This window comes from Ovis canadensis, chromosome 7, assembly GCF_042477335.2.
Source record: "Ovis canadensis isolate MfBH-ARS-UI-01 breed Bighorn chromosome 7, ARS-UI_OviCan_v2, whole genome shotgun sequence".
Lineage (NCBI taxonomy): Eukaryota > Metazoa > Chordata > Mammalia > Artiodactyla > Bovidae > Ovis > Ovis canadensis.
Window position 1 is genome coordinate 65,733,521 of NC_091251.1, and position 144,179 is coordinate 65,877,699.

Genomic DNA, 144,179 nt, shown 5'->3' on the forward strand with positions numbered 1-144,179 from the left:
TCCTCCTCTGTGTGGCATTTTAATTTTTGCAGGACAACTAAAAAATTGCATCAGATTGTTATCTGTATCCTTTCAGGAGGAACTAGCAGTCCTTTGACTCTATTGTTCTCATCATTAACTGCTGAGTCTGCTCATTGGATCCCAGAGGAAGGCCTAGGAGACCAAATCCTTTTTTCTACAAACAAGAAAGAGGGACATGGAGAAATTTTTATACCTGGGAGGGCCCTACAGGGTCCTGATTTGTTTCAGTCCCCACTTTTATAATCCTCAGTCCTGAGGGGGAATGGGTAGAATGAGAACGGGAATAAAGTTTTAGATAGATTAATCATAAATCTGGTGAGGGAACTCAGTTTTAGGGGAATACAGATTCATTTCAAATGACATCTGCCATGTGGGTGCTGTAATGATACTTGGATTATACTTTCAGCTGGTACTCTGAACTTTGTGCTGTATTTAATGAGAGATGATTCAGAGTTTTTTTTCTCTATCTCTGTCTCTGAAAAAGCAAACTTCTTGTGCCTTTTACCCACTGGCAACTGGATTTATACTTTAAAAAGTTAATGCCTTTGTTTTTAAGCTTTGATCCATTTGAAAATGTAGCCCTTGCAGGACTTGAAGTTTGTGTGTGTAGTTCAGAGTAATGGAAGTATCCTTTACTGGTGGTGTAACAGAGTTGAAGAGATGCCCTGGGCATATAGCACCCCTAGGAAAAGGGGAAGAAGAAGGAAGTCAGGAAAAAAGATGAGGAATGTGGCCACAGCTGTGCTAGGAGCTGGCTGTATTGCCAATAGTACAGATACCAACTCCAGACCTAAAAGGCTCTTTATATTTTTAGTTATTATTTCATAGAGTTAGAGCATTTGGGGACAGAAAGGAAGTAGGGAGGATAGGAAGGAAGTTTCCCATTAGGGCAAGTTTGACCTCTTACTTGAAGAAGAAATAAATAACATTGATTAATTTTCAAATAACAACATTAGTAATGTGAAGAGTAACTCACAGAATGTATTTTGCGCCAGGCACTGTGCTGAGCCCCATGCTTCCTGCCGTGACAATGAAATTCCTTATTTAGAATGGATAAATGTGCTTCTCAGCAACACTAGAAACTATGAATTAATACACCTCCTACTTGTATATATTCTCTGCCTTACTTTTCTTCCTTTTTAAAGTTTATTTAAATTGCTGTATTGTTTGGCTGTTGAACTGCTTGAAACCTTTTCTGGGAACAAGATAGGATATAAATAAACAAATATATACAAACTAGGAAGGTTACGGTTGCACGTATATATATTTCAGCCTCTTTCTGCACTCTCTAGTTTCTTTTTCTGACTAACCAACCTCTCCTGCATAGTTTTCTGGCCGCTTAGGAAGCTGACTTTTGGTGCAGCCTGCAGACCGTGTTTCTGATTCTCAGCCATATCCTGTATCACCAACTGTGGTCCTCCTGTGAAATGTTCCTTTAGTTGTGACTTATGGCCTTTTGGTCTTGAAGTTGTCTTTGACTTTAAAATCCCATGATTTTCTGAGTCCCTGGTACTATAATTATTGTTCCTTGGTGGGCAGCATCTTCTAAATATTCTTAGATATTTGCTGATCCTAAAGATCAGGGTATGACAGGGCTAAAAGGTAAAATAAAAACGTTTAGTCAATGATACCTTCTTTGAATTCTTTCTTTTACAAAGCTTCTTTAAATACTGGCTTCGTCTGTATAGTCCATCAGTTTTTATAAAATGTAAGTCAAATTTCTATATGTTTCACTTTTCAAAATTAATTGGTTGTAGAAAGGGCACAAGTCAGCCAGAAGCAAGAATATTCCTTGTGGGACATGAAATGTTAAGTAGTGTGTAAATGGTAGATGCATAGAAACAAGCAAAATCTCTGCATTTTACAGATAAGAAAACTGAGCGCCATCACTTGTCAAAGGGCTCCAAATTGTTGGTGGGGTGAGAGACTTGGGAATGGACCTTTGCTCTGAGTCTTTTTACCTCCTGTGGGATGGGCTCTGAGGTGAGCCATCTCCCTTCATGCTGAGATCACCAGAGGCAACCTCAGTGAACAGTTCAGTAATCATTAAATGGGTGAGAATGTTCATAATGTGTTTGCCAGTGAAGATAAATTCTCTACAAGTAGGAAGCATCATTATTGTGAATTGAGATACTTGATAGCAGATATGACTGGTCGCAAATGAAACCTAAAAATACTCTAGTATGTGGGCTGTAACTTTGTAGGTGTCTGTGACAATAAATGCAGAACCAGAAATAAGACTGGGGGTGTTGCTTAGCAATACAAATGAAAATGAGATGAAAATAGAGTTCTTTCGCAGAGAGATTATTTACTAGAAGTAAAGACACAGTGGGGCTGATTTTTCAACTTTAGCTACTGTGATGTGTATGAACTTTTCTGGGTTTGTCACTGGCACTAACAACATCAGGAGAAATCATTCATCTTAAAAGGATTAAAAATTAATTCTTTTTTTCCAGAGGAGGTATGTGAGTGTGGATGGAGTTGGCCATAATGTACTTTGGAGATTTTAAGAGGTGTTTTCTTTCTTAGTGGATATAGCACCCAGGACAGGGGAGTAGAACTGAAACACGTAACAAAAATTACTAAGATACAGAATCTCCAGTGACCTGAGTAAAGACATCTCAATGTAAAGGAAAATCATTATAAAAACCTTTGTGCTGATTACATGAAAATGTTGATTGATTTGTCTCATCATCACTTCATGTGGTAAACGTCACCTTGCCTGTTGTATAGATGAGGAAGGTGAGGCTGAGAAAAATGCACTTGTCAAAGTCACAGACTTATCGGGGTATGCAGAATCCGAATTCTAACTCAGATTTGTTTGTATAAAATATTGGCTTTTTATACTCCACTAAATCTGCTCAGGAGGCATCTCCTGGATGCTGAGTACTGGGGTATGGTGACAAACAAACTTCCTGTGGAAAGTTGTTCTTGAATTGGTTTAAAAGTACTGCAAGGAAGAAGGGAGAAGGATTATTCTAAACAATGATTTTCTTAATGTTTGACTTAAATCTCTTACTGCCACTTAGATTTTCCAAAGTTAGCTAAGCTCATCTTACAGTTTTCACAGTGCTTACAAAGTGTTCTCTTGAATGTCTGACAGATATTTGTTGATGTAACTTGAGTTGCAACCCAGAATTTTAGGGATAAGCCTGAATATGCATGTTTTCAGTGACTGATCTTATTGTCAAGAAATGAGTTTGACATAGAGTAAAAGTGATAGGAATGGCCTTCCATGAGCCAGTTTGATTTGATGTGTCAGTAGTAAAAGGGCAAAGGTTGAAAATGAGACGAAAAAGTCCAAGGAAGACCGAGACATTACTCTGTGGAAGGACATCCCTTTGACACTGAAGACAGTACTGAACACAAGCTATGAGTAAGGTTATCTATTCACTGGAAACTTGCTCAGGACTCACTCTAACTTTCTATATGACTTAGAGATGGGCTTATTAAAAAAATGTGTTCAGTCATTCGAGTAACTGACAACTGAGCATAGGCAGTGGAACTGTAGAAAATAAGACACACATTGCCCCTCAACAGACTATTTGCAATAGCTAAGACACTGAAGCATTCCAAGGCTCAATAGCAGAAGATTGGATTAAGAAGACACGCACGCGCGCGCGCGTGTGTGTGTGTGTGTGTATACACACACACGATGGACTATTACTCAGAAGTAGAAAAGAGTGGGATACTGCCATTTGGAGCAACATGGATTGACCTAGAGAATATTATGTTTAGTGACATAAATTCAGGCAGATAAAGACAAATATATGATATTACTTATATGTGGAATCTAAAAAAATAACACAAATGAGATGAATGCTTATATGAAACAGAAACTGACTAACAGACCTAGGAAACAAACCTGTGGCTATAAAAGGAGAGGAGGAGTGGAAGAGGGACGAACTAAGGGTATGGTATTAACAGATTCAACAAGGACTTACTGTATAGCACAGGGAATTGTACCCACTGTCTTTTAATAACCTATGTGCTGTGCTTAGTTGCTCAGTCATGTTCAACTCTGTGTGACCACATGGATTGTAGCCCTCCAGGTTTCTCTGACCATGAGGATTCTCCAGGCAAAAATACTGGAGTGGGTTGCCATGGCCTTCTCCAGGGGATCTTCCCAACCCAAGGATCTAACACTGGTCTGTGCATTGCAGGTGGGTTCTTTACCATATGAGCTACCAGGGAAGCCCTTTAATAACCTATAGTGGAGTATAACCTTCAAAAACACCAAATCACTATGTTGTTCACATGAAACTAACACAGTATTGAAGGTCAACTACATTTCAGTGAAAAGACTGTGTTCTGTAATATATTTAAATTATTTTCTCTCTTCTTAGAAATTATTGTTGTTTAGTCATTAAATTGTGTCCAAGTCTTTTGTGACCTCATGAACTGTAACCCACCAGGCTCCTCTGTCATGGGATTTCCCAGGCAAGAACACTGGAGTGGGTTGCTGTTTGTTCCTGCAGGGAATTTTCCTGACCCAGGGATCAAACCCTTGTCTCCTGCATTGGCAGGAAGATTCTTTATCACTGAGCCACCAGGGGAGCCCTAAAAATTATACATGCCTGCTATATTAATGTTTCTTATAGGAGACAGGGAAAATTCTCCTAGTGCCTTATGTGAGAAAACAAATATTAAGATTATATGTCATCTCTGTAGATAATTTCTATTCTAGGGTAAGTAAGCAAAAGCGATCAGAATGCCTATGCCCTATGACATGGACTAAGTTGAACATTTGAATGTTGACCTTGAGGAAATCTTTCTTGTTTCTGCTTTTACTGGGTACCCAAAATTGTTTGGACTTTTGAAAAGGGGAATAAATGTCACCATTAAAGGTCTGAGGAACAGTTTGGGTAACACTTAGTTTTCACTTAATCTAATTTTGGACAGAGTAACGGGGCTTTGGAAAAACACTTTCGGCCTATCTCATATAGTTTAACGGGCTTTCCAGGTGGCACTAGTGGTAAAGAATTCACCTGCCAATGCAGGAGATGCAAGAGAAGAGGGTTCAATCCCTGAGTCAGGAAGGAGGAAATGGCTATGTACTCCAGAATTCTTGTCTTGAAAACTCCATGGACAGAGGGACCTGAAGACAACATTTAAGACAACACTGTCATGGGGCTGCAGAGTCGGACATGACTGAGCAGCTGAGCACATGAGTTGCTCATGAGTAACTGAACAACTGTGCTCATCCAAAGGTCCCAAAAGAACAGAGTAAAGAATGATTTAAAGGATGAGAATGAGGGATATGACTTTCACAGAATTTCTTTGGAGGGAAGTATATGAAAGATCAGATACTTATGCCTTCCTATATGTCATTGGAAAGGAACCAATTTACACACATGATCAACTTTGTTTCAGTTTAGTCAGTAAAGTTGTGTCCAAGTCTTTTATCACCCCATAGACTATAGACCCTTGGACTGTGAGGAGATCCATCATAAAGGAGATCAGTCCTGGGTGTTCATTGGAAGGGCTAATCTGAAACTCCAATACTTTGGCCACCTGATGCAAAGAGCTGACTCATTGGAAGACCCTGATGCTGGGAAAGATTGAGAGGAGGAAGAGAAGGGGATGACAGAGGATGAGATGGTTGGATGGCATCATGGATTCAATGGACATGGGTTTGAGCAAGCTCCAGGTGTTGGCGATGGACAGGGAGGCCTGGCGTGCTGCGATTCATGGGGTCGCAAAGAGTCGGACACGACTGAGCAACTGAACTGAGACTATAACCCACAAGGCTCCTCTGTCTATGGAATTTTCCAGGCAAGAATACTGAAGTGGGTTGCCATTTCCTCTTCCAGGGGATCTTCCTGACCCAGGGATTGAAACTGTGTCTAGCTAAGCCTTGAAACAGGTAATGTTCTATAATGAAGGTATAATAAGGTAAGAAAGGACGTGCATGTTAAGTGCAGATGTATTAGATTCCCAGGTCTACCTTTTTTTCCCATCTGTATTTTATTATTATTATTTTAATTAATTTATTTTACTTTACAATATAGTATTTGTTTTGCCATACATTGACTTGAATCCACCATGAGTGTACATGTGTTCCCCATCCTGAACTCCCCCTCCCACCTCCCTTCCCATCCCATCCCTCTGGGTCATCCCAGTGCACCGGCCCCAAGAACCCTGTATCATGCATCAAACCTGGACTGGTGATTCGTATCACATATGATATTTTACGTGTTTCAATGCCATTCTCCCATATCCTCCCACCCTTGCCCTCTCCCACAGAGTCCAAAAGATTGTCCAATACATCTGTGTCTCTTTTGCTGTCTCGCATTCAGGGTTATCGTTACCTTCTTTCTAAATTCCATATATATGCTTTGCTGCTGCTGCTGCTAAGTCGCTTCAGTCGTGTCCAACTCTGTGCGACCCCATAGATGGCAGCCCACCAGGCTCCCCTGTCCCTGGGATTCTCCAGGCAAGAACACTGGAGTGGGTTGCCACTTCCTTCTCCAATGCATAATAGTGAAAAGTGAAAGTGAAGTCACTCAGTCATGTCTGACTCTTTGCAACCCCATGGACTGCAGCCCACCAGGCTCCTCCGTCCATGGGATTTTCCAGGCAAGAAAGAGTACTGGAGTGAGGTGCCATTGCCTTCTCCAGTATCTGATTTAGTATACTGTATTGGTGTTTTTCTTTCTGGCTTGCTTCACTCTGAATAATAGGCTCCAGTTTCATCCACCTCATTAGAACTGATTCAAATGTATTCTTTTTAATGGATGAGTAATATTCCATAGTGTATATATACCACAGCTTTCTTATCCATTCATCTGCTGATGGGCATCTAGGTTGCTTCCATGTCTTGGCTATTATAAAGTGCTGCAATGAACATTGGGGTACACATGTCGCTTTTGATTCTGGTTTCCTCAATGTGTATGCCCAGCAGTGGGATTGCTGGGTCATATGACAGTTACTATTTCCAGTTTTTTAAGGAATCTCCACACTGTTCTCCATAGTGGGTGTACTAGTTTGCATTCCCACCAACAGTATAAGAGGGTTCCCTTTTCTCCACACCCTCTCCAGCATTTATTGCTTGTAGTCTTTGGATAGCAGCCATTGGACTGGTATGAAATGGTACCTCATTGTGGTTTTGATTTGCATTTCTTGGATAACGAGTGATGTTGAGCATCTTTTCATGTGTTTGTTAGCCATCTATATGTCTTCTTTGGAGAAATGTCTGTTTAGTTCTTTGGCACGTTTTTTGATTGGGTCTTTTATTTTTCTGGAATTGAGCTGCAGGAGTTGCTTGTATATTTTTAAGATTAGTTGTTTGTCAGTTGCTTCATTTCCTATTATTTTCTCCGATTCTGAAGGCTGTCTTTTCACCTTGCTTATAGTTTCCTTTGTTGTGCAGAAGCTTTTAATTTGAATTAGGTCCCATTTGTTTATTTTTGCTTTTATTTCCAATATTCTGGGAGGTGGGTCATAGAGGATCCTGCTGTGATGTATGTTGGAGAGTGTTTTGCCTATGTTCTCCTCTAGGAGTTTTATAGTTTCTGGTCTTACATTTAGATCTTTAATCCATTTTGAGTTTATTTTTGTGTATGGTGTTAGAAAGTGATCTAGTTTCATTCTTTTACAAGTGGTTGACCAGTTTTCCCAGCACCACTTGTTAAAGAGATTGTCTTTTCTCCATTGTATATTCTTGCCTCCTTTGTCAAAGATAAGGTGTCCATAGGTGTGTGGATTTATCTCTAAGCTTTCTATTTTGTTCCATTGATCTATATTTCTGTCTTTGTGCCAGTACCATACTATCATGATGACTGTGGCTTTGTAGTAGAGCCTGAAGTCAGGCAGGTTGATTCCTCCAGTTCCATTCTTCTTTCTCAAGATTGCTTTGGCTATTCGAGGTTTTTTGTATTTCCATACAAATTGTGAAATTATTTGTTCTAGTTCTCTGAAAAATACTGTTGGTAGCTTGATAAGGATTGCATTAATCTATAGATTGCTTTGGGTAGTATACTCATTTTCACTATATTGATTCTTCTGATCCACGAACACGGTATATTTTCTCCATCTATTTGTGGCCTCTTTGATTTCTTTCACCAGTGTTTTATAGTTTTCTATATATAGGTCTTTTGTTTCTTTAGGTAGATATATTCTTAAGTATTTTATTCTTTTCATTGCAATGGTGAATGGAGTTGTTTCCTTAATTTCTCTTTCTGTTTTCTCATTGTTAGTGTATAGGAATGCAAGGGATTTCTGTATGTTAATTTTATATCCTGCAACTTTACTATATTCATTGATTTAGTTCAGTTCAGCCGCTCAGTCGTGACCTACTCTTTGCGACCCCATGAATCGCAGCACGCCAGGCCTCCCTGTTCATCACAATCTCCCGGAGTTCACTCAGACTCACGTCCATCCAGTCCGTGATGCCATCCAGCCATCTCATCCTCAGTCGCCCCCTTCTCCTCCTGCCCCTAATCCCTCCCAGCATCAGAGTCTTTTCCAATGAGTCAACTCTTCTCATGAAGTGGCCAAAGTACTGGAGTTTCAGCTTTAGCATCATTTCTTCCAAAGAAATCCCAGGGTTGATCTCCTTCAGAATGGACTGGTTGGATCTCCTTGCAGTCCAAGGGACTCTCAAGAGTCTTCTCCAACACCACATTTCAAAAGCATCAATTCTTCGGCACTCAGCCTTCTTCACAGTCCAACTCTCACATCCATACATGACCACAGGAAAAACCATAGCCTTGACTAGACGGACCTTAGTTGGCAAAGTAATGTCTCTGCTTTTGAATATGCTGTCTAGGTTGGTCATAACTTTCCTTCCAAGGAGTAAGCGTCTTTTAATTTCATGGCTGCAGTCACCATCTGCAGTGATTTTGGAGCCCCCCAAAATAAAGTCTGACACTGTTTCCACTGTTTCCCCATCTATTTCCCATGAAGTGATGGGACCAGATGCCATGATCTTCGTTTTCTGAATGTTGAGCTTTAGGCCAACTTTTTCACTCTCCTCTTTCACTTTCATCAAGAGGCTCTTTAGTTCCTCTTCACTTTCTGCCATAAGGGTGGTGTCATCTGCATATCTGAGGCTATTGATATTTCTCCTGGCAATCTTGATTCCAGCTTGTGCTTCTTCCAGCCCAGCGTTTCTCATGATGTACTCTGCATATAAGTTAAATAAGCAGGGTGACAATATACAGCCTTGAGGTACTCGTTTTCTTATTTGGAACCAGTCTCTAGTAATTTTCTGGTGAAGTCTTTAGGGTTTTTTTATGTAGGGGATCATGTCATCTGCAAACAGTGAGAGTTTACTGCTTCTTTTCCAATTTGGATTCCTTTTATTTCTTTTTCTGCTCTGATTGCTGTGGCCAAAACTTCCAGAACTATGTTGAATAGTAGCTGCGAAAGTGGGCACCCTTGTCTTGTTCCTGACTTTAGGGGAAATGCTTTCAATGTTTTACCTCTGAGGATAATGTTTGCTAGGGTTTGTCATATATAGCTTTTATTATGTTGAGGTATGTTGCTTCTATTCCTGCTTTCTGGAGAGTTTTTATCATAAATGGATGTTGAATTTTGTCAAAGGCCTTCTCTGCATCTATTGAGATAATCATGTGGCTTTTATTTTTCAATTTGTTAATGTGGTGTATTACATTGATTGATTTGTGGATGTTGAAGAATCCTTGCATCCATGGGATAAAGCCCACTTGGTCATGGTGTATGATCTTTTTAATGTGTTGTTGGATTCTGATTGCTAGAATTTTGTTAAGGATTTTTGCATCTATGTTCATCAGTGATATTGGCCTGTAGTTTTCTTTTTTGGGGGGCATCTTTGTTGGGTTTTGGTATTAGAGTGATGGTGGCCTCATAGAATGAGTTTGGAAGTTTACCTTCCTCTGCAATTTTCTAGAAGAGTTTGAGTAGGATAGTGTTAGCTCTTCTCTAAATTTTTGGTAGAATTCAGCTGTGAAGCAGTCTGGACCTGGGCTTTTGTTTGCTGGAAGATTTCTGATTACAGTTTCAATTTCCGTGCTTGTGATGGGTCTGTTAAGTTGTACTTTTCTAAGAATTTGTCTGTTTCTTCCACATTGTCCATTTTATTGGCATAAAATTGCTGATAGTAGTCCCTTATGATCCTTTGTATTTCGGTGTTGTCTGTTGTGATCTCTCCATTTTCATTCCTAATTTTATTGATTTGATTTTTCTCCCTTTGCTTCTTGATGAGTCTGGCTAATGGTTTGTCAATTTTATTTATCCTTTCAAAGAACCAGATTTTGGCTTTGTTGATTTTTGCTATGGTCTCTTTTGTTTCTTTCGCATTTATTTTTGCCCTAATTTTAAAGATTTCTTTCCTTCTACTAACTGTGGGGTTCTCCATTTCTTCCTTTTCTAGTTGCTTTAGGTTTAGAGTTAGGTTATTTATTTGACTTTTTTCTTGTTTCTTGAGGTATGCCTGTATTGCTATGAACTTTCCTCTTAGCACTGCTTTTATAGGGACCCACAGCTTTTGGGTTGTTGTGTTTTCATTTTCACTTGTTTCTATGCATATTTTGATTTCTTTTTTGATTTCTTCTGTGATTTGTTGGTTATTCAGCAGCATGTTGTTCAGCCTCCATATGTTGGAATTTTTAATAGTTTTTCTCCTGTAATTGAGATCTAATCTTAATGCATTATGGTCAGAAAAGATGCTTGGAATGATTTCAGTTTTTTTTGAATTTATCAAGGTTAGGTTTATGGCCCAGGATCTGATCTATCCTGGAGAATGTTCCATGAATACTTGAGAAAAAGGTGAAATTCATTGTTTTGGGGTGAATGTCCTATAGATATCAATTAGGTCTAACTGGTCTATTGTATCATTTAAAGTTTGCATTTCTTTGTTGATTTTCTGTTTAGTTGATCTGTCCATAGATGTGAGTGGGGTATTAAAGTCTCCCACTATTATTGTGTTATTGTTAATTTCCCCTTTCATACTTGTTAGCATTTGTCTTACATATGGCAGTGCTCCTATTTTGGGTGCATATATATATATGATTGTTATATCTTCTTCTTGCATTGGTCCTTTGATTGTTATGTAGTGTCCAACTTTGTCTCTTTTGACATCCTTTGTTTTAAAGTTTATTTTACCTGATATGAGTATTGCTACTCCTGCTTTCTTTTGGTCTCTATTTGCGTGGAATATCTTTCTCCAGCCCTTCACTTTCAGTCCGTATGTGTCCCCTGTTTTGAGGTGGGTCCAGGACTACCTTAACAAAATACCCCAAACTGGGAGGCTTAAGATAACATTGATTTATTCTCATAGACTTGAAAGCTAGAAGTTTGAAGTCAGGGTGTCTTCAGGGTCATGTTCCCTCTGAAGTCTCCAGGGGAGAAATGTTCTTTGCTGCTTCTAGCATCTGGTGTGTGAGCAGTCCTTGCTGTTCCATGGCTTATGGATGCCCCACCCTGTCACAAGTCCATCTTTTCCTTGTGCCTTCATCTCACCTTCCCTCTGTGTGTATCTGGTTTGTGCCCACATTTCTCCTTTTTGTTAGTATACTGGATTATGCTCCAACCTAATCACTTTATTTGAACTCAGTCGTTTTTTATAAGAACTCTATTGCTAAATGTCACATTCTGGGATGTGGATCCAGAGTTTTATTGTATCTTTTAGGGAGACATAATTCAACTCATTCCAGCAGAGAAAATGGACTTGTTAAATAAGGATTTATCAGTGTTGGTCCCACAGAATCTAAAAAAAGGAAAGTCCTTTAACAGAAATTGTGAATATTCCAGTTTGGCAAAAATCTCTCTACAGAGAGGAAGACTGGTTCATCAGACTATCCTGGCTTGATGAAAGTGACACATGTTAATTGTTTTCAGTGCCTTTAGCTCAGTTGCTGTATTTTTCAAGGAAACATGGAATTACCTATTAGATTGTTGATGTATTTCAAATCCAATAAGAGAATATCCTGCTTAATGATCCTTACCATTGTAGTGTCAGGCCGCATAAAGCCTTTAAAAAATCATAGTAAGAATACTTAACACGAGATCTACCCTCTTAACAAAATTTTAAGCACATAATCAAGTATTACCTATAGGCACAATGTTTTACAGAAGAACTTGGGAATTTACTCACCTTGTACAAGTGAAACTTTATACATATTGAACAGTGACTCCTTATTTCTTCAACTTCCAAGTCCCTGGTAACCATCATGCTATTATTGTTCCTATGAGTTTTGCTATTTTAGCTACATCACATAAGTGGAGTCATGCACATTTCTCCTTCTGTGACTGGCCATTTTGACTTAGCATAATGTCCTTTAGGCTCATCCATCTTGTTGCATATGGCACCATTCCCCTCTTTTTTTTTTTTTTTTTAAGGCTAAATAATATTTCATTATCACTGCCTCCTGGTGGCTCAGATGGTAAAGTGTCTGCCTGAGATGTAGGAGACCCAGGTTTGATCCCTGGGTTGGAAAGATCCCCTGGAGAAGGAAATGGCAACCCACTTCAGTACTCTTGCCTGGAAAATTCCATGGACGGAGGAGCCTGGTAGGGTATAGTCCATGGGGTCGCAAAGAGTCAGACATGACTGAGCAAGTACATATATATACCACATTTTCTTTATCCATTCATCAATTGATGGACATTAGGTTGTGTCCACATCTTGACTACTGTGACTAATGTTAACATTGAACTTGAGAGTACTGCTCTCTGAGATTCTGGTTTCACTTCTTTTGGATACATTCCCAGTGGTGGGATTACCAGATCATGTTGTAGTTTTAATTTTTTGAAAAAACCTCCATATTGGTGTCTGTAGTGGCTGTACAATTAAAAAAAAATACTCATACCAACAGTGTGTAACAGTTTCAATTTTTCAACATCTTTGCCAACATGTTATCTTTTGTTTTTTTTGCTAGTGGCCATCCTAATAGGTATGAGGTGATATCTCACTGGGCTTTTGATTGCATCTTCTTGATGAGTGATGTTGACCATCTATTCATATACCCTTTAGACCACACAAAATTTGAATATGGAAAGTGTCTATAAAAATACTATAAAAGTAAATTTGTATATGTGCCTTGAAAAATTGAAAGCTGATCCAGGACTTAATTTTGTATGAACTTGCATTTTAAGGGCTAAATTGTAGAGTCTAATAATACCTGGAAAATTGATCATCATATTCATAGGGCTATGAGAAGACTCTAGACTTAAAGAATGCTTTCTAGTTGTATTTTCCTGAGTGATATGAGATGTTTAATTGTACACACAAGAAGTTAATGTTATGTTAGTGTTTGAGTGTCAGGAAATGTATGAGGCATTGAAAAAATAGAAATAAAGAAGACCGGCCCCTCACAGCTCCCATCTCTTGCCTGCTTTCATGGAGTTTATGGGAGCAGAGAATGAATAGAATTAGGCTTCTGGAGGGTAGGGCTTCCCTTGTGGCTCAGCTGGTAAAGAATCTGCCTTCAATGTGGGAGACCCGGGTTTAAAACCTGGGTTGGGAAGATACCCTGGAGAAGGGAAAGGCTACCCACTCCAGTATTCTGGCCTAGAGAATTCTATACTATACAGTCCATAGAGTTGCAAACAGTCAGACACGACTGAGCGACTTTCATTTTCACTTTTCTGGATGGTAACATCATTAAAACAGAGGTTCTCAGAGCAAGTTTGTCCCATCTACCTTATTTGCTTCTGAATATTTTAAAGTGAATTTTTGTAAGGGCATTGATAATCTTGCAAGATGGCAGTTATTTCAGAATTTATTAGGCATTAGCAAAGCACAACATTTTAGGTAAGAGTGATTAAAAAATAATGCAATTAACAAAAGAGTGATAGAACCAGGCCAAGGTTCTTAGCTGTAAGAAATTTCTATTCCAACAAGGAAGATAAGACCAAAATCAATTTTGAGGGGAAAATGAATTCACATTATAATAACCTATAATTATGTAATTATAATTAAATATACATTATAAATTTCTACATGATAAAAGAATATAAGTGCTATATAAATATTCAGGGGATTATTTTATTCTGGATGGTTTAACATGACTATTTTCCACTTCTCAACTGTAAGCTTCTCAAGAGAAGCATTCTAAAACTTAGAATAACTATTAAAATTTTTTTAATATAAACTGTACATTAAAAACATGAGAATACCATAAATGCTCTGATATTTTTAAAAATGAGAAAAAAAGCTGAATTCTTTACCTTGAGATAAACATTAAATACATTCAGTTAAGCTAAAAATGATCTGGCCCTAACTTCTAAATACCTTTTTTTCTAAAGGAATTAGAATTTGGATACATTTTGGTTGATGGGAAAAAAATGACTGTAACAAAATCAATATGTAATTATCTTCATTTTAAAAAGCTTAAAATGCCTCTCAAGTGATTATAATTTTATGTATTTTATTATGTTCATATTAAACAAAGATAAAGTGTATAGCTTTCAATAGTTTATCAGACAGAATTTCAGTCCTTCAAGTAGGTTTAAGTTTTGCAGAATCACACATTGGACTATTTAGCAGTGCGGCAACCAGCATTTAGTTTTACTAACAGTAACAGCTACTGTAATGCTAGATTAATATAGGACTTAGTTTCAGCAGTTGCTTCCATGCCCACAGTCAAGTTCAGAACCTCCAGTTGAATAGCGCTGTGTGATTAGGCTATCTCAGAGAGAAATCTGTACTCCCTTGTTCATTGCAGCATTATTTACAATAGCCAAGTTAGGAAAGCAATATAAATGTCCATTGATGGATGAATGGATAAAGAAGATGTGGGGTAGGTATGTGTGCGTATACACATAATCACAGTTGAGTGTTACTTAGTCTTAAAAAGGAAATCTTGCCATTTGCAACATGGATGGACCTTGAGGGCATTATGTTAAGTGAAACAAGTCAGAAAAAGACAAATGGCGTTAGATTTCACATATAAGTGAGATCATTAAACTCTCAAAGATGTGTGCTTGCTAGGGGTAGGTGGTAGATGAAATGATGAAGGTGGTCACAACATGCAGACTTCCAGTTGTAAAGGAGACAGACCTGTGTGTGCTTAGTCCCTTTAGGCATGTCTGATTCTTTGCGACCCTATGGACCATTAGCCTGCCATGCTCCTCAGTCCATGGGATTCTCCAGGCAAGAGTACTGGTGTGGGTTGCTATGCCCTTCTCCAGGGGATCTTCCCAACCCAGGGATCAAACCCTGGGTCTCCTGCATTGCAGACAGTTTCTTTACCGCTGAGCCACTGGGGAAGCCCAAAGGAAACCTGGGGAGATATATATATATATATAATATACCGCATGGTGACCACAGTTAACAATTCTGTATTGTGTTGGCCAAAAAGTTTGTTCAGATTTTTCCATAAAATCTTACAGAAAAACCTGAATGAACTTTTTGTCCAACTCAATATGTTGAAATTTGCTAAGAGAGTAGATATTCAAAGTTCTCATCATGTACTCATTTATATCGAATAACTGTGCAGTATTGTAAGTTAACTAAACATCATGGTGATGATTTTACAATACACATTTCAAATCATCATTATTTAATAGAATGTCATATGCCAATTATAGAAAATACCAGAGAGGAGAAGGGGGGCCAGACTGAATAGCTACCAGACAGGTAAACATTGGATGATATTTTGCTTGAAAAATGAAATAAAGATCTTGGAAAATGGGTCTTCATTCTTGGCAGCAGATGAGAACAAGTGCCCACAATTCATCTCTCCTCAAAACCCTTTGTTGGCAAGTTTCCACATTGTAAGATGCTTCCACAAAAGTACCTTTCTTATTAATTCATCATTTGTTTCCATGGTGCACCCTTTCTGAATGTTTATTTCCATATATTTGAATTAAAACAAGAGTTTAAAGCTCCAGTAGCCTCTAGATCTTTCTAGATTTTGAAATAGCAGCTGGACCAATCTCTCTAAGTAGAGCTCTTCAACTTCCTCTGTAGCTTACAAGCAGGTTTTGTGGCTGCAAGAACTCAAACTCCAAAAGTTGGTGTGGAAAAAATATCAATTTTCTTTCAAGTCCGTGATTAGTGTCTGAATTATCCCAAGTAGTTAATTTCCTTTGGATAAGCTTTTACTTTTGTAGAACTTCCAATACATTGGAAGAAAAAAATGTTTCCTGAATCAGGGTGCAGGCTGAGGAAGCCTAGTTAGAGAGTTTGGGGTTGACATGTACATACTGCTATATTTAAAACAGATAACTAACAATGACCTACTGCATAGCACAGGGAACTCTGCTCTCAATGTTATATAACAACTGAAATGGGAAAGAGTTTGAAAAAGAAAATTGCCAGACTTCAAAGATGAACTTGATCCTTCCTTCTCATGGAAGGCCTAAAAAAGCAGCAAGAAATTTCTCTTTTGAGAGTTCTTTAATCTCTCTTTCATTGCTGTTATTGGTGGACTCCTGGGTATCCTGACTTTCTGGAACCGCTTGCTAAAATCATTGTCTCTCTTGTCCAACATCTTAACAGCTGTCAGGCTGTTAACCTGATGGCCACCTCGCCTAAGGTGAAAGAAAGCAAAGATGAAGGATTTGTTTAGTCTCTCTACTTTATTTAGGCTTTTCTTTGTGTATTGCCTTGTCAGAATCAGAGCTATGATCCCTGGAAAGTCATTATTATTTTTTGTTTATTTCATTCACTAGTGGTGGATTCAGAGCAACAGTAACAAAAGGCTCCTGGAATTTATCTGTAGAATTCTCACTGTCTGAGTTATTTGGCTTTCAGTCTTGCTGAGGGGCTACAGAAGATGCATTATGTTACTTTCTTTCCCCAAGTTATCAACAGAAATCCTTGAGGAAATTCAGGTGCTGGTGTCAGCATTAGACTTAGAAATAATACTGCAGCGTTTCCATTACTTGGCAGCACTGTGCTTATTTTCTAGCTCATGAAAAATACACTGGTGTTGGATACAATCATCCTGATATTAATATGTGGTCACTCATCAAAACCCCCTTTCATCGGGTTAGATGTTGGTTTCTTTCTCCCTGCTAGTGGTACTTTAAGCAGTGCTGTTCCTGCCTGTCTGGTTCAGGCAGCCTTTCAGGGTGGCAGGTTTTTCTAGGGGGCCAATAGCCAAGGGTTTTATCCTGGGATGGTTAGTGATTAATCTTCACTTAGTTTGTATCTTATAAAACTCTGAGGACTAGTATTGATGATAATTTCTTCATTTTTCAAGTGAATCTTCACTAAATCCTAGGAAACAGCAGGATTCAGTTTGGAGACACTGCCATAAGTATTACTTTTGGAGGCTACAAAGGCAAAATTTTCCATAAGGACAAAGCTTTGGCACTGATGTGTAGCCTTAGGATACTTCCTGCAGAAGGCTTTTCTTTGGCCCTGAGCTCAGTCTTGCTCTTGTGAGTTTTGCCAGCTTTAGTCTTAATCCTTGGCTATCCATGGCAGTCTCCCTTCAAAAATTAAAGCGTATATATCTGTCTTTTCATAAAACCTGCATTTCAGGGTGACTGACAAATAAAGCAAACCAGAGCTCACACATCAGACATAAGATTGTATGCTGTTTGGGAATTTCATAAATGACTTCTGCTTAAGAGATTTTCCAATGTGGAAGCTAGCAGGGCCTGGCTGCAGCCTCCTGAGGCTGTGAAGGTGACTCCAGGCTGACCCCAATCCAAAGACCCCAGAACTGCAGGGCCCTCTGGGTCTCTAGCACAAATTGGGGTTTGGTAGCCAATCCTTTCAAGTTTCAGGCTGCCTGGGGACAACTGACCTGGAGATGAGAAGGTCTTCCTGACCTTGCTTTAGAAAAAAGCAATTTTTTTCTAAAAATCTTTCTTCTTGCCTACTATTATAGGGTAGCAGTCAGAATAACCTGGATGCTAGTGTTCTAGTTGAATGCTATGTGTTTTAAGAACTTGAATAACTTCTCTGTCCCTTAGTTTCTTTCTTTTCAAATGAAGGAGTAGAACTCTATTATTTCCACCTGTGAAATTCTGTGAGTCCACCATACCTTTGGGATACCACATGGAGTCACCAGAATTAGAAGCTGTTCCTTATGTTTTGGAAAGCTTTCCTATCCTTCAGGAAGTTCCTAGAAGCACATCATAGATTTTCACATGGACTAGTTCAAACTGACCTGCAGGGACCTAGCCATCACAAAAGCACCTCAGGAGTGTCCGATGAGAAAGTCATGTATGATATCAGGGGACTTTTGAGGGGTCAAGAGGTAAGTAAAGTGAAAATGAAAGTGAAGTCGCTCAGTTGTGTCCGACTCTTTGTGACCCCATGGACTGTAGCCCGCTAGGCTCCTCCATCCACAGGATTTTTCAGGCAAGAATACTGCAGTGGGTTGCCATTCCCTTCTCCAGGGGATATTCCTGATCCAGGGATTGAACCCAGGTCTCCTGCATTGTAGGCAGGCTCTTTACCATCTGAGCCACCAGGGAATCCAGAGGTAAGTAAGATGAGTGGTAATTGAAGGAATGCATAGGGGATGGGAGAGAGCAAAGAAACACAGTACAGACTCTACCAAAATGGTCTTTTCATAAATAATCTAAGAAAAGATTTTAAAAGAAAGTAAATCTTGCCTTTTGGGAGCTAGGGGAGGATCTGTCTGGCATATTAAGTTGTCCAAACTGAATTATTTTATAAGACAATGAGATGAAGGCTGCTTATTTCTAATAATGTCAGGATCTCTGTAGTCATTGATCTGTGTTCCAAAGGTGTAAAAAAAAATGCTGATGAAGGTCACTGTCTTAAAGGTGGGTTTCAAGTGGAGAGCCCAGGTCTGTGAGACCACATACTGACATAAACAGCATAGGTTTGTGTGTGTGGAGGAGGACTGGTATGCAGAGAGGAGAGGAAGCGAACCAGTCTCCCTCTGTCATTCTGCAACAGAACAACTGGTATAATAGAGCCCTGAGCATGGAGGCAGCAAGCCTGGTGTACAAGTGCTGGGTAGGGAAAATGAACAGTACTGTGAGATAGAAATGATTTAGATTTAGGTTTAGAAAGTGATCAAATTGTGAAGAGAGAGTCAGTAGCACATATAAGTCAGAATAACAATGTGCCACTTCTTCATTATGTAGGCAAACATGAGAGTGTGTGATGCCTAGTGTGGGTGGTGATGTGAATACGGAGTTCATAGGTGCCACAGGGGTGATGCCTGGAGAGAGGCTGTTCTGGAAAGTAACCTGGCAGCGAGCCCCCAAATGGTAGAGCAGTTGTGTTTTGCTTGTGGGTTCAGCAATATGTGAACCGTGAACTTCCAGATGTTCAAGCTGGTTTTAGGAAAGGCAGAGGAACCAGAGATCAAATTGCCAACATCCGCTGGATCATCAAAAAAGCAAGAGTTCCAGAAAAACATCTGTTTCTGCTTTATTGACCTTGCCAAAGCCTTTGACTGTGTGGATCACAATCAACTGTGGAAAATTCTGAGAGATGGGAATACCAGACCACCTGACCTGCCTCTTGAGAAATCTGTATGCAGGTCAGGAAGCAACAGTTAGAACTGGACATGGAACAACAGACTGGTTCCAAATAGGAAAAGGAGTACATCAAGGCTGTATATTGTCACCCTGCTTATTTAACTTCTATGCAGAGTACATCATGAGAAATGCTGAGCTGGAAGAAGCACAAGCTGGAATCAGGATTGCCGGAAGAAATTCAATAACCTCAGATGTACAGATGACACCACCCTTATGGCAGAAAGTGAAGAGGAACTAAAGAGCCTCTTGATGAAAGTGAAAGAGGAGAGAGTGAAAAAGTTGGCCTTAAAGCTCAACATTCAGAAAACGAAGATCATGGCATCTGGTCCCATCACTTCATGGGAAATAGATGGGGAAACAGTGGAAATGGTGTTAGACTTTATTTTTGGGGGCTCCATAATTACTGCAGATGGTGATTGCAGCCATGAAATTAAAAGATGCTTATTCCTTGGAAAGAAAGTTATAACCAACCTAGATAGCTTATTAAAAAGCAGAGATATTACTTTGCCAACAAAGGTCTGTCTAGTCAAGGGTATGGTTTTTCCTGTGGTCATGGATGGTTGTGAGAGTTGGACTGTGAAGAAAGCTGAGAGCTGAAGAATTGATGCTTTTGAACTGTGGTGTTGGAGAAGACTCTAGAGTCCCTTGGACTGCAAGGAGATCCAACCAGTCCATCTCAAAGGAGACCAGTCCTAGGTGTTCGTTGGAAGGACTGATGCTGAGGCTGAAACTCCAATACTTCGGCCACCTCATGAGAAGAGTTGACTCATTGGAAAAGACCCTGATGCTGGGAGGGATTGGGGGCAGAAGGAGAATGGGACAGCAGAGGATGAGATGGCTGGAAGGCATCACCGACTCGATGGACATGAGTTTGAGTGAACTCCGGGAGTTGGTGATGGACAGGGAGGCCTGGTGTGCTGTGATTCATGGGGTCGCAAAGAGTCGGACACAACTGAGCGACTGAACTGAGGAGTGGAGGAAAGGGGTTTTGCATGGACTCATAGCTAGCAAGTTGTGTTCTTAGTCAAAGAATATAAGGAAAGAAAGAAATCGTACTGTATCCGTGGATCAGGAAGCTGTCTCTTCCTGCAAATTATCGTGACACTCAGATGAGGTAAAGAAGAGACCAAAGGAGTGAACTACAAAAGCAACTAGAGCCCAAACAAATGAAACAGGGGCCTCCTCAGGCTGAACTGGGTGGGGAGTACTTCCATTGACCTCAGAAGTGATGACCCTTCCTCCTGTTGGTGTTTTTACAGTGTGACAAGTCACCTACATATGGAATAAATGTTAATTATATTATAAAATAGGCTTTGTGTTAGATGATTTTGCCCAACTGTAGACTAAAGTAAGTGCTCTGAGCACATTGAAGGTAGGCTAAGTTTAGCTATGAGGTTTGGAAGGTTAGGTGTATTAAATGCATTTTTGATTTAATGCATTTTCAACTAGAATCTATTGATTTATCAGGGTGTAATCTCATCATAAATAAAGGAAGATCTGTATTTGAAATTTACCTAGAGGGTAACTTTAAGTGTTTTCAACATATACATGAAGGCTATTGCTTTGATTACTTGCTTGACTCTCTGCTGTCACCAAACAGGGTTGAATCCATTAAAAAATTAGAACAGCTCTCTTTTATATTTTCTTTATAGTAAAATTTATACACATACACCAAATTAAATTATGGAATTCAGAGGAGAAAATAATAACCATTTCATCTCTCAGCACTATAACTGTTAAGTGTTTCTTTCCATTCTGTTTTTCTGTCTAGTCAAGGCTATGGTTTTTCCTGTGGTCATGTATGGATGTGAGAGTTGGACTGAAGAAGGCTGAGTGCTGAAGAATTGATGGTTTTGAACTGTAGTGTTGGAGAAGACTCTTGAGAGTCCCTTGGACTGCAAGGAGATCCAACCAGTCCATTCTGAAGGAAATCAGTCCTGGGATTTCTTTGGAAGGAATGATGCTAAAGCTGAAACTCCAGTACTTTGGCCACCTCATGTGAAGAGTTGACTCATTGGAAAAGACTCTGATGCTGGGAGGGATTGGGGGCAGGAGGAGAAGGGGACGACCAAGGATGAGATGGCTGGATGGCATCACTGACTCGATGGACGTGAGTCTGAGTGAACTCCGGGAGTTGGTAATGAACAGGGAGGCCTGGCGTGCTGCGATTCATGGGGTCAAAAAGAGTCGGACACGACTGAGCAACTGAACTGAACTGAAGCACATTTCTCATATAAGAAGCATTTTCTCACTTAGTTTTAAATCATGTGCTTTTAATTCTCAATTTGAGTCATCAATATCAGTGACTGTAAGTTATTCCAGAGAGACTTGATCTGGGGACCTAGACCTACTGTTTTTTTTCATGGCGTGATCTTGGGCAAGTCATTTGTGTTCATAGGACCTGACTTTCTACATTTGCGAAATGAAAGAAGTAGACTGGATGAAAGACTGTCTTCTTTTAATAGTGGTAGAGTTGGAACTAAAACTCATTGAGTTTCTCTTCCTCCCATGCTGCATCACACAACTCTGGCATGGAAAAAGATTTTGAAAATAGAGTTCAAACTTCCTTGCCATTTGGGAATTCCTTTACACTATTCCTGATAGTGATCCTTGCAGACTCTGCTTAAATACTTTGCCAGGGGTGATGTATGGCAAAACCAATACAATATTATAAAGTAAATAAAATAAATAAAATTATATTAAAATAGATAAATTTATATTAAAAAATAAACATATAAAAAATATAGTTTGCCAGGGGACTTGGGCTTTGTAATGCAGTCCATTGTTTTTTATGAGAGCCCAGACTGAGAGCACACATTTCCTTACTTTGAATTGGAATCTGCCTCCACAGAATTTCTGTACACTGGCTCTGGTTCCTTCCTCTGCAGTAGCACTGATGTAGTGCAGTTCATCCTCAGATACGTTTCCTCCAGGAAAAATTTCTAATTTCCCTGAAATCTCTAACATATGCATTTTAGATTCTTTGAATGTTGCAGATGTCCAGATGTACTTTTTGTATGCTACCCAGTTTGTTGATGTTTCTCTAAAGCTGCAGCATCCAGGAGAGAATACAGTATGTGGTCCAATCATGTGTTGATCTTGGGCAAGTTGTTTGTGTTAATAGGACCTGGCATTCAACCATTTCCTTTCTTTTCTTCATCTGAACATCACAGTTTTATTGGTGCAGTCCAGATCACACCATTTTTTAGCAGCTGTATTATGGTATTTGTTGGTTTATGAACAATTTCGAGTCAAAACTTTCTAGGTATTATTTGACATGAATCAGTTCAGTTCAGTTCAGTCGCTCAGTCATGTCCAACCCTTTGCAACCCCATGAATTGCAGCACGCCAGGCCTCCCCGTCCGTCACCAACTCCCAGAGTTCACTCAGACTCATGTCCATTGAGTCAGTGATGCCATCCAGCCATCTCATTCTCTGTCATCCCCTTCTCCTCCTGTCCCCAATCCCTCCCAGCATCAGAGTCTTTTCCAATGAGTCAACTCTTTGCATGAGGTGGCCAAAGTACTGGAGTTTCAGCTTTAGCATCATTCCTTCCAATGACACCCAGGACTGATTTCCTTTAGAATGGACTGGTTGGATCTCCTTGCAGTCCAAGGGACTCTCAAGAGTCTTCTCCAACACCACAGTTCAAAAGCCATGAATAGCTATATTCAACGTTTTTTAAGCCTAGATAAAGAAAACTATACAAACTACTGCTTAATTTCCTTCTGTTTGTTTTGACCCATGTTTCCAGTGTAACAAGTGAGATACTCGGGAATCTGGGTTCTGCTTCAAGGTCTGTGTCAGCTGCAAATTAAACATCTTGCCATGCAAGCCTTCATCCTAACTACTTGACTGTGCTGACCATGACAGGACCAAGGTCAGAACCTTGTGACTCTTTCCCCAGCAGGTGGGAAGGTACCACAATGAGATTATTTCCTAGGCTGCATTGCCCCGTTGGACGTGTTGGAGAGTTGGGAGAAAATGGTGATCGGTCAGAGTCAGGAGTCCTCCAGGCAGCCGATGGCTAGCTCCATGTAAAGATGGTGCTATATAATTAGGTTTAAAAAGTGGGAACCATCAAGTCAAGCAAACATTGCCTTAGGAGTGAATAGTTTTTTTCTGTCTACTGGTATCTGGGCACCAGGAATGTAAAAAAAATCAAAAGGATGGAATTTTCATAAACATTCAAGAGAAACACTTTTTACAAAGCTACAAAACTGATTCAATTTACTAATTTTTCTAGAAGATTTCATGCCTAGAAGTGAGACTTTAAAGTATTGCTTTAGTATTGCAGTCAATTAGATTTTTTTTGGTAGCTAACTTTTTGCCCTTTCCAGACAGGGTCTTCCAGACATTTCTATGGAGGTATTCTCTCTTGTGAGGAAAAAGGCCTTGAATAACTTTGGGATAGTAAAGCTTAGTTCTCCATTATGTCATCTTATCTGGAGTGCTTGAGAAAGCATTGATTGTGAATGGGCTGCCTGTTAATTTCCCTGCATTTCTGTCCTAACTTAAACTTTAGTTCTACATGCTTGAGAGAAGGGGTCTTCATGCAGAGTAGAAATATGTAAGAAATGCTTTTTTTCTAAGAAAAAATTATAAGAGCTATTGGGGAAGGAGATAGTGAAGGACAGGGAAGCCTGGCTTGCTGCAGTCCGTGGGATGGCAAAGTTACTGAACAACAACTGGGATATGCAGATACCATTTCTCAAAGGAGTAAGGGATGTGTGCAGCTTTGTGAGTGGATATTTAGTTCCTGTAATAACAGCAAAAATAAAAGGCTGGAGTGCTTTTTAGATAACAGGAAGTTTAGTGCGGAGTGAAGATGTTACTCTGTAGCCAGTTTGGGGACAGAGAAATCTTAAATAACGTTTGAGAAGGATGGTGCTGGAAGCAATACGAAAGCTGACTGGTCATCTGGGACCCTTAGGGGACAATAAGGGAAGAAAGAGTGACTGACATTTTGAGGTACACAAAAATAAATGAGTTGGCCTAACTTTTTTTTTTTTCATTTCTTATAGTTTATAGAACTTTAGATGTCAGCACGAAGCTCTTTATATGATTTTCTATATGGGAGAATTAAGACCTAGGGAGATGAAGTATTAATACCTTGGCCAAGGTCACAAAAACAGCCCATGATGGAACTTGGGTAGTGCGTGGGAATCCCAGTTTCCAGGCTGATCCTGTTCATATCTCTCCTCACTGCACAGCAGTATTCTCTATCTCTTCCTTGCTGTTGTCCTCTGCTTACAGCTCGCTTTAAGCCATGCCCGTGGAAGAACAAGAGTAGAATCCTTTTTATTTGCTAGTAGGTAGCATCCTATTGGAGAAGGTAATGGGACCCCACTCCAGTACTCTTGCCTGGAAAATCCCATGGACAGAGGAGCCTGGTAGGCTGCAGTCCATAGGGTCGCTACAAGTCGGACACAACTGAACGACGTCACTTTCACTTTTCACTTTCATGCATCGGAGAAGGAAATGGCAACCCACTCCAGTGTTCTTGCCTGGAGAATCCCAGGGATAGGGGAGCCTGGTGGGGTGCCGTCTATGGGGTCGCACAGAGTTGGACACGACTGAAGTGACTTAGCAGCAGCAGCAGCATCCTATATAAGTCTCAGCCCATGGTGTCCATCATAACCACACTCACTCCATTCTCTTTTAACCTTCATCCCTGCTGGCCTTTATCCTGAACCCCCCACTTAAACAAGAATTAGCCTGAATAACTATAAACTCAGTGTAGAAGTTTCAAATTCTAAGGACCACTCAGCCTTCTCCCAAAGGTGAGAAGAACTATTAACTTAGCTTTTGAAACATGTAACTGCCCAATCCTTGAAAGGTATCCTTTGTAACAAAACCTGTAGCTGTGGGAAGAGAGAGAGGAAACACTTGAAGTCTATGAGCTATTCTAGCATAAATATCAAGCGGGGGCGGTGGAGGTGGGGCAAGGTAAGGGGAAACCTCTATATTTACTAATATCTGATTAACTTAATTGTATGACAGATTGCTTGCATATTAAGGCACCTAAATGTTTTTCAGTCTTCTTTCCAAGTGAAGTCTTAGTGCTGCTCCTGGAATTCAGTTTATTTTGACCCTCACTCACTCATGCTTTGGCTGTCTGATGCTTAACATGTTTCAGGATCAGTTCCAGTAAGCACAGGGACAAAAAGAGAGAACATTTTGAAGTGTTCTTCCATCAATGCTCAGTATTTGATTTACAAAGGACGAGTGCAGAGTCAAGAGGTGATGATCCAATCCAGTTCCTTCATGTTAAAGATGGAAAGTGAGACTGAGAGTTAACTGACCTCCAGTGACTTGGATATCCTGGTGTAAGGGAGCCAGTGTTTGTTTCCACAAAGTTCTCCTGCTGAATTCCATCTTTCTGTGGTGTGTAGTTGCAGTTTCTTGCCAGTTGAGGGTAAGGTTCTTCAGAGTCAAAGAAACATGGTCAGTTATGAGGATGGTGGACACCTACCCCCAAACTCCCAGGGTGAAGGCTCTTTGCCATAAGCCAAGGAGTGTGATGTAGTGAGAAGGGTATAGGTCTCAAAGCTAGATTCCTAGTACCACCACTTCCTAGGTGTGTCATTGAACAGGTTTTTTAATCCAAAACTCTAATTCTTTATGTGTAAAATGAGCTGATGTTAGCTTTCTTATAGGTGATTTTTTAGATGAAATGAATATAAGTAGAAACATGTCATAAATATAAATTAACATCTCTATCCCTCCCCCCTATAATCTTCAGCCATTGATTGAATGTGTGGTTCTGCTGAAGGTCTGTACTCCCCAGAGGCTCCTTGGGAGCCCGGTTGGTGGCAATGAGGAGTGTGGTTCTGCAGAGAGGACTTGGGAGTATTTCAGCATCAAAATCATTTCTTCAGCGGCTTAAGTTCCCCTTGGGTCTGGGATAGTTTGTGAAGAGGATCCTTGGGAATGAAATGCAATGGTCTCACTGGATTATTGTTCATAGAACCTTTTACTTTGCTTCCAGAACCTGTAACAAGATGCTCTCCATTAACTGTTTTCCTCAGTTGCCTCTGAGATACCGGAGTTCACCCCTGTGGCTCATTTCTCTATCAGCGCACCCTTGTCATGTAACAAATTCATTTGCAATCTGTTCTCTTTGATGTGTTAATTTGTTGGGGCTTAATTTTCTCAAGCTTTCTATGTTTCTGATGCTTTTCCAAACAGAATTGTAATACTCTAGAGGAAACACAAGGCATCTTGTATATTTTAATTAGAAATATTCTCTATATAGCACCTAGTATAAGAGTATATGGTACTGTGGGTGCTAAGAAATGTCAAGAGAGTTCCTAGCTGTTCATTTAGAGTCATATTTGAGCTTTGGGCTAGGCTAGGTTTCTTTGAACACATTCATGGTGGAAATTTTCCGGGTGAAGAAATGAAAAGATGGCCATTGCAAAATGAGCAAGTCTTTTTAGTTTCTGTAGCCACATAGTACAAATATATTGACCAGACATGAGGAATACTCAATTTTGGCTTTTGGGTTTTTTGTTATCTCAGTTACTTGTTCATTTTTCAAATTTAATGACAACTTAGTGCCTTTATATTGAAAATACCTTTGTAGATCCTCTGGAAAACAAGGAGAAGTTAATTGTAAATACTGAGTGTGCTCTCATGATGTTGACAATCTGATGAGTCCTGTATTTTTGTTGTATAAAAAATTAACAAATTGTACTTTTTCTTCAGAGTACTGTTTCCATACAGATCCACTAGGAAGAGAAGAGTATGTTTACTTGGCAAAATGCAATCTTATCCTATTATGAAGTGACACATTATAGATACAGATTAAACATTTTAACAATGATATTTTCTGGCCTTCCACTGTCAACTTGTATACAGTGTACAGTGCTGAAGTTTGTTCTGATACAGTGGTCACAAGACATTGGTTTGGTTCATGTACAAGCTGTAGTTCCATTGGCAAGAAGAGCAGGGAGATAATACAGACAGAGGGAAGGGGTGTGAGAGTTTACTATCAGTTTCTTAAAATGAGAGTATTTTAATTTTTGCTGATGGTGATTTATAAAATGACCTACTTTACAAGACTATTGGGAAAAATGTAAAGTCAAAAAGCCAAAATAAAATAAGTTATTTAATTCATAATCTAGAGATGAGTAAAAGTAATGGTTGATATAGCCTTTATAAAATTGTGTATATACTATATATATATGTTCATAAATATGCAGAATCATTCTTTAAAATGATGACAGTTGACTCTTGAAAAGCAAAGGGTTAAACTGCCTGAGTTCCCTTACATGCAGAACTTTTTCACTAAACACGTCTGGGATCTGCAATTGGTTGAATCTGCAGATATATAATTGTGGATATGGAGGGTCAACCATAAAGTAACATATAGGTTTTTGCCTGTATAGGGTCTTGGTGCCCCTCACCTTTGCATTGTTCAAGGGCCAGCTGTGTAAAAATAATCTAAATTCATGATAAAACAGTATTTAATGATAAATAAAAAGTGTTTTACCCAATACCACCTCTTCATCAGTCTTACTACATGCAGGAGTATTTTTTTAAAAATATTTATTTATTTGGTTACACTGGGTCTTAGTTGTACCACGTGGGATCTGCAGTTGCAGTATATGGGATCTAGTTCCTGGACCAGGGATCAAACTCCAGCTTCCTCCATTGGGAGCAGAGAGTCTTAGGCAGTGGACCACCAGGGAAGTCCCATGTAGAAGTTTTTGACCAATTCTCTTCTTTATTCTTGTGTGATAGCTACTTTCATAACTCCAAATAATAACCAATAACTCTGTTATAGATTTATCAGTGGATCCCAACACTAGAAAATAAACTTAGCTCAAAGACAGTAATGGCCATCTCTCCTCCAATTTACTAATTTTGGTAAAAAAGATATTGGCTTCTTTCACTTGCTTAATAGCTATAAATAGTAAACTGAAGTATAGTTTTATTGATCCAATAAACTTAAATATGTGTCTTGACTCGCTTGTAGGTAAAATGTATAAATGTGCATTTCTAGCAATCTTCCCTTTTTGGCTTTTATTCTCTGAATTGTGTTAATTTATCCAGGGCCACAGTTGATAGTTTTGTGGACAGTTCCGAGGGGCACTGTTTCTTTATCATGTTTCACATACTTATTGCAGTAAAGTGTCTTACAAAGGGGATACTATTTTGTAATTCATAAATACACCATTTGGCCAAGAAAAGACAAGATACATTTTGTCCTTAACATTTTGCAACTATAATGAAGTGTTTGTCCATATGTTTGTTCTAAAACCTGAAGATCAATAAACATAATAACTCTGTATAGTTATTCACTCTGAAGTTATACAAGTGTGATATGAGCCTTCTGAAAATATACTCTGAGGTGACTAAAGGTCTGCTGCTTATAGAAGAATCCTAAGCATAAAGGTAGAAGAGTGATTTTGTTTTACATGCCTTTGCTTGATTTAAAGATCTTGTTACATTTCAGTTTGCTTTATAAGTTGGCCACCATAAATTTTTTGTTTGGCTTTTTGTCCCCATTGAGGGTTTTTTTAAAAGGTTTATTTTATTTTTTTTGGGCTGTGAGTTTTCATTGCTATGTGTGGGATTTCTCTAGTTGCAGTGAGTGGGGCTACTCTTCATTGCTGTGTGTGGACTTCTCCTTGAGGTAGCTTGTGAAGCACAGGCTCTAGACACATGGGCTTCAGCAATTGCGGTGTGTGGGCTCAGTAGTGCGACTTCAGGGCTCTAGAGTACAGGCTCAATAGTTGTGGTACACATGCTTGTTTGCTCCTGGGCATGTGGGATCTCCCTGGTACAGGGGTTGAACCAGTGTCCCTTGCATTGCATGGCAGATTCCTAACCACTGGACTACCAGGGAAGCCCCAACTTCAGTTTTTCATTTCAATTTTTGTGCCTTTTGAAAGGCTATTGTTAAATCTTAAGTGAGATATTTGTTAAAGCTACTTTCTTAAAGACTTGATTCTAAGAGTGTTTTGACTTCTTCTAGGTCTGCAGTTCAGTTTTTCTCCTAAGATCTGTGATGTTTTCAGCCTTCTCCCTGCTTTTGGTTTGGTTCACAGCTTTTTGAATACCATGTTTTCCTTTGTTCTAAAATTCTCACTGTGTTGGCTGGAATGCATCCTCAAGTGATTTTGTTAGAAAACATACATGGTAGATAACTTTGAGTCTTTGAATGTCTGAATTTCTTCCACTCCTATTCCAGAATAAGTAAAATTATACTCTGGAGTATGACCATCCATGCTGAGAGTCTGATTTTTCCCAGTTGGTCAATATACTTTTAAAGAGCACATCTTCCTTTATTGCTTTGATATGAACACCATGATGCCAGGCTTTCTTAAAGTGATATGGTTCTGCTTCTTCATTTTTAAGGATTTCTCAGTAGTATGCTATTGATTTAACTAACTGATAATCAATGGGAATCTAAATTGTTTTTAAAGAACTTTTGCTCTCAAATAATGATTTGAAGAATGTGTTATTAAAAAATAAATGTGTTATTAAAGAATAAATGTTATTAAAGAATAATGATTTGAAGAATGCAGTTATTAAATAACTGCACGCTCTTATCTACAGCATATTATTTGCCAGTATCTGTCTACGTACTTTATATATACTAAATTATTAATTCCTATTGTAAATCTAGGAGGTAGTTATTACTATCATCTCCATTTTACTGATGCATAGAGAAGTTAAGTTATACAAAATCAAACATTTTGTAAATGACAAAGTTAAGATTTGAGGTCAAGTAGTTTGGCTTGAGTCCCTACTCTTAATCCATCTGCTCTTTCCCTTGTGTACATCCCTGGAGGTGGAATTGAGGGGTGACAAAGAGGGTACCATTCCATTTTTAATAAAGAGGAAAGCACTCCTGGCAGTTATTTACTAGACACATAAGCAGTAGAATGTTAGGAGTGATGTCATCTGAAGTTTTGAGTTTCATAATAAAAGTTTCAAAGACTGGCTCAAGAGTAGCTCAGAGGGATTCTCAGTACTCCAGGAGCCGGCTGAGAGTTGAAGGAATCCTATTAATTTATAATGCTCTGGTGGAAAATTGCATTCTGAGCTAGCAAAAGTTGCTCATATCATCTTTGCCTTCTAGGGAGCTTTATGTTGTCCCATTTATTCCCTAGAAAGGGAGAAAAAAATAACTTGAATAGAAAATGAGGCTAGTTATGCCCTAACAATTGCACCATGATGTAAGTAGCATTTGAAACACCTTATCAGAGCTCATGCTTCTGTATGATGCTTTAAAAGTGTAATCCACAGTTTATATGGCTTTATTAAAATAAAGGGCTAATGTGTTTAGGGAAATAGAACCCAAGGCAGGGGAAGGGACATTAATGTATAAAAGCCAGAGGGCTGTCAAAATAACCTTGCAGTGATCTGATATTTACTGAGATTGTACTGTCATTCAAGGAAAGTTTATTGTTGAACAGTGGCTGAATTTGCCCCTCACTTCACCTTTTCTAAAAGGGGAATAAAGGTTTTGAATGCCTATAATTAATTCATCAGTTTCTGCTGCCAGACTTCTGCATGCCAAGAGAGGAGACTTTCAGAAGCTGATGCTACGAAGAATGTGGTAATTATTACAGCAATTTTTGTGTCTTTTTATTTCCTCTCAGGCAGTGGCATAGCATTGGGAGATTACTAGTGGTGAAGAATTAAAGAGTAGTTGGTGTAGTTTAATGAAAAAAACCTTTTGGAAGGGTTAGGTTTTTTTTTGTTTTTGTTTTTAAATGGGCAACTTAGATGCCTGAGAGTGTATGTCTAAGGAAACAGTCACAATCTAGAATGCCTTCCCTAGCTCTAGTCTTTTCCTGAGTTGCTGAGTTTCAGTGATACATATTAAAGCCTTTTTCTTTCTTTCTTTCTCTCTCTTTTTTTAAAAATTTTTTTGAGAGAATCTTTCCAAAAATGTGCGCAGAAATACAGAAAAGAAAGAATTAGGTGTGCACTGAGCATGGAAAGATGGGAATATGCTGAAGGGCCTGGATCAGACTTGTTCAGTCAAGGGTCAGACTTGTCAATGTGTTGGTGTAGATGAGATGGACCATGGACATTCTCAGTATTTTTTCCTCTTATTCCACTCCTGTCCTCCATCACACTTGTACACATAGGACATTGTTCTCTACCAAAATAATTTTTGATAGAATTACGTTCTCCAAAGTAGTGAAATAAATCTCAGTGTGCTCTTGAAGTATTTTAAAGATAAGAACAAAGTAATCATCTAAAACACAGTTGAAGGCAAGAAAATTGGGAAGGGAAGGGAAGCTGGGAGCATTGACCTATGAGATATCAAGATTTATTTCAGCTTAAATCTTGTGATAAGTTTAAACCTTGGTGTAGGTAGAGAAAAATAGATTGATGGGGTTTAATAAATCAGTGAATAAGCCTGCATGTGTGCTAAGTCACTTTAGTTGTGTCCTACTCTTTGTGACCCTATGGACTGTTAGCCCATCAGGCTCCTCTGCTAGGGGATTCTCCAGGCAAGAATACTGGAGTGGGTTGTGCCGGGGTCCAGCCCCGGTGGATCCAGGGAATTCGAAGGGTGGACGGCATTGGCGTGGAAAGACTTGTTTATTTATTAATATAAGATTAGATTAAGAAACTATAATGTAGTAAGAAGATTAAGTGGAGGAAGAGGGCTGAATAGCTTGGTTTACGCGGAAGACCAATAAAATTCCAGACAAGGAATTTGCACCATCTACGTTGGGCCACCGGCGCCCGCTTGAATATCTAAGGGTGCCTCGCCTTAAGCTCCCTTTCGTGCGGGTCTTAACAGCCAGGGCAAGTAAGTAGACCTGGTGAGCCTCCGCGCCCCAGGTGGAGATTCAGCCTGAAGTTAAAGTAAAGAGCAGAGAGAGGGAAAGAGAGAGAAGAAGAAAGAGAGAGAGACACAGGGGGAGCCAGAGCCCCAAGAAACCAGGCCGAGAGACTAGTTCGAGAAACTGGTCCGAGAAACTGGCCCGAGAAGCTGGCCCCATCCTTTATTGTTCAGAAGGCCTTTTATACTTTTGATAAAACATGGAGATCAATGGGTAACACAAAATTATGTAGCGTTCGCAACCCAGATTGTTTCCGTATATCATTTTGTATACAAAAGGTCTCAGGTGATTTACATTATCTTCTGGCCAAGAGGCTTGTTAACACTTTTTGGCTCTCTTCCTTAATGAATGTTAATTTTGTTTCCCCTGAAGTGTTTTTCTTTAATCTACATCTCCTTAAAGCATTAAAGTTACATCTCTATAGAACAAAGGTGCAGTGGGATATAACAAAGAAGGTACTTAACTCAAAGATCTAATGTTGCTAATACAAGGTCTACTACTTGTTTTTCTGTATACCAACTATATCTACAAATAAAGGATGTGAAAATTTGGCAGCAAGCATTGACTCAACAAATGAAACCTTTAATCAGTCCTATTCTAAAGATTTTGACTCCTCGGAAGCCCCTACATTCCTAGGATGTTTTAAGCTTCCTGTGCCTCCTGCGGTCAGGAGGCCTCAAACAATCACACGCGCAGCTGTACGAGTCCTGCAGGCAGGAAAGTCCTGGCAGGCTAGAAAGCCATCAGAGGGTTTTTTGGATTGAAACACTCTTTCAAATGCAGAAGACTAAAGCCCTGAATTGACTTTTTCCAGAAAATGTCAGAAGAGTGGAAAAGCAGAGCACAAAAGCCGGCAGATTTTTGTTGGGGTACATGCTTAGGAATTTCCAGAGGGGTCCCTGAAGTCTGAGCACGCCTTGCGTATGTCAGCTTCCTTCCTCATGACCTTGTCACGGGCGGGATTCCTCACACTGGCTCCCGGCAGGGTTGCCATGCCCTTCTCCAGGGGATCTTCCTGACCCAAGGATTGAACCTGCAACTTTTGTCTCCTGCATTGGCAGGCTGGTTCTTTACCTCTAGCGCCACTGGAAATTTGTTCATTAACAAGTGGTATTCCAAAGGCATATAAACCAGACATAATCAGTAGGTGATCTAAATTTGGAAAGCAGAATTTAGAGTAAAATAGATCATTTTTATGACTTGAGGATAGGAGAGGGTATCTTAACACACAAAAATAAAGTTCAGAGGGGAAAATATTGGATAACTTTAGCTATTAATTGGGCTTCCCTGATAGCTCAGTTGGTAAAGAATTCACCTGCAATGAAGGAGACCCCGGTTTGATTCCTGGGTTGAGAAGATCCACTGGAGAAGGGATAGGCTATCCACTCCAGTATTCTTGGGCTTCCCTTGTGGCTTAGCTGGTAAAGAATCTGCCTGTAATGTGGGAGACCTGGGTTGAATCCGTGGGTTGGGAAGATCCCCTGGGGAAGAGAAAGGCACCCACTCCAGTATTCTGGCCTGGAGAATTCCATGGACTGTATAGTCCATGGGGTCACAAAGAGTTGGACACAACTGACCTTCACTTCAGCTATTACTACATCAAAATTGAAAACTACTTTTTATCAAAAGATTCTATAAAGAAAATCAAAGGAGAAACCACAAGCTGAGAGATATGTAATGCGTAAACAGATTAAAGAATGGCATCCAGAATATATAAAGAATTCTTACAAATAATTAATACTAGCAGTTCAAGAAATAAAAGATTAATGGCACAAAATAAGAGCAGGCAATCCTCAATCAGAAACTGAAGGGCTGGTAAACTCTGACCAAGACAGCTGTGATGTTTCCTTAGCTTGACTAAACTTAGGATTCTGAAACTTCTCATTGTAAATTCTGCCTCTGTGCCTTTGAGATATAAGTGTTCTTAAAAAGCCTCTTGGTGGTTTTGTAAGCTAAAGGTGTCTTGTCTTAAGGCCCTGGGGGGTCAGCCTTTGAAACAGAAGGATTAAGAGAGACAGTGTCCCTACCCCTCATCTCTGTGGAAGGGAAGCCCAGAATGGGCCAGTTATGGAGAAGACAATTGGAAACTCAGAGATAACTGAAAGTGTTGGACACATCCCATTGGTTGACCTCCTTCCTGATGTCCCCTGGTATTCTTCTGCTGGCTCACCTCAGGATTTAAAAACCTTCCTGCCCTTTGTTTCAGCAGGCTTGAGTTCACAGTGCATTCTTTCTATCATTGATATAGCCTCGAATGAAGTCTCCTTACCTGTTTAAGTTTGATCATGCAACTTCTGCTTTGATACCTCTGCTAAGTAGCTTTAGTTGTGTCTGACTCTGCGTGACCCCATAGACAGCAGCCCACCAGGCTCCCCCGTCCCTGGGATTCTCCAGGCAAGAACACTGGAGTGGGTTGCCATTTCCTTCTCCAATGCATGAAAGTGAAAAGTGAAAGTGAAGCTGCTCAGTCGTGTCTGACTCAGCAACCCCATGGACTGCAGCCTACCAGGCTCCTTTGATACCTCTAATCAGGAAAATTATAAAACTATGCATGCATACCATTTCATAGCCATCAGAATGGCAAATGTTAGACTAGAGAGCAATAGGAACTCTTCTGCAATCTTGGTATAAATATAAAATGGAAGAATCCTTTTGGGGTACAGTCTGATAATCTTGATAGGTTTAAAGTGTTTATCTTCTGATTCAGCAGCCCCGTTTTTAGATACTGTAGGAGAGGGAACATTTACCTCTCTCCTTTTAGGTTGTTCTGGCTGGTGTGATAATTGACATAAGACAAAGTATCAAGAGAAAGACAGTGTAATTTTGTATGTATGGGCACCTGCATGGACAAAAGAGTGGCTCCTAGACAGTGAGACAGTTAAGACTTATATGCCATCCTTATATGCCATCCTGAGCTAAGGAGAGGAGGGTAGGTGTCTGGAACCACAAAGGGGAGGAAGATGGGAAGAGCAAATATTAGGTGAACAAATATTTTCCATGCCTTACAGGAACAATGGGGCACAGAAAGGACTTTGAACAAAGAAGTCCTATTGAGCTCCCCTACCTTACCATGGGGTTTCCCAAGTGGCTCATTGGTAAAGAACCGCCTGCCAATGCAAGAGATGCTAGTTTGATCACTGGGCTGGGAAGATCCCCTGGAGAAGGAAATGGCAACCCACTCCAGTATTCTTGCCAGGATAATCCCATGGACAGAAGGAGCTTGGTGAGCGGTAGTCCATGGGGTCATGAAGAGTTGACATGACTGAGCAACTGAGCATGCATGCACAGCTTACCACACTATCCCATACTCTTCGTAGTTACCTCTGGTGGGAATTCTTTTCCTGAACCAGGCTCCTCATCTAAATTTTTAGAAGGGGAAGGTAAAGAGCTTTTCTTGAGTCCACTGGGTCTTGATTGATGTTAGCGCAAAATAAGCCACATGCCAAAGGGGCACATTCTGGGATGGCTTTCCCTGGACTCCATCAATACCCTAAACAGACTCTTCCTCAGATATACAAGGAGATATGTAGAATAGGACTTACAGCAGCTATGTTTGTAATTAAAAAACAAAACTGGAAAGAACCTAGTTGTCCATCAGTAGGAGAATGAGAACAAAATTATGGTATAACCATAAAATAGAATACTGTGTATAAGTCAGAAACTGGCCAAAGAATGAAGTTGGAGAAGACTATACACAGCATCACATCAAGAATGTAAAATTAATACAGTATTGTAAAATAAAATAAAGTAAAAAAAAAAAGAATGTAAAATTAAAAAACATGCCAAACATACTGCCTAGTGATCCATACATATCACCATGCATTTCTTAATTTTTTTGCACTATGATAAACTTAAACTCTAAGAGTAATTATCTTTAAACTGCAGAAGATAGTGAAGGACATGACCAAAGAATGTGAAGAACAAAGAGTCAGACACAACTGAGTGCCTGAACAACAACAAACCTTTAAAGATAGGGGTGGGGAGGGGGAGAAGTCGATGGATCAGTGAGGAACACAGGGGAGATTTCAAATGGATAGATCGTGTTTTATTTTTTGAATTCAATGGTAGAAACACAGGAGATAAAATGTTCTTTGTACATTTAATGCCTACAATTTTCTTTTACCATAAACCACAAAAAGTGATTTTGTAGTGAAGAATGGGGTGCTTCTGTTTCATTATGTCAACCATCCAGGCATCACTTGAATTTTCACTGTGTCCTTGAGGGAGAGCAGTCTTTGATCTGTAAATGGGATTCAGCCAAGTTTTGGCTGGTGATTGGGTAGAACTCCCTTTCCACCTCTGGCTCTGAAATTCATTGTGATCTCTGACTCATCAAAGTACTTTCTAGACACACAGGCCTCCTCAGGGAGAGAGGATAATGCCAATATTTGGCATGCAAGTCTTGGGAACAGTACTTGACTCTGTGATCCCATTAGGCCTCTTTCACCTCAAAGGCAGGATGGTGAGAGACAATCACACAGAAAATCTCAAGTAAGTATAATTGAGCTAAGGTGAATAGGGACCTGGCGTTGGAGATGGATTCCCTTTAAGATTTCTACCCTTGTTATTCCTCCTTACCTGGCTCAGTTTTCACGATGCGGGAATGCTTTTTTCCTGCAAGTTGGGAAGTTCCTAGGAACACTGAACTTAGGTAGCATTTCTACTGAAGTCCCTGGCTAGGCGTAAGGAGCCAGGATGGGTGCTTGTGGTAAAGCATACCAGTGGAGGTTGGGGTGGTGGTGCTGGGGGATGCCACTGCTTAAATTATTTTCTAGTCACTGCTGCAAAATTTAGACAAACCATGTAGAGGAATTTCAGATGACGAGTAAGGTATTGCATCATTACCTCGTTGGGAAACCTGTTAGAAAATGCTTTCAGTTTCACCCACCTCATTAGAACTAATTCAGATGTATTCTTTTTAATGTCTGAGTAATACTCCCTGGAGCTGATTATACAGAGTGAAGTAAGCCAGAAAGAAAAACACCAATACAGTATACTAACACATATATATGGAATTTAGAAAGATGGTAATGATAACCCTGTATGTGAGACAGCAAAAGAGACAGAGATGTATAGAACAGGATTTTGGACTCTGTGGGAGAGGGAGAGGTTGGGATGATTTGGGAGAATGGCATTGAAACATGTATAATATCATGTAAGAAATGAATCACCAGTCTAGGTTCAATGCAGGATACAGGATGCTTGGGGCTGGTGCACTGGGATGACCCAGAGAGATGGTATGGGGAGGGAGGTGGGAGGGGGATTCAGGATTGGGAACTCATGTACACCTGTGGCAGATTCATGTTGATGTATGGCAGAACCAATACAGTATTGTAAAGTAAAATAAAGTAAAAAAAAAAAAGAAAATGCTTTCATGTATGTAAGAAGACCTAATATAAGGGTCCTCATTTCAGGACAGCCATAAGTTCCCAAAGAAAAAGAAGCAATGTCTTCTAAGTGCTAAACAACAACAACCAAAATAGCTGTTACAAAATGGATTTTAATTACCAACAGAGATTAAAGAATGGCTTTTCCAGGTCTTCCATGGCCCAGTCATAACCTTTTAGACTGATTAGAGCAAAACGGCAAGCATTAAATGAGAGGAAAGAGTGCTACTTGGGGGTTCTGTGGATAATGTAGGTGAATGTAAAGTGGTGCCGACTCCCCTTCTTATCATTTCGTCACTGGCCTCGTGGGCCCAAGGCAGAACATGGATGTGTGTGGTGGTGATGTGTCGTCTTGCACCATGCCTTGGGTGATTGTTGTGCGAGAAATGATAGAAATACGCTTGTTTTTAAAGATCATTCAAGCAAGTTAAGATGTGCCCTTCAGGAATCCCATCCTCTGATTGGCCCTCTCCTAGAAGAACCAAAGAAGAGTTACAACACTTAGTGCTGGCAACATTGGGGAATGACTGAGAAAGTCTTGCAGGTTGCTGGTTGGTGTGCAAAATGGTGCAGCGACTCTAGAAAAGTTTGGTAGTTTCTTGTGAAGTTAAATATACTTTTACCAAATGGCCCACCAGTTTCACAACTAAAGGAATTAAAAACGTGTGTGCACATCAAGAATTATGTGAAAGTGTTATTAGCAGCTTTTTTTTTTTTCTTTTTTTTTGGTGTTGGAGCATGTAGAATCTTATTTCCTCAGTCCAGGAATGGAAGCTGTGTCTCCTGCAGTGGAAGCAGAGTCTTAATCGCTGGACTGTTAGGGAAGTCTAGTTACTAGCTGATTTATTCATCATGACTATTCCACTCTTATGTGTTTACCCAAGAGAAATGAAAATGTGTGTGTGTGTACACATACTGCTTCAGAGGATGGCAATGGGGCTGGCAATGCCAGTGATAAAAGAACTTACTGAACCAGAAGTGTGGGTAGAAAGTGAGATTTGTTGAGTTTGCTGCAAAGGAGCAGTGGGCAAAATCAAGAGGGGATCTGCCCCAGGGGAGAGAACCTGGGCTCCTTTTATGGTCTCTTCTGGTCATCCTTGGGTTAATGTTCCACCCATATGGTGATTAGGGTTTGGTGTGCCAAAGCTCAATCATCCTGAAACGTCACTGCTTGTGACTGCTGGTTATTTCCATTGGGGGAGGGTGTCTTATCTTGAAAGGACCTTCCCAGCATAAGATGACTGTTCTGTTGTTAAGCTCCACACATGCTAACATGTGTTAGCAGATGTTAGTGGCAGCTTTACTGGCGCTGTTAACCCAAACTGGAAACAACAAAAATGACCACTAATTAGTGAGTAATCACTTACTTGTGTATTCATAAAATGGAATATACTCTTCAGCAATAAAAAAGAATATTGATACATTCAACAACATAGGTTAGCATCAGAAACTTTATCCTACAGGGAAAAGACAGATACAAAAGGCAATGTACTGCAGGTTTCCATTAAGCTAAAAAATATTGTGGCAGTGTGATGCAATTTATAATAAGAAACATACAGTTGATCTTTGAATAATGCAGTGATTAGGGTCACAAACCCCTGTACAGGTGATAATCCACATGTGACTTTGTAGTCAGCCCTTCTTATCTATAAGTCTGCATCTGTGGATTCAACCAACTGTGAGTTGTGTAGAACTTTAGTACATATTTACTGGTTGGGGGGCGGGGGGGGTGGGGAGGGGGGAACCAAACTGTGTATAAATTGACCTTCACAGTTCAAAACTGATTGTTCAAAGTTCAGCTGTACATCCCTTGATATTCGTGGAGAATTTGTTCCAGGACCCCTGTGGGTACCAAAATGCAAGGATGCTTACATTTCTTACATGTAATGGCAAGGATTTGCCCACAAACTACGCATATCCTCTTTAGACCTTCTCTTGATTACCTATAATACTTAATATGATATAAATGTAACTGGTTGCTGGCGTGTGACAAATTAAAGTTTTGCTCTTTAGACTCCTGGAGTTTTTTTTCTGAATATTTTCCTTCTGAGATTAGTTGAATCCTCTATGTGGAACCCATGGATACAGAGCCAACTATATTTGATCTTTGTCTCCTTTCTGGCACACAGCTCTCCAAACTCGAAATTTCCCCTATGAAGAGAGCAATTGAAGGTGTCTCTTGTTATGTTAGAGACAGTGACATGTCCGACTCTTTGCGACCCTATGGACTGTGGCTATCAGACTCCTCCGTCCATGGGATTTTGCAAGCAAGAGTACTGGAGGGGACTGCTATTTCCTTTCCCAGGGCATCTTCTGACACAGGGATCAAACCCAGGTCTCCCACATTTCTGGCAGATGCTTTACCCTCTGATGGAATTCCAGTTGAGCTATTTCAAATCCTAAAAGATGGTGCTGTGAAAGTGCTGCACTCAATATGCCAGCAAATCTGGAAAACTCAGCAGTGGCCACAGGACTGGAAAAGGTCAATTTTCATTCTAATCCCAAAGAAAGGCAATGCTAAAGGATGTTCAAACTACCACACAATTGCACACATCTCACATGCTAGCGAAGTAATGCTCAAAATTCTCTGAGCCAGGCTTCAACAGTACATGAATCATGGACTTCCAGATGTTCAAGCTGGATTTAGAAAAGGCAGAGGAACCAGAGATCAAATTGCCAACATTTGCTGGATCATTGAAAAAGCAAGAGAGTTCCAGAAAAATATCTACTTTTTTAAATTGACTATGTCAAAGCCTTTGACTGTGTGGATCACAAGAAACTGTGGAAAATTCTGAGAGATAGGCATCCCAGACCTCCTGACCTGCCTTCTGAGGAATCTGTATGCAGGTCAAGAAGCAACAGTTAGAACTGGACACGGAACAACAGACTGGTTCCAAATAGGAAAAGGAGTACGTCAAGGCTGTATATTGTCACCCTGCTTATTTAACTGATATGCAGAGTACATCATGAGAAAAGCTGGACTGGATGAAGCACAAGCTGGAATCAAGATTGCTGGGAGAAATATCAATAATCTTATATATGCAGATGACACTACCCTATTGGCAGAAAGTGAAGAAGAACTAAAGAGCCTCTTGATGAAAGTGAAAGAGGGGAGTGAAGAAGTAGGCTTAAAACTCATCATTCAGAAAACTAAGATCATGGCATCTGGTCCCATCACTTCATGGCAAATAGATGGGGAAACAATGGAAACAGTGAGAGACTTTATTTTCTTGGTCTCCAAAATCACTGCAATGGTGACTGTAGCCATGAAATACAAAGACTCTTACTCCTTGGAAGGAAAGTTATGACCAACCTAGATAGTATATTAAAAAGCAGAGACATTACTTTGTCAACAAAGGTCCATCCACTCAAGGCTATGATTTTTCCAGTGGTCATGTGTGGATGTGAGAGTTGGACTATAAAGAAAGCTGAACGCTGAGAAATTGATGCTTTTGAACTGTGGTGCTGGAGAAGACTCTTGAGAGTCCCCTGGACTGCAAGGAGATCCAACCAGTCCATCCTAAAGGAAATCAGTGCTGAATATTCATTGGAAGGACTGATGAGGAAGCTGAAACTCCAATACTTTGGTCACCTGATGAGAAGAACCTACTCATTGGAAAAGACCCTGGTGCTGGGAAAGATTGAAGGCAGGAGAAGAAGGGGATGACAGAGGATGAGATGGCTGGATGGCATCATTGACTCAATGGACATGAGTTTGGGTGGACTCCAGGAGTTGGTGATGGACAGGGAGGCCTGGCATGCTGTGGTTCATGGGGTCACAAAGAGTGGGACCTGACTGAAAGATGAACTGAACTTACCCTGTGAGCCACCAAGAAAGCCCTTTGTTATGTTAAGGAGGTAACATTTAGAAAGCACCTGAGGATAGGACCTGTTGCCTGGTAAAAACCTTGTAATTAAAGGATTTACAACCCCACCTCCTGATGTCTGAGGAGGGGAAGGGGGCTGAAGGTTGCATAATCACCAACACTTAATGACTTAATCAATCATGTCTATATAATGAAGCTTCCGTTAAGCCTCCAAAGGGCATATTTGGATACTTTCCAGACTAGTTACCACTGGAGAGTTGGGAAGGCTGTGCTCCCAGTGGACAAGGAAGCTTCACACCCCTTCTCACAGAACTTGCCCTGTGTATCTCTTGCATCCTTCCGCCTGGCTGTTCATCTCTCTTTTTGTAATAAACTAGTGATCTAGTAAGTAAAATGTTTCTATGAGTCCTGTGAGCCACTCTAGCAAATTAATTGAACTCACAGAGGGGGTTGTAGGAACATTTGATTTGTAGCCAGTCAGTCAGTAGTACAGGAAACAGGCTGTGTTTCTAAGCAGGACCCTTGGGGCCTCCTGGGGGCTGGAGAGCGGAGGGGCGGGGTGTTGACAGGCCTTCCCCCATCCTCTGTTTTAGCTCCTCTCTGAAGTACCTAAATGACAGTATTTGATGCATATTTCCTGAGTTGTTTTGCAGATGTAAAAAACCTCTTCCTCTCTCCAACAAATGGAAGATGTTAACTACTTGACAACCACGAGCACATAGCCCTAGGCCTGCAGAACCCTAAGGACTTATAATGTTAACCCCTCTGATACCACCCTGCTATCCCACCATCAGCCAATCAGAGAATTGTGCACAAGCTGATGGTGTACCCTCTGATCCACCTGCCTCACCTGGCTTTTAAAAGTGCTTTGCGGAAGCCTTTGAGGAGTTTGGGGCTTTTCAGGGCATGAGCCACCTGTCTCCTTGCATGGCCTTGAGTAAACTTTTCTCTGCTCCAAATTCTGACATTTCAGTTTGCTTGACCTCACTGTGTGTTGGGCACATGAATTTGCAGCTAGTGTCTGAAATCCAAGGAGGGGATTATAGAATTCTAATCAGAACAACTGAACAGCTTACTCATCTCACATAAATGATCACTTTCTACTCAGTGATCAGGAGCTCCCTGTTTCTCTTGTTGTCCAGTCCCTGGCAAGCCATAATCTAGTCTCTTCCTATGGGATTGACTAATTTAGGTAACTTATGTCAGTGGAATCATGTAATATTTGTACATCTGTAACTGGCTCGATTTGCTTAGCACAATGTCTTTTAGGTAACTGCTAACTTCCTGAAAAAAAAAAAAAAAACCAGGGAGTTTTCCCATTGTCTCAGTATATGCCTAAATAAACTAGAAAAATAAGTTTGGTATGAATAGAAAATACTCATTAAAAGCTATTAGAAAAACCAAGGTCCTGAGTAATTTGGGAAATGTAATGCTGTTTTGGTTTTAAAAAAGTCAGGAAATATCTAATAAGTTTTACAAATATGTGAACTTTTGAGTAAGGAGGAAAGTGTGGAGGGACACACTAGATCATCTCTCTCGATTATCTCAGAACATAGGACAGCTGGGTGGGGTGGAGTGTTTGTAGGATTGGACTTTTCTTTGTATGTGTTTCTGATGTTTCACGTAATACTGATTTGTTGAAAATCATAAAGTAAAAAGTCTTACAATATTTAAAAATATAACGTATGTGAAGCTTTTGTACTCTGCTTCATAGATTGTTTACCTTCATTCTCTATTCTTTGTTCTTTGGTGAAACTTCCAACTCTTTCCTTGCATTGTTGTGTTCCCTACCAGGGCTATGCCAACTAGAAGGATATAATTAGCTGTTTGTTATATGGGGATTAGGGCTTCTCAGGTGGCTCAGTTGTAAGGAATCTGCCTACAAAAGCAGGAGACACAGAAGATGTGGGTTCAGTCCCTGGGCCAAGAAGATCCCCTGGAGAAGGAAATGACAACCCACTGCAGTATTCTTTCCTAGAGAACCCCATGGACAGAGGAGCCTGGTGGACCACAGTCCATGGGGTTGCAAAGAGTCGGACCCAACTGAGCCAACACACACATACGGGTATTAGGGATTTTTAAATAGCTCCAGCCCAAGGCTTGAGATTTCATTCTTATTTATAATACAAATGGATATAATTTCCACTCAAGAAATCATTCCATTACACATTCTCATTCAAATATAGTGATTACTATATTCTAGATACTCTGCTAGGCCTTGGTGACAAAATAGGGGAATACGGTTGGCACAATTCCTGCCCTTGAGGAGGTTACATTCTGGTGGATGTACCCAGAAGGGATAGGACTAATTATAAGCAGAGATGTTCAAGTTATTATCTGAAAGGAAAACTGGGCTTAACTTGGACATTCTGAAAATAGAAAAACAAAAACAAAAACCAAAACACTAGTCATTTAGCAAAAGGCTTTATGCCAAAAAGAAAAAGATTTCCTAACTTAGAAACTTCTCTCTCATCCTACCTGATAATTAGGCAAAGCTCCATTCAGTAGTACCAAGGAGCTTTTTTTTTCTTTTAACAGAATAAATCAACCTTTTATTAGGTCCCATTATTTCCCTTTAAGAGATATTAATTGACTGAGATCAGTTGTCTAAGTACTAAAATATGTTTATGTTGAAAATAGAAACCACACATACAAGATGTGATATTCAACTCCTATTTCATATTCTTCACAAATATTTGAAATATATTAAAACATTTAATATACAATGACAATATAAAAAAGTTTTCTTTTTTTCTTCTTTTTTTTCTTAGGAGTTTACTGCTTGGATTTAATTTTGTGAGAGTGAAGTTGGTATTTTTTCACGAGTAACAAATGGCAGCCATCATTATTCCACTTGAGCGCTTTATTGTAGCTTGAAACACCCTGAGCTATGCATATGGGGTTTCTGCTTCAGCTGAGCAGTAGGCAATACAGCATATGCAGTCTCCCCGGGATTCCCAAAACTGGCAAAAGAAGTGACAGTTGCTTTGTGGGATTTCTCCCATCTTTTCAAGTGTGTTCCACAGCAAGGACTTCATCTGCATCATGTTAGACCTTCTTTTGCTTCAGCAGATGTCTATAGCCCTAAAATAAAAAAAAAAAAACAAAACCAAAACAAACTCTGTGTAATGCTTCTATTAAAAGTCCTTTGTGGCCACACACAGTAGTGATCTCCACATGACTGGGAACACTTCAGGGGAAACTGGTACCATTTGCAAATTTGGAACATGTTGAGATGTTCATCTCAAGTATCTGAAGTTACCCCACTATCTCAGAGGATTTGGGGAAATAGTCATTTGGGGAGAAAAAGTTAAACTGCAGTCCTGAGCAAAGAGATTTGAATGAGTTGTACTATGTGGTCTATTTAAGAAGGCAGCATGGAAATCCCATCTGTATCAGGGAAGTAAGCCATTCAGAAACTGTGGACGCTGGCTGCTTGGATGGTGGGACTTGAGGATGATCAGGACCCTGTATTTAAATCTTCTTTATTGCCTATGTGTGTTTCCTTGTTTTTGGTTTCTAGAAGCTATACATTAAAAATAAAATACTTGTCAGAAACTGTGAAAGATGTTGCAAAGATCAAAGGGAGATTCGTGGGTGTCTTGCCTAACTCTTTTACCCTGGGATATAGTTGTCTTTTCATGTTTTATTTTACAACCCTTAAAATTGTGGCAAACTGGGGATCATACAAATGATTATTGCCCATGGAAGTGGAAAGTACTAGTGTCCAGTGAAATGCAGTTATTTGTTGCCACATAGGTAGCCCATTTTATATTATTTTTAAATTCATTTCAGAGTTCCTTCTTCTTGTTTTGTGTGTCTACTCCCTTTGGGTTTATTGTAACATCTTATTCACTCCCTTACTAATAAGTTAAATATAATATGTGATATATATATTTTGTATTTGTATGGAAGGCATGATTTAGTCTTAAAAACATCCTTTAACATACTTCTGGGGAAAAGGAATCATTATTACCTAAAGAATATTTCCTAAAGCATTTCCTAAAGAATGTTCTACAAAATGCTAGTTCCACTGAATGCTAACATGGATTTTTGTACGAGAATGGGTGACCAGTTCTATGATCAACTATATTTGGAAAGTATAGGATTAAAAAAAAACTTTACTATGGCTTTTCTGTCTTACATATGCCAAGGTTCAGTATTAATCTACAGGTAGAGTATGTAATTTTCTGAGTTTTGCCAAACCAGTTGGTCAAAGAATTCTCTGGGAAAGAAATGCTTTCGAGAAATCCTATTTCAGAAAAAAATGCTGAGGTAGAGCTGCACCCAGATTAGTGCTGATTGAGAGATGTAGATAAAGTAGAAAATTCATACGAAACTAAAGGAAAGGTGAGCAGGGGCCTAAATAAGCTTTACCTTTATGGAGTTTTCCATAGGATTGGCATTACTGAGTGACTGGCCACAAATTATGTACCTAGATCTTTGATACCATAGTGTTCAGGGAGATGTGTGTGCCCTTTAGCACATCTCTTAGTACAGGGATTATAACCACACACAGAAAGTATCATGGTAGGGTTTCCTAGAGCCTCCCAGGACCACTGAAGCCTTGCCGAAGTTTGGGTTGATTTAGGATAGGTCTACAAAGCTTCCAAGAAACCAGTTTGGGTAGATGAGGGTATTTGGAGGTGTGGGGAAGTCAGGTATGGCTAATGGAAAGAAGAGTTGTATCTTCCATATCTGGTCATTTCTAAATATCTGGAAGGTTCCTGGGTTCATCAGGTCATCATGCCTCAGTTCAGTTCAGTCGCTCAGTCATGTCCGACTCTGCAACCCCATGGACTGTAGCACACCAGGCCTCCCTGTCCATCGCCAACTCCTGGAGCTTGCTCAAACTCATGTCCATTGAGTTGGTGATGCCATCCAACCATCTCATCCTCTGTCATCCCCTTCTCCTCCTGCCTTCAATCTTTCCCAGCATCAGGGTCTTTTCCAATGAGTAGGTTCTTCACATCAGGTGAACAAAGTATTGGAGTTTCACCTTCAGCATCAGTCCTTCCAATGAATATTCACTGATTTCCTTTAGGATGGACTGGTTGGATCTCCTTGCAGTCCAAGGGACTCTCAAGAGTCTTCTCCAGCACCACAGTTCAAAAGCATCAATTTCTCAGCGTTCAGCTTTCTTTATAGTCCAACTCTCACATCCATGACTACTGGAAAAACCATAACTTTGGCTAGATGGACTTCTGTTGGCAGAGTAATGTCTCTGCTTTTTAATATGTTGTCTAGGTTGGTCATAACTTTTCTTCCAAGGAGCAAGCATCTTTTAATTTCATGGCTGCAGTCACCATTTGCAGTGATTTTGTACCTACCATTGCTGGAGTGGTGCTGGGGGGCTAGGTGATAAGGAACTTGAGCTTGGAGAGTGTTTTCAACAGCACATGAAGGGAATTCTACTGGCTCTGATTTCATGGGCATGCCAGGAGTCTTCAGCACCAGCCTAGGTCTAGTGCAGACAGACATCCTAGTCTGATATGGATTTGTCCTTCTAAGCTTCCCAACACTTCTCTCTGGTCCTAGGGTTGGGCTAAGAACCCAGAAATCTAATTGGACAGCTATAATGTTATTATGGCAGGCAACTGAAAAATATCTTTGGAGCCAGAAGTGTATCTTGTGGTAGATGACTGTCTTCTTGACACTCTCTTTGACTGTGTGAATGGAAAACTTGTATATCACCACTGAAGTCTGTTTCTATGTATATGCAATCTTGGATTTTCCTACAAAAGACAATTGCATCGCAATGATTAATGCTGTAATCTTAGCAGAAGTCTCCAGAAGAATTCTTGAATTCTGTTAAACTCCGAATGCATAGGCACTGGATCCAAGGCATTGGACCCAAGGCATTGATGGAAGAAGAGCAGCATCTGCAGAGAGCAGGTGAAGGCTTGCCTGGGTAGTACTTGAAGAACCCACCCATCCTTTGCCCTGGCTTCTAGGTTTCCCCTTTGAATTTGGGAGGGTACTGCATTTAGCTCCCAATATACAAATCTTGTGGAGAAAGCATGACATTTTGGTCTCTGAATTTTTTCTGTTTTGAGAGTAATTTCTTACCCCTATTTAAAAACTATTTTCATTAAACAAACAATGAAAAATAACATGTGATAGTCATTAGTCATATTCATTTAAAATAGATTGGAAAATTCTGAAAAAATATTAATATACACAAATCAATGATTAATTCTGTTATACAGAAGGTCCCAATACTAAATATTTTGTGTATGTGTTTATAGTCTTTCCCTTATGCACAAATGTATTTGAAATATGTATTTCTGAAAGAATTAAGCTATATTAAATTTTTGCTTCTGAATTTTTTTGCTTGAATTATGAACATTTTCCCATGTGTTAACTATAGTTCAGAAGTATTTTAGTATTTTTTATGCTTAGTAATACTTAATTTTGTTGTGTACAGTTTTTTAAAACACTATTTTGTTTTCAAGTCTTTGCTCTCATAAATAACAATTTAATTAGCACTCTTTACATAGAGCTTCCATCAAATCTCCAATAATTGCTTTAGGGTAAGTTTTCTAGGACTTTTCTGGTGGCTCAGATGGTAAAGCGTCTGCCTACAATGTGGGAGACCCAGGTTCAGTCCCTGGGTTGGAAAGATCTCCTGGAGAAGGAACTGGCAACTCACTCCAGTATTCTTGCCTGGAAAATCCCATGGATGGAGGAGCCTGGTAGGCTACAGTCCATGGGGTCACAAAGAGTCAGACATGACTGAGCAACTTCACTTTCACTTAAGTTTTTTAACATGAGATTAATATGTCAGTGTGTATGCATCTCTTTCACCCTGACAGAGTGAGTCAAATTAAAATCTTACCAGCACACTATGAAAAAGCCTATTTCAGTGATAGTAGTTGTTGGACACGACTGAGCGACTAACACAGTGTTTTTATGGCTTGCCTATAAGATATGAGATCACAGGTTTGGGGAAATCTTTGAGCGAGAAGGCAGAGAGGACTTGATGAGTGGATTACCCTTTTTCTCCGTGTTGTATCTCCAGTCTCTGGGAGGGAATGTGATTGGAAAACTCAACTGTGGAGCACTGTTCTCAGTAGCTGGTCCCCTGGGTAACAGTCAGCTGATTCTGGAGGATCTGGTGGGAGTCTGTGGGCTAAGAGACATCCTGCCCATGGATGCCTGAAACTGCTCATTCTCTGGCCAAACTACTGGGATTTAGATCAGTACCAGTCTGTCCTTTGTTGTTGCTGTTCAGTTGCTAAGTTGTGTCCGACTGTTATGACTACATGGACTGTAGCCTGCCAGGCTCCTTTGCCCATGGGATTTCCCAGGCACTCCTGCTAAAGTGTGACTGAGGCCAGATTCCCACTGGCAGCTGTTCTGGTATTCAGACTAGTTTCAGACCATCACTGTCACACATCTTGATTTGTGCTGAGCCTTCAGGAAGGTAGAAGAACCCATACTGGGAAACAGAGCAAAGTTAGCCAGTGGTTACTGATTTTAGTTTTCACATGTGCAGCGTAGGCTATGCATTTGTCACCTCTGCTTTGATTCTGATGCTTTGGGCAGTGAAAATTCATAGCTTGTTCCTCTGTGTATTCAAGTATTGGTATTTGGTGTCGCTTCTGCTTTATATTTATTTGGAGCAAATGCCTAAGTAAGCATAAAACCCGGTACAGTATTAAAGCAGTCAGTCAGCAGAAACCCATGAGAATCTTGTTTGGCAGATTTGATATAATGTGTTTTTCTGCATTATTTTATAAGGAACTCGCATCTCTTATGTGTCCTGCATTGGCATGCAGGTTCTTTACCATTAGCGCCACCTGAAAATAAGTAAACCAAAGAGGACAAAACATGTATTGCCATCATTAAAAAAGACAAAAAAAAAAAAAAACCACTTTAGTGGCATTGTATAATGACATTATAAACAAAAACTAAAATTGATAAAGTTAGCTTTATGTTTTGTCTCTAAGAATAGTTGAATTTATTTCTAGCTCCCAAACAAGAAAATCGGAGGTAAAGAATAGTGCATAAACAATTATAGAACCAAAGAATATTTGGGGAGCCTTAGGAACAATCTAGTTTCAACATTCATATTTTATAGCTACGTTTTTATTACATGTATGATCAAAGATTGTTTTCTAGATCACAGAACAAATATCTCAGATTCATTTTCACTCTCAAATTCTCTATGAAACACTTTCAGGGTTTGCATTCAAACATTCTGTGTGTTTCACTAAGTGTTTTGGGGCTGTCAATAGGAAGCTCAGTTTTATGCATTTAAAGCCAAGCATTTGTTTTGCAATTGTTCTCGGGCTGGAATACAGTGATGTTTGTTTTAAAGAATCTATAATTTTAAATATGTATATAGCCAGGCTTTCCAGGTGGCCATTTACAAAATAAAGACTTATTCCTCACTTAACACAAAAATCATACCAGTCCCTTAAGTTCTTACACCAGATTTTAGAGTATGGGCAGTAATATATCAAAGTGGCTCTTTGAAATAGTGGGTTTGTAGGTGGATTTTCTATGACGGATGCTAGAAATTGATTTTTCCTCCTTTACTCCAGGTCTAGCAGAGAAAATCATGGATCAGTTTTGGAGAAGCACATAAACAAAATAGTTGGAGCTTTTATTAACTAAGTACAGGTACATAAATCTACTTTATTGCACCTTTTGCAATATTGTAAAAATTGCACTCGTACAAACCTGAGTTTTGTGTGGCAAGGAAGTTGCATTCTTAATAGACATATGTTTTATTTCCTATAATTGTGGTTTTAGAAAAATAATTATCAGGTAATTATGTAGCTATTTTTATAAAGTATTATTTTGTGAAAAGGGATTCTATGACCTTGTAATACATTATATATAAAGTCATTGAGTTTATAAATTGTTAAAGAAAGCCTGTTTTCAAAATAACTGATCATTAAGTAAATGGACAAGCAATCAGTTGAACTAAATATTAGAGTGTGAGAGTGAGAAAGTTTTGGGAGCCACATTCCAGTGCTAAGGAAAGTAGATGTTGGATTTATGAATTCTCTTTGTAAGACATGTATGTGAGTCTAATAATCACATACATGTGATTCCCTGGTGGCTCAGGAGTAAAGAATCCAGCTGCTAATGCAGGAGACATAGGTTTGATCCCTGGGTCAGGAAGATCCCGTGGAGAAGGAAATGGCAACCCACTCCAATGTTCTTGCCTGGGAATTCCCATGGACAGAGGAGACTGGCGGGCTACAGTCCGTGGGGTAGCAGAAGAGTTGCACAACTTAGCAACTAAACAAGAACAACAAGAATATCTGCCTCTGTACCTTCTCGTCAGCTTCCTCTTTTTCTGCCAGGCAATGGATGGAAAGATACACAACTTTTTAGAATTCAAGAATCTGGGAAAAAACAAAACCAAACTCCCCAAATATTGCTCATTAACAGAATGAAGTAAGCCGGAAAGAAAAACACCAATACAGTATACTAACACATATATAAGGAATTTAGGAAGATGGCAATGACGAGCCTGTATGCAAGACAGCAAAAAAGACACAGATGTGTATAACGGACTTTTCGACTCAGAGGGAGAGGGAGAGGGTGGGATGATTTGGGAGAATGGGAATTCTAACATGTATACTATCATGTAAGAATTGAATCGCCAGTCCATGTCTGACGTAGGGTGCAGCATGCTTGGGGCTGGTGCATGGGGATGACCCAGAGAGATGTTGTGGGGAGGGAGGTGGGAGGCGGGGTCATGTTTGGGAACGCATGTAAGAATTAAAGATTTTAAAATTAAAAAAATAAAAAACTAAAAAAAAAGTAATAAAGTAATGTATATATATTCAAGCTTTAATATTTTAATCTTTTTCTACATATGTATCAGCTGTGGCAGGGTGGCAAGGAAAATTCATGCTGATTGGTCAGTTAATCTCACTTGATTGTTCAGACACAACACCCCTTATCTTAGGCAATTGTCCTGATGGCTTTCCCTCTTCCCAGCTTGTTTCTTCCTCCCCATCCTTTCGATGGCACTTCCTCCCTTCCCTGTTCTGGTCATTTCAATCATAGTAAACTTGTAACTCCCTCCTCCTTAGACTGTGAGCTCTTAGAATATAACCTCAGAGCAGGCAGCAGCTATGTTCTCTGTCTGAGCGAAGGAGACCACTACTCAGAGGGAAGCTGAGCAGGGGATGAAGTCCTAGTACTCTTTGAGTCCATAAACCCAGCTGATCTGGAAGCAAACATTATCTGTGTTCTGAGGATTTGATTACTTGAACTGTTGTGCTTAAGCTACTGGTCCTCTGCAAAAAGAATACTGGTTAATACTCACTGATAGCTTCCCCTATCTGCAACAGTTAGCACTTTAGAAAAAATACCAAGTGTAAACTGAAGGCAAAATTTTGAGAGAAAACATAACAAACTCTGCATAAAATGTTCAGTCTTAAAAGATGGCACATGTGCTTATTTTAAGCAAGCTCAGTGGTTTCTATAAACTCTTTGTATACACAGATAGGTTTTGGGAAATGTGTTTTGACCAAACATATGTTTTAATCTATGTAATAAATGGTCTATATTTTAAGTGAGTTGGTGGGTTGGCCAGGGGAATAGACGTCAATAAGAGACATGTGTTTTCAAGTGTATGAGAACTGTTTATCTGAGGAAGTAGAGCAGCTATTTTCACCTTTTGCTCTTGATTTGTTCTTTTAGTCAGTGGCTTAGACAACCAGCTGGGAAGGCTCTGCTTCACTTTATTTCTTTTTGTCCTTAGAGTAAGAAAATTTCCTTGTAAGGCTAAGATTGTTCAGGTGAACAAAAGAAAGGGATATATTAGATCAATGGCAGAAAATATAGAATCTCCAAAGATATAATATATGAGAGAGATTTCCAATATTTCAAAAATTGTAGGCCTAATACATATCAAAATCATTATATTTAGTAGGACAAAAACCTAGAGTATGTTCAGTTCGGTTCAGTCACTCAGTTGTGTCCCTCTCTTTGTGACCCCATGAATCGCAGCACACCAGGCCTCCCTATCCATCACCAACTCCTGGAGTTTACTCAAACTCATGTCCATAGAGCTGGTGATGCCATCCAGCCATCTCATCCTCTGTCGCCCCCTTCTCCTCCTGCCCCCAATCCCTCCCAGCATCAGGGTCTTTTAAAATGAGTCAGCTCTGCATGAAGTGGCCAAAGTATTGGTATTTCAGCTTTAGTATCAGTCCTTCCAATAAACACCCAGGGCTGATCTCCTTTAGAATGGACTGGTTGGATCTCCTTGCAGTCCAAGGGACTCTCAAGAGTCTTCTCCAACACCACAGTTCAAAAGTATCAATTCTTTGGTGCTCAGCTTTCTTCACAGTCCAACTCTCACATCCATACATGACTACTGGAAAAACCATAGCCTTGACTAGACAGACCTTTGTTGGCAAAGTAACGTCTCTGCTTTTGAATATGCTATCTAGGTTGGTCATAACTTTCCATCCAAGGAGTAAGTGTCTTTTAATTTCATGGCTGCAGTCATCATCTGCAGTGATTTTGGAGCCCCCTCAAATAAAATTCTGACACTGTTTCCACTGTTTCCCCATCTATTTGCCATGAAGTGATGGGACCAGATGACATGATCTTTGTTTTCTGAATGTTGAGATTTAAGCCAACTTTTTCACTCTCCTCTTTCACTTTCATTAAGAGGCTTTTTAGTTCCTCTTCACTTTCTGCCATAAGGGTGATGTCATCTGCATATCTGAGGTTATTGATATTTCTCCCGCTATCTTGATTCCAGCTTGTGCTTCTTCCAGCCCAGCGTTTCTCATAATATACTCTGCATAGAAGTTAAATAAGCAGGGTGACAATATACAGCCTTGACATACTCCTTTTCCTATTTGGAACCAGTCTGTTGTTCCATGTCCAGTTGTAACTGTTGCTTCCTGACCTGAATATAGGTTTCTCAAGAGGCAGGTCAGGTGGTCTGGTATTCCCATCTCTTTCAGAATTTTCCACAGTTCATTGTGATCCACATAGTCAAAGGCTTTGGCATAGTCAATAAAGCAAAAATAATGTTTTTCTGGAACTCTCTTGCTTTTTCGATGATCCAGTGGATGTTGGCAATTTGATCTCTGGTTCCTCTGCCTTTTCTAAAACCAGCTTGAACATCCAGAAGTTCACAGTTTATGTATTGCTGAAGCCTGGCTCAGAGAATTTTGAGCATTACTTTACTAGCATGTGAGATGAGTGCAGTTGTGCGGTAGTGTGAGCATTCTTTGGCATTGCCTTTCTTTGGGATTGGAATGAAAACTGACCTTTTCCAGTCCTGTGGCCACTGCTGAGTTTTCTAAACTTGCTGGCATATTGAGTGCAGCACTTTCACAGCATCATCTTTCAGGATTTGAAATAGGTCAACTGGGATTCCATCACCTCCACTAGCTTTGTTTGTAGTTATGCTTTCTAAGGCCCACTTGACTTCACATTCCAGGATGTCTGGCTCTAGGTGAGTGATCACACCATCATGATTATCTGGGTCATGAAGATCTTTTTTGTACAGTTCTTCTGTGTATTCTTGCCACCTCTTCTTAATATCTTCTGCTTCTATTAAGTTCATACCATTTCTGTCGTTTATTAAGCCCATCTTTGCATGAAATATTCCCTTGGTATCTCTCATTTTTTTGAAGGGATCTCTAGTCTTTCCCATTCTGTTGTTTTCCTCTATTTCTTTGCATTTCCTCTATTTCTATCGATGAGGAAGGCTTTCTTATCTCTCCTTGCTATTCTTTGGGACTCTGCGTTCACATGCTTATATCTTTCCTTTTCTCCTTTGCTTTTGCTTCTCCTCTTTTCACTGCTATTTGTAAGGCCTCCTCAGACAGCCATTTTTCTGTTTTGCATTTCTTTTTGTTGGGGATGGTCTTGATCCCTGTCTCCTGTACAGTGTCACAAACCTCATTCCATAGTTCATCAGGCACTCTGTCTATCAGATCTAGTCCCTTTAATCTATTTCTCACTTCCACTGTATAATCATAAGGCATTTGATTTAGGTCATACCTGAATGGTCTAGTTGTTTTCCCCACTTTCTTCAATTTAAGTCTGAATTTGGCAATAAGGAGTTCATGATCTGAGCCACAGTCAGCTCCTGGTCTTATTTTTGCTGACTGTATAGAGCGTCTCTATCTTTGACTGCAAAGAATATAATCAGTCTGATTTTGGTTTTGACCATCTGGTGATGTCCATGTGTAGAGTCTTCTCTTGTGCTGTTGGAAGAGGGTGTTTGCTATGACCAGTGCATTCTGTTGGCAAAATTCTATTAGCCTTTGCCCTGCTTCATTCCTCATTCCAAGGCCAAATTTGCCTGTTACTCCAGGTGTGTCTTGACTTCCTACTTTTGCATTCCAGTCCCCTATAATGAAAAGGACATCTTCTTTGGGTGTTAGTTCTAAAAGGTCTTGTAGGTCTTCATAGAACCGTTCAACATCAGCTCTTCAGTGTTACTGGTTGGAGCAGAGGTTTGGATCCCTGTGATATTGAATGGTTTGTCTTGGAAACGAACAGAGATCATTCTGTTGTTTTTGAGATTGCACCCAAGTACTGCATTTCAGACTCTCTTGTTGACCATGATGACTACTCCATTTCTCCTTAGGGATTCTTGCCCACAGTAGTAGATATAATGGTCATCTGAGTTAAATTCACTCATTCCAGTCCATTTTAGTTCGCTGATTCCTAGAATGTTGACATTCACTCTTGTCATCTCCTGTTGACCACTTCCAGTTTGCCTTGATTCATGGACCTAACATTCCAGGTTCCTATGCAATATTGCTCTTTACAGCATTGGACCTTGCTTCTATCACCAGTCCCTTCCACAACTGGGTATTGTTTTTGCTTTGGCTCCATCCCTTCATTCTTTCTGGAGTTATTTCTCCACTGATCTCCAGTAGCATATTCGGCAATTACTGACCTGGGGAGTTCTTCTTTCAGTATCCTATCAGTATTCTTGCCTTGAGAACCCCATGAACAATATAGAGCATGTTAGGGAAATACTAAAAGGAGTTTGGAGAAAAATTCAGGAGTTACAACTAGATGACCTCTGGTGACACATTCCTCCCTCTTAAGCTGGCTTGATTAGAGCCAGCACATTTTCAGAGAGCCTGAACTTCTTTACAGAGTTAAAAAATTCTTTTTAGCCCAAAGTGTTCTTTTTCAATGCTAATTTTCATAGAGTTAATGTAGATTGATTAATGAAGTAGATTAGTGAAGAGAAAATAAAACATTTTATCAAATGAATTTATCTTCACATTAAAAACAATTCACTCAGGCTTGCCCAATGATGGACTTCTGTTTGCACGTGGGCTAATGATGGCCAGAATTGTATTTGCCAGTCTCCAGTCACCAGTGTGCCTGTGCGTCTTATCCTGACATTAGCTTGAAGACCCCTGCTGCTCTGTATTCACATCTTTTTAACAAGCCTGTCCTTCCTTCCTTCATCAGAAGGCTACCTTGATGGACTTTGCCCAGGGGTTACTTACCAGGCTGATAGCCCGGGGATGCCAGTCTCTGTGGCATAACCTAGAAATGGTTTGGAAGGAACTGAATTTATCATGTGGACAGAGAAATGGAGTAGGATTTGCAAATGCTGAGTAGACTTGGGAGCATGCTGGGTTGATTGGTAGGTAGTGGCCTTGAATAGCAAGGAAATTGTGTGGGCAGGAGTTCCACTAAGGGTGCGGATGTTGAATGACAGGGAAGCTGATTTGCATGATGAAGTTTGATGCGTGTGGGACAAGTAGAGGACCATTGGGAAGCTAATGTGGAGCCTGAAGGAGGATGAGCTAGTAGAGACAGGGCAGTTACGAAAAGGTAGGCTGTTTGTGTGAATGGTTAGGATCATTTAATCTGTCAAATAACTTCTGGAATATTTAAAAGCAGCAGCCTGAAGTCATGAGTAAAGACTTTTGCATGGTTCAATAGTTCCAGAATGATTTGGTTACCAAACTCTCTTTGATATGATAGTGTTTGATTACATTTGAATTGACCATACAGTCAGTAAGACAGATATTATTAAGCAAAGCTCTAATATCTTTTAATTCTCAATCACGTTTACAGTTCCCATGGTCAAGTACTGTTATATTTGCTTCTCTAGTAGAACTTACAACATTTTCTGGCCAAAATGTAGTAAGATACAGCTTTCTGAAAACTGTTTAAACTTTAATGGTGTTGGGTAGAAGAAGTTGGTATACCTCCTCCAGTTTAGGGATAACTGATGTGGTGCAGAGGATATGTACTATGTATTACTTCTGAAAGTGTGGGCCACGAGCTGCCTATATCACCTGTGTGTTTCTAGGGGCTTCCCTGGTGGCTCAGACAGTAAACAAACGAACAAAAAAATCTGCCTGCCATGCAGGAGACCTGGGTTCAATCCCTGGGTCAGGAAGATCCCTTGGAGAAGGAAATGGTTACCCACTCCAGTATTCTTGTTTGGATAATTCCATGGACAGAGGAGCCTGGAGAGCTACAGTCCATAGGGTTGCATAAACTGTTTCTTAAAGCACACATTTCTGGGCTTCAATATCAATAAGGCTATATTTGGAGATGTGAACTTTTAAAATGTATCTAAAAAGTTTATCCATAGATAAATCTGATTCACATTTTAGTTTGAGAACGTCCAATCTGGAAAACCAGTTCAATCACAATAAAAGAGAGCTCTTTTTAAATTTAAGACATGTTACCATTCATGTGGGTTTCCTAGGAGGTGCAATAATAAAGAATCCACCTTCCAGTGTGGGAGATGCAAGACACATGAGTTTGATTCCTGGATCAGGAAGATCCCCTGGAGTAGGAAATGGCAACGTGCTCCAGTATTCTTGCCTAGAAAATCCCATGGACAGAGGAGCCTGGTGGGCTGCAGTCCATGGGGTTGCAAAGAGTCAGACATTACTGAGCAACTGAGAACACACACACCATTCATGTTGTCTCTTCCCACTGTAAAATACCTAGAATAAGAAATACATATTCATCTAACTGGCTTTATATAGCCGTGGAATGATCTATTACACAGATTTATGCTTACCAATGCACCATATATTTTAAGATTTCTAGGCGTAGAATTTTATTAGAATTCCAGATAGCCTGAGGCAATAATTCAGAGGCTGACAGGCAAAGCTATTTCCCTAATTCTCCTGTTGCTTATTCTTGAATTTTTGAATATTCCTTATCTCATAGGTTGTGATACCAATATTATGAATCTTTGCTTTTGGGCTATGTCTCCTCCAAAGAATATTCTCTTGACACAAACAAAAGTGGTGGAAGGGATGGGGTCACATTTTTGTAGACAGGTATATTTTCCTCTTCTGAAATTAGATTTCCAATGGAAAATCTTAGTTCCAGATCAATTTTCTTTGTCTAAAGCCCATGGAATACAGAGGGGACCTGCCTTGACTTTGTTCTTATCTCCTCTCCCTTTATTAAAGGATGTTCTTCCTCTTTCTTGAGTTGACTCAGATTGAAGTTTCCAGAAGAACTGTACAAAAAAGATCTTTATGACCCAGCTAATCATGATGGTGTGATCACTCACTTAGAGCCAGACTTTCTGGAATGTGAAGTCAAGTGGGCCTTAGGAAACATCACTATGAACAAAGCTAGTGGAGGTGATGGAATCCCAGTTGAGCTATTTCAAATCCTAAAAGATGGTGCTGTGAAAGTGCTACACTCAATATGCCAGCAAATCTGGAAAACTCAGCAGTGGCCACAGGTCTGGAAAAGGTCAGTTTTCATTCTAATCCCAAATAAAGGCAATGCCAAAGAATGCTCAAACTACCACACAATGGCACTCATTTCACTCATCATCACAATTTGCACAGGCTAGTAAAGTAATGCTCAAAATTCTCCAAGCCAGGCTTCAACAGTACGTGAACCATGAACTTCCAGATGTTCAAGCTGGATTTAGAAAAGGCAGAGGAACCAGGTATCAAAGTGCCAGCATCCACTGGGTCATCAAAAAGAGCAAGAAAGTTCCAGAAAAACATCTATTTCTGCTTCATTGAATATGCCAAAGCCTTTGACTGTGTGGGCAACAAACTGTGGAAAATTCTGAAAGAGATAAGAATACCAGACCACTTGACCTGCCTTCTGAGAAATCTGTATGCCTGTCAAGAAGCAACAGTTAGAACTGGACATGGAACAGACTGGTTCCAAATCAGGAAAGGAGTACATCAGGGCTGTATATAGTCACCCTGCTTATTTAACTTATATGCAGAGTACATCATGAGGAATGCTGGGCTGGATGAAGCACAAGCTGGAATCAAGATTACCGGGAGAAATATCAATAACCTCAGATATGCAGATGACACACAGATGACATGCAGATGACACCCTTATGGCAGAAAGTGAAGAACAAGTAAAGAGCCTCCTGATGAAAGTGAAAGAGGAGAGCAAAAAAGTTGACTTAAAACTCAACATTCCGAAAACTAATATCATGGCATCCTGTCCCATCACTTCATGATAAATAGATGGGGAAACAATGGAAACAGTGACAGACTTCATATTTTGGGGGCTTCAACATCACTGCAGATGGTGACTGCAGCCATGAAATTAAAAGACACTTGCTCCTTGGAAGAAAGGTTATGACCAACCTAGATAGTATATTCAAAAGCAGAGACATTACTTTGCCAACTAAGGTCCATTTAGTCAAAGCTATGGTTTTTCCAGTAGTCATGTATGGATATGAGAGTTGGACTATAAAGAAAGCTGAACACTGAAGAATTGATGCTTTGAGCTGTGGTGTTGAAGACTCTTGAGAGTTCTTTGGACTGCAAGGAAATCCAACCAGTCCATCCTAAAAGAAATCAGTGCTGAATATTCATTGGAAAGACTGATGCTGAAGCTGAAACTCCAATACTTTGCCCACCTGATGTGAAGAACTGACTCATTTGAAAAGACCCTGATGCTGGGGAAGATTGAAACGTGGGAGGAGAAAGATACGAAAGGGGATGAGATGTTTGGATGGCATCGCCAACTCAATGGACATGAGTCTGAGTAAAATCCAGGAATTGGGAATGGACAGGGAAGCCTGGCATGCTGCAGTCCATGGGATTGCAAAGAGTCAGACATGACTGAGTAAATGAACTGAACTGGTATCCTTTATGGGCCTTCACTTAATAGTCTACAGAGCTGTTTCCATGCAATACCTCGTGGTGACTGTTCATTTGATTTCCTGAATCATTCTTGTTTATAGTACTTGTCGTTAAATGATAAATAAATACTATTTCCAATGTTTATATATTGGACCTAAGGGAAAAATCTTGGCCAGAATTGTAAGGGCCACCTGTTTGTCATTTGCCCTGGGTTTGGCTGAGACTACTTATTAGAGCAGTCACATTTTTAGATGCGTATAAACATCTGGTCTGGGATGTTTATACACAACTGGGACTCCAGTAAAAGGAATAAAGCAGAGACTCATTTTACCTAAGAGCCTAGGCTCTATGTTCAGCTTGTGATTTGGGTGCTTTAATGTCCTCTTCTGTGAAAAGTTAGCCTAGTAACTACACTTTCTCTAATATATCAGCCAGCAGCTTTTACCTGGTTTAGTCTGAACAAAGAACTTTGTTTTACCTTAGTAATGATGCTAATTAAATGATTTCTTTTCCTTTTTGCCATATATTATTTAATTAAAATTTTCAAGACTTCTCTTCTGTTTTTATATGTAGAAGCTATGCTATGGAAGAGGTGATATATACCTCGTTCTCTTTCTCATGTGAAACAATCACATGATCTCTTAGCTCAGAAAGCTTACTTTGTGGAAGTACCCCATATCAACCATTACAGCTATAAGGAGCTTACCAAAAGTGCATACTAAGTATATCCTACATAGAGATCTATAAGGGTAGCCTTAAGTGTAGTTCATAAAAGGGTGTACATCCTTAGTTGCTCAGTCATATCCTACACTTTGTGATCCTGTAGCCCACCAGAATCCTCTGTTCATGAGATTCTCCGGGCAACAGTACTGGAGTGGGTAGCCATTCCCTTCTCCAGGGAATCTTCCTGACTCAATAATCAAACCACATCTCCTACATCAGTGGCAGATTCTTTACTGAACCTCCAGGGAAGTCCTATAGTTCATAAGAGTAGTTGAAAAAGGTTTTCATTTCAAAAATCCTTCAGTCTATAGAGTAGATCTCCACAATTTGTAAAACATGATTGTGTGCTTACATGGTTTTCTGGGTTTGTTGAATATTGCCAGAGAAAGAACCAAGGAGGGAGTTCAAAAAAGTAAAAGGATTTGAGTGCATTTTTTTTTCACAAACTCAGTTTTAGGAAAGAATCAGATATGTGCTGAGTCTTTCTGTGAGACTTTTGGGAAAAGGAAATGCTAGAGAATCTTTAATCGGAACAGCTTGTAAAATAAATTTGAACTCTGTGATCGTGAAATAGACTTTAGAGGAGTTGAAATAGATTATCCTATATTTAATTTTCTCAATTCTTTTTTCTAACCATGAAATGCAAATAGACATTGGCTGCGGTTGTGTTCCCTGCCTATTCCCTCCCACTCAAGTGGAGCTTTCAGAGCAAAGGCAGATGTGTATCTGTGGGGTTCTGCCATGTTCTTCACAAAGAGCCCAAACATTGTCTGGGATATCAAGGACTAATTGAATTCTAAACATCTTATAATAGGGATCTTAAAACATAATTTGATCCCACTAGCTTCCAGTCTTCCATAAAAGAGTTTAAATTCTGGCCTCACAAGAGTAAAAGATCTGAAGTTTGAGACTCTTCACTATCTCAGTTCAGTGAATATCTATCCTCTGCTGGAATACCTCCACTGTGCTGTTCATCTGTGTTATTTTTCTTAAGATGTTGAAAAGTCTTGGACGTGAATTTGAGCAAACTCCTGGAGATAGCAGAGGAGCCTGGTGGGCTACAGTCCATGGGGCTGCAGAGAGTCAGACACAACTTAGCAGCTGAACAACAATGACAACAAAATGGAAAAGTCTAGCTCATAGTTTGGAATTGTATGGGACAGTTTTGAACAACATAGCAGTGAGACCAGTAGATGCAGAGTATGGTTCTTCAACAGATAAGTAGGGCTGTGTGCTTATTGAGCTGTGACTCCTTCATATGGATCATTCTTTTCTTCTTTTTTCATTAGTGTCTCATAGTTTTCACCTAATAGAAATTGCTAATTCAAGGCTTCTCACACTCATCTCCATTTGGTAGATAAGGAATCTGACATGATAATTTGTTGAAGGTCATGCAGATAGGCAGTGCTGATGCAAGAAGCATAGATATTCTTAGAATTTTCAATAATGTGGTAATAAAGCCTACTTTTGTTCAAGTCACTCTTTAGGGTGTGGCTAACTTGGGATAGTGGGCTGAACCATAGGTGAAACAACTGAATATCAGTCAAAATAACAGAATAGACATACATTAAACGATACTGAGAGAAATGCTTCTCTTTCCCATCATATTAAGAGGAGCCTAAGAAATAATAGTGTTCGACACTTAATGTAGTGCTTGACACTTAACCTATTGTCTCAGGCAGTATTCTAAGTGCTTTACTTATGTTATCTAATTCAAACCTCTTAATAACTCTGCTGCTGCTGCTAAGTCACTTCAGTCATGTCCGATCCTGTGCGACCCCATAGACAGCAGCCCACCAGGCTCCTCTGTCCACAGGATTCTCCAGGCAAGAATAGTGGAGTGGGTTGCCATTTCCTTCTTCATAACAACTCTGAGTCAGACACAAGTTTTAGACTAACTTTATATAACAGGTAGAAAAATAGAAAAACCCTGGATCAAGGAAGGAAGGAAAACCATGATTGGTATAGAGAAAGGCTTCAGGCAGAATGGGATTCATTAACAAAGACACTTGGGTGCTGGTGGGATTAAGTCCAATTATTATTCTGAAAATAATTAGAAATTCCTCAGACTGTCATGTAAGAAGGAAACACTAAGAAATTGATTGGTGAATGTTTTTCAGACATATTTAATGAAGGAGGGAAACATGGGCTAGAGAACAGAGTCAAACTCACAGGGTGTGCTGTCACAGAGAGCTCAGGACAGAACAATGAGATGGTTGCAAGTCAGTGAAGAACAATCCAAATCCAGATGAGGAATATCTGAGGATTAGCTAAGGGAGCAGCTTTTCTGAAGAGGGATCATGGTAAGACCCACTGACGTTAAGAGAACCATCGAGTATCTATTTAATGCATCCCAGGATAAGAGGGCACAGCTTGGTCACCTGTTCTGGGGAAGGGTGGATAGCATAAGCATCCTACTTGATGCTACTATGAACTTTCCTCATTTTAAATTCTGAATAGTTAAATTACTATTTAATGAATCAACTGGGATATAAAGGAGGAAAATGGACATTTGTTTCTGAGAAACTCTGTATGCTCATGATAGTTCTGGCTGGATTTGTGAAAAAAATACTTAATTTCTAAAGAATTCCTTTTGTGTCCTCAGCCTCGCCTTTTCTCTTTCTTGATGCCATTGTGTTACTCACATCTTTCTGTTTGCTATGAAGTATAAACTGATTTGTTTTCTGCTTTTTAAAAATTGTAAAATTAATGTGAAGTTTACCATTTTAACCACTTGTACATGCCCAGCTCAGTGACATGTGACACACTCACATTGTTTGGCAAATGTCATCACCATCACAAGAGAGATTACATGACTTGTGTCTATTTTTCTTTGCCTTCATTCTCCATTGTTAATTGAAAAATATGATTGTTTTCAAAGTGTTTTACTATTAGGAATAAAGCTACCATGAACATTCATGGGTAAGTCATTGCGTAGATACATAGGAAAATAGAGCCTTTATTTCATAATGCTTTCAAATGGAGTATAATCACAGAATCACTGAGTATAAATACTGAATGACTAAGTTGTACACCTGAAAATAATATTGTAAGTCAACTATACCTCAGTTAAAAAATTTTCATACCAATAACAATGGTATATCTCCCCATTTATTTAGGTCTTCATTAACTTCTTAGCAATAATATTTTGTCACTTTCATTATAGAGATCTTGTACATATTTTGTTACTGTATCTTTGTTTCATGTTTTGATACTACTATAAAAATACTTCAGAAAATTTAATACTGACTATTCATTCCTACCATGTAGAAATTAATTGATTTTTGATTATTGACCTTACATCTTACATGCTTACTAAACTCTAATGTTCTAATGACTTTTTTTGCTTAGATTTTTTAAAGGATTTTTCTACATAAATTATCAAATCATCTGAAAAAAAAAGCCCTAAAAAATAATTTTTTTCCAATCTGTTTGATATTTATTTATTTAACTACTGACTTAACTAGACTTCTAGTACTACATTAAATCGAAGCAGTGAGAGTGGATATCCTACTTCAATTGTGAAAGAAAGCATTCAGTTGTGGTCCATTAAGTATGATATTAGTTTTAGAGTACTTTCTTTTGTGATCTTTATTAGCATAAAGAAGTTTGTGTGTATTTTTAGAAGTTTAATTTTTTCTATAATGAATCAGTATTAAATTTTGTCAAACTTTTTTTGTTTGCAGTGATTGAGATGAGCTTTTCTTTTTCCCCACTTAAGCTATTAAACGGAGAAGGCAATGGCACCCCACTCCAGTACTCTTGCCTGGAAAATCCCATGGATGGAGGAGCCTGATAGGCTGCAGTTCATGGGGTCGCTGAGAGTTGGACACGACTGAGTGACTTCACTTTCACTTCTCATTTTCATGCATTGGAGAAGGAAATGGCAACCCACTCCAGTGTTCTTGCCTGGAGAATCCCAGGGATGGGGGAGCCTGATGGGCTGCTGTCTATGGGATCACACAGAGTTGGACACGACTGAAGTGACTTAGCAGCAGCAAGCTATTAAAATGGTAAATCACATTAATAGATTATCAAATGTTAAACAAACCTCACATTTCTGATATAAACCTTACTTGATCATGATTTATTATTTTTTAAATGTATTATTTGATTCTATTGGCTAATTTGTTAAGCTTGCATCTAGTATATTCATGAGAGACGTAAATATTTTTCTTGATAATATCTTTGACTAGTATTAAAGTAATGCCAGCCTCATAAAATGAGTTGGAAGGTATTCCCTCATTCTCCAGATTTTGTAAGAAATCGTTTGGTAAATTTGCTAGTGAAGCCACCTGGCCTGGTCTTAGATACTTTTTAGAGAGGAGGAGAGTTTTTTATTATAAATTCAATTTTTGCAGTAGATATAGGGTAATTCAAAATTTTTTTATATTTGTCAGCTTTACTGTTTTGTGCCTTCCAAGAATTGTTACCTTTTTAATCTATGTTAATGAGTTTATTTGCATGAAAAATTTAGTGACCTTCTGCTAATATTTTTTAAATATCTGAATAATATGTAGTGGTGCCCTTTTAAATTCTTTACATTTGTAATTTGTTTTCTCTTCTTAGTTTAGCTGAAGTGTGTTTTCTCTTCTTAGTTTAGCTTAGTTTAGCTGAAGTATGAAAGTGTTAGTCCCAGTCATGTCCAACTCTTTGTGACTCCATCGACTATATCCCACCAAGCTCCTCTGTCCAGACAAGAATACTGGAGTGGGTTGCCATGCCCTTCTCCAGAAGATCATCCTGATTCAGGGATTGAACCTGGGTCTCCTGTCTTGCAGGCAGATCTTTTACCATCTAAACCACTAGGGAAGCTCAAAGTTTTATCATTTTGGTCAATCTTTCCTAAAAAGCCAGCTTTTGATTTTGTTAATTTATACAATTTTTGTTTTCCATTTCATTGATTTCTGCTCTTTAATTTCTTCTACTTCTTTGGAATACAATTTGCTCTTGTGTTTCTATCTTATTAAGGTGGGAACTTAAAATTTTGACTTTAGAACTTTTATAAGTTATCTAAGTATTTAAAGCTACAAATTTCCTTATAAACACTGATTTAACTGCGTTTCATGAATTTTGATTCATTGTATTTTCATTTGAATTTGGTTGAAACTATTTTCTATTTCTCTTTTGAATTATTCTTTAGTTCATGTGTAATTTAATACTTTCTAAATAATTTTGAATTTTTCTATTTTAATGATTTCTGATTCAATGTTATTGTGAACAGAGAATATCTTCACAATTTTATTCCCTTTAAATTTCTTCATGCTTGTTTCATGTCCCGGAATATTTTATGTTCTGGTGTATGTTTCATGTATATCCCATTGTTGTTGGAGGGAGTGTCCTGTAAATGCCATTTAGGTCACAATTCATAATACTGTTCATGTCTTATTTTTCTATGCTGACTTTCTGTTCATTTGATCTATTGGTTACTAAGAAGATGGTTGAATTTACAACAATTTCTCTTTTAAGTTCTGTTAGTTTTGATTTATTGTGAAGCTCTGTTATTGAGTGCATGTATTTTAAGATTATTATGTCTTATGGATGAACTATTCTACTTTTTTTCCTCTCAATATTTCTTGACCTGAAATCTACCTTTTATGATACACTCACTCCAGCTTTTTTATGATTAATTTTTGCAGAAAGCATATTTTCCCATCCTTTTACTTTTAAACTCTGTGTCTTTAAAGTTGGTTTTGTGTAGATAGTTTATGATTGGGTCTTGCCTTTTCATCAAGTCTGACAATCTCTGCCTTCCAAGTGGAGTGTTAAGCATGTTTATATTTTGTATATACTTACCTAAATGGTTAGGTTTAAATCTACTCTTAGTTTCTACCTTCTCATTTGTTCTGTGTCCTCCTTTCCCTCTTTGTCTATCATCATTTAGACTAGCTGAGCATTTTTTAGAATTCCACTTAACCTCCACTATTGAATTATTAATCATATCTCTTTGTTTAAAAGTATTTTAGTGGTTGCCATAGGTTTAGAATATTCAACTGTAACTTTTCAGTCTACCCTCAAATATTAAAATGTTTTCTGACTTCATGTATAAAAAACTTATAAAAGTATCCTTCCATTTCCTCTTTTTATCTTTTTTTTCTACTTTTTGTCATACATTTTACTTCTACATGTTTTATAAACCTCACAATGTAATTTTTGCTCTAAACAGTCAATTCTCTCCCAAAGATATTAAACAATGTGATAATATTGTTTGTATTTAATTAATGGAACTATCATTATTTCAGGTTCTGTTCTTTCTTTTCTGTCCGTCTGTTTTAACTTTCTCTTTCATAGAGAGATTCTTGTACTATTTCTTGTACTGAATGTACACTTGTGAAAGAGTTTCTCAGAGCTTATTTGTATAAAAGTGTTTTGCCTTTATTGTAAGAGAGTATCTTGTGTTAAGTGTGAAAGTCTAGGTGTATGGTTGTGCTTTTTTCTTTTAGAACCTTAGCATTGTTTCATTAGCTTCCTGCTGAAATAGCTTCTGTGTTGAAATATGTGATGTTTCTTTTTTACATATATCATAATGTGTTCAACCTTATCTGCTTTTATGGTTTTCCATTTATTACTGGTTTTCATCAATTTGATTATGATATGCTTTGATATTATTTGTGTGTGTGTGTGTGTTTATTCTGCCTGAGTTTCACTGAGCTACTTGGCTGTGTGACTTTATGGTTTTAATCCAATTTGGGGAAAAAAAAATTGGCTGTTGAAAAATTGTTTTTCCCTCCTTTCCTTCTGGGACTCTAATCACATATATATTGCATTGCTTGAAATGTCGCAGAAGTTACTGAGTGAACCTCCATTATTTTTCTCTTTTCCAGTTTTATTAAGATATTGACCTGTATCATGTGTAAGTTTAAGGTTGCAATGTGATTTGATATGTACATATACTGCAAATGATTACCACAACAAGGTTAGTTAATACCTGCATTCTCTAATATAGTTAGAGAATGTGTGTGTGTGTTTGTGTGTGTGTGTGTGTGTGTAACATTTAGGAGCTATTCTCTTAACTATCAATTATACAATATATTTTTGGTAACAACAGTCACCATGCTATATACTAAATTCCCAGATCTTATTCATCTTATCATGAGATTCCATTATTTTTTCAGTCTTTCTTTTCTCTGTGGCACGTTTTGGATGATTTCTACTGCTGTATTTCCAAGTTTACTAATACTTTCTTCTGTAATCTTTAACCTGTTATCTGAACTTAATAATGCATTTAGGTATTGTAATTTTTATCTATTCATTTTGTGTCTTTTGTAAATCTCCCATTTCTTTTCTTCCTGTGTTTGTTTTCTTTTAAATTCATGACCATATTTTTGTCATATGCACCCATGGTATTCTCTTCTTCCTTTTCTATGGTATCCACCACACTTTAAATGATTCTAATTAAAAACTTTGTATTTATCAATAGCTTTAGCCCTCTGAGGACAGTGGCAAAGTCTGTCTTACTCACCAAGATAGCCTCAGAACTTATTAGTGTCTGGAACCAAGAAAATTCAGTAAATATTCATTGAAAGGATTAATTAGCTAATGAATGACTTCAAAGAAGTTTCCATTTCTATTCCTTAAATCCTAACCATACTGTCAAATTGAAATTTTGATGATGGCATAAAGCTGCCAGAAGGTCTGAGAATAAGGGCCAAGGATGGATAAATGATTCATTCTAATGACAGTGAAAAAATTATTAACAGCTGGAGTGGAAATTGCTACTTTTGGAGAACAGGTTAGCAAGATACAGGGCTATAAAGGAGAGACAAATTTTTCTATTTAGAAATTAACTGGAGTCCAGGATTTTGACAGCATAAAGGAGACTTAAGAGAGAAGACAAAGAAGCAACACTTCTGTTTGTTGAAGCCTGAACTGCAAAACAGGCCAAGGGACATTTTAAGCACAAAGATGGCTAATGCAGATTTTTAAAGTTCTGTTTGCTACAGTATAAATCCCATCTGTTACTCACAGTAAAAAGACTTGTCTAAGTGATGGGTTCAGTGGCTCTGTGTGTGTGTGAAAAGAGATATAGAATGTAAAAAAAAAAATGTTTGCTAATCAATTGAAAGAACTAGTCCCATGCCTGCATGCCTACTAAGTCACCTCAGTCATGTCTGACTCTTTGCAACCTATGGACTGTACCCCGTCAGGCTCCTCTGTCCATGGGATTCTCCGGGCAAGAATACTGGAGTGGGTGGCTATGCCCTCCTCCAGGGGATTTTCCTGACCCAGGGATCGAACTCACATCTCTTAAGTCTCCTGCCTTGGCAGATGTGTTCTTTACCACTAGCACCACCTTGGGAAGCCCATGCCTAGTAGTTGAAATTGGGAATAGTCATAAAATGCCTGGGACACAAAACAACTCACAAACTGAGCTAGCTTGATAAGATTTTGGCAAACTTTCCTTGCCCTCCTAAGAGTCTGAAAAAATAATAGGCGGTCATGAGACTTGAGTAGGAAATCCCATAGGACAGAGGAGCCTGACAAGCCAAAGTCCATGGGGTTGCAGAAGAGTCAGGCATGACTTAGCGACTAAACAACAACAACGTGAGACTTCTGCTATGAAAGAGTGAGTTTTTGTGGATCATACCTAGATTTTAAGAGACCTAGCAATTCCAGGCAACATTTGAGTAACAAATAAGTTATTATTCATTGGGAATGTATTATATGCTGATGAAATGTTTTACAAATATGTTATTATGTAACAGCCTTAAAACTTCTGTGAGGAAAATGCTGTTAGAATCCAATGTTAGTGATGAAGAGATACAGTTTGGGGAGCCTGTCAACTTATTTAAGGTCACGCAGCTTGAGAAGAGAATGTTTTTAGGAAATCTTCTGGCAAGTGGCTCAAGGACAGGTGGTTGTATTTAAAAAAGAAAAAAAGGTAAAACGGAAAACTATAATTCCTTTTTCAGAGGAAAGACCCACTGAAGGGGACAATTTTATAAACCAGTTTTTCTACTTTAAAAATGTATGCACAGAAGAGTCCTAAGTTGCCATTGTTATTGTTTCTTTTGCACCTGCTTTGACGCGGATGAAGTTATCTTAGTGAGGCTGACGGTATGATTACTAAGAGTAAGGCCCTGAAGTTAAAGTCCTACATCTGGATCTTGACTCCAAGGATAGGTATGCAACTTCATACTAACTACTTCTCCTTTGAGCCTGAGTTGCTTCATCTGTAAAAGACAGGACATTAATACTGCTGTTGGCTGATCTTGTGATGATTAAACAAAATCTTGAGTATAAAAAGCTTAGCACTGTGACTAGCATGTAGTCAACAATTAACTTACAGCTGTTGTTACATCTTCCCTATTACATTCCATCTTGATTGAGGGATTTAAAAAGATTGGGAAGAGAACAACACTTCCCCAGGACCTACAGTGGGTCCGGTGTTCTTTTAGATACTTTGTGTCCATCATTTGATACTCACAGAAGCCCTGTGCCATGCTCTCTGTAAACTGCAGTTGGCAGTGGAGAGAACTTCAGACTCAAAGAGGTAAAGTGACTTATCCAAAATGAGTTGCCCATGTGAGGTTGCCTGTTAATCCATTTTTTAGATGAGAAAAGTAAGGCTGAGAGAAGTGAAATGCATTTGTATATTCATATGCTAATTCACCTAAGATGTGTTGACTGCATGTTTGTGCCAAAAGTTGTCTCATTCCAAAGCTCATCAAATCCCACCGTTGCATACTGGTTTCCCTAGGGGAAACGTCTGGGGGCAGGTAAGTCTGAGTACTTTTCAGAAATGAATAGGAAGCTGGTAAGAAATCTACTTGCATGAGATACTCTACACAAAGGCTTTGTATGTGATGGAGCAAGGAGTTCAAACATAACTTCTTAGGAGACATGTTGAAGGAGGACAATATATTGTGTGTCCCCAAGTCTAGCCCAGATTGAATCCCCAGGGAAAGACCACCTTTGGGGATAAAAGTACTTCAGTTCCCAGGCTCAACCCAGGGTTAAGGATATGCACCTGTTTCTTAATCCTATGTGTGGAGTGTAGGAAATTTAGATCTAAAGATGACTGAAGAGGATACAAGCATTAACACCTACTTTAACAGAACCTGTTCTTCTGGAGACTATTGGTAGCTTAAGAATTAGTGCTGTACTCTACTACAGGGCTTTGTGGGCTATGAGCTTCAAGAGGAGAAAGGCAAGAACCTGGTGAGATTGAGGAAATCTTATTCACCAAAGCTACAAGGGGTAGCTCCAGGCAGAATGCCTAAGTGTGTGAGAGAGTTTGGTTGGTGTAATGGTCACTGTGTTTGAAAAATTGACAGCATTTCCATTTCCTCCTAATGTGCTTTGGAAAATGATCCTCAGCTCTAGTGGTGGACTTGACTCAAAAGTATTTTCATCCCTCTTGTCAATGACTGTCTCAGAAAAGGATATGTAATGTAATGATGCAAGGAAGAGTATACTGAGTCTTCTGGGAAAGTTTTCTTCAGAGAGTCTTGTGGGAAATTGGTCTTTCTTTTCCTTATGCATAAATGAGGAACCTATAGCCCCAACTTGTTACTCACTATACCAGACCACCTGATCTGCCTCTTGAGAAACTTATATGCAGGTCAGGAAGCAACAGTTAGAACTGGACATGGAACAACAGACTGGTTCCAAATAGGAAAAGGAGTATGTCAAGGATGTATATTGTCACCCTGCTTATTTAACTTATATGCAGAGTACATCATAAAAAACGCTGGGCTGGAAGAAGCACAAGCTGGAATCAAGATTGCCTGGAGAAATATCAATAACCTCAGATATGCAGATGACACCACGCTTATGGCAGAAAGTGAAGAGGAACAAAAAGGCCTCTTGATGAAAGTGAAAGAGGAGAGTGAAAAAGCTGGCTTAAAGCTCAACATTCAGAAAACGAAGATCATGTCATCTGGTCCCATCACTTCATGGCAAATAGATGGGGAAACAGTGGAAACAGTGGCTGACTTTATTTTCTTGGGCTTCAAAATCACTGCAGATGGTGACTGCAGCCATGAAATTAAAAGACGCTTATTCCTTTGAAGGAAAGTTATAACCAACCTAGATAGCATATTTAAAAGCAGAGACATTACTTTGCCAACAAAGGTCCATCTAGTCAAGGCTATGGTTGTTCCTATGGTCATGAATGGATGTGAGAGTTGTAATGTGAAGAAGGCTGAGTGCTGAAGAATTGATGCGTTTGAAGTGTGGTGTTGGAGAAGACTCTTGAGAGTCCCTTGGACTGCAAGGAGATCCAACCAGTCCATTCTGAAGGGGATCAGCCCTGGGATTTCTTTGGAAGGAATGGTGCTAAAGCTGAAACTCCAGTACTTTGGCCACCTCATGTGAAGAGTTGACTCATTGGAAAAGACTCTGCTGCCAGGAGGTATTGGGGGCAGGAGGAGAAGGGGACTACAGAGGATGAGATGGCTGGATGGCATCACGGACTGGATGGACATGAGTCTGAGTGAACTCCGGGAGCTGGTAATGGACAGGGAGGCCTGGAGTGCTGTGATTCATGGGGTTGCAAAGAGTTGGACATGACTGAGTGACTGAGCTGAACTGAACTGAAGACTCTTGAAAGTCCCTTGGGCTGCAAGGAGATCCAACCAGTCCATCCTAAGGGAAATCAGTCCTGAATATTGGAAGGGCTGATGCTGAAGCACCAATACTTTGGCCACCTGATTACCTGATTCAAAGAACTGACTAATTGGAAAAAAACCCTGATGCTGGGAAAGATTGAAGACAGGAGGAGAAGGGGATGACAGAGGATAAGATGGTTGAATGGCATCACCAACTTGATGGACATGAGTTTGAGCAAGCTCCAGGAGTTGGTGATGAACAGGGAAGCTGGCGTGCTGCAGTCCTTGGGGTCACAAAGAGTCAGTCACAATTGAGCAACTGAACTCACTGACTATTAAAAAGGAACTGACTAAATTTGACTAGATGTAGGTATTAAGAGAGGGAGGAGTCTGGTATGACCTGGAGTTATGAGATGAATCGCAGTGCTTACAGGTCAGGTTATGGGAAAAAACTTGGCAGCTGATAATTATTTGCCTGCTCCCTTCATGATACTCCACTTGATACCTTAAAGCCATCTTCATAGTGTGGCTCTCCCCAGAGAAGCTACACTGATGATGTAACTAAAACTGGAGGAAAGAATCAGCTTTCATAAAGCCTGATATTATAAATGAAGATATATTAGTGCATGCGAGATTTTCAGTCCCTTTCAAAGTCAGCTTGGGACTTTTGGGAATTCCCTCATAACATCCTGTCAGCCATAATACCATGGAGACTTTTTTATTCTTGCTTTAGCGTCCTGTGTCTCCTACCCTCAAATCCTCTGGAAAGGGTTTCAGTGTTGTCTGAGCTGGAACAAAAGGATGCTGTTTTCTGTGCTCAGGGTGCCTTCTCCTGGTATCCTCTGAGCCCTTGTTTTCTGTGGGTGGTGGAAGATAGGCTCTCCAGGAAGTAGCTATGCTTGATCTTAGCCGAAAGGCTGAGAAACAGTCCATGATGTAGCTATATTCTCTGCTCTGTGTGTCGCTTTGTTATCTGGCCCCTCAACAGCAACAGAGCTAGTGCCAGAAACTCAAATAGTTCTTTATTCTATAGCCCTAAGCCTTGATATTGAACACCAACGTCAAGGGCTAGTTGGGAGAACATCTCCCTTTTTCTGGCCCACCCTAATCCTCCAAATTAGATAGCTTCCCCGGACTAAGCATATCATCTCATGTAAAGAAATCCAATGAGGTCTTTAAGTCTCCATTAGTTTCATGAAAACTCAAGTTGTGTTTGGTTCCACGGACACATCCTGGTATATTTCACTCTCCTTTTTCATCTCCAACCAGCACCCCTTCGTGTTTGTTTCCACCTATCCACACTCTTCCACTTCTGTCTTCTCCCCTTTAGAATCTACTTTTTTGTACTGAGAACTGTTATTCCCTCAGGGGACATGCCTTCTCCACTGCAGATTCCTGGAAACGAGAGGATGTCCTTTGTAGGAGCCTCTGAGTATTCTATAAACATATCTTTTGCCTCCTGGGCAGTTGGTAAGAAGCTAGTTTTTCTATCATATCCCTTTGCAGATTTGCTGTATTATTCTATGTCCAACTCATTTGTAATCCATACAGTATTCATGCTATAAGGAACCCTAGAGAGAGTACCCTATCCACTGCTTCTCTCCTTCCTTCCTCATTTTATAGATAAGTGTCCCAGAGAGTTTTCTTGGGGTCAGAATCATGACTGGTGTGGACTCTCCTGATCCCCGTGCCAATAACTTCCAATATATGAGAAGTAGATCAACTTAGATAATCAAAAATAGCACCTGAGTTAAGGTGCTTGTGAAATTCATTTCAAAAGTGAATAAAGGGAAACTCAGAGACTTAAATTCTACAAATTCATACTTCCAGTTAGCAGTGGAGCCATTTTGGATCTATATATTTTTTTACAGTGGTTCCTTCTGACTCTGTGAAATTTGAGAAATTGTGTAACTTTAAATTAAACTTGTAACCTGAGATCCATTACTCTCCAGATGTGTTAAGGCAAATACACAATATATAACCACATTTTTCAGATCCATGTATTTCCTGAAATCTGGAGCTGTTCCTCTGAATTTGTTGAAAGAGAAATGAATGATTAATTTATCTTCAGCCTTAAAAATGCCACTGGAGAAAAACCTTAATAAAAATCCATCAACTTGGCAGGAAGATATTTTATTTCTGAGAGCTCACCTGTCTGTACTGGATGAGGCTCGAGACAGTATATTTCAAGTGTATCATTTACATTTTCTTGCCAAAACTGGAAAGGTGTCTCTGATTTGGGCTGGTTATATCTTCTATGATGGGCTGATTGACATGCCTACCTATAAGTAAGAATTTTTTATAGCTTTTCATTTATGAGGAAAGTTAGATCTGTTCCTCATAAGATGGGAATGTGTGAACATTTCTATCAGCCTCCCATGTAGTAAGGAAATACTGAGAAGTAGGTAGCTAGGTTGCTACTTGGAAATCCTAGTTTGAATTTTTCATTTTTGAAAAGTTTTGAGTGTCAGGCTTAGTACAATTGTGGTAATTAGTACAATTTATGGTAATTTAGTACAATTTATGGTAATTTATACTTGAACTTTTAATAATTTTGTATTTTCTTTCTTCCTTTATGTAGGTAGAGTAAATATAAATAGAATTCAGATTGGCAATTAAACTTGAAAATTCAGACTAACAGGGACAGAGAACAAGAAAAGGGACTCAAGAGTTGTGGGAGAAAGAGAGATTGGGAATAGAAGGAGCAGGAGGAAAGCATGGATGGAGGACGGCTTGCTGACTCACTGTGCCCCTTACCTGTCCTCCTCTGGTTTCAGCACTTGGCGCTGTGTTCCCGTATGATCTGACATTGCTTTCTCCCTTGATTTCTACTCCTTTTATTCAGAGCTTGGCTCTACTTTCATGCAGATGAAGTCCTGCTGGAAATTTGCCTATGGACTTAATTTGCCTAGTGCTTTATGGTACTCTATGGATAGAGTACCCTTTTGCTAAGAGAGCTTCTGGAAATTCCAGATATATATTGTTTGTATCTTTCCATGTGCCTTGGTGGCACTTTAGGATGGGAATTGCTGCTTAGTCCTTGGAGTCCTCTTACTCTCCACTGAATTCTATAGTTGTAGCTTTGCTTCAATGTACTTGTGCTTAGTCGCTCAGTCATGTCCTATTCTTTGCAACCCCATGGACTATAGCCCACCAGGCTACTCTGTCCATGGGGATTCTCCTGGCAAGAATACTGGTGTGAGTTGCCATGCCCTCCTCCAGGGGATTTTCCCAACCCAGGGATCAAACCCAGGTCTCCCGCATTGCAGGCAGATTCTTTACCATCTGAACCACCAGGGAAGCCCAAGAATACTGGAGTGGGTAGCCTATCCCTTTTCCAAGGGATTTTCCCAGCCCAGGAATCGAACAAGGGTCTCCTGCATTGCAGGTAGATTCTTTACCAGCTGAGCTATCAGGGAAGACTGAACTGCCAGGGACGGTAATTTGACTACCCATTTTTAGGCTATTCACCTTCATCTCAACATTATTTCATTTGTGTGAACTTGTTAATGAGTAATGGGTTCTTATGAGTGAACCTACTGAAGCTACTGCTCTGTGTGAGCAGTTATGATGAATATAGAGAAGAATTATGTACAGTTTATTCTTGCAGAATTAGTATAAGATTTAAAGCATGCTCAGGCTTCCCTTGGTGGTCCAGATGGTAAAGAATCCGCCTGTAGTGTGGGAGACCTGGGTTCAATCCCTGGGTTGGGAAGACCCCCTGGAAGAGGGAACAGCTACCCACACCAGTATTCTTGCCAGGAAAATCCCCGTGGACAGAGGAGCCTAGTGGGTTACAGTCCATGGGGTTGCAAAGAGTTGGACATGTCTGAGTGACTTTCACTCACTTTAAAGCATACATGTTAAAAAAAAAATACAGTACAAAGCAGAAAGTACAGAAGAAAGGCTTTAATATTCTTTCCTCTTTAAATTTTTATGTCAAATTTATGGAAGGGAAGGATGGAGATTAGAGATGGTTTGGGGGAGGAGACGTCATCATTCCCATCTCTCCTTAGTCTTCTTTCTCTAGAAGATTCTCTTCCCTGACTCTAATCTGACTATTGCCTGACTGTGTCTTTGTTCTTTAAGTATTTCAGGTTTCTCTTACCCAAAACACTGAACGTTCCTGAATCATCATTCAAGCCTTTAATTTCCCATTTAACTCCCTTTGCTTCATTTGGCTGTCTGTACATATTCTTTCAGAGAAGGCAATGGCAACCCACTTCAGTATTCTTGCCTGGAGAATCCCGGGGCAGAGGAGCCTGGTGGGCTGCCGTCTATGGGGTCACACAGAGACAGACACGACTAAAGTGATTTAGCAGCAGCAGCAGCAGCTGTTCTTTATTCATGTTAGGAGGTGGAGGTGGAACTCTCAGCTCTGAGCAGGATATTTAACAAGCTGTTGGCCCTTCTGGGTTGTAAACCAATGGAGAGAAACTGAAGGAGCCTCATAAGACAAAGGATATTTCCCTTTGTGTCATTTAAAAAAAACCCACATTTCTTATGGAAGGCTTCTTACAGAGTCTAAGGTGAGATCTTTTTTTACTCCTAAGTTTAGATATTAGGAGCAGTCTTGGAGAAGGTCAAACATGAAAAGTAAGCTCCAAACACTTTCTCCTAGCCATGTAAAAACAGGTTTGAAGTCAGCTTTATTCCTCTTGAAGGACAAGAGAAAATAGATGGGACATTACTTTTTTCAGTGCTGTAGTCCTTGCTACTTAGATGGTGAGGCCCAGAGTGCCTTGGTTTGTTGCCATCCCCTCAGTCTGCATTGTTGTTTCCAGTGCTGCCCTTGGTTGGGGAGTGGAATATGGAAAGAAGGAACCACATGGAAGCGTGGGGCTGGTGGGATACAGCTCTCAGCCTCGTGGAGTTCATCTAACTGTCTTCCACGCCCATGCCAAGTGCTGCCTCTGCATCTCTGTCAGACAAGCATAGGTATGAAACCATACCTGTTAACCTTTCATCCTGGGCCAATATGCAACTTTAATTTTTATTCTCCATAATTCAGATATTAACTCTTTCCAGTGGTTTACCTAACCTGCCTCTTGAGAAATCTGTATGCAGGCCAGGAAGCAACAGTTAGAACTGGACATGGAACAACAGACTGGTTCCAGATAGGAAAAGGAGTACCTCAAGGATGTATATTGTCACCCTGCTTATTTAACTTCTATGCAGAGTATATCATGAGAAACCCTGGACTGGAAGAAACACAAGCTGGAATCAAGATTGCTGGGAGAAATATCAATAACCTCAGATATGCAGATGACACCACTCTTATGGCAGAAATTGAAGAGGAACTAAAAAGCCTCTTGATGAAAGTGAAAGAGGAGAGTGAAAAACTTGACTTACAGCTCAACACTCAGAAAACGAAGATGATGGCATCCGGTCCCATCACTCCATGGGAAATAGATGGGGAAACAGTGGAAACAGTGTCAGACTTTATTTTGGGGGGCTCCAAAATCACTGCAGATGGTGACTGCAACCATGAAATTAAAAGATGCTTACTCCTTGGAAGAAAAGTTATGACCAACCTAGATAGCATATTCAATAGCAGAGACATTACTTTGCCGACTAAGGTCCATCTAGTCAAGGCTATGGTTTTTCCAGTAGTCATGTATGGATGTGAGAGTTGGACTGTGAAGAAGGCTGAGTGCCGAAGAATTGATGCTTTTGAACTGTGGTATTGGAGAAGACTCCTGAGAGTCCCTTGGACTGCAAGGAGATCCAACCAGTCCATTCTAAATGAGATCCACCCTGGGATTTATTTGGAAGGAATGATGCTACAGCTGAAACTCCAGTACTTTGGCCACCTCATGCAAAGAGTTGACTCATTGGAAAAGACTTTGATGCTGGGAGGGATTGGGGGCAGGAGGAGAAGGGGACAACCGAGGATGAGGTGGCTGGATGGCATCACTCACTCGATGGACCCAACTGAGTGAACTCCAGGAGTTGGTGATGGACAGGGAGGCCTGGTGTGCTACGATTCATGGGGTCGCAAAGAGTCGGACATGACTGAGTGACTGAACTGAACTGAACTGAACCTGGCAGTTATTTATGGACCAGAACTTGACTAGCTTAATTATGAAACTGACGTGTGTGTATGAGAATTTTTCCCTAGCCGTGGTTTGGAATGTAACAGAGCTTCAGAGAGGAAGGAACTGACAACATACTTACTTTAGAGATAACATCATCTCTGGAGATGTCTTATGGAACTTGATGGAACTGTGTCAAGTCCCGTCCACTGGGTCTCATACCCTGATATCCTATGGAGTGAAGAGTCAGGGAGAATGGTCATCATTTCTCAGGCCTGTAGGGCCATTTCTGCACTACAGTCTTTGTCTCTCAGCCCACAAATTGCTGAGGCTAATAGGTGCCCAGTGTAAACGTTTGCTTCTTTCTAACACTATCTCTAATTCTATCCACATTTCACTTTTCTCTGTTCTCCTGATTTTGTTATCTTCTCTGTAAAACCTCATCAGTGACCTTAGTCTTCACTCTCTGAATTACTTTTCTTTCTTTGTTCTTGGTTCTGTAAACTTTTCTTCTTTACACTTAAGGATGGGATCCATTCTTCTGCCACTTCTAGTACCTTTGTCTTTAGCTAAGTGTTGAAAAGGGCTTTCCTCTGCCTTTCTTTCTTTCTTTTTTTTTTTTTTTAAATACAATATCAAGGTATATAAACCTTGCTATAATGAGCATTAGTGTTTTTCCAGGGTACAGTGTGTATGAGCAATCTATGTTTCTTTAGTTAATATGTCTCTCTGTGTGTGTGTATTAGTCGCTCAGTTGTGTCCAACTCTTTGCAATCCCATGGACTGGAGCCCAGCAGGCTCCTCCGTCTGTGGAATTCTCCAGGCAAGAATACTGGAGTGAATAGCAATTCCCTTCTCCAGGGGATCTTCCTAACCCAGAAATTGAACCCAGGTTTCCCACATTGCTGGCAGATTCTTTACCATCTGACACACCAGAGAAACCCTTAGTTAATATGTTTTCAGTAGTAGTGTTACAAACTGGGATAACCACCCAAGCCTAAACATGCAGGGATCTTTAAAAAGGAAGAAATTTCAGGAACTAAATCTGTTGGGGGGCTGTGTTTAGGCTTGGGTAGTCATCCCAGTTTGTAAACCACTACTGCTGCTGCTGCTGCTGCTAAGTCACTTCAGTTGTGTCTGACTCTGTGTGACCCCATAGATGGCAGCCCACCTGGCTCACCCATCCCTGGGATTCTCCAGGCAAGAACACTGGAGTAGGTTGCCATTTCCTTCTCCAATGCATGAAAGTGAGAAGTGAAAGTGAAGTTGCCCAGTCATATCCGACTCCTAGCGAACCCATGGACTGCAGCCTACCAGGTTCCTCCATCCATGGGATTTGCCAGGCAAGAGTACTGGAGTGGGTTGCCATTGCCTTCTCCGAAACCACTACTACTAAGAACATATTACCCACACGAAGTTTGAATTACAAGGAAAAAGAGAAATTCTTAATCTTTGGAAACCCCTATAGTTTTGATAGAATGTTGATACCCACCAAGCATCCAGTTAACTCGACTTGATGGTGATTATCATGACTTGAAAGAATTGATTACTTATGTAAAACAAAGTAACTATGAAACATGCTATATAAATTATCTAGGAAAGCAGTGTTGCTAGGGACTGAGACATATTCTTAGATAATTTTCTTGGAAACTATTATACTCCATTGTTAAAGATATTTGTGCAGTGTGCAATCTTTTCACTAGAAATTTTGAAATATAAGGCATTAAGAGACTTGAAATAACATATTGGATACCTAGCTTATAGAGCACAAATTTCTGACTCATTTGGGAACAGTTTGAGTGATGGTGAAGCATTTAAACAGCTTTCAATGTATGATTAATTCTACCCCTCTATGCAAATAAAGATAATAAAAATGTTTCATAAGATGTATATGAGGTAAAAGGAACTTATTCTTACTCCTCATTGACAAACAAAGCAATGTTACATTGCTAGTAATGCAAATAGATATCTTGAATCCTAACTCTCAGTGCAAGAAGCTGTCATACATTTTATACCAAATATAGTTTTATAATGTTTGTGAAAGTGAACTTGGCAGGATATATTTTTTCCCTATTGAAAGTCTGAAAGATTTATGGTTCTTGCTTATTAGTCAGAATTAAGTAAAGTAAGAAAAAAAGAGTTTTCTGATGGAATCTTTCAATAAGCTTGTCAGGGAAACAGTAGTGTGCATGAGCAAGCAAGAAGTAGTTTGGCAATATGAACTTTTTAGTGAGGAGCCAAAAAAGACCCAGAAACAAATGGAAGTGCAAACAGAAAGCACATTCAGCCTTTATAAAAGTCTTCACTGTTAGTACTACCACATAAAAAAGTCAGCATGATATAGTAGAAAAAACCCTGAATTGGTCACAGATCTTACAGGAATATCTAACCTTTCTGGGTCGATCTCACAAAAGATAGGTCTGAACCAACTCAGTGGTTCCAAAACATGTTTCTTAGTTAAGTACTAATTGATGACAACATTTTTGTGGATAGAAGGAGAAAAAAAAAATAAGGACATTAGAAAAATGTTTCATTCTAGGGACTTTTTCTTAATTTGATACTTTATTCTTTCTCTTTGGGAATTAAAATGTGATAGCTAATGGTCATGTTGAAATCCTAACTTGGAAAGTGTTGACAACTATGATAATAGCAAAGGCAATTGTTTTCTTTTAAACTCCATATTGTTTTCATAAATGAAAAAAGTTTAGAAAACTTGATTGTGGGATTTCTATGTGGTTTCCTTTAACTTTTAACTTTTTATGTACTGTGAAATCTCATGACAGCAATTGCTATAAGCAATATCACCTACAATTTAAGCAATGTTTTGGGCAGTAATTCCCAGAAGTCATTGTAGGTAATGGAAACTATTGAAATCTGAAGCTCTCCCTAACTGCTCACAATTAAATGGATCAATAAGAAGATAAGGGAAAACCACACAGCTCCAATACCTTCAGAGTACCTGGAATCCAAATACACTAAAACCTCAGGTTACCTGTAAACAGAAAAATAAATACTAATTTTCAATAGAATGGTGTCTTAAGTTTTTGCCCCAAGCCTTTGTAAAAAGCTCTCTGGGAAAACTGTGTGGAAGAAAGAAAGATAGTGCTATGAAATCCCTTCTAAAAAGATAATGTCCCATATTTTCATATGTAAAGTTGACAGTAATGAAAAGGAGTTACAGGAGATGAGTGCATTGACCTAGGGAAGGGACTCAAGCCAGTGCTCTGTGACAACCTAGAGGTGTGGGACGGGGTGGGAGACAGGAGGGAGGGACACACAGAGACCTGTGGCTGATTGATGTTGATGTATGGCAGAGGCCAGTACAATATTGTAAAGCAATTATTGTCCAATAAAAAAAAAAGAAACCAAAAATGTGTGAGCTGGGATTTAGAAGTCTTTTTAAAACTATTTTTTAATTTTTTAAATTGGAGGATAATTGCTTTACCATGTTGTGTTAGTTTCTGCTGTACAACAATGTGAATCACCTGTAAGTATACACATATACCCCTCCTTCCTTTTGAGCCTCCCCACCCCATTATACCCCACTAGGAAGCAGTCTTAAAAAGAGAAATACTTTAGGAGAAAAAGAGAATAAAAATGAGGAAATCATCCTTTGGGAACTGGCTAGAAAAAGAAAAAAGGGAAATTTCAAACCCTGCCAGACAACACTGAAAAATGGAATGACAAAATTGTTATTCCCCACGACCCCTGCAAAAAGGCCACATATTAAAGTGCTACACCAACTGAGGGAGAGCATTCTTGAGCTAGACATCTTGTAAACCATCCCAAATGCTCTGCCCATGCAATACAGAGATGCAAGGCATCTTATCTATACAAAGCTATTTAAGAAAAAATAAAAAATAAGAATAAAAATGTTAACAATGGATAATTTTGGTAAAGGGTAAATAGAAATTCTGAGTTCTTAGAACTTTTATTCAAGTTATTTAAAAATACTTGAATAAAAGATATCCTAGTCATTTTCCATAAGCTCTTATGGAAAAACCTGAACAAACCTTTTGGGCTATCCAATAAAAAGTTTAAAAAAAAGAAACAGAAAAAAACTTTGAAGCAAAACGTCAGTGCATATATCTTTAGTACTTATGCTTACAAATTGCAATGTGTTTTACTATTTTAAGCTGCAATAGCCTTAAATAATTAGAAAATACCATATTAGTTATATACAAAATTATATACATATATGTGTATATACACATACACATATACATTATATATGGGTTTCTCTGGTGGCTCAGTAGTAAAGAATCCTCCTGCCAATGCAGGAGACATGGGTTCAATCCTTTAGTCGAGAAGATCTCCAGGAGAAGGAAATGGCAAACCACTCCAGCATTCTTGCCTGGGAAATCCCATGAACACAAGAGCCTAGTGGGCTTACAGTTCTGTGGGGTTGCAAAGAGTCAAATATGACTTAGAGACTAAACGACAACAATCTGTATTACATACCTATTGTCTTGCTCTTTTCTCCTACCTTATTTGATTATTGACCACTTTCCAATGGCTGTTAAAAAAATTTACAAAATAGAGTAATTCATCTATTTACTTATGTGCCATCAAGTGCCAAAAGAGAACTCCAAACTTTATACTTTCAACTGAGAGAAATAAGATTGTGTGCATGTTATTTTTGGCTCATATTTTAATTTGTTTTTCTTTCTTGTCCAAGTTATGAAATTATTTTAAAATAACGTTATTTACCTACAATCCATTTTTGTATGTTTATGACATTTTTGCTCATTATTTCTTATCCCATTTCAGTTATTTTGGAGTTTAATAATTTTTTATTGAAATATATATTTAGCAATTCCCTTAAAATCTGCTACTAAACTCTTGAATTTTGTTTGTCTGAAAAATGTTAATTTTGCTCTCCTTCATTACTGGTTAAGTAGTTATAGAATTTGTGGTAAACAGTAATTTTCTCTCAACTTTGAAAATATCCTTTTCTCTTTGTTTTAAAAATAATATCTAGTATCTTCCTGTATTTTACTTAGTGCAGTTACAGATTTTCTGTAGATCTACCATCTTTGTCTCTGCTTGTTTTTATGATACCTCTTTGTCTTTGGTGGTCTGCATTTTCAGTATGAGAGGTATAGCACGACATAGATTTCTTGTTCATTTTGCTTGCGATTTGTGATTCGTCTCAGAAAATTTGCAAGTTTCACTAAATGATAAACATTTCTCAGGTAGTCTCTCTTCAAATATTCTCTTTTCACTGTATTCTCTCTTGCAGGAGCTCTAACTAGTGGTAATGTTTCTCATTCTGTCCACCATTGATTGTCTCCTATTTTTTTTTCTTTTTCAAGATTTCAAACTCTGTCTTATTATCCCTGTGCTAAATTCTAGGCAGTTTCTTCACCTATGTGTTAATATAAGCCAGGTAATCAAAGTATGGTCTGTGGACCAATGCTGGATTATGGATTGTTTGTCCATCAGATAAGTGGAGAAAACAAGATTAAGCAATTGGAAAATTTTATAGCTATTGGACATTGTTGTGACATTGCTGTTGTTGTTATTTACTTTAAATAGGTATATCAGCCTGAAACAGTTTGCAAATTTAAAAAGTGCTCCTTTACTACAGTTTGAAATGCATACCTGCTTATGTATATACACATATTTGTGTATATGCATTTTTTCCTGAACTGTCATTAGGATTATCTCCTTCAGAAAAAAGAATTTAGGTATTAAAACTTTGTTGTATTCATATCCAGTGTTTTATCTATTTTTAGCTCTTTGTCACTTCATTTTGCTTATTTTTCTCACCTCTCTCATCCTGTTTTTAATAGTCTCTGCTCTGCTTTATGTTCATTTCAATGTGACATTCATTTCTATAATGGTTTTGAGTTTTCCCTTCAGTCTTATTTCTGACCTTAGCATATGATTTTTACTTTTTTTTCTCTTTCTATGGTCTTTATTGCTTACTTCCATAGCTGTTATGCATCTGTTGAGCTATTTTTAAGGAGGTAGTTATTTCAGCACTTCTCATTAAGTTGGTCTCTTGGATTTTTGTTTCCTCTGTGGCAGTTTCTTTTTCTTTAATTTTCTTTTATTCATTTTTCTTATTCTTTGCTCCAAACATTAAAATAAAATTGTGACATTCTTGCATAGCTCTGGTGCTGGTTCTTTTTCACTTTTCTTTCTGTACTACCTATTTGCAAGAGATTCATATTGTGAAAGAACCATCTTGATGTTTTAGGCTGGCCCCCAGAAGTTTACTGGATTGTAATAGGAGTTTCTTATAATACGCAGTGCATGTAAGTGGGATTTTTTGGCCTTCACTTCTCTCTGATCATCAAGAATTGGAAGCTTTGGGATCTGACAGGCATGAAACAGATCAAAGCACTGCTGTTAAACTCCAGATACTATTGGTTTTGCCTTTTGGGTGTTCCATCTATTTGAACACTTGATCTCTGCCACCACTCTTTGAGATCACAGCCTGAGCTGTTCTCTCCTAATTGTTTTTCATGGTTGCTTGACTTCAGGGCATTTGGAAGGTCTTTGATATATTTTGTCTTTGAGGTTATAGATGGGGAAACAGTGGAAACAGTGTCAGACTTTATTTTTTTAGGCTCCCAAATCACTGCAGATGATGACCGCAGCCATGAAATTAAAAGACGCTTACTCCTTGCAAGAAAAGTTATGACCAACCTAGATAGCATATTGAAAAGCAGAGACATTACTTTGCCAACAAAGGTCTGTCTAGTCAAGGCTATGGTTTTTCCTGTGGTCATGTATGGATGTGAGAGTTGGACTGTGAAGAAGGCTGAGCGCCGAAGAATTGATGCTTTTGAACTGTGGTGTTGGAGAAGACTCCTGAGAGTCCCTTGGACTGCAAGGAGATTCAACCAGTCGATTCTGAAGATCAGCCCTGTGATTTCTTTGGAGGGAATGATGCTAAAGCTGAAACTCCAGTACTTTGGCCACTTCATGTGAAGAGTTGACTCATTGGAAAAGACTCTGATGGTGGGAGGGATTGGGGGCAGGAGGAGAAGGGGACAACAGAGGATGAGATGGCTGGATGGCATCACTGACTCAATGGACGTGAGTCTGAGTGAACTCTGGGAGTTGGTGATGGACAGGGAGGACTGGTGTGCTGTGATTCATGGGGTCAGAAAGAGTCGGACACGACTGAGCAACTGAACTGAACTGACTGAACCTAGCTTCATTAATAATTGTTTCCATTTATGTTTCTTGTTATACTTGTTTTGGGTGATGTCTAAAAGGAAATCACCATTTTGCAAGTAGAAATAGTTTTATTTTCTTTTAAATATGATTTTTATGATAACCTCAGATATATAGAAAAGGATTTGTTTTGTAAAATTGTAGAGTGCATCATATTTGTTAAGACCTCAGTTGTATAATACAACATACCTACTGCTTTTTTTTTATGACTCCTTCTAAGTAGAAGTGTTATCTCTATTACATTTTTATGGATGTCTCATTTCCTAGTCATCTAGAAAATTATGCTTTTTATATTAAATTAGATTTGCCAGCAAAATCATACCTAAGAGGCAAATGATTTTGTTGGCTTGAATAGCTCATCACTTGTTAGCTCATTGTTTTGAGTAACAGAGTTCTGCAAGTTATCCCTTAAATACATTCATTCATTTCCTACACATATCACAAGTCTGTGCTCCAAGCATTGTGCTAACTAGGGCCTGTGAAAATTACAAAGAAATGAAGACTGATTGTCACCTAGTTTGGCAACTGGCATAATTATGCCAAAGACCTGAGAGGCTTTTCATTTTTTCCCCATATTTTAAAAAATATGAATGTATTTGTTTTAATTGGAAGCTAATTACTTTACAATATTATATTGGTTTTGCCATACATTGACATGAACCCACCGTGGGTGTACATGTGTTCCCCATCCTGAACCGCCCTCCCACCTCCCTCCCCATGCCATCCCTCTGAGTCATCCTAGTGCACCAGCCCCGAGCATCCTATATCATGCATCAAGCCAGGACTGGCAATTCATTTCACATATGATAATATACATGTTTCAAAGCCATTCTCCCAGATCATCCAGCCCTCGCCCTCTCTCACAGAGTTCAAAAGACTGTTCTATACATCTGTGTCTCTTTTGCTGTCTCGCATACAGGGTTATCATTACCCTCTTTCTAAATTCCACATATATGCATTATTATACTGTATCGGTGTTTTTCTTTCTGGCTTGATTCACTCTGAATAATAGGCTCTGGTTTCATCCACCTCATTAGAACTGATTCAAATGTATTCTTTTTAATGGCTGAGTAATACTCCATTGTGTATATGTAAACACAGCTTTCTTATCCATTTGTCTGCTGATGGACATCTAGGTTGCTTCCATGTCCTGGCTATTATAAACAGTGCTGTGATGAACATTGGGATACACGTGTCTCTTTCAGTTCTGGTTTCCTTGGTGTGTATGCCCAGCAGTGGGATTGCTGGGTCATAAGGCAGTTCTATTACCAGTTTTTTAAGGAATCTCCACTCTGTTCTCCATAGTGGCTGACTAGTTTGCATTACCACCAACAGTGTAAGAGGGTTCCCGTTTCTCCACACCCTCTCCAGCATTTATTGCTTGTAGACTTTTGGATTGCAGCCATTCTGACTGGCATGAAATGGTACCTCATTGTAGTTTTGATTTGCATTTCTCTGATAATGAGTGATGTTGAGCATCTTTTCATGTGTTTGTTAGCCACCTGTATGTCTTCTTTGGAGAAATGTCTGTTTAGTTCTTTGGCCCATTTTTTGATTGGGTTGTTTATTTTTCTGGAATTGAGCTGCAGGAGTTGCTTGTATATTTCTGAGGTTAGTTGTTTGTCAGGTGCTTCATTTGCTATTTTCTCCCATTCAGAAGGCTGTCTTTTCACTTTGCTATAGTTTCCTTTGTTGTGCAGATGCTTTTAATTTTAAATAGGTCCCATTTGTTTATTTTTGCTTTTATTTCAAATATTTTGGAAGGTGGATCATAGAGGATCCTGCTGTGATGTATGTCAGAGAGTGTTTTGTCTATGTTCTCCTCTAGGAGTTTTATAGTTTCTGGTCTTACGCTTAGGTCTTTAATCCATTTTGAGTTTATTTTTGTGTATGGTATTAGAAAGTGTTCCAGTTTCATTCTTTTACAAGTGGTTGACCAGTTTTCCCAGCACCACTTGTTAAAAAGATTGTCTTTTCTCCATTGTATATTCTTGCCTCCTTTGTCAAAGATAAGGTGACCATAGGTGCATGGATTTATCTGTTGGGCTTTCCATTTTGTTCCATTGATCTATATTTATGTCTTTGTGCCAGTACCATACTGTCTTGATGACTGTGGCTTTGTAGTAGAGCCTGAAGTCAGGCAGGTTGATTCCTCCAGTTCCATTCTTCTTTCTCAAGATTGCTTTGGCTTTCGAGGTTTTTTGTATTTCCATACAAATTGTGAAATTATTTGTTCTAGCTCTGTGAAGAATACTGTTGGTAGCTTGATAAGGATTGCATTAAATCTATAGATTGCTTTGGGTAGTATACTCATTTTCACTATATTGATTCTTCTGATCCACGAACATGGTATATTTTCCATCTATTCAGTTCAGTTCAGTCGCTCAGTCATGTCTGACTCTTTGGGACGCCATGAATCACAGTATGCCAGGCCTCCCTGTCCATCACCAACTCCCAGAGTTCACTCAAACTCACGTCCATAGTGTTGGTGATGCCATCCAGCCATCTCATCCTCTGTTGGCCCCTTCTCCTCCTGCCCCCAATCCCTCCCACCATCAGAGTCTTTTCCAATGGGTAAACTCTTCGCATGAGGTGGCCAAAGTACTGGAGTTTCAGCTTTAGCATCAGTTCTTCCAAAGAACACCCAGGACCGATCTCCTTTAGAAGGGACTGATTGGATCTCCTTGCAGTCCAAGGGACTCTCAGGAGTCTTCTCCAACACCACAATTCAAAAGCATCAATTCTTCAGCGCTCAGCTTTTTTGGCAGTCCAACTCTCACATCCGTACATGACAATGTCCTCTTTGACTTCTTTCACCAATGTTTTATAGTTTTCTATATATAGGTCTTTTGTTTCTTTAGGTAGATATATTCCCCAGTATTTTATTCTTTTCGTTGCAGTGGTGAATGGAATCGTTTCCTTAATTTCTCTTTCTGTTTTCTCATTGTGAGTGTATAGGAATGCAAGGGATTCTGTGTGTTGAAATTATATCCTGCAACTTTACTATATTCACTGATTAGCTCTAGTAATTTTCTGGTGGAGTCTTATAGGGTTTTCTATGTAGGGGATCTGTCATCTGTAAACAGTGAGAGTTTTACTTCTTCTTTTCCAATTTGGATTCCTTTTATTTCTTTTTCTGCTCTGATTGCTGTGGCCAAAACTATGTTGAATAGTAGTGGTGAAAGTGGGCACCCTTGTCTTGTTCCTGACTTTAGGGGAAATGCCTCAGTTTTTCACCACTGAGGATGATGTTTGCTGTGGGTTTGTCATATATAGCTTTTATTATGTTGAGGTATGTTGCTTCTATTCCTGCTTTCTGGAGAGTTTTTATCATAAACAGATGTTGAATGTTGTCAAACACTTTCTCTGCATCTATTGAGATAATTATATGGCTTTTATTTTTCAATTTGTTAATGTGGTGTATTACATTAATTCTACCAAAAATTTAGAGAAGAGCTAACACCTCTCTTACTCAAACTCTTCCAGAAAATTGCAGAGGAAGGTAAACTTCCAAACTCATTCTATGAGGCCACCATCACCCTAATACCAAAACCTGACAAAGATGCCACAAAAAAAGAAAACTACAGGTCAATATCACTGATGAACATAGATGCAAAAATCCTTAACAAAGTTCTAGCAATCAGAATCGAACAACACAGTAAAAAATCATAAATCATGACCAAATGGGCTTTATCCCAAGGATACAAGGATTCTTCAATATCTGCAAATCAATCAATGTAATACACCACGTTAACAAATTGAGGCTTTTCAGATTAGCTAAGTGTGGTACAGGGTTTGAAAGATTCTCTAGGGAATGTGTGATACCTTTCTATGATACAAGATTCTGGTACCACAAAATTGGATAACAGAGGATTTAACCCTTAATTGAATAATGGGTGCATTGTAGAAAAGTTATATCTAGATTCCCAGGTATTTATTGGGTGTTTATTATATACTGAGGCTTTCACATCAGTAACCTTATTTAATATAGTAACCCTCAAGGTAAATGTTGTTACTCTGACTTCATGAATAAAAAAAATGAAAGGCAAGGAAGTCATATGGTTTTTACAAAGTTACACTGGCCAGTGCTTGGAAGAGCTTGGTTTATACCTAAAGTTTTAAACTTCTACTCCAGAGTTCCTTCCATTCTCTAATTCTGCTTCTAGGTGCATGGTTTTCTGCTATACAGTTTTTTCCTTTTTTTTTTTTAATTTAAATTTATTTGTTTTAATTGGAGGCTAATTACTTTACAATATTGTATTGGTTTTGCCATACATCAACATGACTCCGCCACGGGTGTACACATGTTCCCAATCCTGAACCCCCCCTCCCACCACCCTCCCTGTACCCTGGGTCATCCCAGTGCACCAGCTCCGAACATCCTGTATCCTGCATCGAACCTAGACTGGCAATTCATTTCTTATATGATATTACACATGTTTCAATGTCATTTTTTAATTGGATAAATTTGGTGTGTCACATTGTGTAAGTTTAAGGTATATAGCATTTCACTTTGATTCATTTATACCCACTCCAGTATTCTTGCCTGGAGAATCCCAGGGACGGCAGAGCCTGGTGGACTGCCATCTATGGGGTTGCACAGAGTTGGACATGACTGAAGTGACTTAGCAGCAGCAGTGATTGCCAATGTATCGGTATTATATTCTATTATTATAATATACTGTTCCATATTCATTGTACTGTGCATTAGATCTCTATGGCTAATTTCCTACTATTACAAGTTTGTACCCTTAAACACCATCTCTCTTATCCCTCCTTGCCCCCAATAACTATCATCTTCCTTTGGTTTTGTCAAAGGAAGTTGACAGTAGATGCTAAAACTTAATTATGGGTTCTCAGCTGTGCACCATTGGTCTATATATTTACTTTTGTTGCCGGTACCATACCATATTGATTTGTATGGCTTTGTAGCATAGTTTGAAATCTGGAGGTGTGATATCTCTGGCTTTGTTCTTTCTTCTTAGTGTGGCTTTGGCTATCCAGCATCTTATGTGATTTCACACAAATTTTAGAATTGTTTCTTTTACTTATGTGAAGAATGCCTCTGGTATTTTGATGCCAGTTGCATTGAATCTATAGATGACTTTGGTAGTATGACCATTTTGTGGTTAGTTGCTCCGTTGTGTCCAGTTCTCTGTGACCCCATGGACTTCAGCCCACCAAGCTCTCCTGTCCATGGGGATTCTCTGGGAAAGAATACTAGAGTGGGTTGCCATGTCTTCCACCAGGGGATCTTCCCAACCCAAGGACTAAATCCAGGTGTCCTTCATTGCAGTTAGATTCTTTATTGACTTAGCCACCAGAGAAGCCCAAGAATACTGGGGTGGGTAGCTTGTCCCTTCTCCAGAGGATCTTCCCAACCCAGGAATCGAGCCAGGGTCTCCTGCATTGCAGGTGGATTCTTTACCAGCTGAGCTAATAATATTAATTATTTTGATTATTCATGAAAGTGGTGTATCTTTCCATTTGTTTGTGTCTTTTTCAATTTCTTTCAGCAAAGTTCTGTAGCTTTTAATCGTACAAATCTCTAATTCTTTCGTCTTGCCCAATTGCTCTGGATAAGACTTCTAGTACTATATTGAATAGGAGTGGTGAGAGTGAACATTCTTGTGGTGTTCCTGATCGTTCTGTTAGCAACAGAATGATCTTTCTGTAATCAATGTTCTCTCTGTTGATTATAATGTTAGGTATGGATTTTTCATATATGGCCTTTATTATTTGAGGTATGTTCCTTCTATATCCAGTTTGTTAAGGACTTTAATCATGAGAAAAGGATTTTGTATTTTCTCAGTTGCTTTTTCTGTATCTATTGAAATGATCATGTGCTTTAATCATTTATTTTATTGATTTGATAAATTACATTTATTGTGCTTGTTATAGTCTATTTAGATTTTCTATTTCTTCCTGATTCAGTCTTGGTAGGCTGTATAATTCTAGAAATGTATCCACTTCTTCTAGGCTATGTAATTTGTCAGCATATAATTTTTCTTTTTTTTTTTAGCATTTAATTTTTCATGTTAATCTCATAGTTCTTTGTATCTTTGTAATTTTAGTAGTAGTGTCTCCTGTTCCTAATTTTACTTCTTTGAGTCTTCCCTCTTTTTTTCTCATTAAGCTAAAAGTTTGTCATTTTTTTTTTCTCTTTGAAGAACTATTTCTTAGCTTTGTTGATCCTTTCTATTGGTTTTCTGATCTTGATTTCATTTATTTCCATTCTGAATCTTACTGTTTAACTTCCTTCTGCTAACTGTGGGCTTAACTTGTTCATCTTTTTCTAGTTTCTTGAGGTGTAAAGTTAGGTTTTTTATTTGAGATGTTTCTAATTTCTTTTTTTATCTTATTTCTTAGCATAGGCATTTTATTACTGTAAACTTTCCTCTCTGAACTGCTTTTGCTGCACCCCACAATATTTGATAGTTGTGTTTTCATTTTCATCTGTTTTGAGATACTTTTTAATTTCCCTTCTGATTTATTCTTTGAGCCAGTGTGTTCTTTGGTTTCTAAATATTTATGTATTTTCTCACTTTCTTCTTGTTGATTTCTAGTTTCATACAGTTGTGGTTGGAAAAGATAGTTGCTGTGCTTTCGGTCTTTTAGAATTAGCTATGGCTTGTTTTGTGGCTTATATGTCCTGTACAATGTTCCATGAGAACTTAAAGAATGTGTATTCTGCTACTGATAGATGAAATATTTTGTATATGTCTATTAAGTTTATTTGTTCTTCAGTGTAGCTTGATTCTAACATTTTCTTGTTAATTTTGTCTGGATGAGTTATCAATAGATGATAATGAGATATTAAATTGTCCTATAATTATTATATTGTTGTCTATTTCTCTCTTATGATCTGTTATTGATTCATATATTTCAGCACTCAGGTATTAAAAGCATATATGTTTACGATTGTTATATCTTCTTAATATATCTACCCCTTTGTGTAGTGACCTTTTTTGTGTCATGCTATTCTTTTTGACTTGATGCCTGTGTCCAACACAAGTATGACTATACCTATTGCCTTTTCACTTCAATTTACTTGGAATGTCATCTTCCATCCTTTCTCTTGGAGCCTATGTGTGTCTTCAGAGCTTAATCGAATCTCCTGTGACAGCACATTGTTGGCTCTTATTTATTCATCTGTCCAGCCACTCTTTACCTTTTGATTGGTGCATTCAATTCATTTGCATTTTGGTGATTATTGATACATAAAGGTTTGCTATTGCTATTTTGCCTTCTGGTTATTTTGTGTCTCCCTTTCCCCCCCTTAGTTGCCTATCTTTGTCAGTTGGTGGTTTTCATGGTGATCTGCTTAGTCTTTCCCTTTTTAATGTTTTGTTTTTGCTTTAGATTTTTGCTTGCATCAGGTTTACATAAAACTTTTTAGATAAAAATAGTCTTTTTCTGCTATTAGAAATATATTTTCATTTGCTTATGAAGGCTCAACCTTTTTATTCTTCTCTTTTTATATTTTTGATGTCACAGATTGTTATGTTGTGATTTTTCTTATCAAGTTATAGAATTATAGTTAATGATCTTTAAAAAAAGCTTTTATGCCATAATTAAGAGTTTAATATGCTATTTTTAAAAAGTTAAGAGTATTCTGAATGTTTTCCACCTCAGTCAGAATTTTGTGTACTTTCATCTTTCTGTCTCAACTTAACTCCCTTCAACACTTTTTGTAAGGCAGGTCTAGCAGTGGCAAACTTCCTCAGGTTTTGTCTTTCTGAGAAAGCTTGTGTTTCTCTTTTTGGCTGGCATTTGTTACCTTTCAGTAGTTTGAATATGTCAATCCGTTCTCTCCTGGCTTATGGAGATTCTGCTGAGAAATGTGCTGATAGTTGAATGTGTGGTAACTTTGTAAGTTACTGTTTTGTTTTTCCCTCACTGCCCTTAAGAGTCTTTCTTTATCATTGACTTTTGGAAGTTTTAATATGTATCTCGGAGAAGATCTTTTTCTTGAAATAGAAAGGTCTTCTACTAGCTTTGTGGATGTGTATACCCAGTTACTTCCTTAGGTTTTGGAAGTTCTCAGCTATTATTTCTTTGAGTATGCTGTTTGATCCATTCTCCTTCTCTTCTGGAATACCCGTTATTCTTAAGCTGGCACTTATATGTGGCACAGATAGTTCTTAAAAGGTTTCTTCACTTAAAAAAAGAAAAGTGCAGTTCTCTCTTCTTCCACCTGAATCATTTCTATATGCCTATCCTTGAGCTCACTAATTCTCTTTTCCGCATAATCTGGTCTATTTCTAATGCATTCTTCATCTCGTTTATTGAGTTCTTCAATTCCAGAACTTCTGTCAGGTTCTATTTTAGAATTTCATTCTCTTTGGCAAAATATTCTTTTTGTTAACTTTATTTCTGAGATCTTTGTATTGACATCCTGAGTTTTTTTGTAGGTTGTTGAATTTCTTCATGACAGCTATTTTAAGTTCTTTTTCACGTAGATCTCAATATTCCATGAATTTGGGTTTAAGAAATTGTCATTTTGTTGGTGGTACTGTATTATCATGATTTTTTATTAATTTTTAATTGGAGGATAATTACTTTACCTATTGTGATGGTTTTTGCCATCCATTGACATGTTTGATATAAGTGTCTCTGCCACCATGTTTGAAGTCTGCTGTTTGATTCTTATACTAAATGCACTTTTTGACTTAGTTCAGTTTCCATTCAGTTCAGTTCAGTCACTCGGTCATGTCTGACTCTTTGCGACCCTATGAACTGCAGCACACCAGGCCTCCCTGTCCATCACCAACTCCTGGAGTTCACTCAGACTCACGTCCATTGAGTCAGTGATGCCATCCAGCCATCTCATCCTCTGTCATCCCCTTCTCCTTCTGCCCCCAATCCCTTGACTCCTGGCTCTGTCTGATCCCCAATAATGGCAGAGACCTCAACAGTGTGTTGAATTTAACTAATTGAACCCCTCCCAAGGAGGCTGTATAGGGTTAGGGAATGAGAATTTTTCCCTATTAAAAGTTGATGTGCCTGGGGCTGTCTAGATTATTGTTCTTTTATTCAGTCCCTTAATATCTTTTAAAAATTGTGTGCATGAACAAATAAACCTTTGAGGCACTCAGGACATTTTTTTACAAATAAAAACAATGTGAGGCTATCACAGCTTGAACATACAGGTATCACAAAGGACCAAAAGATTGATAACTCAGGAGAGGGGCAGATGGGACAATTGTATGGTTTTCAGTAATAAAGTCCAGGGAAAAAAGATCCTGTTGAAGAAGGAAAAACACAAGTGATGGACCTTTGTGCTTTTTGTATCCTCTAGTTCTGGAATCTCAGAGGTTACTGTTAATTTTCATTGCCCTTACATAAGGAAGATAGACTAATTAACAGGGAGAAAGTAATTTAAAAAAAAAACACTCTTTTTTGACATAATAGATTGGAAGGACAAAGTAGGGATGTTAAGTGTATAGTGACAGAACTCTGCTTTTCCTCCTTCAGGCTCTTCCAGAAGGGTCACTGTCTCACCATGTTTGCCTCACATGGGTCATCAGCATTTAGAGAGTATGCTTGAGGGTGTGAGAGGGAGGTAGTTGGTATAGGGAAGAAAAGCACATTGCTTGGTTGATTATATTGCACTATACCCTCTTCGGAGAAGGACAGGGCACCCCACTCCAGTACTCTTGCCTGGAAAATCCCATGGACAGAGGAGCCTGGTAGGCTACAGTCCATGGGGTTGTGAAGAGTCAAACACAACTGAGCTACTTCACTTTTCACTGTAATGCATTGGAGCAGGAAATGGCAACCCACTCCAGTATTCTTGGCTGGAGAATCCCAGGGACAGAGGAGCCTGGTGGGCTGCCATCTATGGGGTCGCACAGAGTCAGACACGACTGAAGCAACTTGGCGGCAGCAGCAGCATACCCTCTTCATCCCAGAGGAAACCAAACTATTCTTCCACTTCATTTTGAGGAAACTTTCTAGGAGCTTGAAGTTCTTTCAATATGTTTTTAATTTTTGAGATTTAAGAGTTACCAACGAGGACATGTGTTTATAAACATAAGGCCAAGACTTTGATATAGTCTCTCTAGGTCAAGGAGAAAGTTATGGGAGAAAACAGAGAGACTTTGGGAATTGACTTGACTACAGCAAAGTTTTCTGGGTAGCATGGATGATATTTGTCAGATCCAGTTTTTGTCTTTAACAGGATACCCTATGTGTTCTGTTCTTTGTTTTCCCTCTTACATTACACAGAGAGCCTTTAACTTGGGATTTTTGAGGCCACTAAAGTGATTTTAGGGCTTTCTTTTTATGAGACCAAAGTCACCTATAGATTTTTTTATTGAGCTTTCAATTATTTATTTACTTGCCCACATCACCAAACATGGATTATTGTGGATGAACTGCTATAGCTTTTTTATTGAACTTTGAATTATTTATTTACTTGCCCACATCACCAATCATGGATTATTGTGGATGAACTGCCAAAATTATGAGTGGCTATATCTTTTCCTGGTGGCTCAGACGGTAAAGCATCTGCCTGCCATGTGGGAGACCCGGGTTCGATTCCTGGGTTGGGAAGATCCCCTGGAGAAGGAAATGGCAATCCACTCCAGTACTTTTGCCTGGAAAATCCCATGGACAGAGGAGCCTGATAGGCTACAGTCCATGGGGTTGCAAAGAGTCGGACACAACTGAGTGACTTCACTTTTAGTTCACATCTTTTCAGGAATCCATAACACTGTTGAGTGACTATGACATCCTCTGGAGAACATCAGTTTCTGGTCATAGTTTAAGAGCTCCACCAGTCCACTTGGAAATGGCCATCATTTATAGTATTTAATTGACACCTACTTAAGACTATTGATACAAACATTGAATTCTCATGCCAGATGCTGATAAGGTAGAGGTGACAAGGCATCTATTTCCTGAAACCCCAGTAGGCAGATTTTTTACCACAGAGCCACCAGGGCAGCCCTTTCCTTACAACACCACCTATCTATCTATCATAAGGCTGTCATGTGTGACTAACCTTTAATGAAACTTTGGGAATGGAATCACTGATGAATGTACCATACTGATTAATGCATAATCATATAATAAGCTTGTCATCTGATTAACAGACAACAGATTAATATTAGACACTGTCCTAAACTTTATCTATCACTCCTCTTAGGAAGGGAGCCCTTGCAGGGTTTGGGGGTGGGTGTGGGTGGGAGGGGAGAAATACACATGTCTTCTAGATGTTTCTCTGTTTCTCTTGAGACATGCTTCCTCTTCTGATAAGCTTCCAGCCCACTCCCTTGAGTTGTTGCTTTTCTCTAGTTTAGAGAAATTTAGAAAATTTAGAAATTTATCTCTTTTTCCCTAAACCATGTTCCAAGTTTGCTTCTGAATATTCAAAAATTACTTTTATTGCCCTGTTTACCAAGTGAAGTTTTCTATGGTGGCAATATAAAACTTGGATATTAAAACTTTAACACATCCCTGAAGAAGTTCGTGGAGCACAGGCACTCTCAACCATGCAGAGAAAATCAGATAAATTTTGGGATATAGCTGTCATTTTTTGGATGTCATCATATTGTACATGTTATTGTACTTAACCTTCTTTTTTCTCTTTCATTATGAAATAAAACTTACTGAAAAGTGCAGAAACACTGAGATGCACAGTCTAATGAAGTGTTATAAAGCACACACCTATATAATCACTGCTCGGTTCAAAAAATAGTGTCATTTCCCCCTGCCCCTAAACCTGCCGTCTGACAATTTGTGATTACTTTCTAATTCCCTTCTTCATTATCCTGATCTGTACAACCTTAACTACCACATATTAATGTTGACTGTTTTTGAACTTCATGTAAGTGAAATCATACAGACCATATTCTGTGTAGAGTCTTTTTTTCTCAGCATTAATTTTTGTGAGACTCATCCATGTTGGTGCATGTAGCTACATCTTGTATATTTTCTGACTGTGTAGTGTTCCTATTAATCCAAGCTCATGTTTCCGATGCACAGTGAGGTCAAACAAACTCCCTGAATGATTTCAGCAAACCATTTTTAAAGGTCAAGAGAGGGAGGGGATTTGCAGAGTCTGTGTTTAACTTGTGCATGATTCTCTTATTGGCTGATGGAGGTAGCGGGGTAGTGTCACTGGGTTTAACATTATCAGTCATTAGTCTCCAGGAGGCCTGGGGCCATGTGATCATGGTTGTCAAGTAGTTAACATCTTCCATTTGTTGGGAAGGGGAGGTTTTTTACATTTATGAAACAACTCAGGAAATGTGCATCAAATACTATTATCTAGGCACTGCAGAGAGGAGCCAAAACAAGGTATTTGGGGGAAGGCCTGTCTTGGTAAGGCCCAATGGGGTCCTGCTGTGTTATATTCCAATGTGTAAGTATACCACAATTTATTCATTCTATTGTTAATTTATATATAATAATTAATAATATTGGGGGAATTCTTATTTCCTGGAATGTATAATTCATTTTATTTTTATATATACTTAAGAGTAAAATTGCTCTTTATCCAATTTAGCCTTCTCAATAGCTCTCTGAGTTGAGTAGGAATTAAGAGAGAGATTATTAAAATGCAGGTTCTAACCTGCATTAGTAGGTCTGGGATAGGCCTGAGACTCTGTATTTGTATGAAGACTACCTGACCGTGGATTATACCTCAAGTAGGAATGATTGTTGTTGTTCAGTCGATAAGTTGTGTCTGATTCTTTGTGACCCCACGGACTGCAGCATGCCAGTTCTCCACTCTCTCCCAGAATATCTTCAAATTCACATCTACTGAGTTGGTGATGCTATCTAACCATCTCATCCTCTGCTGCCCCATTCTCCTTTTGCCTTCAGTCTTTCCCAGCATCAAGGTCTTTTCCAATGAGTTGCTCTGTGTATTAGGTGGCCAGAGTATTGGAGCTTCAGCTTCAGCATCAGTCCTTCCAATGAATGTTCAGGGTTGATTTCCTTTGAGATTGACTGGTTTGATCTGCTTGTAGTCCAGGGGACTCTCAAGAGTCTTTTCTGGCACCTCAATTCAATCAATCCTTTGGCACTCAGCCTTCTTTATGATCCACCTCTCACTTCTGTATATGACTACCGTAAAAACCATACCTTTGGCTATATGGGTCTGTGCTAAGACTGTCATAGCTTTCCTTCCAAGGAGCAAGCCTCTCTTAATTACATGGGTACTGTCACTATCCACAGTGATTTGGAGCCTAAGAAAATAAAATCTGTCACTGCTTCCACTTTTTCCCCATCTATTTTCCATGAAATGTTGGGACCAGAGGCCATGATCTTAGTTTTTTGAATGTTGAGTTTTAAGCCAGCTTTTTCATTCTCCTTTCACCCTCAAGAAGCTCTTTAGTTCCTTTTCACTATCTGCCATTAGAGTGTTGTCATCTGCATATCTGAGATTGTTGATACTTCTCCCTGCAATCTTGATTCCAACTTGTGATTCGTCCAGTCAGGCATTTCACATGATATACTCTGCATATGAGTTAATTAAGCTGGGTGACAAATAACAATCTTGATGTACTTCTTTCCCAATTTTGAACCAGTCAGTTGTTCCCTGTTCAGTTCTAACTGTTGTTTCTTGACTCATAATAGGTTTCTCAGGAGATAGATAAGGTGGTCTGGTATTCCCATCTCTTGAAGAATTTTCCACAGTTTATTGTGACCACACAGTCAAAAGCTTTAGCGTATTCAACGAAGCAGAAGTAGATATTTTTCCAGAATGCCCTTGCTTTCTCCAGAATCCAGCAAATGTTGACAATTTGATCTCTGGTTCCTCTGCCTTTTCTAAATCCAGATTGTATATCTGGAAGCTCTCAGTTCACATACCACGGAAGCCTATCTTGAAGAATTTTGAGCATAGCCTTGTTAGCATGTGCAATGAGTGCGATTTTTTTTTTGTAGTCTGGACATTCTTTTGCTTTGCCCTTCTTTGGGACTGGACATTTTCTAGTCCTGTGGCCTTTGCTGAGTTTTTCAAATTTGCTGACATATTGAGTGCAGCACTTTAATGACATCATCTTTTAGAATTTGAAATAGCTCAGCTAGAATTCCATCACCTCCACTAGCTTTGTTGTTAGCAATGCTTCCTAAGGCCCAACTGACTTCTCACTCCAGGATGTCTGGCTTTAGGTAAGTGACCACACTACCATGGTTATCTAGGTCATTAGGCCTTTTTTTGTACAGTTCTGTGTATTGTTGCCACCTCTTCTTAATCTCTTCTGCTTCTGTTATGAATGATTAACACAGTATTATTTATATAAATCTAAAATGTGTAATAGCAGCACGCACTTTTTTGGAATCCATATGTCATAGCCTGTTTTCTGTCACCTTGGCTATTGTACCTGATTGTTTGGTCAAATAGTAGTCTAGATGTCTGTGTGAAGGTATTTGTGAATGTGATTAATGCTTAAGATCAGTTGACTGGAGGTAAATCAGATTCTCCTCTACAATGTGGGCAGGCCTCATCCAGTCTTGAAGATTTTAAGAGGAAAGACAGATTTCCTAAACAGGCAGTTCTTCCTTAGGCTTGGAATAGAAACTGTGCCTGACCTTTTAGTCTGTAGATTTTGGACTCAAGATTACAACATTGGTGTTATCAGACTTTCCAGCCTGTAGACTTGCCTACAGAATTCAGCCTTACCTGCTTTCACAGCTGTGTGAGCCGGTTCTATAAAATCTCAGCCTGTCAGACCTCCCCAGCAGTCCAGTGGTTAAGACTCAGTCTCCCTATGCAGGCCGCTAGGGTTTGATTTCTGCAGCCAAAAATTTAAAAACAAAAAAACAAAAGGAAAGGAAACAAGCCTACAAAAGGCTTAAAAAACAGACTCAGCCTGCCCTTCATTGAGCGCACACACACACACACACACACTCTCTCTCTCAGCCCACCCCTGCCCCCCCACCCCCAATTTGATTGTGTTTTCCTGAGGAAACTTGACTAATACAGCATATTGGCTGCTGGTGGTTTGGGTGGGGAGGAGATGGAAACGTGAATGTGGTGAGAGAACACAAATAAATAGGAACTTAGCATGGATCAGTGACGAAAATGTGCCATAAAGGGAATCATTAACACGGCTTCTAAAACTGAGGTTTAAGGAAAGAGAATCAATAGTGAACAGATCGTCAGAAGCAAAGGGGGACCTAATGCATAGGCAAAAGGCTTGTTTTAGGGGAAAGGGGCTGCTTATCTACTCTAATAGCTGAAAGAACAGGATGGATGATGCCCCATTTTGCTCCTGTGGCTCCCGTTTTCATAGTTTCTGTAGATTGGAAGTTGGAAGCCTATTATTGTCTGGAGACCTGAACTACATAAAGAGGGGGAAGAAAGTCATTACTGGCATCTGTGCAGTCCTCGAAGCAGGAAATAGCAAACAGAAGGAAAGGAGGCTGGATACAGAAGGCAACTGATGTTTTATGAGCTGAGATGCAACACTGGCCAAAAAATATAAAGTGATGCAGGAGGAAAGGCTAAACAACAAGTATTAAAGGAGTGGGGTCAGGAAGAACACTAATTTAGAAAGTGATTTTGTGTGGTGGTCCTATATCCAAACCAAATACCTCTGTTATTGGAACAAAGTGATGTTGGTGAGGCTGCAGAGAGAAGTGGTGCCGAGCAAGATCTTAATTCCGTGACCAGGTTCTGAACCTAGGTAGCTTGGATGAAAACTAGGAATCCTAAACCACCAGACCAACAAGGGTTAGGGGCTAGAAGCTCTTTTTCCCTGGATCTTTGCTCCCAGTGAAAAATGCATTTATCATGGAAGCAAAAACTATAAATGCAGGTACAAGGTTTGTTATTAGAGACAAAGCACAACAACAAGTAGGAGAGCACACAGGAACCATTTAGTTGAGATAGAAGCAAAGAAGTGATGCATGCCCAGAGAAGGAGGGTGTGGGCATCCTCCCTAGTTAGGAGAACAGTAAAGAGGGGTTAAGTCATTTATATAGGTCAGTTCTTCTGGGTCTTTGTTTATCTTTAGCCAATTATCTGGTTTCTTTTTCCACACCTGACCTACCCTGAGCCTCTCCCCTGGGTGTGCATACACCCCTCAGGCAAGATGGATTTCAAAGAGAAAGCTTCTGGAAGGAGAAAGACTCATTCAGTTAGGTAAAGTTCAGTCGAACAGTCGTGTCTGACTCTTTGCGGCCCACCAGGCCTTCCTATCCATCACCAACTGCCCGGAGTCTACCAAAACCCATGTCCATTGAGTCGGTAATGCCATCCAACCATCTCATCCTCTGTCATCCCCTTCTCCTCCTGCCCTCAATCTTTCCCAGGGTCAGGGTCTTTTCAAATGAGTCAGCTCTTCGCATCAGAAGGCCAAAGTATTGGAGTTTCAGCTTCAACATCAGTCCTTCCACCGAACACCCAGGACTGATCTTTAGGATAGACTGTTTGGATCTCCTTGCAGACCAAGGGACTCTCAAGAGTCTTCTCCAACACCACAATTTAAAAGCATCAATTCTTTGGTGCTCAGCTTTTTTTTAATAGTCCAACTCTCACATCCATCCATACATGACCACTGGAAAAGCCATAGCCCACTAGACAGACCTTTGTTGACAAAGTAATGTCTCTGCTTTTTAACAACTATCTAGGTTGGTCATAACTTTTCTTCCAAGGAGTAAATTGTCTTTTAACTTCATGGCTGCAATCACTATCTGCAGTGATTTTGGAGCCCCAAAAAATAAAGTCTGACACTGTTTCCCCATCTATTTCCCATGAGGAGATGGGACTAGATGCCATGATCCCAGTTTTCTGAATGTTGAGCTTTAAGCCAACTTTTTCACTCTCCTCTTTCACTTTCATCAAGAGGCTCTTTAGTTCTTCTTCACTTTCTGTCATAAGGGTGGTATCTGCACATCTCAGGTTACTGATATTTCTCCTGGCAATCTTGATTCCAGCCTGTGCTTCCTTCAGCCCAGTGTTTCTATGATGTACTCTGCATGTAAGTTAAATTAAGCAGGGTGACAATAAACAGCCTTGACATACTCCTTTTCCTATTTGGAACCAGTCTGTTGTTCCATGTCTGGATCTAACTGTTGGTTCTTGACCTGCATACTGGTTTCTCAAGAGGCAGGTCAGGTGGTCTAGTATTCCCATCTCCTTCAGAATTTTCCAGTTTCTTGTGATCCACACAGTCAAAGGCTTTGGCATAGTCAATAAAGCAGAAATAGATGTTTTTCTGGAACTCTCTTGCTTTTTCAATGATCCAGTGGATGTCAGCAGTTTGATCTCTGGTTCCTCTGCCTTTTCTAAAACCAGCTTGAACATCTGGAAGTTCACGGTTCACATATTGCTGAAGCCTGGCTTGGAGAATTTTGAGCGTTACTTTACTAGCGAGTGAGATGAGTGCAATAGTGCAGTAGTTGGAGCATTGTTTGGCATTGCCTTTCTTTGGGATTGGAATGAAAACTGACCTTTTCCAGTCCTGTGGCCGCTGCTGAGTTTTCCAAATTTGCTGGAATATGGAGTGTAGCACTTTCACAGCATCATCTTTCAGGATTTGAAAGAGCTCAACTGGAATTCCATCACTTCCACTAGCTTTGTTCATAGCGATGCTTCCTAAGGCCCACTTGACTTCACATTCCAGGATGTCTGGCTCTAGGTGAATGTACCATCATGATTATCTGGGTCATGAAGGTCTTTTTTGTACAGTTCTTCCGTGTATTCTTTCCACCTCTTCTTAATATCTTCTGCTTCTGTTAGGTCCATACCATTTCTGTCCTTTATTGAGGCCATCTTTGCATGAAATGTTCCCTTGATATCTCTAATTTTCTTGGAGAGATCTCTAGTCTTTCCCATTCTATTGTTTTCTTCTATTTATTTGCATTGATTACTGAGGAAGGCTTTCTTATCTCTCCTTGCTATTCTTTTGAACTCTGCATTCAGATGCATATGTTTTTCCTTTTCTCCTTTGCTTTTCACTTCTCTTTTCACAGCTATTTGTAAGGCCTCCTCAGACAGCCATTTTGCTGTTTTGCATTTCTTTTTTTGGGGGGTGATCTTGATTCCTATCTCCTGTACAATGTCATGAACCTCCATCCATAGTTCATCAGGCACTCTGTCTATCAGATCTAGTCCCTTAAATCTATTTCTCACTTCCACTGTGTAATCATAAGGGATTTGATTTAGGTCATACCTGAATGGTCTAGTGGTTTTCCCCACTTTCTTCAATTTAAGTCTGAATTTGGCAATAAGGAGTTCATGATCTGAGCCACAGTCAGCTCCCAGTCTTGTTTTGCTGACTAGAAGACAGTGGCACCCCACTCCAGCACTCTTGCCTGGAAAATCCCATAGACGGAGGAGCCTGGTTTATAGTCCATGGGGTTGCTAAGAGTTGGGCATGACTGAGCGACTTCACTTTCACTTTTCACTTTCATGCATTGGAGAAGGAAATGGCAACCCACTCCAGTATTCTTGCCTGGAGAATCCCAGAGACAGAGGAGACTAGTAGGCTGCTGTCTATGGGGTCGCACAGAGTCGGACACGGCTGAAGCGACTTAGCAGCAGCATAGAGCTTCTTCATCTTTGGCTGCAAAGAATATTATCAATCTAATTTTGGTTTCGACCATCTGGTGATGTCCATGTGTAGAGTCTTCTCTTGTGTTGTTGGAAGAAGGTGTTTACTATAACTAGTGTTTTCTCTTGGCAGAACTCTATTAGCCTTTGCCCTGCTTCATTCTGTACTCCAAGGCCAAATTTGACTGTTACTCCAGGTGTTTCTTGACCTCCTACTTTTGCATTCCAGTCCCCTATAATGAAAAGGACATCTTTTTTGAGTGTTAGTTCTAAAAGGTCTTGTAGGTCTTCATAGAACTGTTCAGCTTTAGCTTCTTCAGCGTTACTGGTCAGGGCATAGACTTGGATTACCATGATATCAAATGGTTTCCCTGGGAAACAAACAGAGCTCATTCTGTCGTTTTTGAGATTGCATCCAAGTACTGTATTTTGGACTCTTTTGTTGACCATGATGGCTACTCCATTTCTTCTGAGGGATTCCTGCCCGCAGTAGTAGATAGAATGGTCATCTGAGTTAAATTCACCCATTCCAGTCCATCTTCGCTCACTGATTCCTAGAATGTTGATGTTCACTCTTGCCATCTCCTGTTTGGCCACTTCCAGTTTGCCTTGATTCATGGACCTAACATTCCAGGTTGCTATGTGATATTGTTCTTTACAGCATGGAACCTTGCTTCTATCACAAGTCCCATCTACAACTGGGTGTTGTTTTTACTTTGGCTCCATCCCTTCATTCTTTCTGGAGTTATTTCTCCACTGATCTCCAGTAGCATATTGGACACTTACTGACCTAGGGAGTTCATCTTTCAGTGTTCTATCTTTTTGCCTTTCCATACTGTTCATGTGGTTCTCAAGGCAAGAAGACTGAAGTAGTTTGCCATTCCCTTCTCCAATGGACCACATTCTGTCAGACCTCTCCACCATGAGCCGTCTCATTAGGGCCTGGCATTATCCCCTGACTTTTGACCCACAAGGAGCCTTTTTGCACATGTGTTGGGTCTCCCTTGTCCCAAAAAGAGGGTTGAGGGGAGCGGAGATCCCGTAATCCTTTATTCAAACAGGGTTTTACCCCTCTTTATCCTTGCCATGGTTATTACCTTAACTACTGCCACAACTGTTACCTTAAGGGGTTTACAAGAGATAGTCTGGCTCTTTACCCTGTTTCTGTTGTTAATTCCATTTCAAAAGGGAAAGAGGAGGCTGACTGTAAAAGCCTTAGTTGAAGCCCACCTATCTCTTGTCTCAGCTTCCTGGTGGCTCAGAGGTTAAAGCATCTGCCTGTGCCTGCCCACAATGCGGGAGACCTGGGTTTGATTCCTGGGTCCAGAAGATCCCCTGGAGAAGGAAATGGCAACCCACTCCCGTATTCTTGCCTGGAAAATCCCATGGACAGAGAAGCCAGTGGGCTGCAGTCCACAGGGTTGCAAAGAGTCAGAAACGACTGAGTGACTTCATTCACTCACTTATCTCTTGTCTCAGGAAATGCAAACAGGAGCCTAGTTATAGCTATCCAACCTGAAGCCCACTTCATGCCACATGAAATGCAAATATGAGGCCAGTTGTAAATGTCCGACTTGGAGCTCATCTATCTCCTGTCTCAAAGGATATATGTTTTTGATTCAAAGATGAGATGTCTAAGGGAAAATGTCAACTTTCCCATAATTGAGCTGGACAGTTTTATCTGTACTTTACAGATGAAGATTTCCTACCTTTATAGAACTAGTGACAAGACTAGTATCTGACATTTAGTCTGTTTCTCTGTTAAGTCTGTGAGTTCTGAAATTAAGCAGTTCAGTTCAATTGCTCAGTCTTGTCTGACTCTTTGCGACCCCATGAATTGCAGCATGTCAGGCCTCCCTGTCCATCACCAACTCCCAGAGTTCACTCAGACTCACGTCCATTGAGTCCGTGATGCCATCCAGCCATCTCATCCTCTGTCGTCCCCTTCTCCTCCTGCCCCCAATCCCTCCCAGCATCAGAGTCTTTTCCAATGAGTCAGCTCTTCGCATGAGGTGGCCAAAGTACTGGAGTTTCAGCTTTAGCATCAGTACTTCCAAAGAACACCCAGGACTGATCTCCTTCAGAATGGACTGGTTGGATCTCCTTGCAGTCCAAGGGACTCTCTAGAGTCTTCTCCAACACCACAGTTCAAAAGCATCAACTCTTTGGTGCTCAGCCTTCTTCACAGTCCAACTCTCACATCCATACATGACCACTGGGAAAACCATAGCCTTGACTAGACGGACCTTAGTCAGCAAAGTAATGTCTCTGCTTTTTAATATACTATCTAATTTGGTCATAACTTTCCTTCCAAGGAGTAAGCGTTTTTTAATTTCATGGCTGCAGTCACCATCTACAGTGATTTTGGAGCCCCCCAAAATAAAGTCTGACACTGTTTCCACTGTTTCCCCATCTATTTCCCATGAAGTGATGGGACCGGATGCCATGATCTTTGTTTTCTGAATGTTGAGCTTTAAGCCAACTTTTTCACTCTCCTCTTTCACTTTCATCAAGAGGCTTTTGAGTTCCTCTTCACTTTCTGCCATAAGGGTGGTGTCATCTGCATATCTGAGGTTATTGATATTTCTCCCGGCAATCTTGATTCCAGCCTGTGCTTCTTCCAGTCCAGCATTTCTCATGATGTACTCTGCATATAAGTTAAATAAGCAGGGTGACAATATACAGCCTTGACGTACTCCTTTTCCTATTTGGAACCAGTCTGTTGTTCCATGTCCAGTTCTAACTGTTGCTTCCTGACCTGCATACAGATTTCTCAAGAGGCAGGTCAGGTGGTCTGGTATTCCCATCTCTTTCAGAATTTTCCACAGTTTATTGTGATCCACACAGTCAAAGGCTTTGGCATAGTTAATAAAGCAGAAATAGATATCTTTCTGGAACTCTCTTGCTTTTTCGATGATCCAGTGGATGTTAGCAGTTTGATCTCTGGTTCCTCTGCCTTTTCTAAAACCAGCTTGAACATTTGGAAGTTCACGGTTCACGTATTGCTGAAGCCTGGCTTGGAGAATTTTGAGCATTACTTCACTAGCATGTGAGATGAGGGCAACTGTGCTGTAGTGTGAGCATTCTTTGTCATTGCCTTTCTTAGGGATTGGAATGAAAACTGACCTTTTCCAGTCCTGTGGCCACTGCTGAGTTTTGCAAATTTGCTGGCATATTGAGTGTAGCACTTTCACAGCATCATCTTTCAGGATTTGAAAGAGCTCAACTGGAATTCCATCAGCTCCACTAGCTTTGTTCATAGTGTCATGCAAGTGTATGTTCCTCAGTTCTTTGTCTCGTCACAACAAAGATTTGGAGTGATGGACATTAAAGTCCTTGGCACGTCACAGCTCTTGGGTCTTGGACAAACTCTGTTATAGCTCTTAGGCAAATCAGTGTTACAGCTCTATTTTATTTAGAAGATAGTGGGAGAATCCATCCTCGAAGTGTGAGGGCATGCCAACCCAAAGATTTGAAGGGAAGAGAGTGGAGGAGCACGTGGGAGAGGGGGAGAGAGAGTGGGAGAGAGAGAGAGAAAGAGCGCACACATGCAGGAGAGGAAGAGAGAGAGAGAGAGAGCACTCTGGCTCTTCCTTTTATAAGTTTTCTTCCACCTGGGCCTGCCCTATGCAAATTGGACTTAGCCAGGAGTGCTGTTTGTTCTACCTGAAGTCTTCACTCTGGTCCTCGGACCTTCTTTTGTTCTATTTTCATGGGCTTTTCCCTTCCTTGTCTTTTAGCCACCGTCATTTTAGACTCCTTTTCCCTATTCTACCTACCTAATAATAGGGATGCTTTCCAAGGCCCACTTGACTTCACATTCCAGGATGTCTGGCTTTAGATTAGTGATCACACCATCATGATTATCTGGGTCGTGAAGGTCTTTTTTGTACAGTTCTCCACCTGGGTTCAAACCTTTGGCTTTGCCACTTACAAGGGATGGTCTTCAACAGTCTTTCTATGCTTTAGCCACTTTATCTACAGCAAGGGTATGGAAAAAGGGTATATGAAGGTATCCTCATAAAATGGTTTTTTGAGAAAAAAATAAATGCACCCTTGCAGAGTGTCTTGCTTTGCTTAGCCAGGTACATAACACACAGTGACTGCTTAATTCCTGCTACTTGTTATTATCAGCAGCTGTTAGAAACAGTGACCTCAAAATCCAAAAACATTGTTTTTTCCAAGTGTGACCCTTTGAGTTCTTGCCTTGTCTGCTGGTGATGACAAGCTTTAGTTTGGTGAGATAAGTGACCCATGATAACAGTTAAGAACAAAAGCTCTTGTCCTTAATAGACTAAAATTTCGAAACCTTAAATACTTTAAATAATTGACCTCTTAGAAAATAAGAAGGAAGATAAGACCTGTTCCACTTTTATTTCCCCTAAGGGTTTCAGCTAAAAGTACTTCCATAAGGCAAAACATTATTAGATTATGAATAATGCATTATTCCTTTTCAGAGGCAAGAAGCAATGGACCAAAAAGCCCACTTTTTGCCCCTCAAAGTCGTTATTATATGTTAAGGGAATATTTACTCTTGAGCTCAGTTAATCTATATATATATATATATATATATATATATATATATTTTTTTTTTTTTTTTCCCCCTGTATTATGTTTGTGGATGTTTTTTGTCTGAGCATTTTAAAATTCTCTATCAGCTGGATAAATAGAAAGATGTCATCCTCTCTCTTATTTTCTGCTAAGATTTTTGGTTTTCATTTAATATGGTTTCCACCTATGTTGTTATGGATTGAATTGTCACCCTCTCAAATTGATTTGTTGAGATCCTAACACACAGTTCTTTACCAACCAAATTTGTGTCTGCTTGCCCGTGTGCAGTGAAGCCAATCTCCTGACACTGGGTTGTGGTGAAGCAAAGTGCAGTGTTTATTGTAAAGTGCCAGACAAGGAATCTGGGACAGCTAAATCTCAAAAAGCCTAAACTAGAGTTGGGTTTCAGGAAAGCACTTTCAAAGGCTAGGCTAGGTGAAGGAGGGGAGTTGCAGGGTATGTGATCAGCTTGTGTACAGTTCTTTGATGGGCTGATGGTGAAGTAACACGGTGGTGTCACAGGAGTTAATATTATCCATCCACCAGCTCTAGTAGGTCTGGAGGCCAAGTGCTCATGGTCATCAAGTAGTTAACTTCTTCCAGTTGAAGGAGTTTTAGCATCTGTTAAAGTAACATAGGAAATGTGCATTGGATTCTGTTCTATAGGTACTTCAGAGAGGAGCTAAAGATGAATGACTGCCAAATGGCCTTTTTGAAGGTGATGGATATCTTTATTGCTTTGATTGTAGTGATATCACAGGTGTATGCGTGTGTTAAACTGATCACATTGTATGCATTAAATGTGTGCAATTTTTATGTGTATATCAATTATATTTTGAAACTTAAAATCAGTATAAATAGAGAATCAAAATAAAATGTCAGGGGAGAACTTACTTAAGTATTCTATAGGAATTACAATCAAGTTTTCAATAGTTCAGTCTTTAACATAAAGGACTGTGGGGTATGTCTTAACCATACCAAGGCTGTGGTTTATTATTATTTGAAAGATTTTTCTTTTGGAAGGACATTAAGCAGTGCCCAGTGACATTTCATGAGATTTCTCAGCATGCCATGAAACCAGATATGGAGATGAGAATCACTTTGTGTGTATGTGTGTTTAAAAAAAAATGATGTAAGAATTTAAAGGCATAATCAGTCTCCAGAAAGATATACAATACATAGGCACCTGATACCAACAATTCTTCAGGGGCTGGTAACTAGGTGACTGAGGGTAGTAGAGGATAAGTTTTCATTTGTGAAATTTACAGCTATAGGACACAGGAGAGAGGGTTTTTTTAAGGTAATCAAGTTAAAATGACATCATTAGGGTAGACTGTCATCTGATATGACTGACATTCTTACATCAAGGGGACCTTTAGAGACAGATACAGACGAGATCACTATATCAAGATGAAGTCAGGAATAAAAGGGATATTTCTACAAGCTACGGAATGCTAAGGATTTCCAGCAAACCACCAGAAGCTAAGGGAGTGGCATGAAACAGGTTCTTCCTCAGAGCCCTCAGAAGAAACAGTCTGCTGATGTCTTGACCTTGGATGTCTAGCCTCCAAAACTGTGAAGCAGTCGTCTTCTGTTGGCTTCGGTTCCTCCCCATATGCGATGCTTTGTCACGGTAGCCCTGGAAAGGCAGCGGTCTGTGTGCTGTGATCTGGGAGACGGCATCCCCAGCAGAAGGTCCAGGCTTGTTATGTTCCAGCTCTGCCAGAGACTGGCTGGGTGACCTTAAGCAATGTAACAACTTTGAAAATTAGTTTCTGTACTTTGTTGCTGGCCTAACCAACAGTCATCTTCACTTTTGTAGCTTTTGTGTTGGCAGAAATTATGCTAGAGTCTGGGAATCTTGGCACTTGTTTTCACAGCCTCCGCTGTGGTCTGAGGAATAAAAGGACAAGTTGTCTGGGGATGGCTTTCTTCCTCCTTTGTTGTCAGAGGTTATTGTTATTTCTGCATGTGATGCCTGACACTGTGGCTGCCATCTTGTCCCATGAGGTTAAAAGCACAGTGAAGAAGACAGGACAGAAAAACAGGCAACTCTTCCTTCTCAATGACCCCAACCCAGACTTACCTCACCTTAGACTTCCTATATTTTCCAGGCTGTGTTCTAAGTGCTTGGCGTGCATTGTCCCTTTTTAACCTTGCAGCAAGCCGAGGGTGAAGATACCAGTATTCTCCCATCTTAAAACTGAGAAAGATGAAGCCTAAAATTCTTTAAGTAAATTACCCAAAGTTGCCCACACACCTGACAATAGAGCAAGGATTTGAAAACCAGCATTCTGTCTCCAGAGCCTGCCCTTTTAACCAACAACACAATTATGTAAACCACTCTCATTGGAAATTCTTTAATGCAGGGCTGAAGGCATCTTGACCAACAGCCTTCCCTTTAATATGAGCACAAGAGCTCTACTCTGATTTACTGTGGGACTTTAATGAGCTAATAGGCTAACTGCCTGGCAAAGTATTAATAACTTATCCACAGGAAGTGCTCAGTAAGTATTTAAATGGCCTTCCATACCAGGAGCAAGTGAAGTTGCGTAGACTGGAGGAACTCCCCATGCTCTCCTACCTCAGTGGCCAGGGCTGGAGCCTGGCCTTGGGTGGGACTTGTGCCTTTGAGAGGAAGTGGCTACTGGTGTAGAATTTGGGCAGCAACAGCATCTGCTCCTTGCAGGTGTGGCCCATCGAAAAGCCTCTGGTTACTTCATGCCCAGGAAAATAACTCAACTTTTGGAGTCACAGTATCAGTGATGGATGATGGCAAAGTGACCATTGGGGACAGAGGCAAAGGTGGCTGGGACATGGTGACTCAGGGAGTTGGCTTTTGACTCCAACCCCCGCCGCCCTGCAACTCCCAATATGTGAACCCCAGAGCAGGCTGGAAACAAAGTGGTCTGGAGTAGCTTTAAGGTGGTTTCTGGAGAGAAGCTTTAGAATAGGTAAAGGCACCCTGTTCCCATATGTGGAATCCATTATCCTAAGAACTGGCTTGGAGGCCTTATGTACTGCTGAATTCCACAGTCAGCATAAAAGAGAATGCATGGAGAGGTCTTGATCTTCACATAACTTAGAAAACACAGAACCCTTACTGGGACTTCCCTGTGGTTAAGAATCCCGCTGCCAATGCAGGGGACATGAATTCAATCCCTGGTCTGGGATGATTCCACAAGCTGTGAGGCAACAAAGCCCCTGTGCCACAACTTCTGAGCCTGCACTCTAGAGCCTGTCCTCCACAGCAAGAGAAGACACCACAGCGAGAAGCCCATGCCCCACAATTAGAGTGTAGTCCCAGCTCAGTGCAGTGGCAGAAAGCCTGTACGCAGCAACGAAGACCCAGCAGAGCCAAAAATAAATAAACAAAACAAAACATAGGACCCTTAACATGTACACAGCTCTGGTCCTAATATGAGGTAGGATGTGGAACAAAGTCAGGTCTTATAAAGACTAAAAGGAACATTACACCCAGCAACTGCTACTCCTACCTAATGGGAACCTTCTCAGAGGAAGAAATTAATGTCTTAATTACTAGGCACTCACAGGATAGGAGTTTTTCTCATATATGTAATTTAACTCTTATGTGCCAACATGTTTTGAGAGGGATTTGAACAGTTTTATGGATACACATCTACCGCAACTCTATCACACATGGTATCTCAAATCATGTATTTGGAGAGTGACTTCCTGTTTGTTGAATTTAGTTGAAAGGTTAGTCCCACTCCTCTATCCCTGCCTGGAGATTCCATGGACAGAGGAGCCTGGCGGGCTACAGTTCATGGGGTCACAAAGAGTCGGACATGGCCGAGCGACTCTCACTCACTAAGGTTCATCTTCCAGTTTCAGAACTTGAAGCCTTTACCGGTTTCCAGAAGACATTCAGCTGCAGAACATGTCTGAATTTTCTGGACTTTACTGAATACTGAGACAGTCTCAGGAGAAGCTCCTCTCTGGTCCACCATCCTGTTCACTATTCTGTTTTCTTGCTCCTGTCACCAGCTGTCATCCCACTCACATCCTGATCCCAGCCAGGAGCAGCTTTCTCATTCTGTCATGGAGAGGAGGCTTGTTTGATTTGCTATTACTCTGGGGACCAGCTGAAACCCACGACCTATAGCAACTAAGATACCTCTATTAGAATGATTTAAACATTTCCTCAGCAAACAGAAGTTTCTTCCTAAGGGATATTATTATCATAGTCACTCAGATACATATTTAAAAACTACTGTCATGCACACTTCCCTCTCTTTTCAAATAGTGTAAGCAGAATCCTAGATGTTTTGTCTTGGGCATTAATGTGGGCAGTAGTGTATACGCTGGTTGTAATTTTCTCAGCACTTCTAGGACTATGGATGAATGTGGATCTATACAGGACCACAATAAATAGGCTTTATGATGCTAGAAATTTCTTTTCTATCCTTAGTGTTTGATTTATCTTACATATTTAGTCTTCTTCTGATATTCTGTTTTTGTTCTGCTGTGAGACAGAAAATCAGGAAACAATAGGAATAATAATAGTTGGTCTCATTGAAAAAGGTGTGAGGTTACCTATTCTAGGTACTTTGTCTACAGAATTGCCTAGCAGCCCTTGAGATAGATGCTCTGATTCTCATTTTTTTCCCCCCACAGATGATTTAAAAAAGGGCAGAGCGAGTAAGTAGCTCCCTCCAAATAAGATGACCCAGTCAGTGGAGAAGCCAGGATTCAAAGTCAAATATTTGACTCTCAAACTCATCACTTTAGCTACTATACTGTACTGCTTAAATTGTAAATAATATAAAATGAAACTTTTCAGAGTCTAGGTGGGGGTCCCTTTTTACTACGTGTCCCTAAAAGTACATTTATTATAGTCCATGGAATGTGTAATTTTTATATTATCCATAGAGGAATTCTTAGTTCATTCATAGGATCTCATTTTTGGGGTATTGGTGTGGATTGAGGATCAGGGAACACTTCTTTGAGAATCTGAGGCCTGTGGTGACTTTGTGGCTATAGTTAATTGAGCGTCATTATTGTAATTTACAATCATTCATTCACTAAGCACATACTACATGAGAGACACTGTCATAGATGTGGGAGATTTAGATTCACATGGCTTGGTGATGGTCTTTAAGGATTATCTCACTCTCTTGACCACATTATACAATATTCTGTCTTAATTCAGTAAGATCAAGTAGGCGAGTGAAGGTAGAATGTGATAAAAAAATCAGGTAAGAATGGGAACTAAACCTTTATACCCCCAGTTTTGATTAGAAACTTAAGTGAGTTTGGTAAAGAAGAGAAGTATGACTTGAGTTAAATCTTGTTAGGAGTTTAGAAAGATGAGAGCTGCTTCTAGTTACATTTCAGCAAAGAAGAAATCTAAACACTGACTTCATTTATTCTTTTTTTCCTGGACCAGACGGACCTCATGTTAGAGACTATGGATTCAGATTCCTTACCCTTGAAAAGCTCACTGTTTGGGGAAAAATGAAGGAGTGAATTGATTGTTATATAATGCAACGGGTTAAAAGCCATATTAGAGAAATGAACATGGATTTGAGAGCTGAATATCTCTGATTAGAGATCTGTCAAAAAAGGCTTTGTAAATGAATTTACACATAAGCTGGGCTATTAAATAGGAAATTGCTGGGCACTAAGGGGATAGAATTAGAGAATCAGATAAATGTTTCTGTTTGGTGAGTGTAGAAATGTTAATGTTTGTTCTTTTATTTTCTGTTTGATAATTTATAGAAATTATTTTTAATTACAAAAGTAATACATGACTCCTGTGTCCTTGTGAAAATTTCGACTGGAACAGATAAAAAGGAATATTCCCTGTTACCAATCCTCCCTCCCTCTCAGATCCCTTTGACCTGAGTTATTTTGTCTGTCAAAAATCAGTGTCATCTTTGTCATTTCTCTATCTTTTTTAAAAAGCATAGAAAACCAAGTGCTATTTTCCACATTTAAATACAAAAGGCATCATGTCGTATGGATTGTTCACAATTTTTTGAAAAACTCAACTTTGTCTCCTAGATCTAACTCCTTTTTCATCTTGTATACTGTTGGTTATGTATTTATTTAACCATTCCCCTGCTGAGGGGTATTTGTTACTGTTTTCTTTAGCTGTTACAAAGAATACTGAAATGAAGTCTCCTTGCAAATGTGTCTAAGTATGTAAATAACAGTGCAATTCCTGGTCAGAATGAGTATACAATTAAAATATTAACAGATACTGACAAATCACATACAATTAAAATATTAATAGACACTGGCAAATTGCCTTTCAGAATGTTCTCATTTATACTGCCTCAACCAAAAAAAAAAAAAAAAACCAACTTATTTTCTACATCTATAGTAGACCTCTGTATTGTGTATTTTTATATTTTTTCCCAAACTGGATGAAATTTGAATTACTTATTTTACATCTCCCTACATCAGAATATTGAGCACATTTTCACATGTTTATTGGTCCTTTGGGCTTTTCTGTGAGTTTCCTGTGTTCTTGTTTTGCCCCTTTTTAATATTTTGTTATCATTTTTTAATTTGTAGTAATTAAAAATTGAACTCATGAGAGTAAGTGTTTGTTATCTATGTTGTGAACATTTTCTCCCAATCTGCCACTTCTTTTTAAACTTTGTTTATAGTGGGGTTTTGAAATCTTCAATTATGATGTGTTAAGATGTATTGGTATCTTTCATGATGACTGTCTTGTTCTGGGGTATGAAAATTTTCTTCTCTCAGATGTGTTTAGTGATATGATCATATTCTTTATTCCAACAGTTAAACTGGGGACAAATATGGAGAGATCAACCCATCTTGAAAGCTGTAGAATTCCTATTAGCACATATAAAAATAAAATAGAATGTGAGGGAAGAGGACATTAAAGAGAGTTAACAACTGTGTATTCTCCATCTGTTTCTAAGGACTAATTAAATGCCTTTGTATTAGTGAGTTGAATTGATGAATCTCAGTGATGATTTGACCTACTTTTAAAAACTGTTAAAGTTGGTTGAGTAAACTGTTGAGTAAAAGAGAATTTCAGCGATCTGCAGAAGCAATTCATATTACTTTCAATATGAGTGGTTGTGAGCTTCCTTTCTTAGGTATTAATTTTTAACTGCTTGGCTTTCTGTTTGTATATTGATCAGTAAAGAAGATAAATCATTTCCAGATTTTTCTAGAAGAGCTTTGGCTCACAGCTTTAGGTGTCAGTGCTGAATTGACTGTCAGTTCCTCTTGAAAGCTGCCTAACCATAGGATATAAAGTAAATAGCATTTCCCATCCCATCCTTTCACTATGAATGGGAACAGAAGCTAACTAGACTCTGGCTAAAATTTTTAAAAATGAATTTCAAAAACTGTGTCATCCAAGAAAAAGTCCCCATTCCTAGATTCATTATATATAAAGCAATTGTACAATTCTTAAAAAAACAAAAAAAAATCATCCTTTAGTACTGATACAAGGAACATTCCAGCCAAGGTGTAGATTTTGTTACTCTGGCTTCCTGACTTCTTGATTCTTTTGGCTAAGCCATCAACACACAAACCAACCAACAAATAGCTAGAATAACACAAGGTGGGTTTCTGCCCACTGTTGTTTCTTGGCCTTGAACACCATGCCTTCTCCCTTTATGGTCTCTACTCTATCATAGTGTTCCAACTATGATATGTAGTTCAAGCCTGAGAACTACACTTGCTAGCATGGTAAAGACAGTTCCTATGTGATGTTTAGAAGAAAGAGATGTAAGCATTCTTCTCTGGCTGTGGTGGCTGCTGGCCAGTGTGGGTACATGCAGTGGTCTTGGCAGTGGCTTTGCTGGGCTCCGTAACCTGCTGTCCATCTCAGTTTGGGAGCTGCAGGCATCTGTGCTTTAGCTGCAATTTCCTGACTTCTGGGTAGAGTGACTTTACCTCCCTGACTTAGGTTCCCCCAGCACGTGTAACAATTTACCACTGACTTATTTCAGTGTGTTGAATCCTGCTCCTTTTGAAGTGTGCCTGAGTTCTCACTGACTCAGAGGTTTCTGCTGCCTCTCCCTGCAGCCTGGCAAAGACTCCAGCATTTTCATTCCCTTCCTCTGATCTCAACTGTGGATCTGCTTTAGTCTCCAAAGAGAAATGATCTGCAATGGAAGACAACTTCTACCCAAAATGAGGAGGAGGGAAGGAAAGGAAGTGATGCAAGGAAGCCTAGCTGTGGGCGAGCAGAGGGAGGTGAGAGAAAAGCAGTGAGAGACTGCAGAAATGGGAGGGAAAGGGAAAGCAGCCAACCTTTCCAAACTCGCCATAATTCTTAAACCCCTTAGACACTTGGCATCCTCAAAGCTTGTGATTCCAGAGTGGAAGGAAGAAAGAGTAGTCTCCTTTATCTATGGCTGTAATTTATTTTCTTTTGAACTCTCCCTGGCTCAGTGTTTTCTCATCCTTCTTCAGCCTGTTAAGATTTTTTGTTTGTTTTGTTTTGCCTTTTTTTTTTTTTCACAAGAGGTTGGGAGGAGGAGAGGATCAGGGACTACATACTGTATATGTATAAGAATAAACTTTTTTTTCCTCTTTTTAAAAATGTATTAAAATTATTGTAAATAGCATGAAAGGAAAATATTTAAAAAGTCTTATCTGTATATGTTAATACATATAATTGTCACAAGTACTAGGTTTTACTTTGTTTTCTATTTAACATAAAGAAAACTCTATTAAAGAAAAATAGGGTTGAGGAAAGCTGAAGAACTTGTCTGGATTCACACAGGTAATAAAACCTAATGGAATGATCATGGTATAAAGATGATGGACCTAAGATCTGAGCCCAGATCACCATAACCCAAGACCAGGCTTCTTTCTATCAAGGTGGAGCTGCTTTATTGGCAGAAAGATGGATTTGGAATCAGGGCCAGCAGTGAATTGGGAGGAGTTTCTAGTATATTTTCTTACATTTTGTGCCTCAAGAAGAATAGCATAAATAATGTTCCAGAGGTGCCCTGGTAAAAGTCTTTGTCTGTAGAATTAAATTAAAAAAATCTAAAACCCCCAAAGATTAAAAGCCATATTGCATTAGTTAACATTCAGAAAGGTTGGCTTCAACATCTGTCTAAGTCTAGCCATGCCCTATGGACTGCAAGGAGATCCAACCAGTCCATTCTGAAGGAGATCAGCCCTGGGATTACTTTGGAAGGACTGATGCTGAAGCTGAAGCTCCAGTGCTTTGGCCACCTCATGCGAAGAGTTGACTCATTGGAAAAGACTCTGATGCTGGGAGGGATTGGGGGCAGGAGAAGGGGATGACAGAGGATGAGATGGCTGGATGGCATCACTGACTCAATGGATGTGAGTCTGAGTGAATTCCGGAAGATGGTGATGGACAGGGAGGCCTGGCATGCTGTGATGCATGGGGTCACAAAGAGGCGGACACGACTGAGTGACTGAACTGAACTGATTCATGAGTGTTGTTTTAAAAACCCTATTTTATTAGGAGATAGATGGTTAAAAATCTGTAGGAATTATGGAAAAAATAAGATCAGGCACAAGTAATGAATAAACTTATGAAAACCATTATCAATATGGTTTCATGTGTTTACTAACCTAGAATACTTCGGACAGCAAACTAAAAGAAATATTGTTTCACGTGTCTTAATTTAGTGATAATGGTTAATGTACAATTCTTCCTACTCTCCTTTACTTACTAGAATTTTTGAGGATTTCAGTAGGGTATTTATCAGTTAATTTAGTTTTGCTGCAAATAATATGCCTCTTGGTGTTTTTCAAATGTAGTCTGCTTTGTTTAATTGTTCAGACTATTATTTTGTGACAGTGTTGATCTGTCCCCTAGGTCCCATCCTAACCACAGAAACAAAAGCATTTTTGACGTTTGAGATGGAAAAAGCTTTGGAGACTCTTAATTTACTGATTTTAGTTATTTCTAAAGTTTTTTTGTTTTTGTTTTTAACAAGCCTAAATGCTATGGGCATTTATTTACTTACTGTGTACCAGGCGCTGTTCTAAGCATTTTACCTGGACAGACTCATTCAGTCCTCGTAGCAACCCTTTGACATATATGTAGTCATGAGCCCCATTTTACCAGTGAGGAAACAGGCACGAAGATATTAAGTGACTCAGCCAAGGTCAGACATCCAGTAAGGAGCAGACCCAGGGTTCGCTTCTCTGGAGCCTGACTGTGGCTCAGAGAACCTCTGTATGTTTGGGGGTGTGCGGGCCATAGTGCTGCCCAGAGACCTTCACGCACGACTCTAGGCCTCTCACTCCCACCCTTCTTGCCAAACTGGAGGGTCATCTAGGTCTGATGTGATAGTCTCTTAGCTTCCTGTCCTTCTCTTAAAGTTTCCTTGCAAAAGTTCTACTATTGTCCTCTTTTCTTTTCCTGATTTCTGATTTGTACTTTCTCTCCCATCTCTCTCATCCCTGTCTACCTTTTTATATTGTCTCTTATAGATCTGATTTTAGGGTACTCTACCCTGTGAACGGAATTTTATTTCATAAAAAGTCTTAGAGGTAAAATGTCTGTGTTAAAAAAAACTTGATACAAGAGGTACTAAACTGAGAGAGGAATTATTGTCCCTATAATCTTTCTAACTCAGACTTAACACTAAGAGAGTGCTTTATCCTCAAAATACTTAATTTTTAAATAAACTAAAATGAGTTTTTATGATTACAAAAATAACACAAGATTGTACAAATTCAGGCAATGCATAAAAGTATAAAGAATCACCCCATATGCCTACCCCCTGCTGATGAAGTCACAGGAAGTACTAATGATGACTAACCCAGCAGCTTCCCTTAGACATGTACTTCAGTGATGGGGAAATTAAGTCCATACTTTTGAATAGCTTCAGAAGTTAGAATTCTCCCTATGGAAAAAAGATGGAAATACTTGAGATGCATGCATCTATTTTTCTTTCTACACCTTGGCAGACATCACTATTGATCACGTTGCTTTATCACTGAACTGCTGCTAGGCAGCCACTAACAAGCCTTGGAGATGGCATTCAAGATGAAATCTCTTTACCATCCATGCTTTATGCTGACACTGAGCCATTTATCTGCTTTGAGGAATTTTATTGAATTTTCTGCTGATACCCAAGAGTTCAGGGAAAGCATTTTCAGGTGTACAGTATGGTGCCTTGTATTTTCTTTCTTTTTTTTTCCCCCATAAGAACAGAGTCTTTATAGATTTTTTTTATATAGCAAGATTCGTCACCTAGATTTACATCTTTCTTTGGCTTTTGATAACATTGGAAACCAACAATTAACAAGACATCTTTGTATGATAAAGGGCTGTTTCATGCTCGTCAGTGACTGATCCAATGCTTGCAGGTGTGTACCTCTATTATATGTGGTTTTGATCTGTATGGCGGTGGGGAGGGTGGGGGGGAGGCAGGGCCCTGCCCTGGAAGCTGCCAGTCAAGTCTTGTGTGTGTATAGAGTTCTGCAATGGAGACTGTCCATTGCAATGAAACTGAATTCCTTTCTAAGGTGGCAGCTGGTGTTACTACCCCTTTGTTACATGCCTAGTCGACTCTTTCTCACACTCACAAAGAACCGATTGCTTTCTCTCTTGTGAGTGTATCACCCCAAATAAGTGTTTGCACAAATAAGTGTTTGCAGGTTGGAGAAGACTGAATCATTTCCTTATCCCACTCCCCATATCTAATCCCAGAGTAAGTCCTGTTAAAACTTTCTGCAAAATGTACCCTGCTTTTGAGCTCTTCTTACCTTGTGGCTCAGGTGGTAAAGAATCTGCCTGCAATATGGGAGACCTGGGTTCGATCCCTGGGTTAGGAAAATCCCCTGAAGAAGGGAAAGGCTACTCACTTCAGTATTCTGGCCTGGAAAATTCCCTGGACTGTATAGTCCATGGGGTTGCAAAGAGTTGAACACAACTGAGCGACTTTCACTTTCACTTTACCAGCCTTAGGCTGCCCCGTTCCATTGGCTCTTGCCTCCTCTACTCACTTGCTGTGTAACCTCGATCAAATTCCTTAATCTTTCTTCTTTGTTCATCTGTTAATAAAGTACCAACCTCACAGGGTTGTATGAAGATTAGATGAGTTAAGACAAGTACTAAAAAAGTGGCTGGCATATAAACTTATCATTTCTGTGCTTCTAGTTCAAACTACTGTCATTTCTTGCCTGTATTAGTAGCGTCCTAACTCCTCCCTCCACTTTTGTGCTCTTTGCACCAGCCACACCAGGCTAGAATATTCCAACTCGTCTCGTATGTTAGTTTTTGGCCACGTGATTCTTTCTCTCTTCTCAGAATTACCTTCCTTAAATGTTTGCATAGTTTGCTCCCTCACTTTATTCACATTTCTGCTAAAATGTTACCTTTCAAAGTGGCCTTCTTTGGCTGTTGAAACAAAAATAACCCATACCTTTCCCTGTTTTTTATTTTTCTTCCTGGTATTTGTCACTACCTGGCATTACACTGTATATGTACTTATTCGTTTTTTTTTTTTTTTTAATTGGAATAAAGGCTCCATGAGAGTAGGACCTTTGCCTGTTTGAACCATGGCTGTATCACCTGTGCCCAGATTTCCAGGGCAGACTCTCAGAATATATTACTGACATCACTTTCCATGCTCTCACAAATATATGTATCAAGCACAGACCATAAGGTATCCCTGTTAGAAGGGACCTCAGGGATCAACAAGACTAATATTCTTGTACAGATAAGCAACCTGAGGTCCAAAGGGGTGAGGTGTTTTTGAATTCATATAATGGCTTGGGGTGAGTTTGGGGTAGGATAAAAGTCTCATGATGTATTAGGAAAGACACTGAGAATCCCAGGTCCTCTCTCTGTATAAACTGTGCTGATTCTATGATCACCAGTTTGGAGTTTTGGCTTATGCAGTGAGCTTTTTGACTTTCAGTCATTAGTAAAGGCTTTTTGGAGGATTGGCTAGTTCAGTTCCTTAAGAGCTTGCTATTTTCCCCTTAGCCATTGAATTCCTTGGGGCTTACTGGCGCACATTTTCTGCTCATAAGTAAACTCCTGATCAGATGATCTCAATCCATACATTGTACCTCCCTTTCTCTATTTCTTTGATGACTGACTGTATTACCACCTCTCCATCAATGACAGCTGACGAGGCACAGCCCCTGAAGCCTCCCCTCACCTTCAGACAGCTGGGACTCTAGCCCTGAATGTGGTGTTTCTGGCCAACTTTTATTTTTTTATTTATTTTTTTTTTATTTTATTTTATTTTTTTTTAATTTTTTTTTTAATTTTAAAATCTTTAATTCTTACATGCGTTCCCAAACATGACCGCCCCTCCCACCTCCCTCCCCACAACATCTCTCTGGGTCATCCCCATGTACCAGCCCCAAGCATGCTGCACCCTACGTCAGACATGGACTGGCGATTCAATTCTTACATGATAGTATACATGTTAGAATTCCCATTCTCCCAAATCATCCCACCCTCTCCCTCTCCCTCTGAGACCAAAAGTCCGTTATACCCATCTGTGTCTTTTTTCCTGACTTGCATACAGGGTCGTCATTGCCATCTTCCTAAATTCCATATATATGTGTTAGTATACTGTATTGGTGTTTTTCTTTCTGTTTCTGGCCAACTTAACCCAAGTTTGCATGTGGGATTCAGGCAGCCCCCTAAGTGTGCCCAGCACACTTAGATGCTGGTAGAGGCAAAAGTCCCAGGAAACCTCATCACAGCCTTTGATCAGCTGCCCTCAGAACAACACCAAATATTTTTCGGTGGTTAAGATGAGCATGTCATGGTATTCCTTGAGCAAATTCCTGTGGCTGCAGGTCCAGCACCACGGATGACATCACATTGTAGTCTTTCCCCTTTCGATACTTACATCTCCCTCTTCCAACAGTAAGAGAGTTGAGTTCAGTTGCTCAGTCATGTCCAACTCTTTGCGACCACATGAATCACAGTATGCCAGGCCTCCCTGTCCATCACCAACTCCCAGAGTTCACTCAAACTCATGTCCATAGAGTCGGTGATGGCATCCAGCCATCTCATCCTCTGTTGTCCTCTTCTTCTCCTGCCCCCAATCCCTCCCAGCATCAGGGTCTTTTCCAATGAGTTGACTTTTCACAAGAGGTGGCCAAAGTATTGGAGTTTCAGCTTTAACATTAGTCCTTCCAATGAACACCCAGGACTGATCTCAGGATGGGCTGGCTGGACCTCCTTGCAGTCCAAGGGACTCTCAAGAGTCTTCTCCAACACCACAGTTCAAAAGCATCAATTCTTTGGCACTCAGCTTTCTTTACACTCCAACTCTCACATCCGTACATGACCACTGGAAAAACCATAGCCTTGACTAGACAGACCTTTGTTGGCAAAGTAATGTCTCTGCTTTTTAATATGCTATCTAGGCTCCCTGAATTTTTGACATAATTTTAGACATACAGAAAAGTGGCACAGATAGAACTGAGAGTTTCTATATACTTCTCATCCAGTTTCCCCTAACATTGTTGTCTTGAATAACAATGGTATGTTTGTGAGAAGTGAAAAATTAACTATAGTAGTCAGACTCCAGACTTTCTTCATATTTTACTACTTTTTCCATTGATGCCCTTTTTCTGTTCTAATATCCAATCTAGGATACTGCCTGGCATTTAGCCCTCAAGAAAATTTTAAACATACTGTTCAAATAGTCCTGGATCTGCAACATGAATGTGAGGTATTAAAGCCCCCTTTGATGTAAAATTCCAACCTATGGCCTTTCTAAATGAAACTGAATTTTTGTCTCAGTTTGAAGGAGAGAAGTTTAGAGACATCAAGACATACTACTAGGAAAAGTCATTGTGAAGTAGTCATTTTCTTTCCCACAAATAATAAAATTTCAGGATCATAACAGTTCTTTACAAGAATATGAACAACGTGGATGGTGATTTTATTATCACTGAGCGGGGTGGGCTGAGATGGACCAGGAGGACTTAACTCCCAGTAGATGGTAGTTTACTCTTCTTCCTGAAAGGAGACAGGCTGGGTATTGAAAACTTCTAAGTGTATTATTGTAATTGATGGACAGGGAAGCCTGCCATGCTGCAGTCCATGGGGTCACAAAGTTGGACGTGACTGAGTGACTGAACTGAATTGTACAAAACTTGGTGCAGTCATTGTTCTCTTCATTTTGGAGTTGAGAAGAAAATGTAGTCATGAAATATTTTTAAAAGTTTTCAATGTTACATAGCAGTCAGCATCAAGGAGAAGAAGCATCAAACCTAACTTCCTGATTCCAAAGCTGTGCCCTGCAGCTGTGTCCCATGGCCACTGCCCACCATGGGATCAGTCCAAATAGATGTGTGTATGTGGAAGTACTTGTAACTTTCAAAGTGGAATAAAAAATGCGGATTACAACCACTGCAATTTTTGATAATGCCCTAATTTGTTCTGTAATCTTTTTTGATTCCTGCATGGGTGAATTTACATACAGGTAAACCATATTTAAGTACCACATTTTGAAGGTAATTTGAGCGTATGCTTCATCCTAAAACATAAACTTCATTGTTTTATGTGTTAGGAGAGTAGAAAGTCTTTATTTTTACCTATTGTGGATTTCTAGAAACTTATGTAACTGCTAAAAATTGGACAGCAGACTTAATATTATAAGAGGATTTCTGCTCACAGAATGCCAGAAATATACTACAGAATCCCTAATTGCATTTTGACTTTTAGATGTCATGTTAGAGACTGTTAAAATAATTTTGCTTAATATCTTTAAGGTGTGTGTGTGTGTGTGTGTGTGTGTGTGTGTGTGTGTAGAAAGAGACTTGACCTCTCTGGCTCCAGTTTACTTACCAGAGGTACACAACTAATGGTACAGTCTACTGAGCCTCTGGTTGAGGATAAAGATGCTTGCTTCTAACACATCTAGAAATAAACATTTTATCTAACTTGTATACCACCTATTACCTTCAGAAAGATACTTGACCTCTTTGGTCCAATGTACTCATCATTAAAATGGAATCTAATAATCACACCTACCTGATAGGGTTACTCTGATGATGCTTGTCAAGCATATTGTCAAGCTTGTTGAACAGTACTTGGCACATATTAATAAATAGTAAGTGCTACATAAACTTTGTTAAATAAGTAAGGCTAGAGCTTCATTATAGCAGCAATGTAATGAAAAGAAATCTTCATTGATTTCTTTCTATATTGCCTTGCTTTACCTCAGTACAGTGGAGGAAAGTAACTTGTCTTATTTAAACGAATAGTAAGAGCCAGGGTCATATCACAGCCCTGAATCTGAAGCCTACTCTCCCTGCTAAGCCTTCCACTCACCTAAGAAGATGAAGAGTTTAACCTTCCTCCAACTTCCCTCCTCCCTGTTGTGCCCTTTTCCTTCTCTCTTATCTCAGAGGTGTCGAATCCCCTCTCTTTTCCCATGTTCACCTTGTAGATGATACCGTCCTTGGAGACTCTGACTTTTCCAACTCTTTTTCTATCTCTAGTCTTTCTTTTCACCTGTGACTTTGCCTCTTCTTCCACATTTAGTCTGCATCCTCAGCTTTGAGATCAGCCTGGCATAGGAGTCACATTCTAACCCCAGGTCTGCCCCAGTTGTGTTCATTTAGATACAAGGGTCCAAAGGTGCTTAAGTCCTTCACATTGACAGCAAAAGACAACTCTGAGTTTCCAATTCATTTATCATGTCGAACAATTGAATGCATTGTCTGGACCTCTAGCATCTGAGCATTGCCTGAAAGTGGAGCCTCCGCATCCATAACCAGGCAGTTAGCTTTGTCAGTAGGCGTTCTCTCCCTGAGTGCTATGACATCCTCTTCTCCCCAGCTGATTTAAACTTCCCCAGCTGGTTGCAACCAGCTTATCATTAAAATGTTTTTCTTCCTCCACTTTTTGAGGGCACAAAGTATCATGACTTAATGCTTTAGGGTGCACACAAGAATGTTATTAGATTTTAGAAGACTCACTATTCAAAACTGTGTTTTTTCTTATTCACAGTAGCATTACCTGAAAGCATTTGTCAGCTGAATCTTTTTTTGCATTGAACTAAGATCATGGCATCTGGTCCCATCACTTAATCAGAAATAGATGGGGAAACAGTGGAAACAGTGTCAGACTTTATTTTTTGGGGCTCCAAAATCAGATGGTGATTGCAGCCATAAAATTAAAAGATGCTTACTCCTTGGAAGGAAAGTTATGACCAACCTAGATAGCATATTGAAAAGCAGAGACATTACTTTGCCAACTAAGGCCCGTCTAGTCAAGGCTATGGTTTTTCCAGTGGTCATGTATGGATGTGAGAGTTGGACTGAGCACTGAAGAATTGATGCTTTTGAACTGTGGTGTTGGAGAAGACTCTTGAGAGTCCCTTGGACTGCAAGGAGATCCAACCAGTCCATTCTAAAGGGGACCAGTCCTGGGTGTTCTTTGGAAGGACTGATGCTAAAGCTGAAACTCCAGTACTTTGGCCACTTAATGCGAAGAGCTGACTCATTGGAAAAGACTCTGATGCTGGGAGGGATTAGGGGCAGGAGGAGAAGGGGACGACAGAGGATGAGATGGCTGGATGGCATCACCGACTCTATGGACATGAGTTTGAGTGAACTCTGGGAGTTGGTGATGGACAGGGAGGCCTGGCGTGCTGCAGTTCATGGGGTTGCAAAGAGTTGGACACGACTGAGCAACTGAACTGAATACATAGTTCTCTGAGAAATGAAACCATTATGGTAAGAGGAGCAAAGAGAGAGACAGAGATTGTTTGATTTGTTAAGGGATAATTTGACAACATTGTGGAGGCTGGAAAGTTCAAAATATATGAGGGAAGCTGGCAGGCTGTAGACCCAGGTAAGAGCTGCTGTATTGCAGCTTGAGATCAAAGGCAGTTTGCTGGCAGATTTTATTTATTTATTTATTTATTTTTACTCTGGAAGGTCATTCTTTATTCTCCTAAGGCCTTCAACTGATTAAATGAGAACCACCAACGTTACAGAGGATGATCTGCTTTGCTCAAAGTCTACTGATTTAAATGTTAATACTTATTTTAAAAATACCTTCATAGAAAAATCTACAATCATGTTTGAACAAATATCTGGGTAACATGACCTAGCCAAAGTGACACATAAAATTAACTATGACAGCTAATTAACCAAAAAATTGTATTTTATGAACAATATATTTTTTGAAATACAAGCCAGCAGTGCTTTAATGCTTGGCCAAGGTAATTTGGACTTTATACTGTAGCTAAGAGAATAATTCTAAGTTTCAAGTGTTACGCCCAAGTTGCGAAATCTCCCAGTGACCACCAGGGAGCCGATATCCGATGCAAAAGCAAGAGAGTTTTTATTACCGAGCTCAAGCTGGGGCTCCCACCGTTACCAATGCAGCGGCTATAGGGAGGAGCCTCAGGTTTGGGGTTACATTGCTTATATAGGGAGTATTCATGAAAAAAAGAATTTCTAGGTAGGGGGACATCTGATTGGTCACTTTCTTTCAAAGGGTTGTGTGTTGGTTTTTGATTGGTCCCTATTTCCTAGGTAGACCACAAGTTCCTGAACGTTAAGTCAGGAGATTCTGGTCTGGGGTCTGACTGGCTCATGGGTGGTGGGGTGAGGTCAGGGGATTTCCAAAGGCTCTTTTCCCGGAACCTTACAAAATGGAGTTTTTCTGTTAACAAAAGGGAGTAGCTTAGATTCTTCACAAGTAGAGCTGTGACAGGAAGTTCAAGAAAATTATTTCAAAGGAATATGGATCATGGAAAGGAGAGACTAAGTAGGGAGGAAAAAGCATGCCTGGTCTAGGCCAGGCGAAGTATAGGATGAACAGAAAAGTTAGCAGGAGTAGGGAAGATGGAGTGAATTTCGAAAACATTTCAGACATACGACGGAAAGACTGGGTCAACTGACTAAATTTGGGGGTCAGAGAAGGGAAAGTTCAGTAATGGCGCTAAAGCTTTCGGCTTTTATAACTAAGGATATCAGTAGTCCTGGAAGAAACAGAAATACTGGGGGAGGAGCGGTCTTTCTTTATAGGTCCTGGGTGGGACCTCATGTCTGGATAATAACATGTCTGGCTTATTAATAACTTAACATTTATTTGATATGTCAACTACAAATTGGCACTTGCCTAGAGCATTTGCCAGTGACTGGACAACAACAAGAAGGCATTTGCCATCTGCCTGGGATGCTGCAGCCGCTGATCTTTGACACTCCCTGAGGGGAATTCAGGGTGGAGAGTGAGGCACTCTCTGCTCCAGGGAAACTGGCAGAACAGATCTTTAGATAGCTAGATATTTTTAGGAACTGATTTCGTGATCCCAATCCTTGCATGCCTCATATCAAGAAAAGCAATAAATCCCTTCATGGTGACATCAGTTCCTCATGACTAGCAGAAAACCTTTTGTAAAGTAAGTGCTTGAGGGCATTGAACTCACCCTTCACCAAAATCTTGTATATTGACCTTCCCCCGCTGCCTTTTTGGAGCAGTCTCTCAGAGCTATCTGAGGTGCTGTATCCTGAGCTACAGTCCTCATTTTTCCCCAAATAAAGCTTAATTCACGCCTGTCACATTGGGCATCTTTTTTTAGTCGACAGATAGCTTATAAAGAAAAAGGAAAGCTGGGATTAATAACTTCATGGGAGCTCCATGAGGGAGTACAGCCATTCATATCACTTGATTATTGTGTAAGGCCATTTTTTTTTCTTTTCTTTCTAAAGATGAGGAACAAAAGAGGTTGGCAAGAAAACTGAATGCTTTGAAGCCACTAGCTCTTTGCTTGAAAGTGATGAAAACTGACTAGTGAATATTCACAAAACCAAGCCAGGCTCACGGTTATCACATTGTGCTGCTGAGTTCAGCACAGGCAGCATGGCTGCAGCAAGGGAGAGTGAAGGTCAGGAGGTTTGTAAGGATTTGATACAGCCAGTGGCCCATGGTGATAGTTTTTTTTGTTGTTGTTTTTTCTTTTCAATTGTTTCGCCTTCATTTGCTCTCATACTCTGTTGCAATGAACAATTCCCCAAGCTTGGCTTAACCCACTGGCTTTGACAAGGGCATTATTCTCATTTTCTACACTGTTTACAGTTATTTTACTTTTGTAAGATATCTTTGACTGACTGTGAAGCCTACCGGCAGGCAGACTTACAAAAAAGAGCTCTGTTAACCCTGGAGTTTTAAGGAGAGGGTCAGGACATGATTTACAGAAGCCTATTACTATCATCCAGCGTGGGTTGAAGGATCTCAGGAGAGTTCCAACAAGGTAGAGTTGGAAGAGGTCATCTAGGCCATTGCCCTCATGTCACAGATGAGCAGGTAGAGGTCGAGAGAAGTTATGATAATAGACTGTATTAAGGTAAAGGCAGGGCTTGGAGCAAGAAGTGTGTGGTCTGACTTACAGTCCAGGATTCTCCCACTCAGCCATGATCTAAGCACTAGGCCTTATGATAGACCCTCTGCAGGATACAAGAGAAATCCAGGCATGAGTTCTGTGTTTGAACAACAACAAAAATTCTCCTAGAAGATAAAAGGCACTGGCTCATTATGCACTGGGAAAGCTTTAGGTTCCTTTTGCCAGATCATCTCATTTGAGTTTTTCCATCAGACTTACAAAACATTGGGACAATTTAAAAATCTTTTCTTATTAAATCTCTAGATTAGGACCAAGGATAGTGACTATGATGACTTGGCTAGCAAAAAAAGGAATTGCTACGTTGTCATGTGCTTTTTCCAATTTACCACATATATACTAATGGATCTTTTGACTGCTATACTGGCTGGGATATATCTGGTCAAGAAGAATCACTTCAGTTAAGACAACATGTGTTGACGTCCCTCATGCAGGTTGTTCCTGAATTATGGTGCATTTTTTGAGTGTAGGGGATGTTTACAGTTGTTGACTTGTTTCAATACATGCTTTTAAACTGAGGACTCATCTATAAAATACAGGTTGTCAATGTGTTTGTGGGCTGCTGGGAGTCACTATAATCATCAGTTATGTGTGTGAGAGACCTAGAAACAAAGAAAGAAAATGCCATTCATCTAAGTGGGAAGAATAGACATAAGCATTTTTGTTAGTTCTGAATATATGTATATATAAAGAATGTGGAAAATGTGAAAGTGGAAGGATACTGGATTCTCTACAAAGTATAGCACTTAGGGCTTTAGACCACACGGGAAGTCAAGGTCAGATGTGAGAGGGAAGGGACCAGGTTTGATGTCACTTGAAAAAGACATAAAACAGGTACTCAGGAGCATGTCGATGTCAAAGCGCAGATGGGATAGGCAGTGAAGGCTCTGTAGCTGGGGTTAGCAAGATCAAGAGGAGCAAGGACAACCTGATGGGCTGTCAGAAAGCACAGCTGCAGAGATGGTTGTTGTTGTTCAGTCACTAAATCATGTCCAACTTTTTGCGACCCCATGGACTACAGCACTCCAGGCTCCTGTCTTCCACTGTCTCCCCAAATTTGCTCAATTTCATGTCCGTTAAGTCAGTGATGCTATCTAACCATCTCATCCTCTGCCACTCCCTTCTCCTTTTGCCTTTAGTCTTTCCCAGTATCAGGGCATCATGTGGCCAAAATATTGGAGCCTCAGCAGCAGTCCTTCCAATGAATGTTCAGGGTTGACTTCCTTTAGGATTGACTGGTTGGATCTCCTTGCAGTCCAACAGACTCTGAAGAGTCTTCTCCAACACCACATTTCAAAAGTATCCATTCTTTGGCTCTCAGCCTTCTTTATGGTCCAATTCTCACATCCATACATGAGTACTGGAAAATAGCTTTGACTATATGGATCATTGTTGGCAAAATGATGGCTCTGCTTTTTTAAAAAAATTTTTAAATTTTAACTGAAGCAAAGATGAATATTTTTAATGATAAAAGCCACAATTCATAAAGAAGACAGACATCATAAACCACTGGACACTATAACAACAAAGAAAGATACATAAAGCAAAAATGAGAAGAAATATAGGGAAAAGAAAAAATCTATAATCATAGTGAGACATATTAACATTTCTCTGAGAATTTTTTTCAAGTGCAGAAAAAATAATAGGAGCATCTTGAAATTAATGATGTAATTAATAATTTAAGTATAATAGATTTATATTTAACTAATTTATATTAATACTATCCTACATAAAATATTTAAAATTTTGTGTCTCAATTGCTGTTATTAGATGTCCATAGGACATTTAGTAAAACTGGCAAAAAGATAAATATTACTAAATTTCAAAAAGTAGAATTTCTTTTTGTGTGTGTGTGATTCAGTTATACATATACACATATATTAGTCCTCGGATCATTTTCCATTATAGGTTGTTGTAAGATATTGACTATAGTTCCCAGTTCTGTATAGTAAACCTTTGTTGCTTGTTGTATATCTATTTTTTTTTAAATTAGAAATCTAGCGTTCTATACATACTAAGTCAAACAAGTGGAATCAAAATGTCATAAATTTTTTAGTTAGGCAGAAATTTATAAGTTTTCTAAAATATATATTCTATATATTATTTATATATATGTATACCATAACTTTATTGCTACACTTTATAAAGACCTGAGAAAGAAACTAAAAAAAAAAAAAAGAGATGGAGAAATTGGAAAACATAAACTAAATGAAATGAGAGCACTGAATATGAACTAGAAAAAAATGAAACAAACTAGATAAAAGTAAAAGCTCCTCATATAGTCCAGTTGTTTTTAAACATGGCTGCTCATTAGAAACATATCTGCTGCTCTGCAAAAAAATAAAAATCGAAACAGTAACTGGGTATTCGTATTTTGAAAAAACTTCCAAGATAATTCTGATATCCATCTGGATTAAAAAAAAATGATTATAGGTTTTTCTAATAAATGGTAGTTTTGGTAATACTGAATTCTGTAATTTTTATGTTGATGAATCATGATACAATGGTATAAAGTATGTAATACTTAATCACAGTAGTAAAAGATGTTTATCTGTTTTCACAATCAATAACCAGACAAAAAATAAAAGCCAATTACAGTTGCAGGCCATAATGGAAACATGATTAACCTACCAGTATAGAATAATTACATACAATTTGGGGGGTCAAGCAGAGTGGTGTAAGTGACAGTGCATCCATGCACATGTTTACATCTGCTCAGCCAGCCTATTCTGCCTCCATTCTTTTTCTGAGATCCTGAATTACCTTCACTATCATTATTCGGAAATCTTTCTCTGGAAGTTTGCCTATCTCCACTTCATTTGTATGTTTTTCTGGGGTTTTATCTTGTCCCTTCATCTGGAAGGGACATTGCTGCTTTTTCATGCTGATTAACTTTCCGTAATGTGGTTTTGTTTTAGTCTCTGTGGGGCTGTGGGATTGTAGTTCTTTTTGCCTCTTCTGTCTGTGCTCTGATGGAGTAGGCCTCTTGAGAAATCTGTATGCAGGTCAGGAAGCAACAGTTAGAACTGGACATGGAACAACAGACTGGTTCCAAATAGGGAAAGGAGTACGTCAAGGCTGTATATTGTCACCCTGCTTATTTAACTTCTATGCAGAGTACATCATGAGAAACGCTGGACTGGAAGAAACACAAGCTGGAATCAAGATTGCTGGGAGAAATCTCAATAACCTCAGATATGCAGATGACACCACGCTTATGGCAGAAAGTGAAGAGGAACTAAAAGCCTCTTGATGAAAGTGAAAGAGGAGAGTGAAAAAGTTGGCTTAAAGCTCAACATTCAGAAAACGAAGATCATGGCATCCGGTCCCATCACTTCATGGCAAATAGATGGGGAAACAGTGGAAACAGTATCAGACTTTATTTTTTGGGGGGCTCCAAAATCATTGCAGATGGTGACTGCAGCCATGAAATTAAAAGATGCTTACTCCTTGGAAGAAAAGTTATGACCTAGATAGTATATTCAAAAGCAGAGACATTACTTTGCCGACTAAGGTCCGTCTAGTCAAGGCTATGGTTTTTCCTGTGGTCATGTATGGATGTGAGAGTTGGACTGTGAAGAAGGCTGAGCGCCGAAGAATTGATGCTTTTGAACTGTGGTGTTGGAGAAGACTCTTGAGAATCCCTTGGACTACAAGGAGATCCAACCAGTCCATTCTGAAGGAGATCAGCCCTGGGATTTCTTTGGAGGGAATGATGCTAAAGCTGAAATTCCAGTACTTTGGCCACCTCATGCGAAGAGTTGACTCATTGCAAAAGACTCTGATGCTGGGAAGGATTGGGGGCAGGAGAAGGGGATGACAGAGGATGAGATGGCTGGATGGCATCACGGACTCAAACGTGAGTCTGAGTGAACTCCGAGAGCTGGTGATGGACAGGGAGGCCTGGTGTGCTGCGATTCATGGGGTCGCAAAGAGTCAGACATGACTGAGTGACTGAACTGAAAGAGGCTTGTGTAAGCTTCCTGATGGGATGGACCGGTGATGGGAAAAACTGGGTTTTACTCTGGGGGGCAGGGCCTTGCTCAGTAAAACTTTAGTCCAATTATCTGCTGATAGGTGGGGTTGCTCTCCCTTCCTGGTAGTTTTTTGGCCTGAGGTGACCCAGCCCTTGGGTCTACATGCTCTATGGTGGAGTCAATCAGTATCAGTATCAGTTCAGTCTTTGCAACCCCATAGACTGCAGCACACCAAGCTTCCCTATCCATCACCAACTGCCAGAGCTTGCTCAAACTCATGTCCACCTAATCAGTGATGCCATGCAACCATCTCATCCTCTGTCATGCCCTTCTCCTCCTGCCTTCAATCTTTCCCAACATCAGAGTCTTTTAACATGAGTCAGTTCTTTGCATCAGGTGGCCGAAGTACTGGAGTTTCAGCTCCCGCATCAGTCCTTCCAGTGAATATTCAGGACTAGTTTCCTTTAGGATTGACTGTTTTGATCTCCTTGCAGTCCAAGGGACTCTCAAGAGTCTTCTCCAGCACCACAGTTCAAAAGCATCAATACTTCAGCTCTCAGCTTTCTTTCTGGTCCAAGTCTCACATCCATACATGACTACTGGAAAAAACATAGCTTTGTCTAGATGGACCTTTGTGGGTAAAGTAATGTCTCTGCTTTTTAATATGCTGTCTGCTGCTGCTGCTCAGTCACTTCAGTTGTGTCTGACTCTGTGTGACCCCATAGACAGCAGCCCACCAGGCTCCTCTGCCCACAGGATTCTTTAGGCAAGAACACTGGAGTGGGTTGCCATTTCCTTCTCCAAATATGCTGTCTAGGTTGGTCATAACTTTACTTCCAAGGAGCAAGCAAGCGTCTTTTAATTTCATGGCTGCAGTCACCATCTGCATTGGTTTTGGAACCCCCCAAAATAGTCCCTCACTGTTTCCATTGTTTCCCCATCTGTTTGCCATGAAGTGATGGGACCAGATGCCATGATCTAGGTTTTCTGAATGTTGAGCTTTAAGCCAACTTTTTCACTCTCCTCTTTCACTTTCATCAAGAGGCTTTTTAGTTCTTTGCTTTCTGCCATAAGCATGATATCTGCATATCTGAGGTTATTGATATTTCTCCTGGCAATTTTGATTCCAGCTTATGCTTCATCCAGCCCAGCATTTCTCATGATGTATTCTGCATGTAAGTTAAATAAGCAGGCTGACAGTATACAGCCTTGACGTACTCCTTTTCCTATTTGGAACCAGTCTGTTTTTCCATGTCCAGTTCTAACTGTTGTTTCTTGACCTGCATACAGGTAGGGTTAATGGTGATCTCCAAGATTGTTTAGGCAAAAAGGGACCTTCCCAGACAGCTGCTGCCAGTCCTTCCATCCCTATGATGAGCCCCTGCTGACCCACACCTCCACAGGAGACCCTCCAACACTAGCAGGTGGTTTTGGTTCAGTTTCCTGTGGAGTCACTGTTCCTTTCTTCTGGGTCTTGGTGCATGAAATGTTTTGTTTGTGCCCTCCAAGCCTGGAGTGTCTGTTTCCCCTATTCCTGTGGAAGTCTTGTGATCAAATCCATCTGTGCTTCAAGATCAGATTTCCTGGGGATTCCCAGTCCCTTTGCTGGGTCCCCAGGCTGGGAAGCCTGACATGGGGTTCCAAACCTTCACAACAGTGTGATAACTTTTTTTGTATTATTGTTCTCCAGTTTGTGGATCACCCATCTGGTGGGTATGGGATTTGATTTTATCATGATTGTGCCCCTCCTACAGTCTCACTGCAGCTTCTTCTTTGTCTTCGGATGTGGGGTATCGTTTTTGTTTTTTTTTTTTGGTAGGTGCCAGCATCCTCCTGTCAATGGCTGTTCAACAGCTAGCTGTGATTTTGGTGCTCTCCCAGGAGGAGCTGAGTGCATGTCCTTCTACTCTGCCGTCTTGAACCAGAGGCATCTCTTTTTAATATGCTGTCTTAGTTTGTCATGGGGCTTCCCAAGTGGCGCAAGCAGTCAAGAAAGGAAAGATAGTGCTAAGTCATGTCTGACTCTTGCAGTCCCATAAACTTTAGCCTGCCAGGCTCCTTTGTCCATGGGATTCTCCAGGCAAGAATGCTGGAATGGGTTGCCATTTCCTTCTCTAAGAAAGAAAAGAACCTGCTTGACGAAGCAGGAGACTTAAGAGATGCTGGTTTGATCCCTGTGTTGGGAAGAGGATCCCTGGAGGAGGGCATGGAAATCCACTGAAGTATTCTTGCCTGGGTAAGCCCATGGACAATGGAGCCTGGTGGGCTACAGTCCATAGGGTTGCACAGAGTTGGACACATTTGAAAAGACAGCATGCAGTGTACGCTAGGTTTGTCATAACTTTCCTTCCAAGGAGCAAGCATAGAAACCGAGTGCAATGACACTGAGTTGTTAATAGAATTAAATGAGGTCATGTAGGTCAAAGCCCCAGCTAATAACAGCCTATATGAGAAGATACATTTTATTTACTACAGAGGAAAGGTGAATGATAGCTTTAGGATATATGTGGTCATTCCTTTGCCATAAAACTATTATAAAACAGTTGTAAATTGTATGCATTCCGTTAGAAGGCAAAAGTGGCTGTAAGAGGCTAGTTTCTTAACCGAAGGTTTCTTAATCAGAGAATAGTTTCTAAATTTGAAGAACAGCATTTCTCTCATAATATATTCATCTTACTCCCTAAATCAAGAGAATATAGGTATATGATGACAATTTAAAAGGTAGAATTTATGTGTTTCTTTAGTACAGAAATCATCATACACTCAGAGCATCAGGAGAATCTATCATCTATGTATTTTTTATAGACTCATTTGGGAAATGTCACAGTTTATCAGAGCCACATAAATCAGAGTTTGCTAGATTTAATTCAATCTTTAAATGTCACCTGGAGATGAGGGAATAATATCCAGTCAATTTTTTTGTGTGTGAGGTTAAATAAAAGCAGGTAGAGAAATCACTGAAAATTTGAAAAAAAATTACTTGAGCTAGTAATAGATATCACTGGGTAGAAGAACTTGCAAATATTCTTAAAATGTAGATTCAAACACAGCAGGCTTCACTTTCTTCTTATAAGCCTTAAAGCTGTAACACTTTTGAACTGTTGCTCTTCTTCATACATGTTTTCAGAATTATCTTCATTTATCTGCCATTTCTCTCCTGCCACATATTCAAATCTTGCTAGATCAGCCAAGGTATAATAAATTATGCTGCAGGCATCAGCGCACTCCAAGTCTTAGTGACAACAAAGGACTTTTTTCTGTCCTGGTAGGACAGGTCTACCCATTGTTCTTTTCCAGTGGGCAGGGAACCCTCTTGGTGGCAGGTTGGGTTTGCAGTCAGCATATCACCTAAATCTGGCAAGTCTAGTCCTGAAAACATGAAAATGTTGGCAAGTGAGTTAGCAAACATGGGGTGCTAGTGAGGAGGGGAAAATGACTATCTGTGGCCTTGGGAAATTTTCTCTACTTGGGCTGATGATCTTGGCAGTGACTGAGAGGAGCCAGAGGGGAAAAGGAGAGGTTTTGAACAATACCTGGATTTTTCAAAAAGATGCATGCATTCTAATGTGTAATCCTTTTGAACAATACCTGGATTATTCAAAAAGATGCATGTATTCTAATAGCAGCAATGTTTACAATAGCTAAGACATGGAAGCAACCTCAGTGTCCGTTGACAGGAATGGATCAAGAACATGCAGTACATACACATCATGAAGTAAAACTTAGCCATAAAAAAGAAGGCAGTAATGCCAGTTGCAGCAACATGCCTGGGCCTAGAGATTATCAAACTAAGTGGAGTAAGCCGGGCAGGGAAGGACAAATATCATACGATATTGCTTATATGTGGAATCTAAAAAAATGATACAAATGAACTTATTTACAGAACAAATAGACTTACAGATATAGAAAACAAATTTATGGTTATCAAAGGAAAAAGGGGGCAGGGATAAATTAGGAGTTTGGGATTACAATATATACTACTATATACAAAATAGGTAACCAATAAGGATCTACTCATAGCACAGGGAAATATACTCAATATCTTATAATAACCTGCAATGGAAAAGTCTCATATATATATATATATATATATATATATATATGTATATGTATATAAATCTGAGTCACTTTTCTCTACACATGAAACTAATACAGCATTGTGAATCAGCTGTATTTTGACAACAACAAAGGGCAAGTGTATATAATTCTCCCTCAAAGTAGAAAACTGAGAAAATTGTGGACAATCTCTGGATCTATCCTTCAAGTATTTTCTCAAAGGTTATTATATTCATGAAGTAGTTTCTGGGCCTCAGTGGAAGTTTCCCCTCTGTTCTCTAGACACCTGTGACATTTTTTCCTTTCTTTCATGCCACGTGCCATTTTCATCTTTAATTATGGTTGTCTGTGAATGCCTTCTGTTTTGCCTGATAGGTGGTGGGTGAATTTTTTGGGGTATAGATCATACCTTACTCGTTAACCTATATCTAGGAATAAACATTGTACTTAGGGCAGTGTTCAATTTTATGCTCAATTAATGAATCTGAGTAAGAAAATACTATTTTGCATTTCTACAAATGTATCAGAAAAGGCTTGATAGATAAGTCACTGCCAGGTATTCTGATTTTGGTAAGAGGGCAGTTTTTAACAAATATGCAACATTATCTCCCCCTCAGTTCATTTGCTCCACTTCCCAGCTTTATGACGATATAACTGAGAAACAAAATGGTAATACTTCAATGTACAACATGATTATTTGATAAACGTAAACACTGTGAAATGATTCCTACCATCCAGTTAATTGGCACATGTATTACTTCACATAGCTATTCTTGTGTGTGTGAAAATGCTTAAGATCTATCCTCTTAGCAAATTATAGTTATATAGTATGGTATTATCAACTGAAGTCACCATGCTGTACGTTCCTATGAAAAATTCTGTTGGCATTTTGATAAAAATTGCATTGACTTTGTAGATCTTTGGGTAGTACGGACATTTAAAAATATTTGTCCTTCTAACTCATGAATCCAGAAGTTATTTCCATTTATTTATGAGTTCTTCAATTTCTTTCATCCTTCTCTTACAGTTTTCAGTGTATAGATTTTTTTACTTCCTTGGTTAAACTTATTCCTATAATATTTTATTGTTTTTGTTACTATTATAAACGGAGTTGTGTCTATAATTTATCTTTCAGATAGTTGTTGGTATATAAAAATAAAACTGACTTTTGAATTCTTTATCTTGGAACTTATTAGTTATTTGATAGAGTCTTTAGCATTTTTTATATAAGATCCATCTGCAAAGAGAAACAGTTTTACTCCTTCCATTCCAGTTTGGGTGCTGTTTATTTCTTTTTCTTGCTTGATTTCGCTGGCTAGAACTTCTGGTACTATGCTGAATAGAGGTATGATGTTAGTTTTGAATTTGTCATATATGGCATTTACTGTGTTGAGGTACATTTCTTTTCTTCCTAACTTGTTGAGAGTTTTTACTATGGAAGGAGGACTGAATTTTGCTATATGCTTTTTCTATATACAGAGAGATGATCATATGATCTTCATTCTTCATTTTGTTAATGCTATGTATCACATTGCTTGATATGTGTATGCTGAATTATCTGATATCCCAGGAAAAAAAAATCCCATTTAATATAGCATATAATCCTCTTAATGAGATTTGAATTTGGTTTGCTAATATTTTGTTGAAAATTTTGTCTGAGTGTTCATCAGGGATATTGGCCAGTAATTTTCTTTTCATGTGGTGTCCTCATCTGGCTTTGTAATACTGTCCTTGTAAAGTGAATTTGGAAGTATTCTCTACTTTCAAATTTTTTGGAAGAGTTTGAGAAAGACTGGGGTTTGTTCTTCTTTAAATATTTGATAGAATTCACCAGTGAAGCCATCTCAGCCTTTCTATGTTGAAAGCCTTTGATTGCTGTTTAAATCTCTTTATTCATGGTTGGTCTGTTCAGACTTTCTATTTCTTCATGATTTAGTCTTGGTACATTGGTGTTTTTCTAGGAACTTGGCCATTTTTTCTAGGTTGTCTGATTTGTTGGCCTTCTATTGTTCATATTCATTTCTTATGATTCTTAGTATTTCTTTGTTATTGCTTTTAATGACTTTCATGTCTGATTTTGAGTACTCTATCTTGCTAGCCTTGCTAAAGTTTTGTCAATATCATTAGCTTTCAGTTTCATTGATCTTTTTTATTGTTATTTCTAGTCTCTATTTCATTTATTTCTGCTCTGATATTTATTTCTTTCCTTCTTTCTAGCTTCTAGCTTAGTTTGTTTTTCTTTTTCTTGTTACCTGAGGCTTAAAGTTAAATTAGCTATTTGAGACGTTTCCTTTTTCGTAACATAGGTGTTACCACTGTAAACTTCCCTCTAGGAGTGCTTTTGCTGCATTCTATAAAATTTTGGTATGTTGTATTTCCATTTTCATTTGTCTTGAGGAACTTTTTGGTTTCCATTTGGAATTTCTTTCTAACCCATTGATCAGAATTACCCCATATTGTTGCCTTTGTGTGTTAAATGGAAACTTAACTGAAATGGGTGGTAAATAGCAAATGAAGAATCAGTGGGGAGAGGAGATGTGCTATATTTTATTGTGTTTTCTTTGGCTTTAAGTTGTGCAAAATATGTAGGGTCTGTACTTACGGCCAGTTAAATATTTTCATGATCACAAATAGCAAAAAAAAAAAATATTCTATTAACTCAGGCATGAGCAAGCAAAGTTCTCCTTTACTTTCAGAATTGCTGCTATTTTGGGTGCTATCAATTTTTTTAATAGATAATTTTTTTAGAGCAGTTTTAGATTCACAGCAATATTGAGTAGAAAGTACTGAGAGTTCCCATATATTTTCTTTCCCAGTCTTATTGATTTTTACTCTCAGGCTTCTTCATACCTTTTCAATGAACAGTTGATCCCTTGGCAGCAGGCTGGGTCTGAGATTGGATGACCTTTTTACCCAGCTGGCCAAGCCTTGACAGAAAAGCACAAGAAAGGTTTTGTTAGCAAACATTGTTTGCTTATGAAGCAATAAAAAGAATAGGCAATATGGCTAGAGAAGATAGGGGAAATTAGTAAGAAGAGTCTTGGGGAATTGCTGTCTGACTTTGGCAGTGGGTTTAAGGAGGTGGGGATGTAAGGGTTGAGTGACCTGGAGAGAAGGCTTAATTAACTTCAGAAAGACCAGAGATTTTTGAGCACACAATCTTATAACCTTCTTTTCTCCATATGTCATATTTGTCTTCATCCTAATCCTTTCTTTATACCTAGCTTTCTTGCCTATTTTTTTGGTTTTGTTTTTCCTCTTGGAAGCCAAAATCCCTCCCACTAAATGGACACAAAAGCTGCATTTGCCACTTTGAAGCTCTGGTGTTCTTCAGCAGCCTGTCTCTGTGCTCAAGCTCCATTAGCAGTCTAATACTGTCTCAAATGCCAAGTCCTCCAGTCCAGGGACTGGAGTTGGTATTTAAATAACATTGTGCACATTTCTTTCGAGTTAATATGATTACAGGTGTGAAGGCTCAGAATAGTTCATTGAAAGTTGACTTAAATTGCATCATTAACATATTTCTTAATTATATTCTAACTCTTACCATTCTGTCATTAGTACTTCTAGGAATTATATGTCTATATTTTGAAACAGTATTTCCAGTTTTCAAAGTGCAAATAATTTTTCTGTTTTCACTTATCTACCAGCTCATTAGGAGTCAGTATCCAGTGTGCTTAACACAGAGAGAAGTATTTCATACAGGTTGAGAGCATTTGAAATAATTAAAATGATTACTGATTTGACAACATATATGTATATAATATTAAATTTGGGAATAGTTAACAATAGTCAGAAGGCACAGTCAAAATCAGTTTCTTTGAATACAGTTGTTCAAAATGTTGTTTTAAGGGTTAAGAAACATCAAAAGACCATTCTGGATGAGCACGTGTGAAATTATTAATCAGCTGTCATATGTGGCCAGTTACATGTTGCTGCTGCTGCTAAGTCGCTTCAGTCATGTCTGATTCTGTGCAGTTCCATAGATGGCAGCCCACCAGGCTCCCCTGTCCCTGGGATTCTCCAGGCAAGAACACTGGAGTGGATTGCCATTTCCCTCTCCAATGCAGTTCAGTTTAGTTCAATCGCTAAGTCATGTCTGACTCTTTGCAACCCCATGAACCACAGCACGCCAGGTCTCCCTGTCCATCACCAACTCCCGGAGTCCACCCAAACCCATGTGCATTGAGTTGGTGATGCCATCAAACCATCTCATCTTCTGTCATCCCCTTCTCCTCCTGCCCTCAATTTCCCCCAGCATTAGGGTCTTTTCCAGTGAGTCAGCTCTTTGCATCAGGTGGCCAAAGTATTGGAGTTTCACCTTCAACATCAGTCCTTTCAATGAACACCCAGGACTGATCTCCTTTAGGGTGGACTGGTTGGATCTCCTTGCAGTCCAAGGGACTCTCAAGAGTCTTCTCCAACACCACAGTTCAAAAGCATCAATTCTTGGACACTCAGCTTTCTTTATAGTCCAACTCTCACAACATTGTTAAAGATTGTTTTAAGTAGATTGATTTCCATGGTTGTTTTTTCTCTCCTTTTGGTTTCACTTTAGGCTTCAGAATGTAGTTAAGAAATTCTCACTACACAGATTGCAGAGCTTTGAAGTATAACAATGGGCTCTTCCTTTCCCCCTTGTCTTCTCCAGTAGTAGTTGCATCTAAGACAGGAATAGGTACAGATCTATCTTGGTTACCTGCAAGGAAATATTTCTTGTTATTTTCTCAGTTTTATAAAATTTAACAACTGGAATAATCTCAGATCTGATTAAATACCTTGTAATTTTTCAATTGAGGATTCATAGACTATGAAATTCTAAGTCCAAGTGAAGAATGATATATCAGGACCACGGCAGCCCTGAAGTGTTTAAATCATGCATTTCAGTGTATATGAACATTGGGATAGAAGGTAAACCAGGAGAGTGAAGATGAGGAAATAGATTGCTCTAGAAAAGGACAAGGGAAAATACTGTTGAGTGAGCCTTTGTGTAAGGCACTGTGCTGTATGCTTCATCAGTAGTATCATGTTTGCTCCTCCTAAAACCTTTTGACATGGATGTGAGAGTTGGACTGTGAAGAAGGCTGAGCGCCGAAGGATTGATGCTTTTGAATTGTGGTGTTGGAGAAGACTCTTGAGAGTCCCTTGGACAGCAAGGAGATCCAACCAGTCCATTCTGAGGGAGATCAGTCCTGGGATTTCTTTGGAGGAAATGATGCTGAAACTCTAGTACTTTGGCCACCTCATGTGAAGAGTTGACTCATTGGAAAAGACTCTGATGCTGGGAGGGATTGGGGGCAGGAGGAGAAGGGGACGACAGAGGATGAGATGGCTGGATGGCATCACGGACTGGATGGACGTGAGTCTGAGTGAACTCCGGGAGTTGGTGATGAACAGGGAGGCCTGGCGTGCTGCGGTTCATGGGGTCGCAAAGAGTCGGACACAACTGAGTGACTGAACTGAACTGAACTGAACCATCATTCCTAAGAGAAGAGAAAGCTGAAGGAGGTTGGGTAAGATTAGGAAATGTGGCATGTGTTCAAACAGATCCAAGATTCAAAAGTTTTTCTGCCAGGACTCCAGAACTTACTCTTTTAATCCGTTTTGCTCTCTGTGGGGAAGATCTGAGATGAAGCAGAAGGATGCTGAGCCAGCACTTTAGAGTTTTAGGGTTTGGGCAAAGGGATTCCTGCATAAGCATCAAATCCTTGGACTTTGATTTCAGTCACTCCTGAATTAGTCTTCTAGACTGGTCTATGTCTTAACCTATGAATCACAGTCAGTTAACCTACCTTTTACCCAGCATTTTACTAGGATCTTCAGAAGACATAGTACTCTCTAGAAGATCTCTAGAGGATTTTATTCTGAATCTGAGAATTATAATGGACCAAAAGGAAATGGTGTATTCACTGGCTGAATTGCATTACAAGTACTTTAGTTCCTGTCTTGTGGGCTATGGGCATGTGATGCAGAAAAGGGCATGTTCTTGTGCCTGGCAGGTTGTTTATTTTTTATGGAATGCTGAGTGTGCTACTGCTCCAATGCAGAGTGAGATTGTGTTAATTCTGATGTTAAGTGGGGCTGTAGGGAAACATTAATTAGTATAGACAGGAACACATTTTATGGACAGGAAGGGCAGTAAGAGATTTGAAAGGCAAGAGGATAAATATAGTAGGCTTGGAGTCATGGGGGAATAGCTTCATAGAAGAAATGCTACTTGTATTAGGTATGGAGGCTTAAGTAGGATTCAACAATGAGGGGGTGAAAAGACTTATTAGAGGCATAACTTGAATTGCACTCATTTCACTCATAATATTTTCTATCTTACCCAATTTCCAAAAGAATTGAAACTGATTTAAAAAATCTACTAGTACAACTTAAAATAACGTTACGCAGTTAAAGAACAGTGAGGAATTGCATTTAAATTTAGCTCTGAGTTTCCTGGCAATGAAAAAATAAAACATGAGAGTAATTTGTACCTGCGTTTATGGTTCACACCAAGTTTTCATCACATTTGCACAAACTTCATTTTTTAGTGTGGATCTACATGACTTGGGGGAGGCTCACAAATGTAGGTTACCTGTGAGTCCAGTGGGAAAGGAGAAGGTTTTGTGCGTTTTATAGAAATTAAGCTATAGTTAGCATAAGAGAAAGGTTTTTGATTTGTTCAGACATTTTGTAATAATATTTGAAGAAGGTCTAGATAATTTTAATGTCAGTTATTTTTATGAAAATTAAGGAACTTGGTTTGTATTCCTTCCCCACAGAAAGCCATTCCACTCTCTCTCATGGTGATATTGAGACACGGGCATGGAAAGATAGGATGGATACCTTCATTCCCTGTTGGCTCAGAGGGTAAAGCATCTGCCTGCAATGCAGGAGACCTGGGTTTGATCCCTGGGTCAGGAAAATCCCCCAGAGAAGGAAATGTCAACCCAGTCCAGTACTCTTGCCTGGAAAATCCCATGGACAGAGAAACCTGGTAGACTACAGTCCATGGGATCACAGAGTCAGACACGACTGAGTGACTTCACTTCACTTTTTGTGTAATATACTGTCGACTAGGCTGTAGTTCGATTCAGTTGGGAAATATTGCTAAAATGATAGTTTTAAATAGAAAGATTTGGAATGTCATATACCAGGAACTCTTATATTAATATCTATTAAATGAGTAAAGACATCTTGGTTAATTGACCCCTAGAAGAGGACAGCAGAGGGGAGATGGTTAGATGGCATCATTGACACAATGGACATGAGTCTGAGTGAAGGACAGGGAAGCCTGGTGTGCTGTTGTCCAAGGGGTCACAAAACACTGGGCATGACACATTCAGTCCATCCATCCATCCAGTTACCAGTTAGAAGTCTAAGCATCATTAACCGAATGTCCTCACTGGCAAACACTCAGTTCAGTTCAATTCAGTCGCTCAGTCATGTCCAACTGTCTGTGACCACATGAATCACAGCAAGCCAGGCCTCCCTGTCCATCACCAACTCCCAGAGTTCACCCAAACTCATGGGCATCAAGTCGGTGATGCCATTCAGTCATATCATCCTCCGTCGTCCCCTTTTCCTCCTGCGCCCAATCCCTCCCAGCATCAGAGTCTTTTCCAGTGAGTCAACACTTCACATGAGGTGCCCAAAGTATTGTAGTTTCAGCCTCAGCATCAGTCCTTCCAATGAACACCCAGGACTGGTCTC